We start from the raw sequence: 141,897 nt of genomic DNA, 5'->3' as shown, positions 1-141,897 counted from the left end.
TTTTTCATCAAAAATACAGCTATGAGCATATTAGGAGAGTGTCTCAGGACATCATGAAGTCTTTTGGGGCATAATTGAGTGCCTTGCTTATGGATATTTGCAAGCAAAGGTGGATTCATGATGATTTTTTCTTGTTTGGCTTTGCCCGGATGAGAAAATAATTTTCTAATGAATCACCACAGCTCTCCTAAATGGTGTCTTTTCTGAAACCAAATTGATTGCAAAATTGTTTACACTGCTATTCTGGGTCTGTATGACCTGGAATTGATTCGTTTGGCTTCGGGGTGAAAAGACTTATAAAAAACCATCTGACTTTGGGGAGAGGAGTGTTGACTGGCCCTCCCCTCGTGAATTTTCCCCTGTATCTCCCAGAATGCTTTGCAATACGTAAACATATTTTCGTGGTTGTACAATCCTTCAAGGAATGGGCATTGTGTTTTGAGGCCAAGGAAATGTACCTGGAGGATCAGAATAAAGGTATCTATTTGTGTCTTGAGCTGTGTTTGCTGATCTCTCTCCCTTGTGTGGTATTTTGAGCGTTTTATTGAGAGGGGTGATTCTGCTTTTCTCTCCTTGTTCGATTTGAGATTTGTCAAAGAACCTGTGCTATTATTTGGCTTAAGAGTAGATGCCAACACCTTGGTTGGATGCATATCTGCATATCTTAGACTGATGCCTGAGTATCTTCATCTTGTCGTGTTTATTTTGAATTTATGAATTTTTTGGGTTGTGGGTACTTCCCAAAGCCGGTACAGGCCGGTTCAGGGGTCAATGTGTTAAGAAACTCTCAAACAGTAAAGTCGAAAAGTACTTTGTTCGCTATCAGACTGTCTTGGGAAAACAGGTCACAGGAGGATTAGTGGAGTCAACTATTCAAGCAGCCACTCAAGCCATATTTTATGTAGTTCCTATTGATGACTCTGATGCTCTTTGCAAAGACTTGCAGAACGATGAGTTGGTAAAGCGTGAACTTTCAAACTTTGCAGGTCTCTTGGTGTTGAGAGGCGGAAGATTGGTAGCACTTGCTAGCGGTCTATTCCAGGTTGCTAAGCACATTAAGATAGCACCTTCAGAGGAGGCTTCCAACAAAATCCAAGAACTTTCAAGCACAACTGAGCAAACTCTTGAACACACCTAAGCAAACTCTTAAGCACACCTACTAAGACGCCATTTAAAGATTATGTTTCTTATTTACAATCGAAATAAGAAATGTCTGACGAAAATCAAGAGGTTGAACAGATTACTAAGAACCCACAACCGACAAAAAGCAGGGAGAAAGATCCTAAAAAGGTCGCAGCTGGTAAGAAACTTGCCGAATATAATAGGAAGGCGAAAGAAGCGTTAGCTAGGGAAATGAAACGTGACGCTGACCGAAGCCCTGAAGAACCGACTGATGGAGGAGCAAACGAATCTCGAGCTTGGATTCCAGAGCTATCGTTTACAACCGTGCTTTCTCTAGTTGGAATAGGGTTTACAGCAGTGGATATGTATATTCGTTTTTACAAAAAGAAAGAGGGTGAACTGTGTAAGAGTAAATTCGAAGAGGATGAACATAGTGGGAGGTCAACTCAACCCTCAAAAATTCCTGTAGCCACAACTCCAAAAATAGGAATGTTGTGATTTAAAGATTATCTGAATCTGTAATAAAAAAGTCATGTCAACTGAAAACAAACTTGTGAAAACGGTTACCGATTCAGCAGTCATTATCGGATTAGCCGCCGGTGTGGAATATGTTGCTAAAAAGGCTATGAAAGAATCATTTATAAGCGACCCTTCATCGAGTGTTACAAACTATGCTAAATGGGTTGCTGTCCTGTCCGGTAGTATGTATCTGAAAGATTATCTGGAAACACAAAAGATTTTGCCAAAACCGCTGTAGGCAACTTAAAGATTTTATAGATTGATTAATAAATGGCAACTATAGCATTGATGATTGGTGGAGCTATTCTTAATGCGACGGCATTTGTTGGAGGGAGTTACCTCGCAAGATACTTATCTTCTGATGCTACTCATGTTGATAAAGAAAAAGTAAGACACGATAAAGCACTTGAAAAGTATCAACAAGCGATGGGTGATTGGCAGAAAAAACGACAGAAATATCAGGATTGGTTGGCGGAACAATACAACAATAAAGTTCGTGCAGACGAGAACGAGAAAGAGGCGGACGAGGCGTTCAGATTATATTCTCAAACACATCCAGATTTTGATTTGAAAGAGCCTGAGCTCTCAGATTACTATAGACCAAGTAGCAGTCAAAAGATGGGAGAGATGGCATATGTTGGAGGTGGAATGGTAGCTCTTGGCTATGTAGCGAGTAAATGGATATAAGTCGGCACATTCAGTGCAAAGATCGCTTAAAGATTTCTTATTTTCAAACAAAATAAGAAATGGATATTGACCCAGAGATTCCAGATAGAGAAAATCCTTTCGAACCCGTCGATCCAGGCGACGATAATGGGGGTGAGTCAATCCCCATGGCATCCACATCAACTCATGATTCTTTCCACCGTCATAGTATAGATGAAACATCGTTTATACATGGTGTGGATGAACATACACCGCTGATACGAAGAGAAGAAAATATTGGAAACGCGTGGGTTAGAATTCGCGAGAAATATCCTAATTGTGATCCTGCTAAATCTCCATTTACAGCTAGACTTAACGAATTTGGTCTGGTGGTTGTGAAACTAAAAAGATTGGGTGGTAAAGACCACTTTCTTTTCGAGAGTAGTGGTGAAGTAAACGATAAAGTACCAAAGTCTATTACAGATAGTTTAGGTCCTCCTGCTGAAGAAATAATCCGCTCCAATGAAGAAGAGGTTGCAAAGAGAGAAGAAAAGTTGAGACAGTTAGAGACCAAGCGAACGGAAGTCCCCGAGAATCAAAGAGAAGGAATAGATACGCAGATTGCAGAAACACAGAGTGAGATCGAACAACTAGAGCGTGAGAACGAGGCGATAGAGGAAAGGATGTCTCTGAAGGATCGTGTAAAGGCGATTTTTAAGAAATACGGATTTACCGCCGTTGCTGTTGTTACCGCTGTGGGCGTTGTTATCGGTGTTATTGTCTCTAATCTGAAAAAGGGTTTGACAAGTGTTGCAAAAGGTGTTGGAAATGGTCTGAAAACAATAGGCAAAAAATTAGGAGAAATACTCCCAGGAATGGTTGGTGCGATAGCTAGTTTCGTATTTAGAACGGCAGGTGAAGTTGTTGGCTTTTTAGCTAAAAACGCTTGGCTTCTCATCGTCGCCGCCGTCCTGTATTTCGTAGAACGATTTAAAAGGAGACGAAAATCATAACAAATGGTAATACTCTACATCGAAGGTAACGATGGTGACTTCACCGTCTATTTAGAACAGCCTATTGAAAAGCCGCGGTCTATTACGTTGCGAGGTTGTACGTTTTATAATCGTTGGAATAATCTTTCAAGTGAGGGAACTGTTTCCGATGGTGAAAACATTATCCTTAGGATCCCTGCAGGGCAGTATACGATCGAAATGCTAAAACGTCAAATAGATGAGGGTTTGCGTCTTGGTGAAAAGCCAATCTCTATTGAAAACTCGTCACTCGAAGCTCATCGAAACGTCGTGTCGAACGAGCCGCTTGCCTGCCTGTTAGGACTCAAGACCAACGAGCTGGAAGCAAACACTCAACACGAGATACAAATAAAAGGTCTTGAGGCTATTTTTATCCACTGCGACCTTGTGAGCGCGTCTGGCTCTCTCAAACAAGGAGCTCCCTCACAAATCTTAGCATGTATAGAGCTTGATAAAGGAAAGATAAACTTTAGTCCTCACAGTCCGATACAGCTTAGTACCACATCAGTCGATTACGTGAGTAGTCTTCGTTTTAGTATGAAGGACGGCGATGGAAATACAATAGAGAGTGGCCTCTACCCAATACGTCTAATTTTAGACATTACTTAAAGAATAGCCTCTCTCCATAATAAAAATATGGAGGAATACAATTCAATCTACCCAAATGTACCACAACGTGGTGATAACTTCAGACTTCAAAAGACCCACGATGTTTTGGGAAGTTTGGAACAAGAAGTTAAACATTACGAGAACGTGAGAAAAAAGTATAAACGAGCGCAGAGCGTGTTTTCGAAGGTAAGCGTGGGCTTAGGACTCGCATCCGTCCTTCTTGGGTCTAGTGGTTTAGGAACTTTTCTGTCAGGTTTGGGTATCGTCGTTGGAGTTCCGTTAGGTGCTTTGGCCGGCGTTTTTGGTCTTACATCTGTAGGCTGTGTGGCGGTTTCTAAACGACTGTCGCAAAAAGTCTCTAAGCACGATCAAACGGTGGCAGTGGCAAGGGCAAAAGTAAATAGCATACGTGACTTGGTTTCTAAAGCTTTGAAAGACAACAAAATATCAGATGAAGAGTTTTCTTTGATCTTGAACGAGGTGGAAAAGTTCGAGACTCTAAAGCTCCAGATTCGTCAAACGTCAAGAAAAGAGGACGAAAAAAACGTAAACATTACCAAGCTGAGGGAAACAGTAAGAGAAGAGATTTTGAAAGACCTGGCGAATCGACCCGCTCGGTGAAATTTCTGTTCGAAAGAACACCCGTTGGATGGATCTACGAATTGAGATATGCAAAGAACTGATTTAAAAAATCTTATATGTTAAATGAAACAACGTATAAGATGAAGTTTACAGAATTTGTGAAAAAAAGATACCCTTACTATTCACGGTTTAGGTTCTCTGCCGACGAGCATGGTGATGTGCAATTCAATTTCAATGGGGACGAATACGATCCATTCGACAAGAATGGGAATCTAGTCAAAACGTTATATCGCTTCCCTGGTAATAGCTGGAAACCTGAGAATATCCAGGATTTTCTGGTCACCGATGACGCACAGGCATACAAGGAAACAATTCAGCAACTGTTTGGATTTCCAAAACAATATAGATTAGACGCGCGTGCAGAATACAAAATATCGCCGTGGGATGAAAACCCTACGAAAAATAATTACGTCTCTTTTGATGTTTTTATAACACCGAAGCTAAAGACACGCTTTGTTTTTAGGGATATATTCACCGACAGCGAGCTAGTATTCAGAACAGCAAAGGAGGCTAGTAGGTGGCTCGACGCTCCAAACCTCGGTTATTGGAGTCAAGCTTTAAATTTTGCTATGTTTTGCGCTACTGCTGGATGTGGTGTGACGCGTGACATGATTGACGACTCTCAAGTGGGGTCATTCTACAGATTTCACATAATTTTCACTATCAGACGACTATTAACTGAGCTACAATGTCCTCTTCCGAAAGATAAGCTCTTTAGTTGGAATAAAAACTTCTACGGCGAAGCAGCTTACCAAAAATTAAGAACAGAGTTCCGAACTGGCAGTGATTTCCGGTTCCTTGGGCCGATAAATCATGGGTTAGGAAATGTTTATAATTACGATTATCACGGCTTGTAATCTTCTAACGACTCGTATAAACCCTATGGGACCATCGATCAATTACATGACGAATGGGACGACCAGAGTGAAGTTAGTTCCTTATTCGCAGTTCCTTTTTCGTCTGTTTCCTTATTCGCTCAGTTCCCTTTTCAAATCCGGGGGGGTACTTACATGATACCTTTTAATTCGAGTTGAAACAGTATTTAGGCATAACAGTTTATTCAGAACAAGTCCAACAGCATTTTCGTCGGGTAAATTTCGATGCTTTAACGTGCTCGCTGCTAAGAGGAGCTGTGAACATGAGACTCTATCTGCTACAAAAGGTCAAATTACGAAATGCGTGCAATCGCTTTCACAAATGAATCTAGCAAAAGAGAGGAAATCTACCTCTCATCTAATAAATGTATTTGTATCTTGGGCTTTATTTCCAAACGCATTAATATATTTAGAGGGGAAATATTCACGCTTTACTTGACTACGTACGTATGTCGTGTGAAATTTGACCTTGCTAACAAAACCACAATTTGACAGATAGTGTTGTTGTCAATTAACACCTTGGCTACTAGATATGGCTCTAACAAAACAAATAGATTAGTGCAGTGACACGAATAGGGGACTGCTCCTTATTCAAGCTAGTTTTCGCGAATAAGGAAATGGAATCTCCCAACGTCCGATTTCGTTTTACGACTTTATCCGAATAAGGAATAGACTATGAAGAGGGTTGTCAGTGTTTGCTCATCATTTCTCAATAAAGGACATGAAATTTCATAACTCCCGATTCGCTTTTACGACTCCTTTCTAAAGAGTTCTCGAAAAAGGAAATGGTATTTCATAACTCCCGATCTCGTTTTAACTACTTATCCGAATAAGGAATAGACTAAAAAGAGGGTCGTTAGTGTTTTTTAAACATTTCTCGAAAAAGGAAATGGTATTTCATAACGCCTGATTTCGTTTTACCTACTTATCCGAATAAGCAATAGACTAAAGAGAGGGTTCTTTAGTATTTTCTTAACATTTCTCGAATAAGGAAATGGTATTTCATAACGCCTGATTTCGTTTTACTACTTATCCGAATAAGGAATAGACTAAAGAGATGGTTCTTTAGTATTTTCTAAACATTTCTCGAAAAAGGAAATGGTATTTCATAACGCCTGATTTCGTTTTACTACTTATCCGAATAAGGAATAGACTAAAGAGAGGGTTCTTTAGTATTTTCTTAACATTTCTCGAATAAGGAAATGGTATTTCATAACGCCTGATTTCTTTTATTCTACTTATCCGAATAAGCAATAGACTAAAGAGAGGGTTCTTTAGTATTTTCTTAACATTTCTCGAATAAGGAAATGGTATTTCATAACGCCTGATTTCGTTTTACCTACTTATCCGAATAAGCAATAGACTAAAGAGAGGGTTTTTTAGTATTTTCTTAACATTTCTCGAATAAGGAAATGGTATTTCATAACGCCTGATTTTGTTTTACCTACTTATCCGAATAAGCAATAGACTAAAGAGAGGGTTCTTTAGTATTTTCTAAACATTTCTCGAAAAAGGAAATGGTATTTCATAACGCCTGATTTCTTTTTAAATATCTATTCGAATAAGGAATCTACTTTAAAGAGGATTGATAGTATTTTCTCACAATTTGTTTAGAGGAGTATATTCGCGCTTTACTTGACTACGTACGTATGTCGTGTGAATTTGACCTTGCTAACAAAACCACAATTTGACAGATAGTGCTTGTTGTCAATTAACACCTTGGCTACTACATAAGGCTCTGACAAAACAAATAGATTAGTGCAGTGACACGAATAGGCAACTGCTCCTTATTCAAGTTAGTTTTCGCGGATAAGGAAATGGAATCTCCCAACGTCCGATTTCGTTTTACGACTTTATCCGAATAAGGAATAGACTATGAAGAGGGTTGTCAGTGTTTGCTCATCATTTCTCAATAAAGGACATGAAATTTCATAACTCCCGATTCGCTTTTACGACTCCTTTCTAAAGAGTTCTCGAAAAAGGAAATGGTATTTCATAACTCCCGATCTCGTTTTAACTACTTATCCGAATAAGGAATAGACTAAAAAGAGGGTCGTTAGTGTTTTTTAAACATTTCTCGAAAAAGTAAATGGAATCTCCCAACGTCCGATTTCGTTTTACGACTTATCCGAATAAGGAATAGACTATGAAGAGGGTTGTCAGTGTTTGCTCATCATTTCTCAATAAAGGAAAGGAAATATCATAACGCCCGATTTCGTTTTACGACTTATCCGAATAAGAAATAGACTAAAGAGAGGGTTCTTTAGTACTTTCTAAACATTTCTCGAATAAGGAAATTGTATTTTATAACGCCTGGTTTCGTTTTAACTACTTATCCGATTAAGGAATAGACTAAAAAGAGGGTCGTTAATGTTTTCTAAACATTACTCGAATAAATAAATGGAATCTCCCAACGTCCGATTTCGTTTTACGACTTATCCGAATGAGGAATAGACTAAAGAGAGGGTTCTTTAGTACTTTCTAAACATTTCTCGAATAAGTAAATGGAATCTCCCAACGTCCTATTTCGTTTTACTACTTATCCGAATAAGGAATAGACTAAAGAGAGGGTTCTTTAGTACTTTCTAAACATTTCTCGTATAAGGAAATGGTATTTCATAACGCCTAATTTCGTTTTAACTACTGTTTCGGCATAAATCTATTACATAAGTGACAAGTGACAGTTTCGTTAATATCGATTTCAACCACGTGATTATAATCCATTGTAAATCAGTCAGATCAACAGTAACCGAGATCGGAACTCTGAAATACAGCTAACCAGTACGATTACAAAACCTACAGCCAACCAGGACTTTGAGAATCAGAAAACACGATAGGATACGCCATTGAAGTAAGTTAATTTGTGAGTTTGAATAACTGTAAATAAGCTTTGATTCCATGCAATCAATGTAAATCAAATAACTTTCATTCATTCTAGATCGAATAAATATATCTTTACACATCGTTGGATTGTTAAACGGTTTGTGGCGAAATCCTCACGGGAACCTAACGCAACAACTACCTATGCCGAATAAGGAATAAACTCAAAAAGAAGATTGTCAGTGTTTTTTCAACATCTCTTGAAAAAGGAAATGGCATTACATAACGCCTGATTTCGTTTTTACTACTTTTTTTACCGAAAAAGGAATGGAGTAAAAAGAAGATTGTTAGCGTGTTTTTTTTTTTTCAACATCGGCTTGTTTGGGTTTCCTTATTCGAGAAATGTTTAGAAAACACAAACGACCCTCTTTTTAGTCTATTCCTTATTCGGATAAGTAGGTAAAACGAAATCAGGCGTTATGAAATACCATTTCCTTATTCGAGAAATGTTAAGAAAATACTAAAGAACCCTCTCTTTAGTCTATTCCTTATTCGGATAAGTAGGTAAAACGAAATCAGGCGTTATGAAATACCATTTCCTTTTTCGAGAAATGTTTAAAAAACACTAACGACCCTCTTTTTAGTCTATTCCTTATTCGGATAAGTAGTTAAAACGAGATCGGGAGTTATGAAATACCATTTCCTTTTTCGAGAACTCTTTAGAAAGGAGTCGTAAAAGCGAATCGGGAGTTATGAAATTTCATGTCCTTTATTGAGAAGTGATGAGCAAACACTGACAACCCTCTTTATAGTCTATTCCTTATTCGGATAAAGTCGTAAAACGAAATCGGACGTTGGGAGATTCCATTTCCTTATTCGCGAAAACTAGCTTGAATAAGGAGCAGTCCTGTACAGGACCCGAAATGATCCCAGGACCCGAAACGATCCCAGGACCCGAAACGATCCCCAAAAGTACCCCAACTGATCCCAGGACCCGAAACGATCCCCAAGAGTCCCCGAAATGGTCCCCAAGGAATTACAGTAATAGACAACTAAATGAATGTGTAAGGATTGGCTTTCAGTTTTAAAAACATACGAAACATTTAGCTTTGTTTGTGTTATTAAAAGGAAATTTACATTAACTAAGATTTAAGATTTAAGTATTAAGATTTTTATATACGACTACGGGGAAAAACAGTGGTTGAGTCAGAAATTGGGGTCAACTAACAATTCCTGTGATAGTAATTTGAGGAGCCCTGCGTGGATAAATCATTTTTAAATAACAAGCCATAAAAGAAAGTCTTTACAGATGGGAAATGTTTTAAAGTTATTTTTTGGCATGTTTTTTTTTCGGTGAATGAAAGACCTATCATACGAGATCATGCCGGGGTGTACGCACGACTACATGAGGAAATTCAAAACTCACATAATATTGTTTTCACATCCTCTTAATATTTTGCATCGGTAGTAGAAGGGTTGTTCAAGTGTATGATGTTTACCGGAAATGAGATTTATAGTGTCGGAGTCATGTGTCGGAACCGCAAAATGTTAAGAGTGTGATGGAAGGTCGAAAGTTTGGTTGATCTGGGCAAAGCTGTGCTATGTTTATACTATATTCCTTTCAGTAGCAATTTAAAGTTGTGTATTTGTTTTGGTCTCTGTTTATGGGTTTAACGCCGGGCAATGTAATAAATAGAAGTATTGTGTTGGAATTTAATATCTTTATGTCACGTTGTTTAGAAATCGAGTCGCTGTTAACCCTTTATTATGCTTCAAGAATTGCAAGTATTTCTTCTGCTTTCCATTTGTCCATTACTGCAATTCCTTGGGGTTGATTTCGGGGACTCCTCGGTATCGTTTCGGGTCCGAGGATCAGTTGGGGTACTTTCCTCTCTTTTGCTAGATTCATTTGTGAAAGCGATTGCACGCATTTCGTAATTTGACCTTTTGTAGCAGATAGAGTCTCATGTTCACAGCTCCTCTTAGCAGCGAGCACGTTAAAGCATCGAAATTTACCCGACGAAAATGCTGTTGGACTTGTTCTGAATAAACTGTTATGCCTAAATACTGTTTCAACTCGAATTAAAAGGTATCATGTAAGTACCCCCCCGGATTTGAAAAGGGAACTGAGCGAATAAGGAAACAGACGAAAAAGGAACTGCGAATAAGGAACTAACTTCACTCTGGTAATGGGACGCTGCTAAAAGCGACGACGAACACATGAATCACTTCGAGATCGAGTACCTGAAAGACCCTAAAACCGAGTTTCAGTACGAGTGGTTCTTTCCAGAAAAATCAATGGGACTAACCAAAGCTGGGCTGTCTAGGATAAATCAAAGCATAGAAGCCTTTGTTTATTGTATTCTAGGCGCACAAGTTCAAACTCGGTCGTCAATCATCGGTGATAGCGGTTCAGCTCAAGAAACGAAACAAGTTTTTTTGAAACTCTTTGAAAGCGCAGTGATAGAAAACGATATATCAAAAAGTATACAAAGGTATCAGTTTGCTTTACAACAGGCGAGGCAAAAACTAGACTTGGCTTTGGCCCTCGGTTGTTGGTTGAGTCCATCGTATCTTGTGATAAATAACAACACTTCAATCGCTGGTTATAATAACAAATTACAAAAAGCCACTACCGATATGAAATTGGGACTAAATCCAATAAATAATGAGATAAAAACGATTCCAAAACATAATATGGGTCATTCAAAGATTGTGTTACCTCATACCAAGCCAGTCACGGCTCTCAAACCGAAACCGGAAGCGAAAACAGACCCAAAGCCGGACGTGACTAAACCCTCGAACACGCAGCACGAAACTAACCTCGTTACGATCACAGCCTTCACGGCTGGTTTAGCTTGGTATCTATTTCGGTAGCATGTGAGATGCACGTGGACGGACGTGACGTATTGCAAGAAAACAATAACTGTTCACGTGCTAAACAATAGACTGCATACCAGATATCCCTAACAACTACGAACTCTCGATGTAAATACAAAATCTATTTTCAGAATTGCTCGTTGTTAGGGAGATTAGGAATGTATGACGTCACACCGAAACGAGTTTTTGTCGCCCATGAGGGAACAATACAATACAATACAGAATTATAATTCAATCGTGCGTGTTTAATTATTTTACTCATTGCAATTACACATCAAGTTGGAAGAAGCTAGAAAATTATGCCCGAGGAAAAAAAAATTACAAATACAAGTGTTGACAAGTTATGTGACTAATTTTACCTTGTGATGACTAAAACGTGATTCAATTATGATTATGTAACATCGTACACGTGTCAGTGATTCTACTAGCTCCTTTTGATTCAACAAAATCGTTCTACATAAATTTCAAACACAAAATGATTAGATTTTTAAACACAACATGAGAAAATTCAAATTCAGTTCGTTCAGCGTGGGTCTGTCCACTCCATCATACGTCTCTAACCAAATGAAATCATTACACGCAATTAAGGGCTGACAGCGATCTGTTCTCTATTTTGCATATCTTTCAATATCAAACTTTCACCACCTTTAAGAGCATTCAATAAGTTTATCAGTGCCTTCTTTTTATCACTTGCTACGCCGTATTTATTACAAAATGCATCAATTCTTAGGTCTTCTCTAGACTTTGCTTTCGCCGCCGTCGATTTAATGTCGCCGATCAAGGTTTCTCTATATCTTAGTGTTTCCAAATCCACCCACGACTGCACCCCTGTATCTGTTATTTTTGCAAATTGACTGAACGGATTATCCGTTGGCTTGCGTTTTAATTGGTACTTAGCCATGTAAATGTCACGACTGTTCTCCATATTAGCTGCATCCTCCAATTGCAAAGTTATTCCTCGGCTAGCATTCCTCAGAAGGACATCCAGGTTGTCCTTTGGCTCCTCAACCCTTGTCTTGAAACTCTCTAACCTCTGTTCTTCTGTTTTTCTGTTTTTCTGTTCTTCTGTTTTTCTTATCAACGCGATAAGCTCTAGAATTTCCTCGTAAATCACTAGTATATTTTCTGCTTCAATTTCCCATCTACCGGTAGCATCTGGAGCATCTTTTTGATTAAGGTAGTATTTACCCATCTCAAAAACTCAACGAGTGTAGCGTCTGTAGTAATAATCGTCAAAAACTCAACGAGTATAGCGTCTGTAGTGATAATCCGTAGTATGTTATCAGCAGTTATATGCGAAGTTAATCCTGCAACATTCTCACTATCCAATCAAGTTTCTCCTTTAACTCCGAGAGCGTGACGACCATGTTCATTTCACGTGATCACTGCTCACTGCTCACGTGTTAAACAATAGACTGCATGCAGATGGATGTCTCATGACCGGAAAACAATTCCAACTAGATGAGTCACAAGGTAAATTTCGTTATGTAACACCGACTTGTGTTACATAACCTAGTGTTTTACTAAATTAATCTTGTCGTGTCTCTTGTGTTGCGTTACAAGCTTTACAATGAGACTTTTGTCTGTTGTGTTCACATACTTGACTGCCTCCGCATAACTTACAAAACCATCTCTGTCTGCCGTGGATACATATCCCTTTTCCACCACAATCTTTACAGAGATATCTCACTCGTTTATGCTCACAGAAGCTACTACCGTTACATGCTTTGCAATATGATTTACGGCAGTTATGAGGGCATATTTGAGACCCATGACACTCTTTGCAAAAATATTTTATTCTGCTATGAGGACATTTCTTAGGATCGAATATCGATTCATCATGAATACTCGATGATGTTTTTTAGTTTGGATCGGGTATTCGTACCAAGACGTAGGGGCCTAAAGTGGTGTGGTAGTGAGGTGGGTGTAATCGTATGGTATGGTGATGTTGGATGGTGATGGTGAGGGATGGCTAGTAAGGTAATGTGGAGTGGAGATGGTAGTAATGTAATTACGGTGGGGAGGTGGATAGGTTAGACTAGTAGGTGGTGGAGGGTGGTTGAAAGATAAAGTGGGACTTTAGAATAGGTTGTGGTAGTGTGTGGTGGGTAGGTGAAAAAGCAAAAAAATAATAATAATAATATGGTGTAGTATGGAGATGACTAATGGCTGTGTTGGTGGGGGAAAAATTGGTACGGTGTATAGGTAAGAGTGGTGGTGAGGGAGATGTGGAGTAGATGTATTTGTGGGAACTACTAGGTATGAAATAGTATATCATGACCATTACTATGACAATATAGAGTATGAATCTAATGCCTAAATGATGTAAAAAATGAACAGGAAATATGTCCAAAAAGTGTACAAAAAAACACCAAAAATAATAGAATAGTTTCTATTACAGCGAAAGTAATTGTAAAATAAATTGTAGCGCAGAAATATTATAAGAAATAGTATTATAAGACTAAAGAAAACAAAGAAAACTAACTTTTCTGGGTTAAGAATAGAACGGAAGTGACGTAGCACTTATGCATATTCGGTAAGTTAATTATGCGACCAATTTTAGAACGAACGAACGCTTTGACACAAGCCGATGCGTTACCATGAAATAGATAAGTTCACGTAAATGATGCGAATTTGCTCGGAAAATATGTGTATTGATGGAGTAACATGAAAGACAAAGGATTCTAACAGCGATGGCAAAAGGTTAGAGTGTTAAATGAGGTCGTACGTCTTATAGGTACGGAGATAATTGCTTGTTTAAACTCGAGTGACCTCGTGCCTGACCCGATAAGTAAATTGTTAGTGAAGCAATTAACAAAGCAGAAACTAGCTTGAAGTTGTGTATAAGAACAAAATCATTCTCCAGAAAAGAATGTAAGACAGATCTAACAGATCTCCCCCATTCATAATGAGGTCGTACGTGTTATAGGATCGGAGATAATTGCTTGTTTAAACTCGAGTGACCTCGTGCCTGACCCGATGAGTAAATTGTTAGTGAAGCAATTCACAAAGCAGAAACTAGCTTGAAGTTGTGTATAAGAACAAAATCGTTCTGCAGAAAAGAATGTAAAACAGATCTTAAATGGTTGTAATAAACGGAGAAGTTATTCTGTCAGGTTATGTTCGGGTGGTTAAGATTATGGGTTATGAGACGACGGGTTAAGGTTGTTATAAGAGATGGGGTTGATAATGCAAAAACATGAGAGTTATGAATAAAGGGTTTTTTTGTGTTTAGTGGAAAAGGTAGTTAGTAAATATGGTATTATGTGGAGATTGAAACAGTTAAAATCGGTAACTTGTGGCGAGTGTTGTGTAGCGGATGTGAAGAGGTGATGGCGGCGTTAGTGAAATCTGATGAAGGGGGATAATGCGAGTGTGAGCAGAATGATGAGCAGGGATATTGTGACGAGACTGTGTGGTGTTTTTGAGAGAGTGTGTTGTGTGTAGGGTAGGAAAGTAATATGTAGGGTAAGAGAAAGAAAAGTGTTTAGATTGTAGAGAGGAAATGGTGAGCGGTAATGGAGAGGGTGAGGTATGTGTGGAGGTATGTATCTAATGAAGTGTGTAAGTGGTATGATTGACAGGCGAAATTAAATAATAATAGAGATTGAATGAGTGTTGCGAAAACGCCGAGAAAAAATACAAAATACTGTAGCGGTGAAAGGAAGTATTGCGGAAAATGATGCTAGTAAAACGGCGAGAAGAAGATGAAGTAGGGGCGCGGGAGGCGACAAAGGGAGCGCGGTGAGAGTGGAGATGACGCTGAAACGTTAACAAGACAGGAAGGATATTTTTCCCCAGATGAAGCGATAATCGGTGGTGAGAGATAAGGGGAGAAGGCGAAGGCACGAAGAAAACAACCGGCATGTATATGCAAAATGGACATAACAAAATAAACCAATAAGACAAAAGTGTGTAGGTCATTTCAAAGAGCTCTGCGAAATGTAGAACTAAAAGCATATAACGCCAACCAAGACTTCTCATCAGGGGGCGAGGTCTATTGGTTGGTCATATACGAACCTGGAGATAAAAGCGGGGAGACTTAGGGGAAAGCTAGGGGAAGAGCGGCGATGATGGTGGGAGTAAAAAGGGAAAAAACTAGGGAGATGATTCGTATATGAAGCGTGTTTCGAATGATAAGGCCCTCATCACCCGCCCCTACACGCTCGTTAGTAATGCCTGTAGTGAAGCGTGGTGCATGCAATGTCCAAACCTGTGTAGCGACTGGCTCCAGCTGAGTGCATGGCTTGGTCTGAAAAGGAAAAGATAGCGCGCCGGGGAATGAGGTAAAGAGAAAAAAGTGGATAGAGGCTGAGATAGGAGGGGGAAGTGTGTAGTGGACAAAATGGTCCATGTGATGGTCCTGGCTAGCGGCTGTATGTGGTGGACTAAATGATAAATAAGTATGGGGACTTATGCATGTAGCAGGAAGGGAAGAGAATAAGGGTGTCGTGATTTGGTGGGTAGTATATAGGATGTGTGGGAAGGAGGGTGTACATACCTGAGATGTGTATTGGCGGAGCTTAGATTGCGTGTCTTGTAGGTATTCCGTATGCAGCGAAGCGAGGGGTTATGAGCGTATTGCGCTCGTGGTTATACGAGTATTAGATGAAAATAGATATTGCTGTTTCCGTTTCCAGTTATTGTACATCCGGGTATTTATTAACTAGGTTGCGGTTTGGTTTACAAAATTGGCAAAATATGGCGGATGAATACAATGAATGGCTATGTTATTGTACGGGAATATTTTGGAAGTGTTCTGTGCTAGATAGGATGACGGGGTGGCATGCGCTGAGAGGATAGAGTGTTGGTGAGGAGCCAGGTTGGATATTCAAGGCAGTTTTGGTTTGGATCGGGTATTCGTACCAAGACGTAGGGGCCTAAAGTGGTGTGGTAGTGGGGTTGGTGTGATCATATGGTATGGTTATGTTGGAGGGTGATGGTGAAGGATGGCTAGTAAGATAGTGTAGAGTGGAGATGGTAGTAATGTAATTACGGTGAAAAGGTGGATTGGTTCGACTAGTAGGCGGTGGAGGGTGGTGAAAAGATAAAGTGGGACTATAGAATAGGTTGTGGTAGCGTGTGGTGGGCAGGCGAAAAAGAGAAAAATAATAATAATATGGTGTGAGGTGGAGATGGCTAATGGCTGTGTTGGTGGGAAAAAACCCGCACGGTGTATAGGCGAGAGCGGCGGCGAGGGGGATGTGGAGCAGATAAGGCCCACAACTCAGCGTGATGGGTCTATGTGTTTTAAAATGGCGGTGGTGCGGAGGACGATCTACAATCTGCGAGGCCACGGTGCAAATGTGGGTGATGATGTATTGTTATGATGTTAGGTGATCGTAAGGTGTTGGTTTGTGGGTAGGTAGGGTGGGTTATAGGGTGTGGTCGTTTGTAGTTGGGTTTTGTGCTGTGGGGTAAATGTTTGTATGGTTGGGGAGGGGGCTGTATGTAGGTGTTTGTAAGGGGGGGAAAATTGGTTGTGGGGTAGTGTCTGGTGTAGGGTGTGGCTGGTTGGTGTGTTGTGGGTTGGTTGGTATAGTCGTAGGATGCTATGGTGTGTATGTGGTAGGCTATGTGTGGAGGGGTAGATGTGTGTGTGGTGGGAGGGGGGTTGGACTGTATGTAGGTTGTGGTGTTGGGGGGGCGTTGGCTGTAGGACTAGTGGCTGCTGTAGGGTGTGGTTGGTTTGGTGTGTTGTAGGGTGAGTAGTGTTGTGGCCATCGGGGGGGAGGGGAAGGGGTGTGTGGTTTTTGTGTTGGCAGGGGTCTGGCTTGTGTAGGGTGTGTTAGGTGTGTATATTTTAGGTGAGAGTGTAGGAAAGTGTGAGAGGGGGGAGGAAGTGTATGTGTAGGTGTGTGGGGCTTAGGTGGGTGTTGGTGTTGTGTTGGGGTTTTGAATATTTGTGGTGGGTTGTATGATGACGTGGTATGGGTGAAGTGGGTATGGGGCTGTTTGTGGGGTGAGGGATGAGGGGGTGCTTGTTGTGGGGTAGGTGGGTGGTTGGGTGCGGGTGATGTGGGTAGGGGGGTGCTTGGGTGGTAAGCTAGGTTTGAGAGGGGAGAGAAAGGGGGTTGTGACATGTATAGAGCTGGGTGGTAGTAGTGGGTAGGTATGTTGTGTGGTGAGGATAGAGTAAGATTTAATTTGTGAGAGGGATGTGGGTATGTATGTGTTTGTACTATGTGTAGGAGGGAAGGTGGTTGTAGGCGGGGTGGTTGTGTGTTTTTAGGGCGTGTGGTGTTGGGGTAGTGGGGTAGTGTGGGGGTCTGTATGCCTAGGGGTGGTGGTAGTGGCATGTTGGGGTGTAGTTGAGGTGTGTAGGTGGGGTAAGGGGTGTGGGGTATAGGGGAGGAGTGTGCTAGTGGTGTGAGGTGGGTGTGGGAGGGTGTGGGTAGTGGAGGGTTTGGGGGTGAGGTGTGTTAGTGTGGGAGTAGGTGGGGAGTGTGGCGGTGTGGTGGGGGGGGGGGGGGTCGGGGCGTGGAGGTGTGGGAGGGGGTACGTCTTGGGATCACAGATTGTGATACAGCACTTTCCCCGTATGGTACATAACTTTTTAGTTTGGATCGGGTATTCGTACCAAGACGTAGGGGCCTAAAGTGGTGTGGTAGTGAGGTGGGTGTAATCGTATGGTATGGTGATGTTGGATGGTGATGGTGAGGGATGGCTAGTAAGGTAATGTGGAGTGGAGATGGTAGTAATGTAATTACGGTGGGGAGGTGGATAGGTTAGACTAGTAGGTGGTGGAGGGTGGTTGAAAGATAAAGTGGGACTTTAGAATAGGTTGTGGTAGTGTGTGGTGGGTAGGTGAAAAAGCAAAAAAATAATAATAATAATATGGTGTAGTATGGAGATGACTAATGGCTGTGTTGGTGGGGGAAAAATTGGTACGGTGTATAGGTAAGAGTGGTGGTGAGGGAGATGTGGAGTAGATGTATTTGTGGGAACTACTAGGTATGAAATTGTATATCATGACCATTACTATGACAATATAAAGTATGAATCTAATGCCTAAATGATGTAAAAAATGAACAGGAAATATGTCCAAAAAGTGTACAAAAAAACACCAAAAATAATAGAATAGTTTCTATTACAGCGAAAGTAATTGTAAAATAAATTGTAGCGCAGAAATATTATAAGAAATAGTATTATAAGACTAAAGAAAACAAAGAAAACTAACTTTTCTGGGTTAAGAATAGAACGGAAGTGACGTAGCACTTATGCATATTCGGTAAGTTAATTATGCGACCAATTTTAGAACGAACGAACGCTTTGACACAAGCCGATGCGTTACCATGAAATAGATAAGTTCACGTAAATGATGCGAATTTGCTCGGAAAATATGTGTATCGATGGAGTAACATGAAAGACAAAGGATTCTAACAGCGATGGCAAAAGGTTAGAGTGTTAAATGAGGTCGTACGTCTTATAGGTACGGAGATAATTGCTTGTTTAAACTCGAGTGACCTCGTGCCTGACCCGATAAGTAAATTGTTAGTGAAGCAATTAACAAAGCAGAAACTAGCTTGAAGTTGTGTATAAGAACAAAATCATTCTCCAGAAAAGAATGTAAGACAGATCTAACAGATCTCCCCCATTCATAATGAGGTCGTACGTGTTATAGGATCGGAGATAATTGCTTGTTTAAACTCGAGTGACCTCGTGCCTGACCCGATGAGTAAATTGTTAGTGAAGCAATTCACAAAGCAGAAACTAGCTTGAAGTTGTGTATAAGAACAAAATCGTTCTGCAGAAAAGAATGTAAAACAGATCTTAAATGGTTGTAATAAACGGAGAAGTTATTCTGTCAGGTTATGTTCGGGTGGTTAAGATTATGGGTTATGAGACGACGGGTTAAGGTTGTTATAAGAGATGGGGTTGATAATGCAAAAACATGAGAGTTATGAATAAAGGGTTTTTTTGTGTTTAGTGGAAAAGGTAGTTAGTAAATATGGTATTATGTGGAGATTGAAACAGTTAAAATCGGTTACTTGTGGCGAGTGTTGTGTAGCGGATGTGAAGAGGTGATGGCGGCGTTAGTGAAATCTGATGAAGGGGGATAATGCGAGTGTGAGCAGAATGATGAGCAGGGATATTGTGACGAGACTGTGTAGTGTTTTTGAGAAAGTGTGTTGTGTGTAGGGTAGGAAAGTAATATGTAGGGTAAGAGAAAGAAAAGTGTTTAGATTGTAGAGAGGAAATGGTGAGCGGTAATGGAGAGGGTGAGGTATGTGTGGAGGTATGTATCTAATGAAGTGTGTAAGTGGTATGATTGACAGGCGAAATTAAATAATAATAGAGATTGAATGAGTGTTGCGAAAACGCCGAGAAAAAATACAAAATACTGTAGCGGTGAAAGGAAGTATTGCGGAAAATGATGCTAGTAAAACGGCGAGAAGAAGATGAAGTAGGGGCGCGGGAGGCGACAAAGGGAGCGCGGTGAGAGTGGAGATGACGCTGAAACGTTAACAAGACAGGAAGGATAGTTTTCCCTAGATGAAGCGATAATCGGTGGTGAGAGATAAGGGGAGAAGGCGAAGGCACGAAGAAAACAACCGGCATGTATATGCAAAATGGACATAACAAAATAAACCAATAAGACAAAAGTGTGTAGGTCATTTCAAAGAGCTCTGCGAAATGTAGAACTAAAAGCATATAACGCCAACCAAGACTTCTCATCAGGGGGCGAGGTCTATTGGTTGGTCATATACGAACCTGGAGATAAAAGCGGGGAGACTTAGGGGAAAGCTAGGGGAAGAGCGGCGATGATGGTGGGAGTAAAAAGGGAAAAAACTAGGGAGATGATTCGTATATGAAGCGTGTTTCGAATGATAAGGCCAGTCACGGCTCTCAAACCGAAACCGGAAGCGAAAACAGACCCAAAGCCGGACGTGACTAAACCCTCGAACACGCAGCACGAAACTAACCTCGTTACGATCACAGCCTTCACGGCTGGTTTAGCTTGGTATCTATTTCGGTAGCATGTGAGATGCACGTGGACGGACGTGACGTATTGCAAGAAAACAATAACTGTTCACGTGCTAAACAATAGACTGCATACCAGATATCCCTAACAACTACGAACTCTCGATGTAAATACAAAATCTATTTTCAGAATTGCTCGTTGTTAGGGAGATTAGGAATGTATGACGTCACACCGAAACGAGTTTTTGTCGCCCATGAGGGAACAATACAATACAATACAGAATGATAATTCAATCGTGCGTGTTTAATTATTTTACTCATTGCAATTACACATCAAGTTGGAAGAAGCTAGAAAATTATGCCCGAGGAAAAAAAATTACAAATACAAGTGTTGACAAGTTATGTGACTAATTTTACCTTGTGATGACTAAAACGTGATTCAATTATGATTATGTAACATCGTACATATATAAGCGCCTGCACCCGCGAACGGGTATAACACAGTTTGTATTTAACTGTTCTCCGCCCTTTTACGGCGAGCTTCCCTTTGTTTTAAATAGGTTTCATATCTTCTTTTGTCGTATGACGTGCAGATGCTATTTGTGATCACCCTCCATTCCTTTCTATTATGTACATGATAGTTCCACGCTTCAAGGACGCATCCAATTTTGAGGTCTTTTTTCAAAATGTCCTTGAATCTTAGTTTAGGACGACCAACTGGGCGAGACCCGTGTTCTAACTCCGAAAATAACAGCTGCTTAGGCACTCTGTCATCGTCCATTCGGCAGAGGTGACCAAGCCAGCGGTGACGATTTCTAGCTAATTTTGTTTCAATATCATCTACGTTTGCACGACGGAGGACGTCTTCATTGCTTATATAGTCATCCCACTTGATCTTGAGGATTAGGCGTAAATGGCGTTGTTGCAGAGTACGAAGTTCTCTAACTTCATGCTGATATACAGTCCATGTCTCACTACCGTACAATAAGAGAGGCATTAGACATTGATTATAAACAGCGATCTTGGTTGGTACAGTGAGATCACGTGAGTCGAAAACTCTCTTTCGAAGGCGACCATAAGCACATGATACAGCTTGTATACGAGATGTGAGCTCCGCTCTCATTGAGCAGTCACTTGACAGGATACTACCAAGGTATTTAAAGTGAGTAACATTGACCAGCTTAATGCCATCAACATAAAAGTCGGCAGTATTACCAATACACATAGTCTCCGTCTTTTTAGTGTTAATGCGCATCCCCATTCTCTTAGCAAGTTCATTGTACGATGTAAGTAAAGACTGCAGACCCTCTGGGGTATCGCTAAATAAGGCGATATCGTCAGCGTACTGTGCCTCCCTGATGAATTCCGTAAGGACTTTTGTTTTTGCTTTGAGCCTGCGAAGATCGAAGAGATTACCATCAAATCGGAATCTTATCTTGATGCTGCAGGTGTGTTCAATTTTATTAAAGGCCAACCAGAGCAGGACAGCAGCATAGATGCCGAATAGAGTTGGTGCTAACTTACATCCTTGCTTGACACCACAGTTGTATTCAAATGCTCGAGTTAGCTCTCCGTCTACGATTAGCCTAGCATGAACATCAGAATATAGCTTCTTTATTATACTTATGAACTTTGGTGGGCATCCTAGTTTGCCAAGGATCGAAAAGAGAAGTTCACGATTGACAGTGTCGAAGGCTTTCACAAAGTCTACAAAGACTATATACATGTTGTTACGTTGCTCTCTGGTCTTTTCCATAAGACACGTGTCAGTGATTCTACTAGCTCCTTTTGATTCAACAAAATCGTTCTACATAAATTTCAAACACAAAATGATTAGATTTTTAAACACAACATGAGAAAATTCAAATTCAGTTCGTTCAGCGTGGGTCTGTCCACTCCATCATACGTCTCTAACCAAATGAAATCATTACACGCAATTAAGGGCTGACAGCGATCTGTTCTCTATTTTGCATATCTTTCAATATCAAACTTTCACCAACTTTAAGAGCATTCAATAAGTTTATCAGTGCCTTCTTTTTATCACTTGCTACGCCGTATTTATTACAAAATGCATCAATTCTTAGGTCTTCTCTAGACTTTGCTTTCGCCGCCGTCGATTTAATGTCGCCGATCAAGGTTTCTCTAGATCTTAGTGTTTCCAAACCCACCCACGAATGCACCATTGCATCTGTTTTGTTTTGCAAATTGACTCAACGGATCATCCGTTGGGTTGCGTAGTTGGTACTTAGCCATTTAAATGTCACGACTGTTCTCCATATTAGCTGCATCCTCCAATTGCAAAGTTATTCCTCGGCTAGCATTCCTCAGAAGGACATCCAGGTTGTCCTTTGGCTCCTCAACCCTTGTCTTGAAACTCTCTAACCTCTGTTCTTCTGTTTTTCTGTTTTTCTGTTCTTCTGTTTTTCTTATCAACGCGATAAGCTCTAGAATTTCCTCGTAAATCACTAGTATATTTTCTGCTTCAATTTCCACTCTACCGGTAGCATCTGGAGCATCTTTTTGATTAAGGTAGTATTTACCCATCTCAAAAACTCAACGAGTGTAGCGTCTGTAGTAATAATCGTCAAAAACTCAACGAGTATAGCGTCTGTAGTGATAATCCGTAGTATGTTATCAGCAGTTATATGCGAAGTTAATCCTGCAACACTCTCACTATCCAATCAAGTTTCTCCTTTAACTCCGAGAGCGTGACGACCATGTTCATTTCACGTGATCACTGCTCACTGCTCACGTGTTAAACAATAGACTGCATGCAGATGGATGTCTCATGACCGGAAAACAATTCCAACTAGATGAGTCACAAGGTAAATTTCGTTATGTAACACTGACTTGTGTTACATAACCTAGTGTTTTACTAAATTAATCTTGTCGTGTCTCTTGTGTTGCGTTACAAGCTCTACAATGAGACTTTTGTCTGTTGTGTTCACATACTTGACTGCCTCCGCATAACTTACAAAACCATCTCTGTCTGCCGTGGATACATATCCCTTTTCCACCACAATCTTTACAGAGATATCTCACTCGTTTATGCTCACAGAAGCTACTACCGTTACATGCTTTGCAATATGATTTACGGCAGTTATGAGGGCATATTTGAGACCCATGACACTCTTTGCAAAAATATTTTATTCTGCTATGAGGACATTTCTTAGGATCGAATATCGATTCATCATGAATACTCGATGATGTGTTAAGGACAATATCGCGTGGGGGTGTTGGTGGCGGTGGCGTATTATCCAACGCTTCGATGAGTTCGGTTGGTGGTGGTGTATGCGCTTCGAGTTTACCCAAAGCCTCAATGAGTTCGGCTTTACGTAATTTGTAGTAGCCTTTGATCCCTCGCTGTTTGGCGAGGGCTTTCAACTCTTTCACTGTTTGTTTCTCCATTTTTATTATAATATCTATTTCTTTAAGCCGTTTTTCAATTTTTATATATTCGTTATCATAGAGAAATGCCTTATGATAATGACAAGGGGGGGGAGAGGGGTGGGTCATGACAATTTTCTAATGATTGACAAGTGGGCGTGGTTTAATATGATTGACAGGTTTTCAAAGGGGGAGGTGTGGGGTGGTGAAATGTTTGCGCCAGGATCGGCGAACCCCCACTACTCTCGGTTATGAAGCTCGAAATACCATTTAGCGGTTATTTCTTGGAAGCCATTCATCAGTCAAAACATTACAAAAAATGCATCTTCTTTGATTTCTCTTAATTTCTAACACTTTCTGCTTACATATTCACATGTCATACCATAAACACCATTATTCATAGTTATTCATTGGCATCGGTTAACGCGGAAAGGATTATAAATTTTCGCGGTAAAATTATAATAGAATATCCATAACCAATCCAGTGATACGTTTACAAACAAGGTAAAATTATACACTACTAATAAAAGAGTATACTCCGATTCAAGCAATTACACTAGACTACCTTTCGTCCCTTTTATGTTTGTTGGTGTAGGGTTTGAAAGTGTTTTTTTTTTTAACGTAATTTATTGAAGCGGTTAAACGTCGCCCATGGAAACAGCCCATTGGCTGGCGAACAATGTACACCCGACATGCACCACTACACCTAGTCAATGCTTCTTTCCGCTCAAACTATGATCTCTCCCCCCAAATCAACCCCGCTAACCTTATAAATTTTCCCCTGTATTCCGAAAATTCCCTACATGGGGTTTAAAAGGAACTTTGTGCATCAAGAAAGAGTTTCTTCGAGAAAATTTTGGTGGATTTAGATGGCGAAGACGGAGAAAGCTGACCCCGACTGGACTCGATTTGGGTTGGACTCCGAGGCCAGAAGAACTAACGGCGCTAAAACCGAAGAAGCAGTGCATATAAACGGCACAAAATCCACTGAAGTCGGGAGCCCGAACGTCAAGGAGCTATTCGACGAGAATCAGGTAAAATAACTTAATTATAAGCGAGACACGGGCTAAGTCTAAGTGAAATTCACTCTGCATGCTTGCCACCATGTTATATTGTCATTTGTGTTTAGACAGAAAACCTTTAGCATGTATTTTGAATTTTGATATTTCCTTGAGTGCTTAGTTTAGAGTTCTAGCAGCTGTGGTTATTGTCGTAGTTCTAAGGCTTTGAAAATATAGAATCCGTTTATACGTTTTATTATTTTTGAAAGTTGAAAGCGCGCCCGTTCATTAATTCTAAGTGTATATTTTGGTGGATTTGTGTATTTCTAGTTGCGTGAATTTGTCTTCAGTGACGTACTGATATACTTAAAAAACTCATGCAAAAAAAGAGCTTTGACCCGTGCAATTTCCATCTGATTCCGCTTTCAAATTTTCCTTGCTCGAGTGGAATTTCGGCGTCAGTTCTTTTCAATGTAAACATCAATCAAAAAGAAAAAAATTCTACCCGCTGCTATGTATCGATTAAAGACTAAACGTCCTATGACCTCTAGGTTAATTTCCAACTGACTCACGAAAAATGCCGCCAATTCTGTGGTCCGTTCTCGTGTTTCTGTCGTGTGTACCCTAGAATATCGAATATTTTATCGGTTTTATATGCGTCTTCGTTTTTTGCTATGAACTAGCAGCTGCATCCGCTCTGAATGGACAAATCGCATACTTGATATCTTATTTATGAGTTAGAATTCCTACTGCATTTTCAATTGCTCTCATAAAATCTATAAGCCACAAACAGAATCTTTTGTTAACTAGAAAAAAGACGCATTTTAGTAAAGTACTTCACGAATTATAACTCGGTTAAGGTGATGATTGAAGAGCATTTATTAAAATGCACATTTCTGGCCTGTAAGTAGGTGGGTGTTTTGGAAAAAAAACGTTTGATTTATTACAATCGAAATAATATAAGCTTCCTCAAACAAATCCATCGTTTTTTTTTCTTTATACACAAGAAAAACATATATAGACAGTGTAATAGCTTATGATTTGATATGATATGAAAAAACGATTTTTACTACCTATAAGATATTTCGACGCTTACTTAATTACTTTACAATTTAAATTTAAATTTTATTAGAGACCAATTGTTTTCTGAAATAAAGACCTAAATATCACATTGGGTGGTCGTTTTCTAAAGTAAAGATTACTGCGAACAATTCGAGCCTGGTTCTTGTGTTACAATCCATTCCTTTTGTCTCCACAAAACGAAGTGACTGAAGAAAGAATCTTAAAATAAAAATTTGCTGTATGGTTATGGTGTATTGTTTTTGCTTTATATAAAGCGTCGTTGGAAGCAACATTTAAATTTTTAAAAAAATGTTTTATGACTGATTTTCAAGGTCAATGCAATGCCGGTTGTCCTTTCGAGTCTTAAACCCAGCCATAATTGCCCTAATGCCTTTTTTGTAACATATCTTACGTAATAAAATCATTGAATACAATAGGGGTGAATTAATCTTCTTTTGCTTTCAATGGTTTCTGACGTCATGCACTCAAATGGCATAATTCAGAGCTTTTGATTTATTATAATGGATCTAAAAAAATAACTGATTTTTTTAGACAGTTACGTATGTCTAGTGTTTTATTTAGAGTGATATTTTTTGTTGCAAATACGGGAAATAGATAAACACAGGTGTAAGCTGCTTCAGACAGCTATATTAACGTGCTATAATATTTTTAATTCACAATAATCTTGTACTCATAAGTTATGGAAAAGTCACTTTTATCTAGTCTACGTGGTTAATATTTTTGTTCTTTTTAAATGGGACTTATTTATTTTAAAAGGAATTTTAATTTTAATTTTAAAAAACGTGGAATTTTAGTCGTTATTCCGTGGGCGTTATTTTTATTAACATTTTTATCATAGATTTGTTTTTTATATCTAGGTAATAGTTTAGTTAATGACTCACTCATCTCTTTCCAAAGATTGTAAAAGTTTTACTGTGGAATATCAAATGCCCACTTTCTCCCCTCCTAATCTGATATAAAAGCCAATACACACATAAGCTTTTATTGTTGGCCTACTTTTTGATGATGGAGCTATACTCTAAGATATCCTATGTTATTTCTTAGTAATCACATCATCCATCACGTTGTCAGCTTTGTATTTTTTTCCCTATTCTCTTCCATTATTTTGAGGGGGACAGGGTACAATATGTTTTCTGCAGCACTTTTAAAGAGCCCTGTCAGCAATACCTTTGTTATTGTTTTTATTTGATATTGGAAGGACAAAATATGCCAAAATCTCGAAATAACCATCTGAAAACAAAGTTTTATACTTTTTTTGCCAAATTCAATCGAAAATGTCGTATTGGCTTTCCGAAATCAGCCGATGAAAATGGATGCTTTTTCAGGCTTGGTGCTTTTCTAGGATGACAAAATGGCGGCTGACAGAGGCTGTTTAGATTTACAGTGTGTAAACGCCACCAAGCAAGTTGTACAGGAGTAAAAGCCTGTGTTTATTCGTTTATCATTTTGACAGGACGAGGGCCACTCATCCCAGCCATGGTGGAAAGCCAACTTCTTCGTGCGAGAACCTGTTCTATTTGGAACTTGGGACGGTAAGGACTGATTCCTGCTGACAACAAGATTGCGTGACATCGCTCTAGCACACCCACGTTATAGTTTATTTCCGCCGTGTTGCTGATTTCCATTCAGAATTGTGTGACCACTCTGTAACACCTCTGTCACGCTTAAGTTTGTCTTAAGATTGCGTGACCGTGTTGTAACGCACTGTCACGCCTCTCTTGCAGGTGTCTTCACATCATGTATGTTGAATATCTTCGGTGTTATTATCTTTCTCCGTACCGGATGGGTCGTGGTAAGTAAATCCCTCTTTTTGTTTCTTCGGCATAGATAATTTTCCTTAGTTTAGTGCTACATATGAAGAAAACGTTGTCGTTTTAGGGGTCTGGTACCGAGGAATCTTAGATTCTCTTTAGAGACCTTCTCCATCGACTAAAGATGGTCACAGTCACTGTTTTTCTCTTCTGAATACAATTCACAAAGTTTGCGAAGCACCTGCGGTACGACAGCCCTAAAAATGACAAGAATCGTGCAGGTTTTCCAAATAAGGAATATATACTAGTTTCCTTATATGGAAGTGACCGCGTCTGGGAAAAACGACAATTTTTGGCTAAATTTTCTTGATATGTGGTTTGCCTTTTAATCTTATTTGTAAAATGACCCACAAACGATCACCAATACCCCTCCCTGCCTAAAAAAATTCTACCAATGATAGAAAGTTTGTAATTGAGATAAATGTTGCTTCCGGTGTATATTAGGTATTCTATGGGAAAAGGATCCTTTAAAATTAAATGACCAACTTTTTGCATACAAGTGGGGAATGCGCGCACACCGTTCGCACCCTTCAGTATTGATCAATTAATGCACGAAGACCCATTTTACTTAGCGTGCAGTCCCGTGCATGTAAATATTCATTAACGAGTCCATTCTAAGGGAGCTCTACGTAATCGTTTTATGTAAAACGTGACAAAGATTGCGTGACCATGCTAAAAACCTCACGCTTGTGTTACTCAGGGTAACGCTGGCGTTGGCCTCTCTCTTCTCATTATCGTCATCACCCTCCTAGTCGCACTCGCCCCAGTCCTCTCGTCCATTGGAGTCTGCGAGCGTTGTCATGTGGGCAGCGGTGGTGTGTATTTCCTCCTCTCTCACGTGCTTGGTCAGCGGGCTGGCGGCGCGATTTCGTTGCTGTATGCATTTGGCCAGGTGAGGGATCATGACTAGGGCATTATTAGGAAGGCCAATCACGCCGCCATTTTCTACTCCCGCTCAATACCGAGTCATACAAAGAATCCATTTCCATCGGCCAGTTCAAGCGAGAAACCAGGATATTTTCAATGAAGTATTTAGAAGTTTCCTTTCGAACAAACCCTTGTGTTTTATTGATGAACAATAACAAATGGGTGGTTGATAGACATTCTTTAAAGGATCCCAATCAGTGATGACTGCTTGGATTTTTCCGTCAAATCACGACAAACAGAATTTTGGAGGACGCGCATGTTTGCTTTTTAAACTCCCCTTACTGTATTCATTTTTCAGAGGTTTTTTTTGGACAACCCTTTGGATTTCCCTTTAGATTCTACCGCAGAGAAAATATCGTTACCTTATTTTTACCCATACTTTATACTTATCATCTTCATCATCATTATCATCATCATCATCATCATCATCATCATCATCATCATCATCATCATCATCTTCATCATCATTGTCATCATCATCATCAGCATTATCCTTGTCGTCGTCGTCACTCACATTCTCCTAATCACCATGGATACCAACAAAACGTCATCATGACACTCGTGATTGTGAACTTCGTTAGTCCTTCAGGCGTGTACACATCCTTGGCGGCCAAAAATTGGGTCATTTCTTATTACTATACTTACTATACTTTTTTCATATGATACCTATGACTGCGCATACCACCCCCCCCCCCCCCCCCCCTCAGCCAATCCTGCGTACGCACCTGGTCCGTATGGTACACTGACGAATAAAAAGATAATTGCATGTGAAACCCTTATGCCTGTGACGCACTAGGCGATTTTGTACGCCTAGTCACCAGCGAATTTGATCGCCAAATCAGACAAATCGGACGTTTAAAAATCGGCGAATTCGCCTTCGCGGCAGCAGACAAACCTGGCGACTTTCAGCCGGCGATTGAAATGCGCTCGTACGAGCTTACAAAATCGCCTAGTGTGTTGTGGCAGAGCAAAAAAATGGCATGAAATTTTCCAATTCTCAATATATAAGCTCAAGATTCCGCATACAAGGAGTTCCTCTGACCAAAAGCTTATTTCCAAACTTTGAAGAAATTTAGAAGATTAATTTAATTTCTGATCAGAGCCCGACTTCTCCCTAAAAACGAGGAGAATTTACATTTTGAACATTTGAAAATTGCACTTCAAGCCTCATATCTCGAAGACGAATCCATTAGAAAAAACACTTTTTGATATGTTGGTTTACATGGCATTAGGAACCTATATGCAAAAATTCAAGCTTACCGAAGTTAACCAGACCTTATTTTGGGAAAACTTGCCATTCTTTTGCTCTCTCGTGTGTCGTAGGCATGAGAGACTTTGTAAAAAGCGCCTCAAAACTTTATTGATCCTCACTGTTTCCTTTCCTCCCCCCCTCAGGCCGTCAGCGTGTCTCTGTTCTGTGCGGGTCTTGGGGAGTCTCTAGCGCAGACTGCTCATTGGGACAGCGCGTGGGCTGTGCGCGTGATCGGACTGTTGACGGCGCTGGCCATTCTGCTTGTGGTGCTCGCGGGCGTCAAATGGGTGGTCAAACTTCAGCTTCTGTTGCTGGCGATTCTTATGCTCTCGGTCCTTGATTTTGTCATCGGAACATTCGCGCACACTGACATCGGTAAGTTGGATACACCTATAGTAGGAACTGTATCACCCGGATTTGTAACAATCAACGGGATATGTAAAAAACAACCGGATTTCTAACAAAAATCAACCGGATATGTAACAAACTTGTAAACCGAATTTGTAACGAAAATCACCCAGATTTTTAACAACATTTAACAACCGGATTTGTAACAACAATCAACCGGTTTTGTAACAACGTTTAACAACCGGTTAATTTGTCTTCCTTGGTTCTAACGTATAAGGGTTTTTTTTAGCGATAACGTAATCAAAATACCGTTAGGTTAGCTGATAAATTGTTAGACGGTCGAACTTGGTTTACCTGTACCAGGAGGCAAGGGGAATGCACTTGCAAAGTCACGTGACGTGACAACATCGATAACGTCATCAAAACAAAAATACCTATATCATCTCAATGAAACAATTGGTCCTTCGCCCCAGCCCCTCCCCCCCCCCCCCCCTCTGTGGTACCTACGGCACAGCTACATTGCCTGCATTGTAGTGTTTTAGAGCCTATGCTCCCCTCCCCCCCCCCCCCTGTAGTACCTACGGCACAGCTACATTGCCTGCATTGTAGTGTTTTAGAGCCTACGCTCCCCTCCCCCCCCCCCCCCCCCCCTCTGTGGTACCTACGGCACAGCTACATTGCCTGCATTGTAGTGTTTTAGAGCCTACGCTCCCCTCCCCCTCCCCCCCTCTGTGGTACCTACGGCACAGCTACATTGCCTGCATTGTAGTGTTTTAGAGCCTATGCTCCCCTCCCCCCCCCCCCCCCCCCCTGTAGTACCTACGGCACAGCTACATTGCCTGCATTGTAGTGTTTTAGAGCCTACGCTCCCCTCCCCCTCCCCCCCTCTGTGGTACCTACGGCACAGCTACATTGCCTGCATTGTAGTGTTTTAGAGCCTATGCTCCCCCCCTCTCCCCCCACTCTTTTTTGTAATGTTTTATTTTTACCTATTTCGTTTCCTTGATTTGTTCCGACGCTTGCAGTAAAAGCAACTGAAAAGCAGTATTTGTAAGCTTCGGAAACATGTTCATCTCATCTCAATTATATCAAATAAAAGGTAGTATTTGTTGGTTTAGGTAAATCTTAGTGACAGTTTTTAACGTGCGTTTACCAGAAAACTAATCATAAAGAAAATGTCAAGACCACCATTAGACACCAGCTCATTAAGTCAGTCTGAGTTTCTATTTTAATTTAACAATTTTGGTTTCATATTACAAATTGAGAAATCTCTGATTGAAAGAGCGAATAATGCTTCGAGAATCGCAGTTTGGTGGTATAATACTCTTTTCCCTTTCATAGTCTTTTCGAGAGACGCCCGTCATAACAGTTCAGTTTTAAATCCAATAAAAGTAGTACTTAACGTGGCTAATGATTTATATTCATTAGATTTCTACATGCAAAACAAATAAACGCTTTTGTCCATGTCTTTTTCTTCCGGTTGTGTAAAGACAGCTGTGATATCTGATGAATAATGAAACTAATGAAATTTCTTGATTACCAAGGATAAAGTTATTAAATCATCTCAATCGATCACAAATCCTTCGCAACTTGCAGTTGAAAGCATTGTCCCGCTTTCTAGAAATTATTTGTATTCGGTGATGACGAATTGAAAAAGTTTTAACTAGCGATCAGATAAAAAAAACATCTAATCGATTTGAGGATTTCCTATTTTCGATCCCTAGGGTTCCTTGGTCGCGTCAAAGAAAAGCATTCGCCAGCTTGTTCGAGTACCTATTATTAGAAGGCATTTAGTGTTTAAAGCTTTTAGAGGGAAGCTGTCTTGTGTTTGTATCTTGAGTCTGCGACTGTTCTTATACCAAGATCGTTACTGTTCATCTGTTGACACAGAAACCATAGAAGATCAAATTTATGGGACCAATCCGGCAGAGCACACGTTTCCAAAATACAAGAAAAACAAACACTCCAGTTTGGCCTTGAGCGCTCTGACAACCAGGTAAAAAGACTGTCATCGGCCTAACAAAATTGTTCTGTCGGAAGAAAGAGAAAAAAGGGGATTCAAAAGATATATCTCAAGAAAAGATGGTGCGAACAATAATTGAGGCTTGTTTAATGCGTTGAACATTTGTTCTCAAGTTGGTCACCGTCATGAACAGCACAAAGAATTCCTTATGGCAGTCCGTGTACGTCGCTTTCGCCATTGAGGGTTTCCCTGTCTTAATTTTAAACTCAATGACTCTTCTCACTTTTGCTCTGAACCAAAATCTTCGCAAACCTAGCACTTATTTGCTTATCAGTGTGTCAGCAGCTGACGCTTTGGTAGGTCTCTTTTCAATGGCGTACGGCATTACACTGTGGGCAGGTCATAACAAGGGTTGGTGGAACACCGCGCTCAACTTAATATGGACCTCGGCCGTAATGGCGTCTCAGCGCGGTATACCGCTGATCGCTCTGGAGCGAATGCTGGCCACCGTTTTTCCTTTACGGCATCGAAAACTTACTCGCGTCTCGTACAACGTTGCGATCTCTGGACAGTGGATCACAGGCTCTGTTGTAGCTCCCTTCTACTTATCAAGATACCGGTACTATGTATTCTGGGTAGACACCCCAATCGCACTGCTAGGTTTGGCTGTAATATGTGCGTGCTACTCTGCGATCTATTGGAAGGTCCTGAATCAGCGTAAGCACCACAAACAAGGCTCATTTCCATGTGCACAGAAGAGGGAACGCAAGCTAGCAAAGACTCTCTTCATCATCACCGTCCTCTCTCTTCTTACGTGCTTGCCTGATCTTGTATATCACGTGGTACCGGGGTTTACGGACTATAGTTCCACGCATGGGGTATTCTTAGTCTTACTTCTAACCAACTCGATGATGAACCCGATAGTTTATTTCTGGAGGATGAGGTCATTTCGAAAGGCAATGATGAGGATTATAATGAGATGCCGAGGGAGACACGACAGAAACACTGTTTGTGTGTCGTCATCTGCGAAACGCGACACGCAAGAGCGTGACAGGGGATTGCGTTACACTGAGAATTTACATTTGGTTGAGTTATGTGACGTGGACAGGCGGAAGCCGGATGGTTCAAGCTTATGTGACAGAAAATTACGTGACGCGGGACGATGGTGTGACGTAGATCCGCGTGATGTCGAATTGAATGACGTAAAAAAAATTGACAGATTGAATGGCGTAGGATTATCTGGTGTGAGGATATTTGGAAGAAGATTAGAAGAAGCAGGATTCCCGCGTGACATCGAACCATGTGACGAAGTATTGTGTGACAGTAATAAACATGCTGGAGGATTAGATTATGTAGGATTGCATAGTGTCAAGATGCGTGACAACAGACTGTTATGTGACAAAGATGCATCACGTGGTATAGATCCACGTGACATAGTATTGCATCTTAGAAGCGAATTGGATACTGATAAAATCGATAACATCCTTGCTAGCGGAGATGAATTACGTGACAGGGAAGTGTAGATTTTACTTTTTTAGTAATATTGTTGTTAAATAGACTTCCAGTAAACTTTTAGGGTTTGTTTTGTTATCAATTTTAATACGGAGTGTTTAAAGTGTTCTGACAGGCAATAAATTTGCTTTTTCTGATAATGGATTTCACATACATCTGTCTACGGGTTTTTCACATTGCGTGGCTTAAAAACCGTTTCCTGCTCAACCTCTCCCCCCCCCCCCCTCTTTTGAAAATCTGCGCCAAATGACTCAAATGACCATTCAGGTTTTCTAAATATATGGGGGTTTTCATCTGTTCTGAAATAATTATCATGGAAACACAGTTATTGAACTACTTACTCAAAGTCGACATCTTTTTCCATATTGCTTTATAACAATCGCGGGAAATTCACAGAAATTCACTGAATCACTGAATCTGATCCCCCACCTGTCCCCGTATTTTGTTTCGCAGCCGCGGGTTTCACAGGCTACAAGACCGAGAACATGGAAAAGAATGCCGCGCCCCAGTTCGGTGCCAAACAGAACTTCTTTACGGTATTTGGCGTGTTCTTCCCCAGCGCGACCGGCGTCCTGTCCGGCATCAACATGTCCGGTGATTTGAAGGACCCGTCAAGTAACATCCCAGCCGGGACACTAGCTGCTCTAGGTTTCAGGTGGGTGTTTCACGATGTTTAGCTTAGACCCAGGCAATTTCTTGGAAATGACTTGTGAGGATGCGCGGGGTCTGAGACGAGCTCAACCATGGTTCAGGGAATGGATTTGCTGTGACGTCAGAACTCTTGCCACCACAGGAAACCCAATCAGAATGACAGGGACTAGCCTGGATGAGGATGTTTTTTTTTTTGCTGGCGATGATGATGATGTTGATGATGATCAGGTTGATTTTTATAATGGCAACACTAATAACGTGGTGATGATTTTGGTGGTGATGGTGATGTTGATCATGATTATTATGATGATAGTGGTGATGATGACTTTAATTCAGTTGTATGCGTTTTTAATTTTTCAGTGGTTTGCTGTACATCTTGTTTGCCGTTTTGTTGGGGGCGGTCTGCACCCGAGAAGCGCTTCTTACAGACTATATGATCGCTTCAAAGGTAAGATCTTTGCGCACAGTCCACTCCTTGTCCGTTACTTAATCTCGCTTCTTAGTAGGTCTTCCTTGATATCTGAAAAGACTCGATGAGTGTTTTCGACTCTTTTTCACCAAAGAAGGAACCTTGAAATGCTATCCCCCCCTCCCTCCCCTCCCCCTTCCGGGATGCAGGCATCATTTATTGATTGAGCGAAACCTGGTTCTTTTTCCTAACCCCCTTATCAGGTTACCCAAACCTAATCTACCTGTAACCTACTAAAATCGCTAAACCGGTTAATCAGGTATCCCTGGTCGGCGTGTTGTTCCTGTTTGGTCTGTACGTGTCGTCGCTATCGTCGTGTCTTGGAGCACAGTACGGTGCGCCCCGCGTCTTGCAGGTCATCAGTCAGGATAACGTGGTGCCGATCATCAAGCCACTCGGGAAGGAGGTCAGTACCTGACGAGTGTATTTCCGAGATCTTTCGTTACGTGATCTTTCGTGACGTGATCTTACTGTGACGTTATCTTTCGTTACGTGATCTTATCGTGACGTGATCTCTCGTTACGTGATCTTACCGTGACGTGATTTTTCGTGACGTGATCTTACCGTGACGTGATCTTTCGTTACGTGATCTTCCGTGACTTGTTTTAACCATCATGTGATATGTTTAAACGTGACCTGATCTTACCGTGACGTGTTCTTGTGGGCGGCTTGACCAGATTTGAGCTCGATGTGCTTTAACATGGTGTTATCTAACGTGACGTGTTGTCAGGCCAGTACAGCAACAGCAGGAAGTCCACTTCTGGTTCGCAATAGACGTGCTATTTGTAGACAAAACTATAAAGCATAAGTGAATAAGATTTAAAAAATGTCTTTCTAGATCACTCTGATATATCATCAATCTATGAGTCAAACTTTTTTTAAACAAAATCCGATATTCAACGTCCCGTGGAGATACCTCCTTCCCCGCAAAAATTAGGTCCACTTTTTAGGATTTCGCACCCCCTCCCCCCAAAAAAAAATCCTGGGTACGGGCCTGGTTGTTACTGTGATGTGTTTCGGTGGGGTGTGATGATGTCGTGACATCATTTTCCCGTGACAGAGTTTGACTTTAACATGACGTGACCTCGTCCTTGAGTGATTTCACCGTGACATGATCGGACCGTGATGTATTTTTGCATGACTTGATCTCACTGTGTTCTTATATGACATGTCACTGTGAAATAGTTTGGTCGTGATTCTTTTTAAAGTGACGTGATTTCACCGTGATACGATTTCATCGTGGTGTGTTTTTACATGACATGATGCCACTGTGAAATGGTTGAACCGGGTTGTGTTAATGTGACGTGATCTCACCGTGACGCGTTTTCCCACCAGAGAGGAGCCAACAAGGAGCCCTACGTAGCGTCAATTTTCGTGGCTGTCATCGCCATGTTGTTCATTCTGATCGGAAACCTGAACGCGCTCGCTCCTATCGTCACTATGCCTTTCCTCGTCACGTACGCCTCTATTGACTACGCTTACTTCAAGCTCGCCATGAGCTACGATCTTAAACAGAAGCAAAAACTTCTCGACGCCGGGTGCCGACAGCAGCGCGACTCAGAAACAAAGTCCGAGTCTTCCCCGACTACTAAACTTCGGTCTGACGATGGTTTCTCTAAAAAGTACGGGACTGAGGGTGAAAAAGGTATGTCGGATGACCCCTAACTCGTTCGTAGTGGAGCTTGCCGGAATTTCATTACAACCGCGCGCATTCAAGCCGCTAAGTTCCGCTAAGGTCAATTTTGTCCAAGGCTGGTACCTCTCACTATCACGGCTATTTTCTAAGGAAGGTCTGGAAGGGCAACAAGAGTAGGTCATAGGCATTGAATTACCCGCTAACTAGAACTAACATCAAGTTCCCTTGAGACTAATTTTCACTCGTTTCTGCTCGGATAACTCGAATTACCCGCTAACTAGAACTAACATCAAGTTCCCTTGAGACTAATTTTCACTCGTTTCTGCTCGGATAACTCGAATTACCCGCTAACTAGAACTAACATCAAGTTCCCTTGAGACAATTTTCACTCGTTTCTGCTCGGATAACTCGAATTACCCGCTAACTAGAATTAGCATCAAGTTCCCTTGAGACTAATTTTCAAATAATCTACTAAAAGATAATTCCAGTCGAACTGTTCTTGGTTTCCTTTTCAGGGTCCCAAGAGAGTCTAGATAATAGTTATCGTGTATTAAGTCCTTCATATCTTGCAAATTCTAATGCTCGAGTATCCAGCGCATTTTTGCTCGGCCACGAAAATAAAGTTCGCTGGATCTTCGAGCATGGCTAATTCTAAAACAACTCCTTAAAAACACATACCATTTTATTGTCGGATACCACGTGCATTGCTTTCAACGTACCCGACCCAGACCCCGAGAACGAGCACAAATTTTTTTCATTTCATAGTAACAGTAGATGCATTGTCTTTTCATTACCAGTTGATGCAACAGAAAAAGACGATTCTCTTGAGAAAGAAAACGTTGAGAAGGACGGTGTCCCAGGCCAAGAGAAAGGAGCCATTACTGTTGACATGGGTAGCAAAGATCATGGGGATGAGGACGGTACACTAAAACCTGCCACTTACGACGACAGCGATACCACAAAGCTATTAGGGGACGATGCCGAGAAAGGCACTAAGCAAACAGACAAGGCCAAGCGGCAAGGTGAAATAAAGATAGGGGAACAAGGGCTGTTGTTTTGTGATTACGGTGATGGTGGTAGTGACGGTAGTCGTGGTGATGATAATGGTGATGGTGATGATTATGGTGATGTTAGTGATGATAATGATTATATGATGGTGATGATGGTGATGAAAATGATTATATGATGGTGATGGTGATGGTGATGGTGATGGTGATGGTGATGGTGATGGTGATGGTGATGGTGATGGTGATGGTGATGGTGATGGTGATGGTGATGGTGATGGTGATCGTGATGGTGATGGTAATGGTGAGGATTTCTTGTCTCCTGACTAGATTACACCAAGCAAAAGTCGTACAGCGAGGAACAGCATATCAACTGGGAGATTGAGAAGCAACCTTCCTCATACTACTCTGATCTCTGTAATAGATGGGTATCTCTGGCTGGGGTAAGTTATACCTAAATTGGAGAGTCTTTTTTCAGCGGCATTACACCTGGGTTTCCTTGATGGGGGAAGTTAAACCTAAATCGAAGAAACCTTTTTCAGCGGCATTACCCCTGGGTATCTCTGGCTGGGGTAAGTTAAACCTAAATCGGAGCTTTTTCAGCGGCATCGCCCTTTGCGTTCTTTTCTGGATTCCTTTGGTGTTTGGGTTTCCTGTGGTGTTTCGGGTTCCCTGTGGCTGGCGATTTGACGTCACCCAAAACCCCATGTTAAATCTACCCAGGCCCTTGTGCCTCACGGCTAGCCACAGGAAGCCCCAAGCAGTGCGCTAAGGACTATGTTGCCTTTATAGTTAGACACGCTTGACAAAAACCACGGGCCCTAGGATAGCTAGAGAAGGGGGTGCTTAAGTTAAGCCCTTAAATAAATCTAGACCTACGAATTCGATTAATGAAAATTAATACCTCAATGTCGTTCAGCTTTATATTGTGGAAGGGAAAAACAGGTGACAGGGGGTCAAGTGACGGTAAGGTAGCGCGTGGTTAGGTCGGAGGTCACGCGCGTCGTGTGAAAGTCTCACGAAGTACGCGTAGGAAAAGATAGATTGATCGAAAACAAGACACATACATACAGTTGATGTAAGAATTAGTTTATTCCCCACAAACAATACTTTCCTATAATTGCATTTTGGGGACGAATTCGTAGATTTTGATATAAGAGCCCGTGCAGTATACCTATACGCCTCCGGTTTTAAAGCCGCATTGTCACTAGTTTACTTCCGGTCGATAACGTAACAATATCCGATGATTTTTAACGGAAGACGCGAAAAATATTCCAAAATATTGAAAGCAGTGTGTCTATTGGAATTTTCTTTGAGGATGTGATTGATAATTTAGAGCGGATGGCCTGTTAAATATCGCGGATTTTAATAGATTCTTTTGTCTTTTAACCGTTGAGGTTTCCGTCGGTCCTCCGGAAGTAAACTGGTGACAATGCGGTTTTAATGTTTTTTTTTATGTTGTTTTTTTCCAGGCTATCGCCAGTTTATTGATCATGTTCCTCATCCACTGGGGATACGCACTCGCCAACATCTCCGTCACATTACTCGTGTATATTTATATTGGGCAGGCGAATCCTAGCTTACCAAAAGGTAAAATGTATATTCATCTTGTAGCTGCTGTTGTTTTTTTTTTACTTGTTGTTATTTGCTTTTGTTGTGGTTGTTGTAGTTGCGATGTTTAGCTGTTTTTGTGGTGCTGCTTGTTGTTGTTGTTGTTGTTGTTGGCGGTGATGTGGTTACGTGATGTGATTACGCGGGTTTATTGCGATGAAAACCAGTAGTGCCGCCTGCAAACAAGCTATGCGTCAACCCAGCTTACGCCCCCCAAATTCTCGTTTATTCTGTGTTGTGTCAGCATAAAATAGTCCCAAATGATTATTTAACTTATCTACAAAATTGTCTACTTCCTAGTTCATTATGTTTGTTGTAAGCATAGCTTCAAGTTTTTATTTTCTTTGTATGGTTTCAGGCATTGCGGCTGATTTTAGTTTTGTGAGATGGGTCCAGTCTCTTGCCGAAAGAATTACCAGGTAAGCTGTTTATTTATGGTGGGGACAGAGTGTTAGCTTTGTTTCAAAATAGTGTTCTTGTTTCAGTTATGCCTAGTGCACACTAGTTACATAACGACATAATAAATAGGCGCACGCGCTCTTTCAGGCCTGACATAACGATATGGGCGTAATGACATTAAAGAAAAAAACATGTTTTATTTCTCTTATGTCGTTATGTTGGGCTTATGTCAAAATGTCGAACCGTTCACACTTGAACATATGAAAATAAAGGTGCATGCGCCTATGTCATTATGTCGTTATGTCACTAGTGTGCACCAGGCATTATTGGTAAACGTGACTTTTTTGCAAAAACAAAACGATAAAGTCACTTGAACTTCAATTTTGCGAATTTACCATTTCCTGTTAAACATTTTTTCTCCGCGATCGCGATTTCAAAACTCGCCAGATGTGCCGAGAAATTTGTGGCGAAACTTAAGCAATGCGAAAATAAATTAGAATCAGGTATTAGAGCACAGACGCACGCAAAATGAGAACTCACGGCTGTAGCAGGGGGTGGGGCACTGGGGGCATGTGCCCCCCCAATATTCTAAAAAAATATAAGGAAATGACCCGTAGGGGCGTAGCTGTGCCCCCATTGTTTTCTTAATGTTTTTGTATCGTGCCCCCCCCCCCCCCCCCCCAATAATTCGAGGCCTGCAATGGCTACGGAACTGTTTGTTAATTTCTAGATTTGGAAGAGAACTTTTTCTCCGCTGTTTTCAGAGAGGCAGGCAACATGAAACATCCGACCTGCGCAGGGGCGGATCCAGCATTTCAAAATGGGGGGTGGATAATGGCGGCCTATAACTGATCCAGTCGTTCTTGATAGGTCGCTACATAAATCTTACAATTCTTCAAGCTTAATTGGATTTGTCGCGTCAGCAAAGTCAAGCTGGCAAAGGAGAATGGACAGTACCACCCGTCCCTCAGACATTTATTTTCTTCAAACAAAGTGACTTTTCGATTTTTTTTACTCAAAAAGTGGGTGGATATCCACCCAATCCACCCCCCTGTATCCGCCCCTGCTCTGTTGATTAGTTTGATCGATTGTGCGTTGCAGAAGAAAACCTGCTCAGCAACAAATGGTTATACCACCAGGCGGCATCCCATACGGTGTGTCAACCTACCAACTAACAGAAGACAACGCAGATTTCGCCTACCGAGACAGACGTCATCAGTCGTCCGTTATCACAGACTTAGCCCCTCAATAGGATATGAGGGACTTCATAGTAATTTAATTTTCAAAAATTTTGTTACAGCAGATTATATTATTTAATTGTCAAGCTTCTATTATGAATTCATGAGATCTCAGTGGTCCCATAGTAGAGTTGTGGGGTATTCCGTTCGAAGGTCAAAAACGCAGTGGTCCCATTGTAGATTTGGTGGTATTCCGTAAAAAGATCAAGAAACCCAGTGGTCCCATTGTAGAGTTGTGGGGTATTCCGTTAGAAGATCAAGAAACCTATTGGTCCCATTGTAGAGTTGTGGTTATTCCGTTAGAAAATCAAGAAATCCAGTGGTCCCATTATAGAGATGTGGGTATCCCGTTAGAAGCTCAAGAAACCCAGTGGTCCTATTGTAGAGTTGTGGGGTATTCCGTTAGAAGATCAAGAAACCTAATGGTCCCATTGTAGAGATGTGGTTATTCCGTTAGAAAATCAAGAAACCCAGTGGTCCCATTGTAGAGATGTGGGGTATCCCGTTAGAAGCTCAAGAAACCCAGTGGTCCCATTGTAAAGTTGTGGGGTATTCCGTTGAAAGATCAAGAAACCCAGTGGTCCCATTGTAAAGTTGTGGGTATTCCGTTGAAAGATCAAGAAACCCAGTGGTCCCATTGTAGAGTTATGGGGTATTCTATTAGCAGCTCAAGAAACCCAGTGGTCCCATTGTAAGGATGTGGGGTATTCCGTTAGAAGATCAAGAAACCCAGTGGTCCCATTGTAGAGTTATGGGGTATTCCGTTAGAAGCTCAAGAAACCCAGTGGTCCCATTGTAGAGATGTGGGGTATTCCGTTAGAAGCTCAAGAAACCCAGTGGTCCCATTGTAGAGTTGTGGGGTATTCCGTTGAAAGATCAAGAAACCCAGTGGTCCCATTGTGGAGTTGTGGGGTATTCCGTTAGAAGATCAAGAAACCCAGTGGTCCCATTGTAGAGATGTGGGGTATTCCGTTAGAAGCTCAAGAAACCCAGTGGTCCCATTGTAGAGTTGTGGGGTATTCCGTTGAAAGATCAAGAAACCCAGTGGTCCCATTGTAGAGTTGTGGGGTATTCCGAGATCAAGGAATCTCAGCGGTCCCATAGAAAAGTTGGGGGAAATCCGTTGAGGATAAAAGAGATCTTAGTGATCACAAACTTTGAGGTGCCCCGTATCAATGTAAGGTGTCTTGTGTTAGTCTAAATCGCATTTATAGGGTACTTTAAGATCAGATTAATATACAGTTATAATAAGATTATAGAGATCTCATTGGTATCATAGTACAGCCTTGATGTGTTCCGTATTAAATTTTAAAATCGTGCTTATGGGGTCCTATTAACTTATTTGTGGGTTTGGATTATTATATGTATTTATTACCGTAGCGTTTCCTTTTAATTTGCCAAGCAAATAACCACAAACACTGATACTCGTTGTTAGTTTTTATTCGAATTTATGACGTCTCTAGTAAGTTTCAAATTGAGGGATGACATTCTGTTCCACAATATATCCATACAATTTATCTATATGAGCTATCTAGATATTACGTGAAAAGGGAAAGTTCTATTTGACAGAATTTCTGCTTAACGGCTTTATTCAAACCACGAGCCTTTTGCCAACTGTAAAATCATCACGTTACATGAAGGTCGTAAACGTTTCAATCTATTAAATGAGCAGGCCAGTTGTTTCTAATGTGAGATCCCCGATAATTAATGTATATATGCAAGAGGGACAATATTTATTTCTGCCAACAAAGCATGAAGGAACTTGAAACTGCCAGAAATTATGGCAGCTGTGAAAAAAATGAGGGATAACGTATTTCTATTGAAACATATTTTGGAATTTCTTTGGTCAAAGTTTATTTTTGGATTTAGTTCTAGTAAATATGAAAGTTGAAGAGAAAGATTATATACACTAGTAATTAAATCAAGTCACAATGTTATTGTGGGATGATATAATTGATAGAAAGGGCTTAATAATCTCTCTTGAAATCCTGGTAAAGAAGGTAACATGAAACAGTACAAACTGTATAGTGGGCAAACAAAATAAAAACAATTAAAATCGAAAGACTCGTTTGATATTATGATAATTCTACTAAAACGTCATTATTTAGAGAGGGACATTTCTATTGAAGGGCCGTAGCAGAAGGTGGGGCACTGGGGGCATGTGCCCCCCCCCCAAAAAAAAAAATTATATTTTAAAAAATTATAAGGAAATGACCAGTAAGGACATGCCTTTGCCCCCCAATATTTTCTTAATGATTCTTAATTGACTTCCTTTAAAAAATGTGTCGTTTTAGCTTCCTCAGGCTGCATATCTTGATCTTCCAGCTTTGCTGTTTCTGTGAATGTGGAGGAAGGCGAGTGGAACAGGGATCTGCAATCGCTGTGACACACTCTTCGTCTGCTTCGTAGAATGCTTCTCCGTGCATTCCTGCTTCCCTTTGAATGCAAAGCTACCAGTGACATCTGCGCCGCTCCAGACCGAGGAGGACTGGAGCTCTAGTCTCTCCTAAAGCGCGGCCACTTGTACCAATTCTGATAACTCGGTCATATCAGTCAATCTTGTTTTAAAAACTCTCGTTTTTCTAGCTCGCTCGGTCATTTCCTTATTAGGCACTACATACCATATTTTGGAGTCCCGCTTCAATCAATTTTTTGCTTTTTTATCGCTCTGGAACTTTGTAAGTCGAGAATTTCCACGTAAGCTTGCAGGATTTCTTGTTTACAACGTTTTTGCTGGCAGCCATCCTGGAAATGGAGCCTAGTCCCTATCGTTTTAGAATATCACAGGTCTACCGCGCGCTCGCCCCAGGCTCTTTTAGACCATCTAGAAAAACGACAGCCATTGATTGATATGCCGGTGGCGCACTCTTCAGAGCCGTAACAGGCCACGGATTAGGAGGGGTTGGGCACAACACAGACACAGACGACAGAAAAAGTTACCGGCATAAATACCGAGGGGGGGAGGGAGGGGGTACTCTGATATCAAACGGACGGGGATCATCGTCGGGAATTTTTGAAAAAGCTTGAAAACAACCCTAAAAGATACTAACGTGAGCGTGGTCTGGTTATATTTTAATCCTTAAAAATACTAAAGTTGGCGTGATTAAGGATGAATTTACCCCCTAAAAAGATACGTAAACAATTTAATATAAAAACGTTTATTTAAAACTGACTCTAATAGAATAGATTTGGGGGGGTGGCACAATACAGAAAAAAAGGAAATATTGGTGGGCACAGCCACGCCCCTCTGGTCATTTCCTTATCATTTTTGATAATATAAGAGGGGGTGCACATGCCCCCAGTGCCCCACCCCTGCTACGGCCCTGCTTTGCAGCATGTTTCCGTCCACAGTAAACAATCAAAGGTTTGCAAATTGTCTAATACTGTTGTCCATAAGCTTGCCATTCTTCTTCTAGCGCGATCAAATATAATTGCTCTGCTTGTTATAATGGATGCGGGCCCAGTGCTGACTCTTTATAGATGTCTAAATTTCGCTTTTGAAGGAACTTCATTCCTTAAATCTCTTTACCTTTCATCATCTTTGAATACTTCCTTTAAGCACCTCTATTTATCTGTTTACCTTCAACATTCCCTTCACTGTAGCATAACCATAGAGATTGGATTCTATCCAGCATATCTCAATCGCTGTTCTCAATAAACGCACGGAATGCTTTTAAGTCTTCCATGGCAATGTGAAGCTCACTGGTACAGAGAATGAGGTAGGTGGTCCAAGCCTGACGTGTATTCTGCACCTTCTGATCGGCATCCTCAGGGACCCAGGCATCCTTGTTCCCAGGGTCCCACCCTCCCCTATCCCCAGGGGGATATGAGAGGAAGACCCTGGGAAAGAGGATGGGACCCAGGGCGATGCGGAGACCCGAAGCGGGATGAGCGCGCATGTCTCCCCGTCTCCCTGCTTCCCCGAAGATGTCTCGTCGGCTGGCTGACATAACTTGAGATCAAAAGAAATTACGGTCTTCTTTTGGCCCTACCATCTTACTGTTGAGTTATGTTTATAATGACGTAACCTAATGTTGCATTCTGGGTTATCGTTACCCTCGTGGTCTGTATGATCCGCCATGTTGTACGCGTTGTATGTTTATTGAAGAGAATAAAAGAAGTAAAGACACTCATAACGAGATGAGTTCTACAGGTTATGGGCCCAGGACGGACTCGAAATGGAACAGATTGACGTTCGACGGAGACGAGAGCAAGTATGAATTGTGGGAGGCCAAATTTTTGGGACATTTACGGATGTTGAAATTGAAAGATACGATCTTGCCATCGACGGATGCGCCTGACGCGACAAAGAACGAAGAATGCTATGCGGAACTTATACAGTTCTTAGACAATAAAAGCCTCTCACTAGTAATGAGAGAAGCTACTGACGACGGCAGGAAAGCCTTAAAGATACTACGGGAGTTTTATGCGAGCCAAAGCAAGCCTCGTATCATAACACTGTACACTGAACTAACATCACTCGAAATGGGAGTAAACGAAACAGTCACCGAGTATTTAATTCGTGCTGAGAAGGCTATCACTGCTCTCAGAAACGCAAAGGAAACACTCAGTGATGGGTTGATCATCGCAATGATTCTGAAAGGGTTACCAGAATCCTATAAACCGATAGCTATACACATCACTCAAAGCGCTGGGGAGATATCATTCTCTACATTCAAAAGTCACCTGAGAAGCTATGAAGAAACAGAGAAATTTAGCAGTAAGGGGAAAGCAGACCAAGTAATGAAGGCTGCGTCTCCAGCACCACGTGCATGCTATGGTTGTCGTCAAACTTCGCACTTCAGGGACTGCCCAAAGAAAAGTGAAACAACAAAATGGTGCAACTATCACAAGAGTTCTACCCATTCAGATGGAGAATGTAAAATGCACCAACAGAAAGGAGACACAACAAAGAAAGTTTCTGTTATGGATGATACAGAAAATAATGAGGAGGAACATACTTTCACATTTAATGTGAAGGATCACAGTAACAAAGTTCTCAACAACCCCAAGGGCATGCTAGTTGACACTGGGGCTACATCTCATATCGTTACAACTGATACGATCACAAGGATCGATGGAACATTCAAACCAAGTGAACATTGTATGGAATAAGCTGATGGAACAAGGACCAGGAACATTGCCGTAAAGCGAGGAGACGCAATGGTAACCCTCAAGGATGTGAATGGCAGACATGTAAACGTTGTGCTGAAGGGAGCATTGTACATACCATCGTACCCCCAAGACATCTTCTCTGTGAAGGCTGAAACTGCAAATGGGGCAGAAGTGAAGTTTCAAACTGGACAGAATGAACTCATCCATAAGGATGGTACTGCATTTACAATTGAGGAACATAAGTTGTACTATTTAAACACTGTAGAACCACTTTATGGTAATGACAGTTATGATAAGCTAAGCGTTTCACATGACATATACACATGGCATGAAATATTAGGCCACTGCAATTTTGAGGATGTCTTAAAGACAAAGGAGGTAGTAGAGGGAATGAATATGTCTGGAAAGATAGATAAGTCTAAGTTAACTTGCAACACCTGCATCGAGGGGAAGTTTGTAAATAACAGAAATAGAAAGCCAGATGCCAGGGCTATCAGACCTTTAGAGAGGGTTCACACTGACCTGGCGGGCCCTATAAACCCAGTATCAAGGGAGGGTTTTAAGTATAGTATCTCATTCACAGATGATTATTCTGGGGCAGTATTTGTGTATTTTCTCAAAGAGAAAAATGATTCAGTGCAAGCAGCTCAGAAATTCTTAGCAGATTCCGCCCTTATGGAGAAATTAAATGGATGTGCATACGGTCAGATAATGGGGGCGAGTTTATTAGCGATGATTTTCAGGCACTTCTCCGAGAGAGATCCATTAAACATGAGTTATCATGTTCCCATTCCCCACATCAGAATGGAACAGCTAAAAGGCAGTGGCGAACCCTGTTTGAGATGGGAAGATGTTTGCTCATAGAGAAACAGGTGCCAAAGTTCTTGTGGCCATATGCAGTTCAAACTGCTGCACACATTAGGAATAGGTGCTATAACAGAAGAACAGAGAACACACCTTATTTCATGCTAACAGGAAAGAAACCTGACCTTTCCAGAATGGGAATATTCGGATCAGAATGTTACACGTACAATCACAACCATAAGAAATTAGACTCTCGCGGTGTGAGAGGGGTATTCGTAGGGTATGACAAGAACAGCCCGGCATATCTAGTGTACCACCCAGATAAGGGGAAGGTGTTAAAGCACAGGCTCATTAAGTTCATCAGTAAGGATTGCATCGAGCAAGAAACTCAAACTGAAGGCCTCATTCACAATGAAATGCCAGTGGGCAATGTTCATGAAGGGGTTGGATCAGAACAACTAGTCAACTCCAATGGAGCCATCAAAAGCCACCCAGATGTGGGCAAGGTGGATGGTGAAGCTAGTTGTACACCCGGTGATAGCGAGCAGGTAGATAATCAGAGTCACACTAGTGGGCGTCCACAAGGAGAGAGACAACCCCCTAAGTATTTGGTTGATTATGTTACCAGTGTAAGTGATAGTGATGACATAACTTATTCCAGTGTTGATTATTGTTACAGAGTTTCAGGGGTGCCACAAAGTTACTCTGAGGCTATGGCCTGAGGCTATGGCCTCAACAAACGCTACAGAATGGAACCAAGCCATGGCCGAAGAAATGGAGTCACTTCAAGAAAATGACACATTTGAGCTAACCTCCCTCCCGGAGGGTGTGAACCCAGTGGGGGGAAAATGGGTATACAACATTAAAGAAGATGCAGGAGGCAGGGAAGTATTTAAAGCTAGATATGTAGCAAAGGGGTATAGCCAAGTTGAAGGAATTGATTACCAGGAGACCTTCGCTCCTACTGCGAACATACCTTCAATTAGGGTTCTAATGCAATTAGCAGCGCAGTATGACCTCACTATCCATCAAATGGATGTCAAAACAGCGTACCTTCATGCACCAATAGATCAGGAAATATACATGAAACAACCAGAAGGCTTCGAAGTGACCTCCGAAAATGGAGAAAAGTTAGTGTATAAGTTAAAGAAATCCCTTTACGGCCTAAAACAGTCAGGCAGAAACTGGAATAAGCTTCTGCATGAAAGTCTGATGGAGAGTGGTTTTAACAGGAATCCATCAGACCACTGCGTCTACTCTAAGCTAGTAGGCAATGAAATTGTCATTCTCATAGTCTGGGTAAATGATCTGATCATTGCATCAAGTGACATGGGAATCCTCAATGACTTCAAGGAAAATATGAAGAGGCACTTCAAAATGAAAGATTTAGGCCAGATTTCCCACTTCTTAGGTATTGATTTCAACCAGGCTCCAGGACAGATTACCATGGGTCAGAGTAGATACCTACTTAAGGTCCTGCACAGATTTGGAATGGAGGGTTGTAAGCCCAGAACAACGCCATGTGAGCAAAATGCTGGAGAGAACAGTGAAGAGGCTGATTCTAAGAAGTATAGGGAGATAGTAGAAAGCCTTATTTATGCTATGGTGTGTACCAGACCAGACATCAGTTGGATTGTTAGCAAACTCTCACGGAAATTGTCTTGCCCCACAGCCGCAGATATGACTGATGCTAAACATGTCCTTAGATACCTTAAAGGCACCATAGATTATGAATTATGTTTTAAGAAGTCTAGTTATGGTTTGAGCCTTGTTGCACATAGCGATTCAGACTGGGCATCATCAGAGGATGACAGAAAGAGTACGACCGGATACTGCTTTAGCCTTTCCCCAGAGGGTGCTGTCATTTCATGGAAATCCAGAAGGCAACCCACAGTTGCCCTTTCTTCCTGTGAGGCTGAGTACGTAGGATTAGCTTCTACAACCCAGGAGAGCCTGTACCTAAGTCAGCTATTAAGTAACATGGGAAAGGAATCATATTGATGCACTAGGCTCTATGGGGATAATCAGGGGGCTATTGCACTTAGTAAAAATCCTGTAAACAGGCAAAGGTCTAAGCACATCGATGTCAGACACCACTTCCTGCGTGATGCGGTCTCAAATGGCAAAATCGATATTGTGTTTTGCCCCACAGAGGACTTGGTGGCTGACATTTTCACCAAACCAACCAGCAAGGTCAAACTAATGAAATTCAAGAAATTTCTGTTTGGGTGCTAAAACTGTAAGATCAGCTTATTACCTATAACATTTATTGTAGAATATTGTAATCACGTTGTCATATAGGTTTACATCATAAGAAACAAGTGGGGGTGTTGTGTTATGTTTATAATGACGTAACCTAATGTTGCATTCTGGGTAATCGTTACCCTCGTGGTCTGTATGATCCGCCACGTTGTACGCGTTGTATGTTTATTGAAGAGAATAAAAGAAGTAAAGACACTCATAACGGGATGAGTTCTACACTTACTATTTCTTGGGCCAGCAAAGGAAAGGTGAGAAGGGTTTTAGAAGCAATCAAAGAGAAGAAGCAATCAAAGGTGAAGAAGCAATCAAAGGAGAAGAAGCAATCAAAGGAGAAGAAGCAATCAAAGGAGAAGAAACAATCAAAGGGGAAGAAGCAATCAAAGGAGTAGAAAGCAAACAAAGGAGAAGAAACAATCAAAGGAGAAGAAACAATCGAAGGAGAAGAAGCAATCAAAGGAGAAGAAACAATCAAAGGAGAAGCAATTAAAGGAGAAGAAGCAATCAAAGGAGAAGAAGCAATCAAAGGTGAAGAAGCAATCAAAGGAGAAGAAGCAATCAAAGGAGAAGAAACAATCAAAGGAGAAGAAGCAATCAAAGGAGAAGAAGCAATCAAAGGTGAAGAAGCAATCAAAGGAGAAGAAGCAATCAAAGGAGAAGAAGCAATCAAAGGAGAAGAAACAATCAAAGGAGAAGAAGCAATCAAAGGAGAAGAAGCAATCAAAGGAGAAGAAGCAATCAAAGGAGAAGCAGCAATCAAAGGAGAAGAAGCAATCAAAGGAGAAGAAACAATCAAAGGAGAAGAAGCAATCAAAGGGGAAGAAACAATCAAACGAGAAGAAGCAATCAAAGGAGAAGAAACAATCAAAGGAGAAGAAACAATCAAAGGAGAAGAAACAATCAAAGGAGAAGAAGCAATCAAAGGAGAAGAAGCAATCAAAGGAGAAGAAGCAATCAAAGGAGAAAAAGCAATCAAAGGAGAAAAAGCAATCAAAGGAGAAGAAACAATCAAAGGAGAAGAAGCAATCAAAGGAGAAGAAACAATCAAAGGAGAAGAAGCAATCAAAGGAGAAGAAACAATCAAAGGAGAAGAAGCAATCAAAGCATCCGCGAGCTGCGAGCAAAATTTACAAATTCCATGAATTTAGTGAGCCCATATGTGATTCTAAACTTGAATAAGGGCCATCATAGTTATACCTTTTTTCTATATTTTGATCAAATGTGGCGAAAACAGACAAAGCATAACATATTTGAGAAAGAGAGAAAAATTTTGCACTTCTGTCTGACGCTCTCACGCGACCTTTGTATTATAAAGTGCCCCAAGCGAAGCGAATGCGCGTACAAAGGCGCGCGCACTCCCCCCTCCCCCCCCCCCCCCCCCTCACACACCTTGGCGGCCAAAAAAGAATTACAATCCCATACTTTTTCTTTTACTGCCCCCCCCCCCCCCCCCCAACCCTCAACCAATCCCGACTTTTCGGGGACCTCGGGCTACGGGGAATGCTCTAGGGTGCAACCTTCTCTTCTTCTCTCGTCTTGTATGGGTGCTGAAAGGGAAACGAGTGAGTAAAATAGGCCCATAATACTCAGGAGAGATCCCAAAAACAAACAAGAATAAAATGAGTCCACTAGAAAGTCTATTTTCTTTAGTTTTCCATTTTTCATCACTAAATTCTTTTGCGTGCTAGGTGCTAGAATACAAACCGAGTGCTTGGGTTACCTGTGATTTCATTTCATGCACTTTGGTTTGTTCAGGACTAAATCGCGCATACAATATACAGTCGATTGACAACCGACTACGCGACAAGCCCGCATCTAAACATGGGTAAAAACTGAAGCGCCTAGCTGCATATATTAGCCACCATATTAGCCACCAGGCTTAGAGGTGGCTAATAATGCAGTTAGGCCGCTTCAGTGTTTTTTACCCCTGCTGACTTGCGGGCTTGTCGTACAAGAGAACTTTTTGTCAATCGACTGTATGGGTTCCCTGTTTATTCAAGCGCGAGAGAGAACCCGCTAGTTCCGAGTCCCTTTCACGGTAAGAGCAATAAAAACATGGCGGACAACTGAGTTTCTCGAGCAAACATGTCGTCATAGTCGGCGTGTTTCGCCAGCGATCGGCTCATAACCTCGACAAACTGAGCGGTGAAACTCTTTTCAATATACTTTGATGGCTTCTAATAATCCAGGTAAGCAGTCGGAGTGTTGTGTGTAGATTTATCGACACGAACAAATCGATTACCTACTGTTGTCAAAAATTCAAAATTAGCAGTTTCAGTTTATTTCGTTTACAAAGTAAAAGTGCTGTCGTCCGTCACAATTTCTTTTTTATTAGTTTGACATTTTGTATAGTAAAATAGTTGGCTTGAGCATATACGCGTAACATTGTTTATTATTTTATTCTTCCATAAATTTACCGTACTGATGGATACGTTTGTGTCCCTCCAAAACGGGCAATAAGGTAGATTCAATTTTGTGTCAAGATTGAGCACTATTAAACCAATAACGGTTAAAACTGTAATAAACACAAATTTAAGTGCGCCTGTTAGTATTGTTGGGAAAGCTGTCAACTAAAATTAAATACATTTAAGACTAAAGCTAGCTGATTGTTTTTGTCTCTGATACCCAACCTACCTTAACTGGTTATCACGGGCCGGTTCCTGAAAAGTCAGGTAACATTATCTGCCGATAGGAATTATCAGTAGGTTAGATTTGCTTAGCGGTGGATAACTATCCGACCGATAAAATCTCATTCCTGAAAGCAAAGTTATCCCTTCGATAGCTATCGGTAGATAAGCGACAAGAAAACTGGTTTGACGAGTTAATAGTACACAGAAGACCCGGTTAAATCAGCATATATGAACCCAGTTCAATTTTCGTTTTATTTTTCCAGGGAATCTTCATAACATCTCTATTTTGTCTGCAATCGCCTCAATTGAGTCACAAATTTGTTTTCAACTGGTTTAAAAAACACTCGTTTGACATGCATGCAATTTCAGTCTCCCATTAACACCAACTTGAAATTAAGAGCTTCAGATTTACATAGTGGACATCGCCTAAGGTCTTGGCATTGATTAGGGCTTGTTTCTTCAAGCAAACGTACGAAAAACACCAAAACCCACCGAGGGCCATTTTGAATTACCACAGGCTTTCCAACTTGTCATTTGCAACAAATGTGTTATAAGCACTAATAATTATCTTTGAGAGACACACTAGGACTTAAATGACTAGATAAATGTTGGAAGGTTTAAAATCTAATTTTATTTGACGTTTTTATATCTCTAAAACCCCAATTGTCCGAGTCTTGAGTTTCATTTCCAGGCTTGGGAGCCCTGTGTTCTTCCAATAACCATGGCAACAGCTCATCCGCCATCTTGAATTGCATGGCTTATCGGCAGATAGGGACTTATGGGGTCCTCCCGACCTTTGCTAATTTTATCTGCTACTTTATCACAGGATAACTATATGGCATGGATCCCAATTTATCTACCGATAGATTTATCTGGGGATAAAGTTTGGATTTATCTACTGATAAGTCCTAACTGAGCTTTCAGGTGTAATGATTCTATAGCCAGGATTTTGAGCTGGGAGATTCATTCACCTGTTGAAATGCTTCATCTCTCTCCCCCCACCCCCTTGTTGAAATGCTCCATCTCTCTCCCCCCACCCCCTTGTTGAAATGCTCCATCTCTCTCCCCCCACCCCCTTGTTGAAATGCTCCATCTCTCTCCCTCCACCCCCCTGTTGAAATGCTCCATCTGTCTCCCCCCACCCCCTTGTTGAAATGCTCCATCTCTCTCCCCCCACCCCCTTGTTGAAATGCTCCATCTCTCTCCCTCCACCCCCTTGTTGAAATGCTCCATCTCTCTTCCTCCACCCCCCTGTTGAAATGCTCCATCTCTCTCCCTCCACCCCCCTGTTGAAATGCTCCATCTCTCTCCCTCCACCCCCTTGTTGAAATGCTCCATCTCTCTCGCTCCACCCCCTTGTTGAAATGCTCCATCTCTCTCCCCCCACCCCCTTGTTGAAATGCTCCATCTCTCTCCCTCCACCCCCCTGTTGAAATGCTCCATCTCTCTCCCTCCACCCCCTTGTTGAAATGCTCCATCTCTCTCCCCCCACCCCCTTGTTGAAATGCTCCATCTCTCTCCCCCCACCCCCTTGTTGAAATGCTCCATCTCTCTCCCCCCACCCCCCTGTTGAAATGCTCCATCTCTCTCCCTCCACCCCCTTGTTGAAATGCTCCATCTCTCTCCCTCCACCCCCTTGTTGAAATGCTCCATCTCTCTCCCTCCACCCCCCTGTTGAAATGCTCCATCTCTCTCCCTCCACCCCCCTGTTGAAATGCTCCATCTCTCTCCCTCCACCCCCTTGTTGAAATGCTCCATCTCTCTCCCCCCACCCCCTTGTTGAAATGCTCCATCTCTCTCCCCCCACCCCCTTGTTGAAATGCTCTATCTCTCTCCCTCCATCCCCTTGTTGAAATGCTCCATCTCTCTCCCCCCACCCCCCTGTTGAAATGCTCCATCTCTCTCCCTCCACCCCCTTGTTGAAATGCTCCATCTCTCTCCCCCCACCCCCCCCCCCCCCTCTACCAACTTGGATATGAGCCTGCTCCTGTTCCTGTCGAAACAGTAATGATTTGACGACATACACATACTAGCAAAAAAGGAAATGATTGGCCACTGGGACAATTGAGTGACCAAGGGAGAGTGGATATGATGTTGATAAGACATGCTGAACTTAATTGTGCCATGCCAAACTTAATTGATTTCATGTGCTCATCCAAACAATAAGATTTAGTATTTCAGCAGCACAATGTACTGTATGAGTTAGGCCTAAGAACCACAGTAGAACGACAGGCATTGAGATAAGTTCACTGTGATACCACACTTGAGTTCAAATTTCCACTTTGTCAGAGGTGTAGGGAAAGCTCATAACAGACTATTCTATTTTCAGTGAATCGTGTTGGTGGTAATTTCAACCCTCCAAAAAGGCCAAATCATGGCTCAACAGGACGCACCATTGCACTTCGAGCAAATTTCTTCCCTGTCCAGTTACCTCGTGGTAACATTCATCACTATGACCTGTCCATATGTCCAGACAAATGTCCTCGGCGAGTCAATAGGGATGTTGTTGAGGTCATGGTGTTAAATTACCACAAAGTATTTGGTGGAATGAAACCTGTGTTTGATGGGAGGAAGAATCTATACACAAGGGACCCTCTACCTATTGGGAAAACACCGGTAGGCAAGCAGGTGTAATACATTTCAAATATTAAAAAAAAAATAAACCCTCCCCTAGATCCAGTACTATTAGTCCATAACCGTAGCAGACCTCGAAATATTGTGGGGGCACGATACAGAAACATTAAAAAAATATTTTTGGGGCGTGGCCACGCCCCTACTTGTCCCTTCCTTATAATTTTTGGAAATACTGGGAGGGCACGTGCCCCCTACGCCCCACCCCCTGCTACGGCCCTGTGCCCCACCCCCTGCTACGGCCCTAGTTCCCCACCCCTTGCTACGGTCCTGTGCCCCACCCCTTGCTACGGTCCTGTGCCCCACCCCCTGCTACGGCCCTGTGCCCCACCCCCTGCTACGGCCCTAGTTCCCCACCCCTTGCTACGGTCCTGTGCCCCACCCCCTGCTACGGCCCTGTGCCCCACCCCCTGCTATGGCCATGTGCCACACCCCCTGCTACGGCCCTGTGCCCCACCCCCTGCTACGGCCCTGTGCCCCACCCCCTGCTACGGCCCTGTGCCCCACCCCCTGCTACGGCCCTGTTCCCACCCCTTGCTACGGCCCTGTGCCCCACCCCCTGCTACGGCCCTGTGCCCCACCCCCTGCTACGGCCCTGTGCCCCAACCCCTGCTACGGCCCTGTGCCCCACCCCCTGCTACGGTACTGTGCCCCACCCCCTGCTACGGCCCTAGTTCCCCACCCCTTGCTACGGCCCTAGTTCCCCACCCCCTGCTACGGCCCTGTGCCCCACCCCCTGCTATGGCCCTGTGCCCCACCCCCTGCTACGGCCCTGTGCCCAACCCCCTGCTATGGCCCTACGCCCCACCCCCTGCTACGGCCCTGTGCCCCACCCCCTGCTACGGCCCTGTGCCCCACCCCCTTCTACGGCCCTGTGCCCCACCCCCTGCTACGGCCCTAGTTCCCCACCCCCTGCTACGGCCCTGTGCCCCACCCCCTGCTATGGCCCTGTGCCCCACCCCCTGCTACGGCCCTGTGCCCCACCCCCTGCTATGGCCCTGTGCCCCACCCCCTTCTACGGCCCTGTGCCCCACCCCCTGCTACGGCCCTGTGCCCCACCCCCTGCTATGGCCCTGTGCCCCACCCCCTGCTACGGCCCTAGTTCCCCACCCCTTGCTACGGCCCTAGTTCCCCACCCCTTGCTACGGCCCTAGTTCCCCACCCCCTGCTACGGCCCTAGTTCCCCACCCCCTGCTACGGCCCTGTGCCCCACCCCCTGCTACGGCCCTGTGCCCCACCCCCTGCTACGGCCCTGTGCCCCACCCCCTGCTACGGCCCTGTGCCCCACCCCCTGCTACGGCCCTGTGCCCCACCCCCTTCTACGGCCCTGTGCCCCACCCCCTGCTACGGCCCTAGTTCCCCACCCCTTGCTACGGCCCTAGTTCCCCACCCCCTGCTACGGCCCTGTGCCCCACCCCCTGCTATGGCCCTGTGCCCCACCCCCTGCTACGGCCCTGTGCCCCACCCCCTGCTACGGCCCTGTGCCCCACCCCCTGCTACGGCCCTGCGCCCCACCCCCTGCTATGGCCCTACGCCCCACCCCCTGCTACGGCCCTGTGCCCCACCCCCTGCTACGGCCCTGTGCCCCACCCCCTTCTACGGCCCTGTGCCCCACCCCCTGCTACGGCCCTGTGTCCCACCCCCTGCTACGGCCCTGTGCCCTACCCCCTGCTACGGCCCTGTGCCCCACCCCCTGCTATGGCCATGTGCCCCACCCCCTGCTACGGCCCTAGTTCCCCACCCCTTGCTACGGCCCTGTAGTGCACATGAGCTATAAGGACTTGACAGACACAAGTCCAGAACTGTGTTAAACAAGTTAGGCACATGATTTATCTTAATTTGTTCTATATACAGTACTGTAGTCCACAGGGATATCATGACAATTTGCTTTGGATATCAAAAAATCATGAATCTGTATCCGATTTTTATACCCCTTCTGTGTTTGTTTTCCTCTACTTCATGTTTGATCCTATGTTTTTGCAGACAGAGTTTGAAGTTGTGCTACCGACAGACAACAGCCAAGATAAGAAATTCAAGGTGTGCTTATCATATCACAAAATGTTTGGAATGTGAAAAAAACACCTTTATAGATCAGTATTTACATCTATATCTTTAGATCAGGCGGGTACACAGGTGGTTGCGCAGGGTGCATGCGCACCCTCTTTGGCAGCCAAAAAGTGGGTCATTCCTTCTTCAAATACTATGCTTTTTCCATATGATACCTACTGTTAGACTGCGCACCCCCATCAGCCATTTCTGGGGACTCGCCTGTAGATATAGAGTAGATCATAACTACTGTTTATTGGTAGATTTCCAGGCATCATATGCGAATAATGAAAACGAATATCTGAATAGGGGCGGACCCAGTAGTTCCAAATAAGGGGACAGAAGCATGATATAAAGAAATGAGGAGGGTTTGATTATTTTTGGTAGATTTTATTTCTAAGAAAAATCTTTGAAAATAGGGGGGGGGGCACTTGCCCTACCCCTATTTTTATCCAAAGTCTTTTACAAGTTATGAAACACTTAGAATTTAGCAGTGCTGTACATACTGTACAGTAAAGTCTGTCATCCACTGTTTGTGTTATTAGCAAGAGTGCTTGATAAATAAATTTATAGTAGGGATGGAAATTACTAAAAAAAAATTAGGGGGTGGAAGTTATTATACAGTAGTTCAAATAAAACATGAATCGACTTTTCAAAAGAAGTAGCTGACACTCAGATAATAGTAGCTGGCTGTTCTACCGGCTGCAAGGCCTAAATGAAACCACTGCAATGTCCCTTATACTAGAGAATTTTTATTTTATTTTTAATGTTTTTTTTATTCTGCTCTTCGTAACAGGTGACATTGAAGTGGGTGTCACAAGTAAGTTTGTATGCTCTAGAGAAGGCCTTGGAGGGCACATGTAACCAGATACCATTTGAGACCATCCAGGCTCTTGATGTGGTACTACGGCATCTGCCATCCATGAAGTACACGCCTGTTGGCAGGTCCTTCTTCTCCCCCCCAGATGGCTATGACTTCCCACTCGAAGGAGGGAGGGAGGTTTGGTTTGGCTTTCATCAAAGTATCCGACCCTCTCAGTGGAAGATGCTACTGAACATTGATGGTGAGTTCTAATCTAACATGCAAAAAGTTAATTAAAGATTTCTAAGTTATAGATGTTATATGCTGCATGGACACAGGAAGCAAGCCATGGTTAAAAACGGTTTAACTTAACCACTTAAACAGACATATACCATGAAATAAATATGTTTTGCTCATTGAGAAACACAAGATGACTGTTTGTACTTCTATAGCTCAAGTTTTTTTTTGTGAGCCTAGGAACAATGTAATCTGATCTGCTTTTTGATAACTTGAAATGTCCTCAAGTGGAATTTCATTGGTTTAGCATTGTTAGCCATTGTGGGCCAAATGAAAGTGTACCATGTTTGTCTGTGTCTTTAATATTTTAATGTATGATACAGGATTAATACATGCTTACTTGATCATTTCTAAACAGTGTGTGCAGTTGATAAGATAAGCATAGGGTTCCCCCAGCCCTTCTTGAGCAATACTGACTTTTGATGGCTCTGTTGTGGTTTGCCTATCATAAGATCAGAATGATAGAAAAGGATTGATTGGCATATTCTCATAACAATGTTTCAACTAGAAATGTTCCAACTCAGCAAAAGTTTATGAGCATCTTTTATGAAATTCCATGTACAGTCAATGGCAGATCCAGAGTAAAAAAAATGGTTAGCAAATAAGAAAAATGAACATGAAAAAAGATGTTTCAAAGAATTTACCATGCAGTAAATTCACCATTCACGACCACCCAATCCCCCCTCTCCCCTCCTTATCTGCTTTTGAAGGTATGTGATAAGGTGATGCATGATGAATACTTCTTTAGTATGTTTTTTTTCTTCTGGGTTTTTTTAGTATCTGCAACAGCATTTTACAAGTGCCAGTCTGTGGTTGAATTCATGTGTGAAGTTCTTCGCATAAGGAAAGATGATCTGGAGAAACATGCACCTCTCAACGATGCAGATAGACTTCGCTTTACCAGAGAAATAAAAGGTGATAAAATAATAGCATTTAATGTCCCTATATTTAGCTCTTACTGTATATGAATATACAGTACAGTGTCTGAGGTTAGGGCATTTAAAGATTTAAGTGCAGCTTTGCAGTTATATGTAGATGTGAACTCTGAATTTCAATGATGGCAAAACCAAAAGAGGGATTTAGTTTCACCAGTTACTGCTAAACATTAGAAATTTTAATTTCTGAAAAAAAAAACGATTATTGAAACGAAGTCCTTCTATTTGGGGTCTTACTATGATTTGCAACAGTGGAGATACTGTAGTGACTGCAAACATGCTTTAGATTTCCTTTGAGCCTAGATTTAATTGAATGGGTCCCTGTAACACTAGATTTTGACATGTATATGCCATATTTTATCCAAATGCTGTGTACATGAAGATAATCTAAAAAAGGAATAATTGTGTATGTCAAGTTTTGGACAAATCAGTATGCAGCAAACCTGAAATGCCTCTCATTTGGATCGCAAGTGCAAGCAAAAATGTAAGCACAATACAAGTGAGAATAAGTCAAGCATAAGCACAAGACAGTCATAAGCAGTTCTGTTGTCTTGCACTTTCTGTTGCATTACATTACAGTGGGAGTAAAAAAAACATAGTCTGTTTCGCTTTTGTCCTATTAAGACAAGCCAGTAAGTGTGTCATCATGTTACTAGCATCACTGACCTGTCAGGCCCGTAGCCAGGGGGGGGGGGGGGGGTTTCGAAAGAACCACCCCACTGGACTGGAAGGTCCGCTCTAATGAAGGAAAATTGAGTACCACTGCGGGCTAGGGCGAGCTATCTATAAAAGAAAATGGTCCCCTAAATGGGTAACCCCCCCCCCCCCCCTGCTCAAAAGCCTGGCTGTGGCTGCGGGCAGCTCATTAAATATTTTATTGGTATCTTATTTATCAGTGCAGATCTCATGCTCTGTTAATAATCCATTAATAGGTATTCATTTCTGTAGGACTTAAAGTTGAAATTACTCACTGTGGGCCAATGAAACGCAAGTACAGGGTCATCAATGTGACCAAGCAACCAGCCCAGGCCTTGCAGTTCCCCCTTACACTAGAGTCTGGTCAGACAGCACAGATAACTGTCGCTCGCTACTTCCAGGACAAGCATAAGCAAAGACTCAGGTATTGTGCTCTGGCAATGCTGTGGGCACCATTTAAAGAAGGCCTTTCATGTCGCCATTTTATGCTACTGCTCGATGGCTAGTCACACAAAGCATTCATTTCCATCGGCTAATTCAAGCAAGTAACCAAGATATTTTTAATCAAGTCAATGACGTATCAGACTTAATTCGTAGATTGTTATTTTGAAGTTTCCTGGCAAATAAATCGCTGTATTTCCAATAAGAAAAAATAAAAAGTGGGTGATTGACATTCTTTAACAGTTTGAGGAAGTAAGCAATAAAGGATGCGTGAAATGTATACCCATATGCACAGCTAACCTAAACCAATGCTGGCCCAGTGCCTGATACTATGAACCGTACATATCTCCGTGACATAAGCCTCACCAGTCAACCATCATAACAAAAAGCACATCACAAAACTTGCTAGTCATAGGGGGGATGAATAGATTCGCGGATCGGCGATCGGATTTCGGTGATTATTTCAGATTGGTGGATTTTGGAAATACGGAGGATCATGGATCTCTTGACAATTTGGGCTCGGAATTCGGATTTTGACTGCTTTGACTGTCAAATCTCGGATTTCAATCCATGCTATTGTTTACCTTGCGGATCTTAAAATATCTGCCGATCCAGGGATTTACCCGAAAATGTAGTGTAGCGGATCGGCGGATTTACATACCCCTATTCCCCTCCCCCTCCCTTAGAGAGTTCTTTTCATAGCCACAGTAATTTCCACACGCTTTTTGGACCACTAGCTTTTAAAACATTGTTTGTTTATCTTGGTAGCACGCATTAAATTTGGTCAAATATTTTATCAGCAGTCAAAGTACTGGTAATGTAACTGCTTTTACTGGCTGTAAATTTGATAATAAATGGGAAGTGTCATAGTAAAAGCTTTGCGATAGCTCTCCGGCCTGGACACAATAAATTTCAGTCAAATTCTAATATCGACTTATGAGCCTTTGGTACACCTAAATTGGGAGACCTAAATTCAGAGAAAATGACCACAAATTGTCCATAAACACAGTTTTAAATAAAATATTGCACATTTTAACAAGGCATTGACAGCCTTTAACTGTTTGTAGACAATTAAAGGCCTAACAATAAACACTGACTCCAGACATGCGCAGTACCGTGCGCTTCCCCTTTAAATGTCCAACCCTTTTTGTTCCTTTTGCCTTTTTTTACGCATTTGAAGCAATTTTTGCCCATCTATACTGTACTTAAACTATTGTGGTTGTCACTTGTACAAAAAGGTGTCTTTTCAGATCAAACATTTCTATTACATATAGGTTTGTATGGAAGATGGTTGATAAACTTCCTTTATTTTTTATTCAGATATCCTCACCTTCCTTGTCTGCAAGTTGGCCAAGAGCAGCGCCACACCTACCTTCCTCTCGAGGTGTGTAACATAGTGCCTGGCCAGCGCTGCGTCAAGAAGCTTACGGACACCCAGACATCTAAGATGATCCGAGCGACAGCACGGTCTGCACCAGATAGGGAGAGGGAAATCCGAGGACTGGTAAGATTCAGGAGTTTCTAAAAAAATATTCAACGCTAGTTACCAGTTTTCAGGCACTGGTTGAAAACCCTGGCTTGTAGCAAAGAGAGCGTTTAAAGAGAGAAAATGGAAAAGCAATACATTCACTTTATTGTTTCTTTTAAGGTCAAGAAGGCTAACTTTGATGAGGACGCGTACGTAAAGGACTTTAGTATTTCCATCGGCAAAAACATGGTTGAGCTTCAAGGCAGAGTTCTACCTCCTCCAAAACTTGTCTACGGAGGAAAGGTGAGAATTGAGAAGATAATACAGTGCTCTAGCGGGCCTTGAAATATTGGAGGGGGGGAGATACAGAAACATTAAGAATAATGTTAGGGACACAGTCACGTCCCTACTGGTCATTTCCTTATGATTTTTGAAAATATCTTTTGGGTCACGTGCCCCCAGTGGCTCATCCCCTGTAATATGAGATAAAAACGTTTAACTGATTAAAACTGACAGCTAACTACTGTACAGTATGTCCGTCACGTTCTCAAAATATGCTTTTCTTTTAATTTTCAGCAAAGCTCACCTATCACTCCAAAAGGAGGTAAGGAGTTAATGTTAAATTCTCAAGTTTCTTTTAATCGGACTTGTAAAGCCCGGCCCGTGCAAACTGCGCCAGCACAAGCCAGCATTGCTGGCGAATTCTTGCTCGACTGACCACAAGACAAAGGAAATGTCAGAAAGTCCATTTTCCATTTTGACATTTTCTTTGTCCTACAGGATATTCAAATAGAAAAATTGTCAACCATCAATTATCTCCCTCTGATTTAGAGGAGCATTTGCAACATCTTCCATGTTTTTTTTGTTTGTTTTCCCATTGTTCATCCTTTTTATTGTTTTTCAATTTTCCATCTTCCATCGTTTTTTTTTTCGAGTTTTCTTTCTCTAATTTGTCTTCGAATATTGAGTAACAACAATAATAAGAGTCGGATCAGTTTAATTACAATGGACCCTGGTCCCAGGCTCCGCTGAAAGCCTGAATGTATGAGTTCCTTCTCAGGGGTATGGGACATGAGAGGAAGGCAGCTTTTCCACGGCATTGAGATCAGGACTTGGGCCATTGCTTGTTTTGTCAAGCAACAGATGTGTACAGAGGACGCTCTACGAAGGTAGGTAGACCGATGCGCAATGGCAGTAATCTCTAGACGAGTCAATAGCAATCTCGTTACCAGAGCCCACGTACCGTTGTGCCAGCGGCAAGGTGGGCTGTGGGAACGAGATTAGGACAATAGGCAACTTCCACTAAGAAACACGTGACTTTATGAGCGGTAAATTCGCACCAAAATAAACACAGAAATGGCTTCGGCCGTCACGACAGAGAGCGATGAAAAAAGAACTCTTAGCGAAAATAAGTCGTTACTGAGAAAGATGTGTTCTGACTGATTCGTAAGCTTTGAATAGGTTCCTCTTTTTTGTGTGATTATTTAACCTGAGCGAGCGAGTTTGGCATCCAAAATGTCACGCGATTTTTCAGTCCCAGTCCCCTTTTACCTTTTAGCACTACTCATTCTCTGATAGCGTGTTAAAAGGTGTGTGTTAAACACGAAACCGCGCTATAAAAGGACCGCCCACAATTGACACCTTTTGAGTTCAAATCCGAAGTAAAGATGGCCGTTGGTAACTGAACTCCAAACGGGAAAATAAATTTCTTCGATTTTCTTGTATATCGAACAATTCAGAGGCAAAAATAAAACATATTTAGAAATTTAAAGTAGACTTATTCATCACATATTAAATTTAGAAGCACAAGAGGAGCTGATTCTCGCAAAAATTTGACCAAGATTTGAGTTGAATTCGAATTACGCGCTGATTTCTCCGGGCCATTCATGAATCGTCCTTGCAGTTGTCTCCGCCATGTTTACGAGCCCACAATACCTTTACAGCCGCTACACAGTATAGGACATGCGTGCAATAGTCCCTAGGGAGTCGGGTTGAGCTATTGAAGAATTTCGGGACGTTATTCATTCATTTTCTGAAACTGACCTACTTACGGAATGCGCTACACGAGAGGCGAGTTGTCGGGTTACAAAGCCTCTTCCGACAATCTTTAGCCGTTAACAGCAAGAATAGCAATGGAAACGAGAAATTAAGTCCTACAGTATAGCAATTTTGCTGAAGATTTTAAGATTATTTCGCTTTTAAATCGTCTGTTTACAACTAGGAATCTGCAACGTGACTTGCGCAAGGGTAGTATATTTATCAAACGCGGCTTGTACCGTGCGATTCGCTCATCCTTTTATTAAGTGGTTAGAACAACTTTTTAACAAAAGGTTTGTTATATTACAGGTTTACTTTCAAAGGGGAAATTCTGCAGGGGTAGTTTATGGGCTAAAATGTAGATATTTTATATGCTAAGTGTGAGATTGCTAGAATGAGAGCGTGTAGCGCGTGTAATTGTAATTCAACATATACCGGTGTTTATTGTCATTCTGCGGCATGTGAAACCCTTTTGAATATTCCTAGTAGAGTTTGAGCTATGAATTGTTGTAATTTGAAATTATTCAAGCAGGATAGAGTAAAAAAATTTCCTCTCTATTCGCATTGTTATTCAAAGCGCCACCGGGAGCTGTTGTCAGTTCGGAGGGTGAATGACAACTGAAGGTGACAAACGCCTGGCACAGGCCCTTATATAGCGCGGTTTCGTCTACACGGGCAATTTTTACTCGACAAGTTTTCCGTGCGATGAGCCCGTAATGCCTTTAGACAGCAGCGATACAAAATAAAACGAAGCTTGCCATCACAAAATGGTGCCACTGACAAAGAGACAGACTGTGGCAGCAACAGCAGCAATATCAGCTTTTTTAATAGCCCACAAGCATAAGAAAAGGGGGCCTACGGAACTACTTTCATCGGAAAAACTTGTCGAGCGTCTACACGATCAAGTTTGTGCATTTGTCAAGTAGAACTTGTCAAGTAGAAGCAAACACGCCAGCTTTTGAAAAAGTGAACGTGTCAAGTAAAAACTTTTTCCGTCTACACGAGAAAATTTTTTTTGTCAAGTAAAAACTGCCCGTGTAGACAGCCCTAATAGCAACGGTCGAATGTAGAAAGTTTCATCTACTAATGGTTGCAAGCAGAAGAAGTATTCTTACAAACACGTAGTTGCAAACTCGATCCGCCTGATTTGGTAAAGCTATTGTGTTTTGTTTCGAAAAAAGGGTTACGGCAGGCAACCTAAAAAAGTAGCAACCTAAAAAAAAGCATGTTGTATTCAGCAAATTTTGTAGTCGGTGACATGAAGAAACATCTAAGAAAGATTTTTGTATTACAGCAAGATTCGACACGCGCATCGCTTTGCATCCTACTTTAGCAACACCTCTCATCTTCTGTTTCATTGATGCCAATTACATTTAGAAATGCTAGACGCTATGTTCATGATTCCAGGTTCTCCAATCAGCTGATGAAGATCAGTGTCGAGCAAGGCATGCCTATCTCCTGCCCGCCTGTCTTCTTCCGCTATGCGCGCAACCCAGACGAGGTCGAGCGAATGTTCCGCCGGCTGAAAGAGGCACACCCCGACCTGCAAATGATCCTTGTTGTTTTACCGGGAAAGACGCCTGTGTATGGTCAGTATAGCACCTTACTGTCTTCTGTTCCGTCAGTAAAACCATTCTGAGCCAATCAGAGTCTCGCTTTGTTCACTTCCCTGGTTATCCTCTGGACGATAACCATACAGTGTCGCGACCGAAAGCCAGGCAACTGCACTAGGCGGAGAGATGGCAAGAACCTGATTGGCTTAGAATAATTTGACTGGCGGAACAGAAAATCCCCAAAAACAAAAACAAATCGATGTTTTGAAAATGCGGCGTCGCGATACAACGGATTCGACAGTAAAACTTAAAGAAGATTCTTATTTTTCTACCGGGAAAGACAACAGTGTGTGTAACATACTAAAACCTACAAATGATTCTCGTTCTGCCGGAAAAGACGCCGGTGTGTTGTGAAAGAATGAAGACTTGTATTTACTCTATTTTTTTAACCCAGTGACCCCAAGCTATGTTTTACCTGAATTTTAGTGAAGAAATCTCTAAAGGCCCGTTACAGGCCGGTTGTTGGGGTGTCAATGGGTAAACACCCCTTAGAACTTGATTTTTCTTGTGACTCCATGATGGTTTTGCATATCCTAAGCAAGTCCCTTTATAGTGCGCGTCCATGTTAAGCAGGGAACTCACGATACCCCTGATGAATCGCTTTGGCGGTTATTAATTTCTGTCCCTTCCCTTGGGGGGGGGGGGGGGGGGGGTGGGAGTTGACTGTATTGTTAAGACTTAGTATCACTAGGGCCCCCGAATGGTCACCCAAAATTTCGATGTGCTCGCAGTTTTCTGCTAATGCTCGCATGCTCGCGCATTGTTTTCCGCCGTGCTCGCATTGTATTTTTCAATGTGCTCGCTGCTCGATTTATTCGAAAACTAAAAATGCTCGGTCTCGCATAAAAAAACGAGGTGCTCACCAAAGACCATTCGGGGGGGCCCCATCACTAGGATATAGTAGGGGTTGTCTGTCTGTTGTCTGTCTATAGGGGGGGTTGACTGTATTGTTTAGACTGAGTGTTGTTGTGCTTGATTCTGTTTCAGCCGAGGTGAAGCGCGTCGGTGACACAATGCTAGGCGTGATAACGCAATGCATCCAGGGGAAAAATGTCACTAAACCCTCACCCCAGACCCTCTCCAATCTCTGTCTCAAGATAAACGCCAAGCTTGGCGGCGTCAACAATATACTCGCCCCAGAAATACGGTAAGTTTTGGACCGCCTTGAATCCTACATTACTTCTTCTTTTATACACCTTATTTCATCTCCATGCAAAAAAAAAAATGAAGTTTCATAAACGTCTTGTCCCCGTTGTCTCATGGTGCTCAAATTAATAAGCAAATGAATATGATTAAATTATCATTAATGATTGATCTTTTGTCAGGCATTTCTTCCTCGAACTTGCTGTTTCGAATTACCTTGGCCAGACTTATGTTAAAATCTTTTTTTAATGTAAAAATATCCATTTCTCCATATCCATTTGATACTTTGGAAATAAAATTGACCCGAATCCGACTTGCATGAAACTTTTGTATTGTTTTTGTTTTGAATACTTAGATTCCAGTCCTTTTCAAAAATATAACTTACTCAGCATTGTTTCGTACCCTAGAAATATAATGGAGCCCATTTAACTGTAGGATGGATAAAATTTCACCTTGATTCGAACGGATTTAATTCGTATCCATTTGGTTTCATAGCCTACAAAACCACGCGTCAGTCGAATCGACTGACTTTTATAGAACCTGTGTTTTGACGCTTAGACTTCCTACCTTCTGAGAGCCAAGAATGTTACCAAGCGCAGACCCATTTCCCCATTAGCGCTATAGGGCTTTTTTATCCCTCTACATGCAAAGATACCACCCTCCCCACCTCAATCCATCTTTCTGCGGTTTTCTTTGGGAGACTGTGACAGATCCCACCAATCTTTCTTAACCATATCTGTTTTCATGTATCTCAAACCGCACGAGAAACCCATGTTTTGTTTTTTATTTAAATGTGTCTCCATACGCAGACCCCATTTGTTCTGTGAGTTAGTGATATTCCTTGGAGGAGACCTCCCCTATACTAAATATCAACCATCTTATTTCAATTGCATTGTAAAACCATGGAACCTCTTAGGTAAACTAACTCAGCTCAATACGTTCTCTAGCCTAGTCACTTAAATATTTTGTGAATGAACACTATCGAGCCTTACTTCACAATGTATCTACTGTAACAAAGACTTGCCCTGCACAAGGAGCATCACACTGGACTTTGGCTACAAATAAAATTAGTTTTTATTGTCATTTTATTTGAAATTAGTTGAATTTGAGGGTGTGTCCTGCATGGGCCTAGTACCCGTTTACGCATGACCCCATTTGTCATCTATTAGGTATATTACAATTCTTGTCCAATAAAGCTATTTAATAAAAAAGAAAAGAAACAAATCATTATTGAAGGTTTCCCTATGTATGTGCAGACCCCCTTGTTCCGGGAGCCGGTGATCTTCCCTATTTACGCATGACCCCATTTGTCATCTATTTTGTTTATTACAATTCTTGTCCAATAAAAGTAATAAAAAAAAGAAACAAATCATTATTGAAGGTTTCCCTATGTATCTGCAGACCCCCTGTGTTCCGGGAGCCGGTGATATTCCTTGGCGCTGATGTGACACATCCCGCTGCTGGTGACGATAAGCGACCATCTGTAGCTGCTGTGGTGGGGAGCATGGATGCGCACCCCAGTCGCTACTATGCCTCTGTGCGGGTGCAGACTCACAGACAGGTGTGTGCGCTGGGTTCTATTATGTGTGTGTGGCTGGTATGGATAGGTGGGTTTTGTTGATATAGATGGGCGGGTGTGGCGGTTATGGCGGTTATGGATAGGTGGGTGTGGTGGGTAAGGACATGTGGATGGGGTGACATTGGACTATGCCTTTTTGCGGGTGCAGACTCACAGACAGGTTGGTGTGTGGGTGTAGCGGGTATGGTGTGTGCGGAAGGGTGTTGGGTATGGGTAGGTTGTTGTGGTGGGTATGAACAGGTTTGTGTGGCAGGTGTGTGGGTAGATCTCTTCTTTCTGCAGTAAAGGATGTTAACATAGTGTGTCTTCAACAGACATCTTTTGTATTGTGTTACGTAACACAACCCACTCCCACAATGCACCACCCGTGCCCCTTTTTCTAAAACAAATAATTCTGCGCTCTCTGTTTGTGATAGGAAATCATCGCGGAGCTGGCAGCCATGGTGCGAGAGCTTCTTGTGCAGTTCTACCGCTCGACAAGGCACAAACCGCAAAGGATAGTGTTTTACCGAGATGGAGTCAGCGAGGGTCAATTCCGACAGGTAATGCGTATACAGGGCTCGTACAGTAATTACAACTGCGAAAATGATCAGGCTGATCAGAGTTTACACAAGGTTGATTTGGGGAGCGAGAGGTGTCTTTCGTAAAGTAATACGCGAAAACGTGCATTTAGATGGCACCTGTCTTCTCCCCTACCCACCCCCCACATGTCGCAGGTTATTGTTCACGATTTGAAGGCGATACGCGAGGCATGTATCTAAATAGCCCCCTTCCCCCCAACCCATGTGTCGCTGGTTCTTGAGCGCGAGTAGAACTCGTTAAGCAAGACGTGTACTTAAATAGTGCCCTCCCATGTGTCGAAGGTTCTTGTGCACGAGTTGAAGGCGATACGCGAGGCGTGTATCAAGCTTGAGGTGGGATATCAACCCGGAATCTCTTTCATCGTGGTACAGAAGCGTCACCACACCCGCCTCTTCTGCCAAAGAGACCAAGACAAGGTAACCTGATGCTACGTAGGACATGCGACACACGACATGCGATACACGATATGCGACACGCGACAAAGGACATGCGACATGCAACACACGACAAAAGACGTGACAGAATAGCTGATCAAACAGACATGATCAGACAAATCAGACATGCGACAAAAGACAGAAATGAATGTTCTTACTCTCGGGTTTTTACTGAATTCTGTGTTTGTGTAGATTTCAAAAGCCTGCACAAGACAAGAATATAGATAGGGTTGACTTGATTACGAGTTCTTTTTGAACAGTTTGTTAGTTTTCACTGTTACGCCTAGCCATTTGAATACACGAAGCAAGGCTGGTAATGGCAGGAGTGACTGCTTTTGCCAAAAAGTTCTGCCCTACGTTCCCTGACCTCGTGGTATTCTCTACTTTGTTTGACAGTGTGGTAAGAGTGGCAATGTGCCCCCCGGCACCACCGTGGACCGAGGGATCACGCACCCAACCGAATTTGACTTCTACCTGTGCAGCCACGCCGGCATACAGGTGAATCCACCATCACTGCGTTCACGTTACCCTGGGTTGACATATTCTTCTTCTGCAGTTTAGTAACGGAGGGGAAGAGGGGTTTGGGAGGTTTCAGTCGTGCGTATTTTTCTCCCTTCTTCTCTAGATGTGCATGTTTTTTTTTTTTTACTTTGCTGTTTGCATTTTTTTTCTGTTTGGTACTATACATTTGTTTTCGTGTTTGATTTTTTTCCTAGTTACCGACCCCTCGCCTTTCTAATGGTCCGTTCCATTTTCAGCAATCCTTATTGATTGATCATAGCCCCTCTGAATATGGCACGCGATCCTCATTGCCTGACTAGATGTCATAGCCCCTATGTCACGCAATCCTCATAGTTTGTTCGCGTCACAGGGTACGAGTAGACCGTCGCATTACCACGTGCTGTGGGACGATAATAACTTCTCCGCAGACGAGCTCCAGGCCCTCACCTACCAACTCTGCCACACATACGTGAGATGCACGCGAGCCGTGTCTATACCAGCACCTGCCTACTACGCGCATTTGGTCGCGTTCCGCGCGCGATACCATATGATGGATAGGGACAAGGAAGCGGGGTAAGGCGCGCGAAGATCGATTCATTGCGCGCGAAGACCGATTCATTGCGCGCGAAGATCGATTCAATGCACGCGAAGATCGATTCACTGCCCGCGTAGATTGATTCATTGTGCGCGAAGATCGATTAATTACCCGCGAAGATCGATTCATTACGCGCGAAGATCGATTCACTGCGCACGAAGATCGAATCATTGCGCGCGAAGATCGACTCATTACCCGCAAAGATCGATTCATTACGCCCGAAGTTCGATTCACTGCACGCGATAATCGATTCATTACGCGTCAAGATCGATTTATTGCGCTGCCGGCTCTGGCTTAGTAAAAAAAGACTGGTTAGGAAAGCCGGCGAACTTCAAAGGACATAAACAGTAGGACATAAACTAGCGTACTTTACAAGAAACATGGACGACATTTATGAATATCACTTTTATCACTTTGCTTGTTTTATCACCAGCTCCACAGCCCTAGAAATTAGTTGTATACAGCCATGAATGTTTTGTGCAAGTACGGAGCGTCTCAGTCAGCTTACACGGCAAACATGATATTAGCACTTCTGCGAATCTGCATCAAAACTGTGGAGTTTTGAAATCATCAATGAGCGGTATCGATGCAAAGAGCAACGATCCTTTTATTCTCCATATATTCCCTAGTACTGTACGCTCGACTTGTGCAGGGTCAATGTCACGTGACAACAAGACACATCGAACAGACAAACTTGAAAGAAGTTCGCCTTGTTTTCTTGGTAGTTTCCCCTACTAACCATGGTGAAAACTAACGTTGATACCAACCTATTTTCTTATCCTAGAAATGATAACAGTTCCGTTGCCAGCGGTGAAGATTGCAGGGGACCTCAACTACTCGCAAACGCCGTGCAAGTTCACCCCAAGGTCCTACAGGGAATGTACTTTGCTTGACACAGGCCCGCCTTCATGTCAGATGATATTGTACAATCTAAACAGCCTCTGCCAGCCGCCATTTTGTCATCCTAGCAAAGTAACAAGTGTGATAAAGCATACATTTCCATCGGCTGATTTTGGAAACCCAATGCGATATTTTCGATTGAATTTGGTAAATAAAGTATGAAACTTTGTTTTTAGATGGTTATTTCGATATTTTAGCATATTGTGTACAATTCCAATACTAAATAAAAATGATAACAAAGGTGTGGCTGGCAAGGGCTTTTAAAATAGACTTATATGGACGAACTGGTCAATAGTTCAATATTATAATATAAACTAACACTGTATAGCGTAATTTGGTGTCTAAAAAGTAATCGTAAAATAAAGAGATTATTTGCTGTAGCAAATTTATGATAGACGATGACGATGTATCAATTGGATAACTATCTTTTTAACAATAATTTTAAACAGTATAGAGTAGCTCGGTTTAAGAGGTTTTTAAAAGGTAACTAGTGACAAGCAGAGTAGAAATCGATATTAACAGGAGGCTGAAAGGGGTAGTCATAGAAACACGCTAGCCTTATACATAAGATATACATAAAAACACATTAAATTATGAATGACTCTAAATAGTGTGTTGTAAAAAAAAAACACTTAACAAATTCGATGGTAAAATAGATTTAGATTTTAAAATCGCCCCGAATTATAAGAATTATAATACCGAATCGAACAGATGGAAATAAAATTATATTTAGTGTATACAATATTGAGGGCTTTGTGCTTGTGCAAAGTTTATCATGTCTTCCCACAACTCTTTGCGACCCCAGGTTGTGGGGACTCATGGGGAAGGTGAATTTCGCTGGAACTTTTGTTTTTCAGACCGGGCTTGGCTGTATACTGCGTTTCACTCCATCTACAAAAAAGAGAAACGTAGGACGCAGGTCCATGTCACAAGACTACTGTCATTTTTGCATTTTCTATATTGGTACAGTGGCAAACCTTGACGTGATTTCATGTTAGAATGTTATCAGTCCCTGTATGCTGGTAATGGATCGGCTATGACATGACGGAAAAACATGACGTGACGCTTCAAATAAGCCCATTTCACATCGAATAAGGCGGAGAGATTCTCTGAGTACTTAGTAACTTATAAGCAAACAAAATATCAAGTGCGACTTTTTTTAAATTGATGCGACTTTTTGTAAAGTGTCATTGAAATTTGAGCTTTTCGTCCCTGAACTGATGCACAGGGCAATGGTGATCAAGGAAAAATTATCTTGAAAAGCCAAAATCTGGTTATGTGCACTTCGGCCTCACGTTATTTGTGTTTTGAAAATCAGTCCGTAGAACAAGGAACCTATAGCCATTGTAAGTAATTGTGTCTTCTCTCTCTATCTGGAATTGCGCGTTTTCCAGGTTTTTCCGTCATGTCATCGGGTATGAGACCCGTCTAGTCGCAACCTTGTCAAATACAACACAGCAGTAGATCACCTCCTGATACGGGACGTTTTCTAGTCCTGCCGGAAGATTTAACACATTGTTACCTGGATAATAAGGACAACAAAGCGAGGATAGTTTTATGAATGACAGACGCGATAACTTGGTCGAGTGGTCTACTATTTATATATAATACAAATAGCTAAACAGGTGAACGGAACATTCTAGAGAAGTTAATTTGTGTCACATCGTTCTGATCCGACCGCCTTTCTCCTATCTACTCGCATAAGTTTTTGGCATATTGAATAATTGATTTACTTCTAATCGTACTCGAAAAACGTGTATAATTAGGTTGACTTAAGACTTCACGGAGGTTATGACAACTTTTATTAGATGGATACGTGCGCTATAATACCAAATTAATTTCCCACTTTTAATCAGTGCTCTACCAAAGGCATGTATAGCTAGACCTGGGTTTCGCGGATGTTATGGCGATGCTTATAGCAATGTAATCCATATCTTAGCCAACATTCGCCTTCCCGGTTACGTGGGTCTAGAATAGAGCGTCGCATTATTGCACGATGGTCTCGATGCACCCTCGAGGCTCCTGGATGTGCAGCAGTGTAGTCTTTCTTTTATTCATCGTCACAACCTTAGCCTCGGGTAAGACTTGACTAATTCCATAAAAATAGTTTCGATAATACATAAGATATAGAAAGGTCCAACTGTCTTAGCATTATATATATAATTAAAGTATATATAATATATTATAAGTTGGATATAGCATTCCACAAAGATAACTTTCCACAAAGGTCCAACTTGTCTTAGCAGTATATATATAAAATCAAAGTATATATAATATATTATAAGTTGGATATAGCATTCCACAAAGATAACTTTAAATAAAATTGTTTTCTATGCACTTCTTCGGTTTACGTGGAAGCTTGTATAAAATCCATTTCAAGTCTAATAGGAATTATTTTTACTTCACGCCAATTCGAGTAAGAAAACTGACGATGGGTTGGCAAACCCAAGTTAATATATAGTATTTCCAGGGAATAGGGATAATTGTTGCTCGGAGATCAGGATTGCACTTATCTCTTTCCATATCATTTTATTGAAGATAGACGCCATGACGTTTCTTGTAAAGAAGCATGATATCTTCAGATCTTGCGGAAGCTTTTATTATTCAGGAGTGCCCGTGGGAATTTGTAACATCTTGATTCCTGGTCTTTAGTATTTTAAAGATCTGGGTCGAAGACTAAAATTCAACAGTGATAAATCGAAAACAGGCCCACAAAAAGAAAACATAGTTTTATTAGTACTTTATTTAACCTCTTTAACAACTGCTCAGGAAATAAGCAGTTTGGATAACAAGTAAAATAGCCGCATTTGATAACTGTGCCTTTTTTCAAAGCAATATGTAGCATATAATGGGTGAATGGCCTTCATTCCATATCGGAATGGGAACGCGGGATAAACGAACGCGCGCTTTTTTAATTCTAATCATTCTCATCCCGGAATCACGGGTGAAAAAAAGCGCCCTAATACCAACGATTTCGGTCTAGAGCCTCGCTGGGAGATTTAAAGCATTTTTTAAAACACCATATAAGTTCTTAGTTGACGCTGGTTCCATGTTTAAAATTATTAGTACTAAAGAGAGTAGTCATAATGAAGTTTCATGCTTTTATCTATCATTAATTTGAATGATTAAGCATTTTTGTTCGGAAGAAAGCTGGACTAATAAGTACAGACAATTTTGAAAGTTTTTTTTAAGGTCTTGGTAAAGGTAAATTTGCCACCACTGTTTGTTTTTGTGTTTTTTTTTTTTTGTTTTTTTTTTTTTTGCAAAACCTGTATCAATAGTTCTTAAACTTTTTTGCAGAAAATTTTTTACCATAAATCGCTTTCCTAAGACGGCTAAAAATGGGCCTTTGCTGTTTCCCGTGACCTGTTGACTGTGAATTTACGCCAAATCTTTGACTTTTCTAGCATATTATTTTGAGGCGAGAACTTGAGCTTGTCGGGCGTAACCTCGCCACGGGTTTAATTATGCCATGCCATAAAGTGTGTGAGGAAGTCCGATTTTCGACTGTAGATCGCTTTTATAGCACTTTTCGTGTCCGAATTTCGCCAGAAATGAGAGTTCCATTGTTAACAGTATCAAATAACAAAAAGTCCTCACACACTTTGGTAGATCATCTATCTGTCATTGAGATGCCATTACGTGCAAGTTCATGCGCAAAAACGCGAAGGTGCATTACGCTCTAGATTAAACTCCGTACTTTGGAGTTTGAGGCCTCAAAACTTAAACACGGAATTAGCTATTGCAAAAATAAAACTTGCAGGAGATAATTCAATATTTTATCTTTTATTTGATATATAGTTTGTACATGTAGTGGAAATTGCGGCGCGACAACATTTTTTCCGCGGGCACGTCGTTTACCTTTACCGAGACCTTAAACAATATTTTACTTTCGAACACAAGAGCTCATAAATCAAATACCACACTTGATATAGAGTAGGGATTTTTTTGATTTGCTCACGATCTGCAATGCGACGTCTCGCTAACAAAATAACTTCAGGTTTCAAACTCCGCGCGGCCATTTTGAATATTTGCATGATTAAGTAGATAGATCGATATAACCAAATCTGGTAGTGTACGGCATTGATTTCTTTTATCTTTATAAACTAATCAATCAATTGCCAAAACATCACTGTCACGTGATTTCTTTCTTTAGACGCTTGTCGAACTATCCAGTGGCGACACTCCGCTGACCAGAAAGCACTCCAGGGTCACGTGATCGCTAACATGACCGTAGCAAACAAAAGTGCGTGCGAGGTCGCGTGTTTCGTTGAGCCGAAGTGCGTGTCGTATAACTTCCACCACGAGACTCTCACGTGCCAGTTGAGTGACACGAGCAATCAAACTAACTCTGACGCCCTGAAGGATGCTACTGGATGGATATACCGGGCTATCGAGGTGAGCGTTCGAGGTTTTTTTTTTTTTTTTTTCCATAATTATCAATCTTGTTTCAAAAAATGTCGTTTTTCTAGCTCGCTCGGCCAATTACTTATTAGGACATTACATACCATATTTGGAAGTCCGCTTCAATCATGTTTTCTCTTTATTGTCACCACAGGCGTACCAACATCTCAGTCAATCCCAGTAAAGCTAGAATATTTTCACGATTGATCACCTGTTGTTGTCCTATAATTGTCTTAAATCCTAGATAAAGGTCACAATAAACTGTCATTGCTTTGTGATGTGTATTTATTCAGAATAAGCGGTACTTCTAACGTTTGAGCAGTTGAGGGATTTGAGACATAAAACAATTATAGGACAATTACAGGAGGTGATCAATCGTGGAAATATTTGAGCTTGTATTACTGGGATTGACTGGTGACTGACTGAGAGGTTGGTAAGCCTGTGTTGTCACCCTAGAACTATGTCGAGAATCTCCACGTAAACATGCAGGAACTTGTGTTGATTACGATTTTGCAGGCCGCCATTTTGAAATAAGACCAAAGCCCCAGGCTCTTTTAGACCATTTAGAAAAAACGAATGCCATTGATCGATATGAGTCCTTTCTTTTCGTCCATTCTATCTCCTCTTCGTCACTCCTCCTTTTCATTTTTTTCTTCGTCGTCTTTCCCCTCTCTCTTATTGACTAAATTGTTGTATGTCCATTGATTCTCAGGATACCTGTGTTGGCAATTCATGCCCACTGTGGACCTTTTGTCACGTGGGATATGGAGGCATCACTGAACATCGATGCGCGATTTGCTCCCAGAGTAAGTAAATTAGGAAATCAGGTGTGGGTTATGCACAATTCTTGGCTGATAAAAGCGGCAATTACGTAACAATCTCCGATGATTTTACGGAAAATTAAAAAAATATTTCCAAATATTACACTGTGTCTATTGGAAGTTTCTACGAGAATTTGACTGATGAATTGAGGGGATGGCCTGTTGTAAAAAGCGCATTGCGGGAAGGGGAAAGAGCACCGCTGGGGTCGAGTTACCCAGTTTACCAGGCGGCGGTCACTATAAGCGCAACGTTCGAAAGTGAAATCATTTTGAAGTCAAATTATCCCATAATTGACTGTGCTCGGAGCCAGTAAAACTAGTTAGCCTTTGCGCGTTTGAAAGTAAATTGAGTCTAAATGAGAGCGGGCTTAGATCGGGTACGGGCGGGCTTTTTCATTTGACTAAATTGCTAGTTTAGCAGTTTTTAAGTCAGTAAGTGTGTATCCCGTACCTTCTCTGCTAGCAGAGACTGCTTTACTCTTCTTCGCACCAGCCTAGCGAAATACAGAGAAAAGAGGCCTCTGCTAAAAGGGAAATTCCTTACCCTGCAAAAAGAACTTTCTTTCAGTTTTTTTCTTAATACAGTTCACGTAGCCGTGTAATGAGTAGAGTCTCTCTTCGACATCGTTTTCGCTTATGTCATTTGCTTATGGCCTCTGACGTGTTCTCTTTACAGGAAACTTTGTTGCCCATTTCTCAAGTAGCCTCCATTTGAGTGCGCTGAAGTACCACACAGTGAATCTCACCGATGCCATTACAGCCGCCGCTTGGATCAAAACTATGCCTAGCGATAAAAGCAGGCTTCAGACCATTTTCCATCTTTCAACCGCTAATGGGCACTCTGATGGCTTCGTGGTGGGGTTTACTTCCGGTGTCACGACTGCGATGAATGGCAAATGGAGGTATTTTTTAAAATCAAATACTGTTTTTTTGTTGTTGTTGCTTAGATGTTTTGTTTGGGTGTGTCAAACGTGAAAGGCTATTCAAAGGGTCAACTCTTCCCAACAGCCACTTCGGGTGGGCGCTGAGGTTGTTTTCAGAATTTATGAGATTATATGTGAGAAATCGCTGAATTAATTAATGAATTTAGAAAATACCATTAAGAGTTTTATAAACCATCAATTAGGAGGGGTGGGACACTGAGAACACGTGCCCTCCTTCCCCCATATCAATATTTGGGTGACCTTCAAACCCGCTCGGTCAATCTCTGGGAGGCCTGGGTCTAAGGGCTTTTCAAGATTAGTGAGATAAAAATTTGACCAAGCTGTCAGTTTTTTTTTGGACAAATTCTTGCCACGAGTCTCAAATTGACAGGAATCAGCATTTTTCACCATATTTTCTGGAGATCAGGGAGCGGAAAAACTTTAGCTCTTCTAAATATGGGCATCAATGACCATATAAGGCAATGCAAACGAATGACACTATCCTTGGGGAATATGTTTGATATGCTATTTTTTTAATAAAGGATAAGTAAATGAGCGGTATGGGCTCTACAGTTCTGCATTTACACGTCATTTCTCAAAATCGCGAAATGTTATAGCACTTCCATATATTCGTCTACACACACCTACAAATCCCCCCTCCCCCCAAAAAAAAAACATTTAGCTGTATTCACACCTGACCACCCTCCCTCCCCCCCCCCCCCCCCCCGATCACCTCAACTTGGTCTGCACCCCTTCCCCCATCAGCAAAATCTGGCCAAACACCTGGTCTAAAATCTTTCTGTGGCCGTAAAACGTAGCTTTGCGCTATCTTCTCTCAGTAACCTTGTATCCGTGGACTTGCGCGATGGGCGATGGCACCACGTGGCTGTCACGTGGACAATAGCAGCAGGCAACTACAAGCTCTACGTAGACGGAGCCATTTCGGACGAGGGTATCTATTCCGGCCAACCACTCATGGACGCGTACTTGATGGTCGGGCAAGAACAGGATAGCTACGGTGGGGGCTTTGATTCGACTCAAGCCTTTCTTGGAAGCACTGTCGGCGCGAATATCTGGTCACGTGTGCTGAGCGAGAGCGAGATAGCCCTCCTCGCCTCGTCCTGGTGCGTCTTGCTGGAGGGGGATGCTGTGAAATGGGTGGATTTGTACCCGACTGACGAGGCGAGCCAGGGAGATATTAAGATAGAATGCCCGAGAAAATGCGAATAATGCTTGGGGGGAACTGACTCCTTCTTGGTCCTTTGATTTTATTCTTAGGATCGTTCTATCCTATTGCACCTTGCAATTTTTTGCATTTTTTGCCATGTAGCCAGGGGGGTTTAGGGGGTCCGGACGAGAAAATCTTTTTATAGTTATCTTTATTATTATCGCTATAAGTTAAAAAGCACCATATTATTAACATTTTTTTTAAATGTATAAAAAAATACAAGATTGATTGCCTAATGTTATAAGGCGAGGAGAGGGGTATACCGGAATTTTGGTCCTCTCAAATGGAAAAACGAACCACCCCGCTCATAATCCTGGCTACGGGCCTGCCATGGACTAACAAGCTCATGCCACGGAAGGCAGTTCCTAGGCGAGACGCAATTAAATTGTTCGTTTAACAATGAGAGAGCGCCAGACAGCACCGGCATTGGCAGGCTAAAGATGCATAAACACGCGCGCTAAATCAATAACAATGGAATCTGCTAAGAGATGATTCAAACTTTATTCAGAATCGACTTTTAATCGATTTCAAAACCGTAGATGTGAGTTCCTCTGCGCTCAAGTTCTTTTCAATCGACTTTTAATCGATTTCAAAACCGTAGATGTGAGTTCCTCTGCTCTTTTATGCTCTTTTCAATCGATTTCAATCTTTTCAACCTATGCTTACAAGTGTGCTTGTCGCGTACTCGCAAAGCCGGTTCACGACAACCTTTTGTCAATCGACTGTATACAAAATATAGCACACGATTACAGCTCATGGAACCCTTTAAAATGATATTAAACAAACGCTCATTAATATTTATAGCTCTTCCGTGATCATTCTATTTAGCACCTCAGTATGACATACCTAGTGCCAAGCACAGAATTTCTTAGAATAATTTTAGCATATTCTTAGACCACTGTACTTCCCCCTGTCTGCTTATTATGAAATTTTATTAAAGTTCTTGACGAATCTCTAGAGAGTGAAACTTCAGAATATCCTTTGCAGCTGAGAAGAAAATGCAGCTTCTATTGACTACGGAATCTATATGAAATTTTACTGAGGCCTTAAAAATGATCCCTCCCCCTCTCAACCTACAACCAACCTACGAACATGTTGTATATTGAAGTATAAATCAACAGAAGGTTAAAAAGGTATGTTGAACGCCTCTGTGAATCAAAGTAGTTGCGCTAACTATAAACATATCGTAGAGGTGAGCTCATGTGCATATATAAAAAAACCAGGCTCTATTTACCAAATTCAATTGAAAATATTGCGACAGCTTCCAGTAAATAAGGCGATTGGTCAAGAATCTTGTCCATCTTGTCCCAGCGCAACTACTCTGTTTCACAGAGGCGTTCAGCATACCTTTTCAATCTTGTGTTGATTTATAACTTTGTCTACAACACGCCTACACAGACCATCTAGTTTTTTCTATACAGCTTGTTTGTAGTCTGTTTAGTTATACCATGTTGTATATCAAGCCATCTGTATATGTTTCTATTATGCACTGAATCCCAAACCACTACATCAAAGAATGCCAGCTGAACAACTCAGTTTGTGACAGACTTGTCATATTATTTGGGATACGTGTTGTATAGCATAAAGGTAAAATACAACTTAAAGAGCCATAATCAGCCACATCTTTGTTGTTTTCATTCAACATTACAAATTATGTGTTGAAACTTGGCAAATAACAGGTTGATGGCTGACCGAAACTCTTTAAGACTTTTAGAGCTATACAGCTCTACACATCTCTCTTTAAAAAAAAACATAAATTGACAACTTTTTTATCTTGACAAAGGCAGGCAGAGCATACACAGGGGGGTACACATGGTGTGAGTGCAACAGGAAGGTGTGGGTGGTTGGCGGTTTTACCTTGTATCTATTTTGTAATTTTTTGTTCATCTTGGGTAATCTATCTTTTCCTAACTTCTCTTTGGTTGCTAGCCAAGTGCATAGGCAGTTTATTTGAAACTATGCTAACATCACCTTTCGATGGGCCTGAACATAATAATTAGTTAATATCAGCGATTTTTAACAGGAGGGGGCCAAAAAAGGACTTTCAAGGCATTTTATCCTGTATTTTAGATAATGTCTCATACATTTACTGCATTTTTGGTTGCTAAAAGGGGGGGGGGCAATCACCCCCCTGGCTACGCTCCTGAAAAATGTTTATGGCATACCACACTTTATTGCTACTTGAAACTGGGGCTGGTCTGTACATATGAGCCCAAAAATCTTTTGTTCACTCACATCTTTTCCTCCCTGGTGAAGTCTTGCCATGGACATTTCATGGGTCTGCATTTCATGGTTGTGCCATTATCATCTCTTGTAGCTCATTATAACAGTAGAACTAGCAACAGCACAACAACTGCATTTACCAACAAAATGGGCACAATGTACTGTGCATATCACCTACAACAAAGAGTGATACATGCAATATCAGTATTTGGTATTTAAGCCCCACCACCCTACCCCCAGCCCTAAATTTGCTGTGGATGAAACTCTTTAAAAAATGTCAATACCATAATGTACCAAAATGTACAAATACTATCACAAGACAATGAAATAATGCTAAATAAAAAGGGACATAAAAGAAATTATTAGAGTAAAATTTTGCAAGAATCAGAAGTCTGGTTTTAAGACAAGTTAATTCTTGTTATTAAAGAATTTGTCCCCCAAGGGTGTCCAAGGGCCATTTTCAGATTTAAGCCACCCACACTTTGCTAATATTAGGGTTTATCAGGGGTATTTTGTTATATTTTAAGAAGCGTTTATGAAGATCCAAAAATCTGGTTTCTGACTGTATTGTGTGTTTAAGTGTCAGATCCTACAAACTAAGCAGAATCAGCGGCGGATCCAGGTTCAAAATGGGGATGGATAATGGCCGGCTTATAACTGATCCAGTGGTTCTTGGTAGGTCACATAGATCTAACAATACTTCATGCTAAATTTTTTTTTTTTTTTTCGCATCAGCAAAGTCAAGCAGGCAAAGGCACATGGACAGTACCTCTCGTCCATCAGACATTTATTTTCTTTGAACAAAGTGATTTATCATTTTTTTTTTTTTTTACAAAAAATGGGGGGTGGATATCCACCCAATCCACATCCCCCTTTATCCGCCCCTTAGAATCAAAATACTGAAAAGACCATCAGTTTTTCACATTTTTTTCATAACAATATAACAAGCAAAATGGCCAGGGTAATACCTCCCCTCCCATCACATGGTGACATGGAGTTACGGCATGGAGTTACGGCTATAACATGAATAGACCAAAGGAAGCCCAGACCCGGCAAATGTAGGAAAACTTATAGTGTAATTTGCTTTGGGGGATATTGGAAATATAACAATCGATTGGTATCAATTAAAAACGAATATAGGTTCTATATATTTTACAGGCCGGGTTTATATAGTCTCCCTCGCAGCTGTTTTTTACTCTTCACGCTAGGTATAAGGCGACGAGTCCAAAAAAGGCTGTTAGGAAGACTAGTTTTATTTCTACACTCGCCGTGAGACTGTGTGAGAAGAATAATAGCTTACTTGAACTCATCCCAGCACATCTGTAATTTCGATGTCTGAATTTGAACTACGTCTTTATCTGGGGCATCTGAAAGCCCTGGAGACGATAAAATACATCCATGGTGGGTTCGAAAATTTGCATGTAGCTTGTATTTCATGTGGTGTTTTTCTCCCTTGAGCTATGTAATATACAACAAAATTCTACTAGGTTTTCTTCACGAGATTTAATGTCTTTAGATTCTAAATATCTAATCTAGACTTAAAGTAAAGCGCCTAATCTAGACTAGACAAGAATCAAGTGCGTTTACCTTGAAATGGGCAGGGAAATTCTTGATCGTGAAGAATGGGATGCTCTTCCGACATCTTTATTATGTAACTCCACAGGAAGACCGCCCCCAAAACACCCACACAGCCTGTCCGGCATGCACCTCTTTATCGCATTTTCAGTGTTTTTCTATATCGCCATATTTTTAGACATTTTACATTTAAATCCTTTTTTCACTGATTATATTGTATGGTTCATCTCTGGCTACAGCCCTGAATAAGGGTTGCATGGGCAGATTAGCCACTAACTCGCGATGAATTACCGTATTTTTGCACGCAAAGATATAAGTAAAGGATCTTGTCCTAATTTTTCTGAGGAGACGCGGGGGACGGTGAGTTTTCTGATAAAAATCTAACAACCTCCGATTAAACAAAATTCGCCTTAGCAGTATCTCCAAGGGACATTTATTGTCGGATTTGGCTACAAAAAGATCTGACTTATGGATTGATGATATACCAGAAAGACCTAGCTTATGATTTATAGTTTTGTCTACAAATAGCACGTCTATTGAGCACCGAAAGTGGAATTTCGTCTGTTGTGATGGTGGTGGTGGGGAGGAAGGGGGGGGGGGGGGACCGAACCCCTTGCACTCCCTGGGTACGGGCCTGTTTCTAGTATTAATTTCCGGACGGACCATTTGATGTTTTACTCAAGAAAGGCTCAGGTCCTTAAAAATAATCGAAAAAGCAAAAAGTGGCAGAATCGCCGCATCCTTCGTGAAATAAATCGAGCAGAAAAAATGTCAGACAAAAATCAAGGAGGATAAATGCTTTTCTCCCCGTCAAATATTGAATGGTCCGTCCTTTAGATTGCTCTCATTCACCCAGACCCCTATTATCCTTACAACAGCCGCATCTTCGATGTGCTCTCTGTGAAAACAGTGGTTTCATGATTTCTAATATTCACTCCTGCCCCTAGCTTCGTTTCCAGGCTACTCCCTTGCTGTCAGCTCCATGATGCTTCGCGCGCGCACTCACTCTTTCTAATACGGCAGTAAAAATGCCAGTGACGTCATGACCATGTATAGCGTGACAGGCCCACCGAATAGATTAGGGACGAGGCTTCCTGCCGCTACACAGGGGGCAGGAAGACAGTCTTGTCTTCATTATTTTATGTTATACACACGATAAATATTGTTTTCACCCAAACATAAAATCCCCTTACATTTCTTATATGTACATCCTCCCCCCCTCTCCCCCCGGTTTTATGTTTTTGTTTTTTTTTCTGTAAGCGCGTGATTCCATCCGTCCCAATCCCTAGCTACGGCACCGGTCGTATCTTCATCTCGCTTCCCTTAAGCACAAAGTTCCATGATTGCCACGAGATGTTTCTTCCGTTCAGATCTGAGGACATACACTCATCCCCCGTCCCGTCAAACCACCACGCCCCAGTGAAGCGCTCCGCACAGCTGCAGAAGGCGCAGTTGTCGTTGTCCTTGTCTTTGGCGGAAAAGGGCTTGCCATTATGGTGCATAGTCAGCGAGTCACCCGCAGTGCCACCTGGGTAAAAAGAAAAACAATAACTACAAGGCGCCACTTATCCCATGATGCATTGCCCGATGGGCAGGTATCTTAAAAGGGTAGCAGAATGCCAACAGACTCCATATGACTCGAGTCACAATCTTGAAAATAAAGCTATGATCATGTTTATCCATTTACTATAAATATATTTTAAGAAAAGCATGTAAGGGTTGATTTATTAGTTTGTTATTGCCGCTTGAGATCATTAGACGGGTATTACACAGGCGCGAACTAGGGGTAGGTGCAAAACCCATCAAACGCAAAAAGCATTTTTTTATTGAAGAAAAGGCGACTTGCAATAACAAATCACGCGAATTTTTGGATGGGAAACTGCGCGCGCTTATTTAGACAACTTATTCAGCCCCTCATTTCCAGAGCCCACGTACCTTGCCGCTGGCACAAAGGTACGTGGGCTCTGGGAACGAGATTGGTATCAGCCAGAAAATTAGAAGGGTTTATTTTCATATAATTATTTTGGTCGCTTTTGGCATGACAGCTGCAGTCATTTCTTGTGTTGTCATTTTGAAGTGCGTTTTGAGAATCATAAAGTTACTTGATTCCTTAATGCAATTCACCTATTCCTAAATATTTTTTCCATATAATATGTGGCTATGCGCCGGCCTACCTTCAAATACCAGGTTCAGTTTGTAATTATCTGCATTACTCGCGATCCAGAAGCCTGTATATTCACTGTACGCTTTAGCGCCATCTTCTTTTATCAGCTCGATCCGTAGCTTCATGTTTCGCCTCGAGGCCGTCAAACGATGCATCCGATCGAGACCTATCCAAAACTCCACATCATAGCTACCAAAGCCCGACACATAGTCTGTCCAGAGTTTAAAGAAATCCTCTCCTCCGCCAGAAGTCCTTTTCTGTAACACTGTCCAGCCCCCTCCCTCGATATCTTGGTCACATAATACGGGCATCAAGCCACTCCCATCCGGGTCTACGTTGTATATTTTGCTAACACTACCTCCTGATAGGAAGACGTCCATACAATCTCGTGGAGCTAGGGAATAGAGGGTGTATAGGAGATTTATTATGCGGTATGAATTATTAACCAAAGTAGCCTGTTGCGTAGAACATCAGACATCTATTATGCATTGTTTAGTTGAGAACCAGAAATCCTTGCTATCTTGTTGAATTAGTTAGGGACGGGTTTTAGAGAATATTTACGCTGTAGTCTGACCCTTGAATACTGATGAAAACAACTGGCTGGCTAGGGGATGGTTTATCTTCTAAGTCGTTGCATGTTGATGGCAAATACTCCCTACTCACTGTACTACATTAGATTTTATTAATACATCTGTGCTTTGTCAGATCCCGCAAGATTCACTCTTGTTTGAAATCAAATTATTTCTTTTCATGCAAGGTAAATGGAGTCAATTTTTTGTTATATTAAAATAAAAATATCTGCGCGATGATTTTTTTTCTAAATTCACAGTAACACCTAACAATACTCCAGCTTGAAACAGACGAATATTTGGCTTAAAACTGACCTGTCAAACTTCGCGATTGGTGAATCTTTATTTTACACCAAAATTGTCCTCGAATCTTTGAAAAAATAAATGCACTCTTGCCTACAAAGATCCATTCCCGCCCCCTGCTAAGTCCACACCCTAAGGCAACTTGTGTGAGAGGGGCAAGAGGACCAGTGTTGACCTGTCAAACTTCGCGATTGGTGAATCTTTATTTTACGCCAAAATTGTCCTCGCAATCTTTGAAAAAATAAATGCACTCTTGCCTACAAAGATCCATTTACGCCCCCTGCTAAGTCCACACCCTAAGGCAACTTGTGTGAGAGGGGCAAGAGGACCAGTGTTGCACAAGAATAAATTCCAGATGGTCAATTCGAGAGTATTTTTATAAAAATAATCTGAAAACTAAAGAATTTATTCCTTTTCAACATTTGAGCCCAGGCCGCGCCTCTTCTAAACTATTACCCGACGCTATGGCTAAAATAGGCCTTACCGAAAGTACTTGCCTAATGCAGTTGCATGTCGAACCTGTGTTTATGAGAAATTAGAATCAAAAGTTGAGTAGCTGAACGCGCTTCAAACGGAGCCCACGCTAGTGTCAAACATGGTAATCGACGATAGCTGTTTGTTTCACATGTGACAAAGTTGCACGAGCGGAACTGAGATCCCGGGTTGTGCATTTCGTACAGATATCTCTATTCCGTGAGAACGCTTACTGTGAAGATGTGAAGGCTGAAAGAAACACTCTATACAGTCTTACGGAATAATATAAAAAAACTGCTACGGGTATATATTTTGAAGAGGAAATTTGTCAATCTATGAAAAACTATAGATAAGAATCATATTAAACACACATAGCCCCCTCTCACTGAAAAAGAAAACATTGTTATTAAAAAGTTTGCAATTTCGCAGGTTTTTTTTACTGTTATTTCGCACGGTATTTTTTTTGTCTACGTTTTTAAAATTTTTCACTGGACTTGGGGTTTTCAAGCCCCACACCCACCCCTGCTATCCAGCATCTCCCTCTCTCTATGAGTAAAATGCGACTTAGAATATGACGGGTTTTTGTTTTGTACTTTATCTATTTTATCTAGAGTTCAAAGGCGGTAGCATAACCAAATGGGATAGAAATAAAGATTCATCAATCGCGAAGTTTAACAGGTCAGTTTTAAGCCAAAAATTCGTCTGCTGCAAGCTGGAGTATTGTTAGGTGTTACTGTGAATTTAGAAAAGAATTGATCGCGCTGATATCGATATTTTTATTTTAATATAAAAAAAATGCTTCCATTTACCTTGCATGAAGAAAAATAATTTGATTTCAAACAAGAGTGATTCTTGCGGGATCTGACAAAGCATAGATGTATTAATAAAATCTGAAAAATTAACGAAAATCGAGCCGAAAATGAGTCTTCTATATGTAACTTAGTAAAAGCTATGTTTAGCCAAAACAACCTTAGTCACCCTAATTCGCCTTTAATCGCCCTTATTCGCCTTAAGTCGCCCTTATCCGCCTTTAATCGCCCTTATTCGCCTTAAGTCGCCCTTATTCGCCTTTAATCGCCCTAATTCATCTTTAATCGCCCTTATTCGCCTTAAGTCGCCCTTATTCGCCTTTAGTCGCGCTTATTCGCCTTTAGTCACCCTAATTCGCCTTTAATCGCGCTTATTCGCCTTTTATCGCGCTTATTCGTCTTTAGTCGCGCTTATTCGCCTTTAGTCGCGCTTATTCGCCTTTAGTCACCCTAATTCGCCTTTAATCGCGCTTATTCGCCTTTAATCGCGCTTATTCGTCTTTAGTCGCGCTTATTCGCCTTTAGTCGCGCTTATTCGCCTTTAGTCGCGCTTATCCGCCTTAAGTCGCCCTTTATTGCGATGGCCTAGCCAACTTTATCCCTTAAATTGTTGTTAGTTTCCAAGTCGCCCAAAATTATTGATTAACCTAAGGAAACTAAAACATTGCAACTTTTATATCATGAGCTAAAACTTTATTCAGTATTCAGTCTTGTAATTTTTCCCCCGAGAGCTAGGTACACATACCCCGGTTCCAGGGCCTCGAACGTCTCTCTATTTAGAGGCCAGGTACACAGTTACAAGTTCCCTTTCTACTCCCCCCCCCCCCCCCTCCCCCTCATCACCCCCAAAATAGACACGGAACTTGCAGGAAGGATAGATACTTACTTGCAGGAAGGGTGGGCTGAGTTGAAGGAGTTGGAATCTGCGAACACATTGCATCAAGCTAAGGCAGAAGAAGAGGTTAGTGAAAATATCTTAGGTGAAAGGAAAGGAAAAGTTTGACATAGGTCAAAGGACATGTTTGACTTAAGTCAAAGGACATGTCTTTATCAGGTGAAAGGACATGTTTGAATTAGGTGACAGGTCATGTTTGAATTGAGGTGAACGGACATGTTTGAATTAGGTGAAAGGACTAGCTTGAATTAGGTGAAAGGACCAGTTTCCCCTGGCAGCCGTTCTGGACTCGTCCCGCTGCGAGGAATACTATGGAAGGACATTTTTGAATGAATATAGGAGGTCGTGAAGCAGCTCTCAGAAGATTTCACCTCATTGGATTGATGAAACAAAGACAAAACAATGATGGGAAAAACAGTAACAGGAATCCACTGGGCAATGAGGTTATCAAGCCGTTTTATTAGACCTTAATAAGAGGTCTGCTGCATTGCTGAATATAGGGGCTTGTGAATCCCTAAAAAATACAATTTCTAAGAGAAATGCTGCTTCTTAGCCCCGTTGAAACGTATGTGGGCTTACTAACATTACTACATCTGTGTTTCCCCGTTAGCCATGGATAATCGTAATACGTATTGTGATTTTAAATGCAAGCGGCTTAAAACTGTGCAATACGGGCTATAATGCTTGTATTTATTTATTTTTATTTTTTCAACGCTAGATTATCTACAGATTCACACAAGGGACTGTGCAATAATGATCAGGAGGGGGGGTCCGTAAATTGAGTTTCGAATAATGACAAAATTATGTAGGACACCCCTCCAACAACGTCAAGTTTAGCTCTCTGTCTGGGAAACAGTTGTTGAAAAATTATTTCTTGCCTATATACAGTTAAGGACCAAAAAAACTAATGCGTTTCATTGGAGAATCTGTGAATTTTCTTTTACTGGAAATGATCCAGATCAGAGATGATTTTTTTCTTTCTGTCTAATAATTAAAATGGTTGAGTAATATTTACCCAAAATTGGTTTAACAAAGGCCAGTAGACCTGAGATTGTTACGCGGCGGGTTTTTTAGTTTTCATGTAAGAGATACCCTCCCTGTATGGTGTGTCCGCTAGAATACGATGCTTACGGTTGTCTGCTTTCTAAGTTTGAGCTCAGGCGACTGGGGAACATCAAGAGAAACAACGAGTTCATTTTAACGATAAGGGTTAATAGAGAAATATAGCAATTTATAGAACAGAGTGGACCTCAGTGAGACTACAAAGAGGTTCTCAAAGTTTGCGTCGATTCTGTGTTTACGGAACGGTGACATTTAAAGTCATTTGCAAACGAAGCGTTCCGAAATTATTGTGAATCTGGATACAAAACAAACATTTTGATGCCAATTTAAGTAAGCCCCCCCCCCTCTTATGCGAAAAGTTAAGGATGACCCCCCCCCCCCATCTTAGCAACATTTTAACTTAGTGCCCTCCCTTGGGTTGTACAGCCCCCCCACCCTACCCCCCCTCCTGATAATTATTGCCAGTGCCTTAGGAAAAACGAATTGAATTCAGAGGAGAAATATCAATTAATGTTTAAGATTTGACGGGTTTATATCTGACCCATCCCACTTATTTCCAAAATACAACATATTTTTCAATCAAACTTATATGTAGTCTGTCCTAATATTGTGATATTTTATTGGATTTGAAAAGATACACGTTTACTTTGGCGCTGTATTTGACCATCTTTTTTATGTTTATTTTCATTTGATTCTTCTCAACCAATATTCGACAAAGTTGTCAATCAATCTATATTGTACTATGCCACATAGAGTCTCGCGAAGAAATCCACGTCTTTTGATTATTACATTCTCGATACACTGTTATACGTATTTGTGTGTGTTTGTAAAAGCTAGTTTTTGTGATGTTTTGATTTAAAGTTTTTTTTCGTTTTAAAACATACTTTCTCACGTTTCTGCGACTTTCTTTTTATTAATTGTTTTTGTCTAGTAAGGATAAAAATGTATAGTTCTTTCCTTTTCACATTCTTATTACTCAAAGTCGGTGGATAATCTATTAAATTACCTGCAATTCATTAAATTCTTCTTCACCGGAGTGAACGGAAGGAAATCAATCTCATGAATGACGTTTTATTCAATAGAGATATCGCATTACCATCCAAATCTTCCGGATGATAATTGATTATAGAGACTTACGGGTCTGAAGAGAGGAATAAATAAAAAATGCACTCACGACTCCATCCGCAATGAACATCAAAGATAGAGACATTGCGGAACTATAAGGGATACTATTAGAGACTCTAATATCACCACTGCAGTGACAAAATTAATCATGTCTAACACATTTTAAGATCATAATTAATTAATAAAAAAGTGAAACGAATAATCCTTACTAGATTTGTTAGAAAGATTCAGTCGGGAAAAGCACAGCAAAATTTCCGTAGAAGAGAAAAACATGTGCATTTTCCCCTGCCTACTTTTTGCTGTGTGTGCAAAAAGATTTAGCCGATTACTTGCATTTGTTAGGAATTCTAATACCATCACTGTTACACCTAGTATTGACTAGCTTTTCTTTATCTTTCTTTAAAACGGTTTCAATGAAAATTTTCACAAAGAAAGTCGATCGTCTCCGCAAAATTCCTAATTAATCTTCAGCCTATGTTTTCCTTTAATTAGTTTATATAATGCGCGTTCAGTCTGTGAGTAAAACTCCAGATCAAAAGCGACAAAAGTAGTAAAATGGCTCCACTGCACCTCTAGTTATTGCAATTTGTTCTTTACTTGTGAATTTGTCTTTTTGACTACGACTAGATAACAAAAATAAGAAATAGATCTTCAACCTTGGATTAAAGCTGCAGTGTTAACTGGGTTAAATTATAGCCTGGGGCAGTAAGCTTTCAAAGTTTAGTTTAGCTTCATTCTTCCAAAACACGCGAAACTTACTAAAAACTCACGTCTAAAATAGCTCATTATATTTACCTTTGCTCTTTTAATTTGATGGACTACCATTCCTTGCAAGAACAACAGCCCAATTTCTTTGTCGCATCGATTCGACGCGCATTTGCTGAACTCGCAAATTCCACGATTCATTCCATCCAAACCGAAGTTATAAGAGACGCAATCATCTAGCTGGTCACACATCTGTGTACATGTTATCCATTCCATGCCGTCCAGTCGGCTGAAAATACCTTCTCTTATCACACGATTCCTAGTAACCTGATAAAGGGAGCAAGCCTTCGCTACAAGAATCATAAAATACACATATCTGATTGTTGCGCGTAAAATTTTCATTTCCTTTTCTTTCCCTTTCCTTTTTTTTTTAGTCAGTTCACAACGTGAGTAAGTGCGCGCGAGGTTTGTATAGGTTAGGTTTGTCAGCTAGTGTTATTTATTACTCTGGGAACGTATTAAATCGTCGATTGATGTATTATCATAATGAATTTCTGAAGTGCTAGGATATTGCCCAAGGCAATTATTATCCAAGTTTGTCAAACTAACAGCTTATATTTCTCCAATGAAACGCCTTAACTCAGAGTATTGAATTTAACCTAGTCAATGAAAGTTTGACAGAGTAGCGTCAATGGGGAAGAGGCAGAGGTCCGATCTCCGAGAGAGATGGAAAAAAGGCATTAGTGGTTAATTTCACAACAAAACCAACCAATCATATCCTCATGTTTGCGTCAACACAAGGAACTAGAAGAACCATTAAGGCAGATTGCGCTGAGGTTAATATTCTGTTTTAACAGAAAAAGAAACAAAGAGAAACTTTGCTCCGACATCGGGCCACTTATTCGAAACGTTTTAAAGTATTATTTGCATGATTTCACCTTAACACCGAAACCCATAAAAACCTCAAATTTTTAATGTAGTGACAGAAATATATTTGTTTTTTTTTTGTTAATAAAACCGCCGTCTATTTAGAAATATGATATCGTAAATTTTCAAAATCACGATGAAATTTTGTTTAGTATTTTAACTTACTATGGGCATATCACATTTATATAAACATTAAAAATAAAGAACATTACTCCTCAAATCAGAAACAGTAATTATTTATGTAGAGGCTATATTTTAATTATCACCATAGCGCCAGTTAGTAAAAATTAAAACATGTTTATCGTCCTGATAAGATCAAAATAGGGAGCATGTGGCCCTTTTTGTTTGTTATTATTTATTTATTTTTTCTCCATTGTCTATCAAGGATTTGTACGATTTACAAAGGAAATTTCTGCGATGTTCTGCGACGGGTAAAAAAAAATGGTAAGAAAAGCCTTGAAACGGGAACGTCTGCCTTTATTAGTGCCCAGGCACCGCTAACGCACGAAATTTGAACTTCTGAGGAACAAACAATAAAAAAAGCAGCAGAAATAACTAATTAAAAATATGCGGGCGGGGAAGATAAACATGTCTTTTTTTTCACGTGGCCTGATAACACAAGACGAATAAAGCAGGCTTTGCCATCTACCGATTTTATTTCAATCAAGTTCTTACTTCCATATTTAAGGTGCGTATACCTCGTAAAAGCTCAGACACAGGTAGCCCAACGATGACCTTTTGATGGCCTACGTGGTTTGAATAGAAACAAGTAACATCGTTATTAAGGAGGCGTCTTAGGTGCCTAATTGTTCCTGCTCTACATAATTAAAAACTTTCCGGCGCATTTGTCTTTCAGTAGTAAAATTTCAAACCTTTCAAATACGACTTCGAGACAAGTCAGTAACGGCGAGACTATTCCTGGAGTTGCCATGGTAACCAGCAGACTTTCTCGGTAGTGAGGGTGTCGTAGTAATACTTATTCAGACAGTCCCCGCCTTTCCGCCCGTATTCGTCAGCAGCTGATGTGTATGTCTCCAGGCCTGCAGTCCTCCAGCGGTAATCATAGCTAATAAATAGCAGCAGGTCAAGTTAGGGGTTGGGCCCAGTGTGATTGGACTGGGTGTTTGGATGAGAGGGGAAGGGAAGGGGAGTGCAGGGGGAGAGGGGGGTGAGTGTGGTTGCGCGCTCCCTGAATGTCCAGTCCTCATCGTTGCTCCACGCCTGTGAGAAACAAAGCTAAAACTTGTCCTCTTTGAGATTCAAGGGTAAAACCATAAAAATGATTTAGTGCCGAGGGAAAATACAAGAACACATGTTTATCATTAAAAAAAGCGCACTTTAAAAGAAAAGAATCGCTTCGAGTTGTAGGGCAGTTTGTGGTTATCGATAGTTCGGGCTGTCAAACAAGAATACTCGAGTTTACGAACATCAATTTCAATAGCATGCAATCATAAAAGCGATCGAGACATAATTTCAAGTAGCACTGTCACCCACGCCTTTGCTACTGTTTCTATTCAAAATTCGAAGACAAAGAAGAAATCTCGAATTATCCATCTATAAAGAAAGCTTTATGCGTTATTCAATAAATTTGATAAAAAAATACCACAACAGCTCCCCCAAATCAGCCGATGGAAATGGATGCTTTCTCACACTTGGTATTTAGCTAGAATGACAATATTGCGGCTACCAGAGACTCTTTAAAGAGATCAAAGGGAGAGGAAGGAACAGTGTTCAAAAGGTTTTATCAAAGCATGGTACTAAGGTTTCATCAAAGCATGGTACTAACAGTACCTGATAGCTGATGCCAGCAGCTTGCTAAACAGCCCACATTTGGCCGCCTTTTTACTCCCTTGACACCGGAAGTACTGGTCGCAGTTTTGGTAGCGGCGTGCTTTCAGCTCGTGGTATGCCTCTGACATCGGCTTGAGGGCGCAAGTTACCTATAAAAGAGCATAAAACCTGTTCGTAACTCGTGATAGTCTCCCCAAAGACACAAAAACGTGAAAGAAGGTATATCTCCAAGGTTTAGTCTTCTGGCTGCTTTTCTTCAAAAGTTATAGGAAAGGGGGGGAAGTCTCAAATAGATGCCAGATAACAAATAATCCGTCACCAATAACCTCACAAATGTGACAGCTGTTTTGTTGTTGTTGTTGTTGTTTTATTTTTTTTCCCGGGTATTTCGCATTTGAGATAAGCTTTTGTTGTTTTTAAAAGGCATCGTATTTTCGGGGATTATTTGAGGCGTCCGTATAGTGTGCGCTCATGCAGTTTTTGTGCGAGGTGATTAGCCAGGTTTATTAATAAGAAGGGAAATACCTTTATCAAATCAAGTTCTCGCGCGGTGGTCACAATTCAGGAACAGTTCTATTTTTTAAACACCATGGAGGCAACAAGTGGGTTTCGTGTTGTGTGGTTTCATTTCCGGTTTTTTTGATACACGTGACTTTTCTAAGGCTCTAAGAACTAGAAAGACTACAGACAAGCGGTATCAAAACTATATAGTCAGTGTAGGCGCGATGGAAACGGGAATAAATCAACGCCCCCCCCCCTCCCCAACAGGTTGAAATGGTGAGTATAAAGCCATTGATTCATTATTTTTTCGACTAAACTCATTCATTATTATAAGCCAGGCGCTCGTAAAATATAGCCCCAACTACAAAACGTCATACATAAAAAACAACATCAATTCCTCAAGGATTCATCTAAGATATAGAAGACCTTAAAAAGCGCATCCAAGGAAAACTATACAAATGAATCCGTTGCTAAAATATCATCCTTGATTTTTGTCCAATTCCTAATACACAAATGCTCAGAAACATTTCTAACCAAAAAAGAAGAAAAAACTACGACTAAAATCAAGCAAACACAGATTTCAGAAGTCATAAATAGATCTTTATTGCGATCCATCAGGCCCCATTTAAGAGCCATTAACCACAATTTTTAAGGCTGATATCTCCAGAGCCATTAACCACAATTATTAAGGCTGATATCTCCATGTAAGCTAGTTGCAATTTTCGGCCCCTTTATATTTCCACATTGCATCATAGGAGTCTTACAAAAGCATTCAGAGAGAGGCGGGCCAACTGCTCCCCCATTTTCATGCCTCAAAACTAAACAAAACATTTCCAAGGCAGAAAATTGTCACATTATAGAGTATCTATTTAAAAAATAATTTCTCATTCGGTGAGACATGAATAAGGAATTATCCCATTGAATCAACCTCAGCGTACAAATATCCAGAAGCACAGCTATAATTATGTCCCCAATAGACTTAATGATGCCCTAGGACACTCTACTTCTTGTGAAACAGCTGTACCTTTAAAGTAAACTACAAGCAAAACTGTTGTCAGCAACAGGCTGTCACAGCCATCGTTCCTAAAGAGACGCCGCAGTGCATTGTTGGAAACTTCAAAGCATACCGTCTTGGGTCAGCGGTAATAAGGGAGGGGAGGTTTCTGTTTTTAGTCTGTTTTCCTCACAATGTTGCGCAATAGCACTCAGTAATGAATGGGTTAACCATGTGTGGCCGGTTGTTACAGTACCCTTCAAATGAACACTCGATCTGAAAGACTTTTACCTGTGATGGGTATCCATTATAAGCTTTTCCTGTGTCCTTCATCCATGCTGGTATCCCGGATGAGCCAGTGTCTCGCTTCCAATGCTCTACCTTCGCGCCAGTCTCCGCCTCCTTAACAAGACCGTGCACTAACGGCCCTTTGCGGGGCCTCGGATCTAGTTCTTCCCTACTCGACCCAAGGACGCTATCGCTTCCGAGTAACAAAAACCCTAGAAGCATCAGACTTACTGCCATGGCGGGTTAAGGCTTGAGTGAAGCAGAACTCGCTTTTGCTCGTCTTTTATTGTAGCACTTCACCTGTTCTTCTATTGCGCTAATGCGTAGTCCTAAAAATGCAATTACTGCAAGACTACCTTTAATTAAGTTGAGTTTGGTTTAATGTTACTGTCTATTAAAGGTCGCAAGGTGGAACTATTGTGTTATCTAATATGGATTCTTGGCGCCTATACTCGCAGACGTGCCAATCCTGCTAGCGAGATGAACATCTTCTGACACTCCATAGTTCAGTGAAAATTTGGGTTGTGCAACAATAAGACGCTGACGTAGCGCCGAAATCAGCCTTAGGCACTGCTATTACCGATACGCTCATTTGTACATAAGAGTTAGGAATGTTTGGCAAACTACTTCATTGCGCATTCCAACGTTGTAGGCTCTCAAATAGCGCTAGCATTTTTGGTTCAACAGGTCAACAATGTTGACTGTATATGCTGCCTTCGCCTGCAGTAATCTAAAATAATAACAGTATACTAAGAAGTGTTCTTTCGCTGTTATTTTCTATGGCTTTGTTATTTAATTTTTTATTTCCTTTTTTTAATGGAAAAAAGCGGGCAGTGTTAACCCAGAAAGGCTATATCTTTAAATAACCATTTTTTGCGCAGCTTGTAACCCTAAACAGAAATCCCTATATTGTGCAAAGTTGTCAAAAGAACATGACGTGTATTTGAAGGCAAGGAGAGGAGGATAATGAATTCTAATCAATGACAAAATAGTATGATCGGAGCCCTATTTAAAATAACCATGTTATACATAGGATTTAGGGAAACCGCATTATACATTGATAGCAGAGCTTTCCCTGTTTTTCTAACATTTTCTTTAGTCATTTAGCGTCCTCTATGTATAGATACTATACAAAAAGAGATTAGTATTTGCGGGCACGTTTTCAATGTAACTGAGGAAAGTGCTAAGGGTTTTGATCGGTACACATTCGTTGCGACAAATTAGGGCGCGTTTTCTAACTTGGATTACGGAATGAGAATGATTTGAATAGAAAAAAGCGCGCGTTCGTTTATCCCGCGTTCCCATTCCGGAATGGAATAAAGGCCATTCCGTTCATTCTGCTACCTGTAGCAGAATGAGTCGAATGCCATTCTGAACATTCTTTACCTCCCATTCCAGAATGATAGGAAATAAACGCGCTCTTAATTACACTCGTTATTTCATTCCCAAATGATTTACTATTTACCCCAAAATTTTACTTGACAGCAAAACGTCTTTGCTAAAAAAAAATTCAGGTAACATGTTTTATCACTGCTTATACTAAGGGCACATTGTTAATTGGATTTGACAAAGCATCATTATTACGTGCATTAATTGAGGGTAAAGCATGAGTCCATCTTTGCCTTAGGGTGTTATAAATGATCACTTCATGAACGCTTTTCTGTTATTGCTGTATTGTTGACTTCCCGCTACGCTATTAGCCCATCAAAGACGGTCATTACTGACATCTGCTAGAGGGTTTCGAAGCGCAAGCTAGGAAGGAGGGGGGAGGGGAGAAAAATATAACTACAGTAACTGAACTGGAGAGTAGAGCGCAAGACTGCGATTTAAGAATCTATTTTTTTATTCGCATTTTAAAAGTATAAAAATACTTTCAAATAATATAATGGAAAATAGTTGCTCATTTTTTTACATATATTTATACATTTCACTTTTGCTCAATTTTGTTTGAATTACTGTTATAAATATATAATCACTTTACACTATAAACATCCTATCTCCTTTATCACGATCAATGAATTTCCCAACTCAAAATCTCGGCTGCATTACCACGGCCAAACAATACGGCGTGAAACTAATATAGTTCTATAAGCTGTACAGAAATAATACAAAAACATTACGGTTGTTCCTTCTTTTTAGAGGCTTTCTCTGGTAAATATGTACAACTAATAGGCGGACTTTAGCCCATTTATTTGTCAGGTCGTTTGTTGATTCCGCCTGCCGAAGAAATAGGGTCAATCACGAACATTTTTGTAGTCGCAGAGAGCCCAATGAGAATAAGAAACTGTTAAATCTCCGCTTGTAACTCGACCTTACATCTCGACAGGGCACGACGAAAATGAAGTTTGCCATATCACAGCGCGTTGGGGTTGTAGTGCCCGAGGGAGATCTGGGTATGGCGATCTCTTATGCCTAGTGCACACTAGCAACATAACGACATGGGCGCGCGCACTATGTTCAGCCCGACATAACGACATGGACATAATGACATAAAAGAAAAAACAATAATCCAGTACAAGTTTTCACCTTGAGCCAAAATAGTGCTCGACTTTGTAGGAGCTTATGTAGATCAGTAATGAACGACTCAGTTCAATTAGTTTAACACAGTTCTGTTTCGTGGACCAACCGTAAGGTTGCTCCACTCCTCAGTTAAACCTTTTTACAACTGTAACACTGACGTACGTACAAGCGCGCGCTTGACAATCTTATAACGCGCGCAGTTTGTAACGGCCATATTATATATAAGCTTTTTTTTATTCCAATTCCAATAAATACCAATACAGGTATATTAGGATAATATACAAAGTAGGTTGGCTTATATGCCTATCCTCTATTCATAATATTTAATTACATCATCACAAAATTTCAGGACTAGGCTCGTAATGGAGTCATCTGTTAAGCTCATAATATACAAAAAAAGGTATTTTGGCCTTAACAGTTTGAAAGAGTTATTGATTGCAAATAGATCATTAAAAAATACTCGACGTATATCATTGACATAGTCGCATTCCATTAAGGTATGGTACTCATCCCCAACCATATTTTTTTCACATTTTTCACAAATCCTTAATTCATAAGGTAAACTTTTATAGCGGCCTGTTTCAATTGCTAGTTTGTGTTTGTGTTAAATTTTGCATCTCACGAAACCATACATAATTTCGTAGACGTACGTCAGTGTTACAGTTGTAAAAAGGTTTAACTGAGGAGTGGATCAACCTTACGGTTGGTCCAAGAAACAGAACTGTATTAAACTAATTTACCTGGATGAACTGAGTCGTTCATTACTGATCTAAAAGAAAAAAACATGTTTTTTCTCTTATGTCATTAAGTCCATGTCCTTATGTCGAAGATAAGAGTGCGCGCGCCCATGTCGTTATGTCGAAGATAAGAGTGCGCGCGCCCATGTCGTTATGTCGAAGATAAGAGTGCGCGCGCCCATGTCGTTATGTCGATAGTGTGCACTAGGCATTACAGACAGACACGCGCCACCGTGGCAACCCAAAAATGCTATAGAAATCAACCAATTGTGGTGCATAGGAAGCACCGTTACAAGCATTGAAATTAGCCAATGTATCCGACGCGATTTTATAACATCGGGAAATCTTGTCAATCAAAACTACGATTCTCCTATCCTGATTGGCTAGAACATTTCTGTGCCACTGAGCGGGCGTAAGGAGTCGTTCATTTTGATATCTGACGGGGAGGTGATGGATCATTTTCCTGCCAGATAAATAGTTTGCTCTTTAGGGTAAAAGTGATGGGGATGCTCGTCGGGAAATTCGAAAAATACCCCTAAAAAATACCGGCACACCAAAAACTGCTACCCTAAAAAATACCCCAGAAGCCCTAAAAATACAAATTTCTTAGAGAAAAGCCCATAATTCCTCGGATACCCCCTAAAAATACCTGAGACCCGATTTTGACCCCTAAAAAATACGACGAGCATCCCTATCAGGTCAACATGGGAATCCCCCCAAGGAGTTCGCTCATGGTCGTCACCCCATATATCTCGTAACATTATATGATCCTGAAGTTTACTGTCAAGACAGTGATGAGTGTGTGGCTCCACCTTTTCCTGACGCTCAATTCTATCCATGTCAGAGTGAACACACTGGCGCTAAGAACTACTGTCGCCTTTTGATGCCTTGATGCTGTTCAGCTCCTTGAGGATCGACGCCTTCTCCGCCTCCAAGTCACCCACATGTTTACGCAAAGAGTTGAGCTGTGGAGAGCACAACGTATTAGGCTACCACTAGGGAGGGGTGAGGCAAGTCAGGCTACCACTAGGGAGGGGTGAGGCATGTCAGGCTACCACTAGGGAGGGGCGGAATAAAGATCAATGCAAGTTTGGTTATCACGAGGGATGGGTGGGGGAAAGGTCAAGGCAATCTAACCTACTACTAGAAAGGGGTGGAATAGTGATCAAGGCAAGCTTGGCCCCACTAGGGAGGGGTTTGTAAATATCACGGTAGGGTGAGGGGGGTGAGTGAGTTAACCTAACACTAGGGAGGGGGTGGGGTAAAAAAATCACAGCGAGTTTTAAGACTATACCACTAGGGAGGGGTGGGAAAAAGTTAACAGGAAATTAGGCTACTACAAGGGGGGAGGGTGGAGAGTTGTGGAAATCATGATAAGGGTAATCCATTCAAGATTGGGATTGAGGACCTATCTTTTCGAAATCCTTTAGAGTAGGGGAGAGAATATATATTTGGAGGGGGTGCATACTGTTAATACAGGGGGCACGTATAAAAGGTGCAAAAAAAAAGCATACAGTTAAAATGCTCGAGGCTGGGGGTGATTTTATCGCGAGGAAATTTAATCTATCGGCCGCCATCTTAGTTTCGACGCAGCGCGCGCTGTCTCACGGGATGAGCTGATTATCACTCCTAGTATAGATAATGGACTTGCGGTACGAGAGACATCCTATAGAAGAATCTGTAGAACCCAATGATCGCCTTACCTGCACCGAGAGCCCCGAGGTAACGCTACGCGTAGGCGAAGATTTCTTATCATCGGCTGACGTCACGTGACCAGTATCACTTTCAGGCGAGCCCAGCTTAGTGTCCCTTGATAATGAAGTGCTACGCGGGGTGTCTGTGTACACAGGAACCCCATCACTTTCGGTACTGCTTACAGGAGAATTGAGTTCTTTTTTTACTCCATTAGGCATGGATGTCTTCATTAGTAAATTATTCACACGCTCAAGTAAGGACGCAGTGCGGGTCTTCCCAGGAGACACCACGAGCATACCTATTCCCCTGTTAGGCGAGGTGTTGGGGGATAGCCCCGTGGGGGATCTACTGGAGTTCAGGGATCGACTTAGCTCCCTATTCTCGTGTTGAAACGCGAGGTATTTCTTCTCGATATTTCGCTTCTCTTTGTGCACGTCCTTGAGAATGGTTTCAAGCTCACGGATCTCCCGCCAAATTTCCTTTCTCTTCCCCTTGGGTGTCCTACCAGTGTGCTCCCTTTGATACTTGACTTCGCCTTCGGTGATTTCTAGCGTTCCTTTGAGCACCTTATTCTCATGTCTCAGAGCCTCTATCTCTTCCTTATAGCTAGCGATCTTGGCGCGGTCTGAGGAATTCTGTCTCTGCGCTTCATGGAGCTCTACTAGCATGCTGCTATTGCTCTCTTTAGTTTCCTCAAGCGCGGCTTCTATATCATTTATCTTACCCTCCAGACACTGGATCATGGCTTGATCCGCGCTCGCACCAGTTCTTAACGCTTTGTTCTGACGCTCAAGATCCGACAAACGCGTCTCAAACGCCTCCAGCTCGCACGAGGAGATTGGGACCTCGTCATCTAAACACAGCTTTTCGCTACGACCATAAATATCCAAATCATTCCCCTCCGGAGTACTCCCCTCACTCAATTGTTTGACCTCGTCTTCCAGTATCTTGTTTTCATTGTCAAGCTCGAGACATTCCTTCCTAAGGTCTAGGTTTTCATTCTGTAACTCGCGAATCTGTCCCTCGTACTCAACTCTCATATCCAGAATTTCTTTCTCCAATAGCTCAATTCTCTCTGAGAGGAAATCGCTCTCGCCCGTTTTAGTCGCGTATTCGTGTTTCATTGAAGCCATCTCATCCTCCGCCTCTTGCATTCTCTGCCGCAACTCGAAGTACTCCTCCTCGTAATTTCGTTTCGCGTCCAGTTCATTTTGAAGTCGGAAATTCTCCTGTGCGAGCATGTCGAGTTGCGTGCGCATCTGAAGAATTATATCAGATTCGGCCTCGTCAAAGTCCTCTTCCACTTTGAGCAAATTCTCGTATTTCTGAACCTCCTCGCTGGCAATTTCAGCGATTGTCTCATGTAGTTTCTGCTCTACTTTAGCCGGGATCTGCTCCAATGGCGTGCCCTCATAGGCCATTTCCAGCCTCTCCTTTAAGAGCTGTAAGGTATCGATCTTGGCTTGCTCAACTTGAAGTTTGTACTTCAAGGCTGTTTGCTCGATAGAGTTCAGATACATCATAAATTGGTCATTGTCGTCGTCATATAGACCCTCTTCAGTATCATAAAACTCTTCTTCGATTTGTGATTTATCCTTGACCCCTGTTGAATCAGAATCGATATGCTGAGTGTCTTGGACGTCCGTTAACTCTGACAACGACTTTGAATTCAAGTCACTGTCGGACTGTAGACGTGATGTACTCGCGGTTGTGCTGTCTTGTTCGATTTCCACATGACTGCTCGAGCCGTTTACGGTAGAGCCTCCAGGCGGAATCTCCGCGCTCGGCATTTCTAGTTCTTCCTTGGGTTGTTCAGTCACGTTCTCACCCTTGTGATTTGTGCTAGAACCCCTCTCCTCTCCATTAACAGAACTCTTCGCGGTGGTGGTTGTATGGCGATTTTCGCTCGCACTGTCGCGCCCTTTGCTAAGCGCATCATCAACATTTCCTTCCTTTGCTAATTTCTCCCCTCTAATCGCGGTTGGTGGATCTGATTGTAATCCCGTATCATCACTGTTACTATTCGCATCCACGTTGCTCGGTTTAGACTTAACCTCATTCTTTCCACTCGTAGGTACACTCAATACGCTTTCACTTGCGCCGAAGCCCACCGGTAAATAACCCCTGTGCACTGCATCAAGCATAAACTCTAGGAATCTCCGATCGACTGCGCTATAAAGTTGATCAATTTGCCGCCGAGCGCTAGGCTCTTCGGCGCTCAAAAAGTTCGCATTGCAGTCCGCAGTCTTCATATCATCTGGTTGTTGTGAGCGATCTTTCTCAGTTTTTACCGGTGATCTTTCCAGAGACTTCCGGCGCTGAGAAGGTTTCTGCGAGAACAACATTGAAAGCATGATGAGCGCCAATGAACCTGAGAAAAACGGTATAGAATACGCGCGGTCCTTTCCATGCGTGACATTAGCCCTTACGCGGAACCTTTAAGCGCTTTGCGTTTAATTAAGCCTCGCAAAACGTGAAGCATCCAAAAGGCTTTTTTCGTCCACATAATTCAAGCTGAAGAAACTCAATATTTTGACCTGCAAAAACGTCCTGCATTGGTTGCTATAGCTCGTGCGTGACAATAACCCATAATGAGCACAATACATAAGTCTGATGGTGGAAGCATCCAGATAACGGCTTACGCATGATTACAAGTTAATGAAAGTATGGCTGACTGCAGATTGACCTATAGAGCAACAAAGTTATGTCTGCGTCTATAACGGAGAATCAGCAAAATATCGGATGTCATCTATATGCTATTTATTAATCTAAAATAGATGTATATATTGAACAAGGACGTTTCCAGGCGCATGATAAGCGGCAAAGACGATTTGGAAACCCGGCTTATGGGTCTAAAGAAAAACCTTAAGAGAGTATGTCATTAAAATATAAGTACATAAAAAATGCCACGTCGTGCATGCCAAAAAACAAAACAAAATAACAATGCCATTCTTTCCAGTCGTTTGTCACAAAAAATATTAACATGGTATAGAATATTCAATAATAACCATCATCATCATCTTCATCTTCTAGAACTTTTAATCACCATCATTTTTTTATTTGAATTACTTTTGATTTAATACCATAATTAGCTCACTGCGACGATGCGACGATGCTGGTGTTGTTGTTGATAATTATGATGATGATCATGATGGATATGATGACGATGACGACGATGATGATGACCGTTAAGTTTACGTCGTCTACAGCGACAGAAGAATCACTCACGTGCAACTAAAATCATGCGCTTGAATAGTTCTCTCAGCGATGACATCTAACGTTAACTTATAGTAAGACGAAAAAAATTGTAAAGTACGACTACCCTTCGCCGCGACTTATCTGCTTGGTACAGGATATGCATGTTACATGGGATGTACATCAGTGTATAACGAATTCCGTGACCACATTTTTGGTCATTAACAGCTTATATCCTACCATTTGTTTCAGCATTATAGTAAACAATTATATGCCTTATTTTTCATACCATTAGCCAGACCACAGACAGTGACCATACCTTTTTAAACTTTGGTGTTAGCGGTTGATATTTGACAGCTTGCAGCTTTTCTTGGAGTGACTGTTGGGACAGATAACAAGATGGATAAAATGATAAAGATCGGTTCTCACTGAAAGGTGCGTGCTCTTACGCTGTTGCGTACCATAGAAAATCAAGAACTAATTGCGTTACGCTCTTGTGTACCAATAACAATCAGGAACCAATTGCGTTACGCTTGTGTACCAATGGTAATCGAGAACTAATTGCGTTATGCTCCTGTGTACCAATAAAAATTGGGAACTACTTGCGTTACGCTTGCGTAGTGACAACCATTTTTTTTAGTATTTTTAAATAAGGTATTAAAATACCTTAAAATACTAAACATCTAAACTAGTGAGTTGGGTTGCGTTCAATGGTTGCAGGGGAAGTTCTTATTTAACTCTTGAACAGAGGGGAAAAAAGGAAATAGATTACCCCTTATACACTCTTTTTCATGTATAAGAACTTTTTTAATAAAAACATTTGTTTATAAGAACGTCCAGTCTGTGATTTCAGCAAATTCTAAGATCATGCAGAGGCTCAGATAGCAGCTAGATATTGTTTGGTTAGTGTGATGCCCTTTAAAATGCAGAATCAAATTGTGTCCATAATAAAGACGACTGCCTAGCCTGTCTATATCACGTACAGGCAGAATCTGTCCGTGCTCATGTCTTGTTTACTCTCATCCACGAATGTGCGAGCATCAATAGCGTGGGAAAATTTGAGAGATAAATATGCAATAAGCACTGAGCCATGAGTATGATGCCTGGTGCACACTATTGACATAACGACATAGGCGCGTACACTCTTATGTTCATATGTTCAAGTGTGAATGGTTCGACATTAAGACATAAGCCCGACATAATGACATGTACATAACGGCATAAGGGGAAAAAAACATGTTTTTATATTATTATGTCTATAACGTAATGTCGGGCTGAGCATGAGTGCGCGCGCCTATGTCGTTATGTCGTTAAGTCACTAGTGTACCAGGCATGACATAAGCGTGGCCAAAATCAAAATGTCAATAAAGAAGTAGCTGCGATTATTTACAGCCAAATTCGTTGTTGCGCGACCTCGGCGAATCCAAAATCCTTGTCTCATTTGGAAATAGCGCGTAGTCAGACACTAGCTTTGGGGGCGGTTTGTCTGGCTTTGATTGTTTGGTTTGATTGACTACGCGCTATTCCCAAACGAAGAAAGGAATTTTCGATTCTGAGAGGTCGCGCAACAACGAATTTGGCTATAAAGTTCCCTTGTCAGTTACACCTTTGTTATTGTTTTCATTCAATATTGGAAGGCATATAATATACTAAAATCTCGAAATAACCATCTAAAAACAAAGTTTCATACTTTATGTGCCAAATTCAGTTGAAAATATTGCTTTGGTTTCCTCAAATCAGCCGATGGAAATGGATGCTTTTTCACGTTGGTTCTTTGCTAGGATGACAAAATGGCGGCTGACAAAGGCTGTTTAAGTTAATTATATTCGGTAGACTGCAGTACAGTGCGAAACGGAGAAACCGCAAAAGGATTCAAAAAATGGTTGGCATCTAGATGTGAAAAAAGTCGAAAATATATATACGAGCACCTGTCATTGTTGACTGACAGTGTGGCCAATATCAATGTTGGATAAACATCAATGATAAATATACGACGAGACCCAGTCATAGCGCGCAAGAGAACTAAACTGATGGAGAGTTTAGACAACATAGATAACGATCGCCCGTCATTTGAAAATTAGCGGTCATTTACGGACGTCTTTTTACCGCTTGCAGACACTAAACTTCTTAACTTGTTATGTAGTACAATTCTTTTTAATCTACACCAATAGATCTCCCATAGATTCTGCAGACTGGCTTGTTTTAACGCTACGAAGTTATACAAAATATTAATTCTAAACCCATAAAAAAAACATCTAAGATGTTACCAATCGTATAAGGGCCCCTTTTTATTCTTTTTTCACGTTATTTATTTTGTTATTTTATTACTTATTTCATTTAGACAAGTTAACAATATGTCGAGACTCAACTTTATGCTTTAGCTTAAGTTTGGTTCACATCATTTGCTCGAGTTTTTTTGAGAATTTAGAAATACGATATCGAAAAGTCGCGGTTAGTGTTTGCAAGTTAGTGTAGTTTTTGTATCGCGCACGAGTATGGAAAAAAAAATAGATGTACAAGACGAGCCAATATGAATTACATCAATTGTGTCAAAGCCAATAACACAAATGAATTGCAATTATATTCATGACACGAAATATAAAAGTTTAAGATATACATTGTATTTTGACCAAACCATGCGCGAAGCACAAAACTATAAACAGACAAACTTTGTAGTAAAACACGCTAGCTGTTTAAAGCAATTTAAGAATAAAGAAAGCTGATGGTATTCGCATGCATTAGCTAAAAGATAAGGATTACGAAAACACGGAAGCAAAGCGTGCGTGAAGAAAATATGATTTTTTCCAACACGTTTTACACTCTTTTTTGAACGTCTAATTTTCAGTTGAGGCTGGGCCGTCCTTATTTTTGGAGCATTTTAAGGCTGAAAATGTTCTTAACGATGTTCTTAAATTTAAGTGCTTATAAAATATAGTATCCAATATCAAGTGATATATATCCCCCTACCTGTATCGCCTCGTGTGACTTCGCTTGCTGTTCAACAAGACTTTGCAGAGTGTTCGGAGAGACTGAAAAAGATAGGGAGAATCATAAAAATTAGATTGGTTTTCCGTTGAAACAATCACAATACTATGAACACACAAATTTCTAGTTCTCCAAGAATATCAGCGTCCTTATGCTCACATGCATAAGAAATAGACACGAGTCGATATCTGCAAAGAATTTAAAAACCCTGGCCACAATCACTGCTCCTCCACAATACTTTAATTTTCAATGAAGGGTATATATTCCTTGGCTAATATTATCTCATTAAAGGCATAAGAAAGTATCAGAAATACCGGTACAAGGTTTAGAGTCATTCATATTAGAGTCATTCTTTCAAGCATAAAGCATAGCTCCAGGATATATCACACAACAAGACAGATAAACTATACGACAAAACCCAGACAACTGACAGAAAAAAATTAAATGAGCACACGGTACAAGGTTTAGAGTCATTCATATTAGAGTCATTCTTTCAAGCATAAAGCATAGCTCCAGGATATATCACACAACAAGACAGATAAACTATACGACAAAACCCAGACAACTGACAGAAAAAAATTAAATGAGCACATCAAACAGAAAGTACTATATGCAGATCAGTTTTCAAAGGAAATTCAAAAAGTTAGTTAACCATATTCATTATTTATAACTAAAAAGCCACAAGTTATTCCTTCTTGAACTCAAGTTTCTTAAACATAAAACCCAGTTGCAAGAATATATCAGAATTTATTCATTTAGTAATCCTGCCATGTAAGAGTATAGCGTTGATCGGAAGTTGCATTTCTCATGATCACCTGTCCCACTGGTGGTGTTATTGCTGTCCTCATCGGTGCCAACGTCAAACTCCATAAAAGCCTCTTACTTTGCACACCAATTATAACGTTTCGGCGGTCATATCCATGTGGCACGCTTCTAAATGGCTAAGTGTTTCTCTAGGTGTTTCCATTAATACCGACATTTTAAGAGTTATCGATGCTATTGTTAATATGTTATGTTGTCTCGAGTATAAGGCGATGTTATCGCTTCCCGGTATATACTTCATAGGGAACGAAAAAAGGGCCTGACACTCGGGCTTGTCGTCCCGTTAGTCGGCTGGATCTAAGTCAATACGACCTGCACATGCGCGCCATCGTGTTGGCATGGGCTCTACATACATTCGGTTTTTTTTGTTATAGCTTTATTGGACAAGAAATGTTATATATAAAATAGATGAACAATGAGGTCATGCGTAATTTGGCACTAGGGCCATCAGGGCCGTAGCAGGCCTCGAAATATTGGGGGGCAAAATACAGAAACATTAAGGAAATGGGGGCAGAGCCATGCCCCTACTGGACATTTCCATATTATTTTTTAATATATTGGGGGCACGTGCCCCTAGTTCCTCACCCCCTGCTACGGCCCTAGTTCCCCGCCCCCTGCTACGGCCCTAGTTCCCCGCCCCCTGCTACGGCCCTAGTTCCCCACCCCCTGCTACGGCCCTAGTTCCCCGCCCCCTGCTACGGCCCTAGTTCCCCACCCCCTGTTACGGCCCTAGTTCCCCACCCCCTGCTACGACCCTAGTTCCCCACCCCCTGCTACGACCCTAGTTCCCCACCCCCTGCTACGACCCTAGTTCCCAACCCCCTGCTACGACCCTAGTTCCCAACCCCCTGCTACAACCCTAGTTCCCAACCCCCTGCTACGACCCTAGTTCCCAACCCCCTGCTACGACCCTAGTTCCCAACCCCCTGCTACGACCCTAGTTCCCCACCCCCTGCTACGGCCCTAGTTCCCCACCCCCTGCTACGGCCCTAGTTCCCCACCCCCTGCTACGGCCCTAGTTCCCCACCCCCTGTTACGGCCCTAGTTCCCCACCCCCTGCTACGGCCCTAGTTTCCCACCCCCTGCTACGGCCCTAGTTCCCCACCCCCTGCTACGGCCCTAGTTCCCCACCCCCTGCTACGGCTCTAGTTCCCCGCCCCCTGCTACGGCCCTAGTTCCCCACCCCCTGTTACGGCCCTAGTTCCCCACCCCCTGCTACGGCCCTAGTTCCCCACCCCCTGCTACGGCCCTAGTTCCCCACCCCCTGATACGGCCCTGTCCATGCAGACGCACCTACCCCCCCCCTCCCCCACACACACACCCCTAAATTCAACTAATTTCAAATATAATGACAATAAAAACTAGTTGTGGTGGCTGCCATATCCGGTGCCATGCTATTCTATGTTGAATACATTGACAAGTAGCGTTTTCGAAGGCTCCCTGCCATTTATTGCCAATAATGTTATCTTTAGTTAGACCGGTTATGGCGTGCGATGTGTCCTAAGAAGGATCGACAGCTATTCATTGTTCCCGAACTGACGGAACTTCCCCCACCCCATCTCCTTCACGAAACGCGTCTGGTTAGCGCTCAGTTACTGGCCCTACTGGTGCTGTGTGTAAAGCTAGCGTTCTTTTGAAGCTCACTTATTCTTACTTGTATCTAGTACCCCTGTGTCATAGAACACAGTGATTCTGAAAAGGGATAAGATAAACGCGAACTTCGTCTGAAAGTCCTAAACCAATAAGGATGTACTTAAAGCTGCATTGTCACCAGTTTACTCCCGGTCAATTACGTAATAATATCCGATGATTTTAAACAGAAAACGCGAAAAATATTTCAAAATATTGAAAGTTGGAATTGGAAGTTTCTTTGAGGGTGTGATTGATAATTTAGAGCAGATGGCCTGTTAAATATCTCGGATTCTAATAGATTCTTTTGTCTTTTAACGGTTGAGGTTTCCGTCGGACCTCCGGAAGTAAACTGGTGACAATGCGGCTTTAATATGTGCATGTAAAAGTCGAACGTACCAAATAATGTCTCTACAGGAATAAGCCTTCTCACTATAATATTTTGTACTCACGCGGTGAAGTAATCTGAGCGTTGGGGGCGTGGCTCATTATCTTGCCCGGCGTCAACTTAACGGGGGTGACCACTGGTGTTCTGTCCGGAGTGTGTGGGGGCGCTCGCTTGGTTGGGGAAGTTCCTCCTTTGAAAACCTCCTCGCCTTTTCCCTCGCAAATCTTAAAGACGAAGTGAGAACGGTGACAAATAAGGTTATAAATAGCTCATTCTGACCGCCGCTTATTTGCGCAAATAACACGCGCCGACGAACATTGAAGCCGATTCAAAAGCCCAACTTGTTATGTTGCTTGTTTGCGCAGTGTGAGAATTGAGAACTATAGAGTTATTTTCTTTATTATACAAATGCATTTGTCGTCATAGTCGTAATTCAGTCAATCACTGCTTTCATTACAAATCGGTAGATTTCTTAACAAATTAAAAATATAAATGAATATATTACAAAAGCTTTGGCGCGTGCTATTTTGCTAGGGTGACAGAGACTTTTAAAAATTCGCGATAACGAGAATTCTATTAAAGTCTGAAAAACAGCGTGTCAATGTCTGCACTTTTATATTTTAATGAAGGCGTGACTTACCTTTCTTCGTAGTATCGCGAGGTAGATAAGAAGCGAGTATTCGTCGGCACAGCCCTCAAGCAACGCTGACGCGCTAGAATATTGAAGAGATAAATTAAAGTAGGTAGACGAAAAAATAATATATAATATCTTTTGAAATCTGTTCTATCTCTAGATGAAAAAAATTCGCAAGGCGCTGAGTGGAGGAAGGCGTTTATTCAAACTTTCCCCATAGGCTAGGCGCTTATTCAAATTTTCCCTTACATGCGCGGCGCTAATTCAGGGGAGGCGCTTATTTGAGCTATTACTACGGTACTACAATTATGTTAACCTTAAGATATTAGGGACGCCGAGGTTTCTCTGAGCAACGTCAAACACTTTCCTCAGGTCATTGGCTTGAAGAACCTAAACAATTAAATAAATAAATAAATAAATAAATAAATAAATAAATAAATAAATAAATAAATAAATAAATAACTAAAATGAATAAATAAAAATCAGAGTAAGTAAGTATAATAATGAACCAATAAATAAATCAATGAATCAATAAATAAAAGGAACGTGAGGAGGGAAATATATTCAGCAACCAATACTTTCAAGAAGTGGAAGGGTGGGGTGTGACAAGATAGTGTTCAGGAGTGGAAGGGTGGGGTGTGACGAGATAGTGTTCAGGGGTGGAAGGGTGGGGTGTGACGAGATAGTGTTCAGGGGTGGAAGGGTGGGGTGTGATAAGATAGTGTTCAGAAGTGGAAGGGTGGGGTGTGACAAGATAGTGTTCAGGAGTGGAAGGGTGGGGTGTGACAAGATAGTGTTCAGGAGTGGAAGGGTGGGGTGTGACAAGATAGTGTCAAGGAGTGGAAGGGTGGGGTGTGACAAGATAGTGTCAAGGAGTGGAAGGGTGGGGTGTGACAAGATAGTGTTCAGGGGTGGAAGGGTGGGGTGTGACGAGATAGTGTTCAGGGGTGGAAGGGTGGGGTGTGATAAGATAGTGTTCAGAAGTGGAAGGGTGGGGTGTGACAAGATAGTGTTCAGGAGTGGAAGGGTGGGGTGTGACGAGATGCTACCCAGGGGTGGGGAATGGAGGTGTGACAAGATGCTATCCAGGTGTGGAAGGGTGGGGTGTGACAAGATGCTACCCAGGGGTGGGGAATGGAGGTGTGACAAGATGCTATCCAGGTGTGGAAGGGTGGGGTGTGACAAGATAGTGTTCAGGGGTGGAAGGGTGGGGTGTGACAAGATAGTGTTCCGGGGTGGAAAGGTGGGGTGTGACAAGATAGTGTTCAGGAGTGGAAGGGTGGGGTGTGACAAGATAGTGTTCAGAAGTGGAAGGGTGGGGTATGACAAGATAGTGTTCAGGAGTGGAAGGGTGGGGTGTGACAAGATAGTGTTCAGAAGTGGAAGGGTGGGGTGTGACAAGATAGTGTTCAGGGGTGGAAGGGTGGGGTGTGACAAGATAGTGTTCAGGTGTGGAAGGGTGGGGTGTGACAAGATAGTGTTCAGGAGTGGAAGGGTGGGGTGTAACAAGATAGTGTTCAGAAGTGGAAGGGTGGGGTGTGAAAGATAGTGTTCAGAAGTGGAAGGGTGGGGTGTGACAAGATAGTGTTCAGGAGTGGAAGGGTGGGTTGTGACAAAATAGTGTTCAGGAGTGGAAGGGTGGGGTGTGAAAGATAGTGTTCAGAAGTGGAAGGGTGGGGTGTGACAAGATAGTGTTCAGGAGTGGAAGGGTGGGTTGTGACAAGATAGTGTTCAGGGGTTGAAGGGTGGGGTGTGACAAGATAGTGTTCAGGTGTGGAAGGGTGGGGTGTGACAAGATAGTGTTCAGGGGTGGAAGGGTGGGGTGTGACAAGATAGCGTCAAGGATTGGAAGGGTGGGGTGTGACAAGATAGTGTTCAGGAGTGGAAGGGTGGGGAGTGAAAAGATAGCGTCAAGGATTGGAAGGGTGGGGTGTGACAAGATAGTGTTCAGGGGTGGAAGGGTGGGGTGTGACAAGATAGTGTTCCGGGGTGGAAAGGTGGGGTGTGACAAGATAATGTTCAGGGGTAGAAGGGTGGGGTGTGACAAGATAGTGTTCAGGAGTGGAAGGGTGGGGTGTGACAAGATAGTGTTCAGAAATGGAAGGGTGGGGTATGACAAGATAGTGTTCAGGAGTGGAAGGGTGGGGTGTGACAAGATAGTGTTCAGAAGTGGAAGGGTGGGGTGTGACAAGATAGCGTTCAGGGGTGGAAGGGTGGGGTGTGACAAGATAGTGTTCAGGTGTGGAAGGGTGGGGTGTGACAAGATAGTGTTCAGGAGTGGAAGGGTGGGGTGTAACAAGATAGTGTTCAGAAGTGGAAGGGTGGGGTGTGAAAGATAGTGTTCAGAAGTGGAAGGGTGGGGTGTGACAAGATAGTGTTCAGGAGTGGAAGGGTGGGTTGTGACAAGATAGTGTTCAGGAGTGGAAGGGTGGGGTGTGAAAGATAGTGTTCAGAAGTGGAAGGGTGGGTTGTGACAAGATAGTGTCAAGGAGTGGAAGGGTGGGGTGTGACAAGATAATGTTCAGGGGTGGAAGGGTGGGGTGTGACAAGATAGTGTTCAGGAGTGGAAGGGTGGGGTGTGACAAGATAGTGTTCAGGGGTGGAAGGGTGGGGTGTGACAAGATAGTGTTCAGGTGTGGAAGGGTGGGGTGTGACAAGATAGTGTTCAGGAGTGGAAGGGTGGGGTGTAACAAGATAGTGTTCAGAAGTGGAAGGGTGGGGTGTGAAAGATAGTGTTCAGAAGTGGAAGGGTGGGGTGTGACAAGATAGTGTTCAGGAGTGGAAGGGTGGGTTGTGACAAGATAGTGTTCAGGAGTGGAAGGGTGGGGTGTGAAAGATAGTGTTCAGAAGTGGAAGGGTGGGTTGTGACAAGATAGTGTCAAGGAGTGGAAGGGTGGGGTGTGACAAGATAATGTTCAGGGGTGGAAGGGTGGGGTGTGACAAGATAGTGTTCAGGAGTGGAAGGGTAGGGTGTGACAAGATAATGTTCAGGGGTGGAAGGGTGGGGTGTGACAAGATAGTGTTCAGGGGTGGAAGGGTGGTTTGTGACAAGATAGTGTTCAGGGGTTGAAGGGTGGGGTGTGACAAGATAGTGTTCAGGGGCAGAAGAGTGGGGTGTGACAAGATAGTGTTCAGGGGTGGAAGGGTGGGGTGTGACAAGATAGTGTTCAGGGGTGGAAGGGTGGGGTGTGACAAGATAGTGTTCAGGGGTGAAAGGGTGGGGTGTGACAAGATAGTGTTCAGGGGTGGAAGGGTGGACTATGAAAAGATAGTGTTCAGGGGTGGAATGGTGGGGTATAACAAGTTAGTGTCAAGGTGTGGAAGGGTGGGGTGTGACAAGATAGTGTTCAGGGGTGGAGGGTGGGGTGTAACAAGATAGAGGGTGGGGTGTGACAAGATAGTGTTCAGGGGTGGAAGGGTGGGGTGTGATAAGATAGTGTTCAGGAGTGGAAGGGTGGGGTGTGACAAGATAGTGTTTAGAAGTGGAAGGGTGGGGTGTGACAAGTTAGTGTCAAGGTGTGGAAGGGTGGGGTGTGACGAGATAGTGTCAAGCAAGGTGTGGAAGGGTGGGGTGTGACAAGATAGTGTTCAGGGGTGGAAGGGTGGGGTGTGACAAGATAGTGTCAAGCAAGGTGTGGAAGGGTGGGGTGTGACAAGTTAGTGTCAAGGTGTGGAAGGGTGGGGTGTGACAAGATAGTGTTCAGGGGTGGAAGGGTGGGGTATGACAAGATAGTGTTCAGGGGTGGAAGGGTGGGGTGTAACAAGATAGTGTTCAGGGGTGGAAGGGTGGGGTATGACAAGATAGTGTTCAGGGGTGGAAGGGTGGGGTATGACAAGATAGTGTTCAGGAGTGGAAGGGTGGGGTGTGACAAGATAGTGTTCAAGGGTGGAAGGGTGGTTTGTGACAAGATAGTGTTCAGGGGTGGAAGGGTGGGGTATGACAAGATAGTGTTCAGGGGTGGAATGGTGGGGTATGACAAGTTAGTGTCAAGGTGTGGAAGGGTGGGGTGTGACAAGATAGTGTTCAGGAGTGGAAGGGTGGGGTGTGACAAGATAGTGTTCAAGGGTGGAAGGGTGGTTTGTGACAAGATAGTGTTCAGGGGTGGAAGGGTGGGGTATGACAAGATAGTGTTCAGGGGTGGAATGGTGGGGTATGACAAGTTAGTGTCAAGGTGTGGAAGGGTGGGGTGTGACAAGATAGTGTCAAGCAAGGTGTGGAAGGGTGGGGTGTGACAAGATAGTGTTCAGGGGTGAAAGGGTGGGGTGTAACAAGATAGAGGGTGGGGTGTGACAAGATAGTGTTCAGGGATTGAAGGGTGGGGTGTGACAAGATAGTGTTCAGGAGTGGAAGGGTGGGGTGTGACAAGATAGTGTTCAGGGGTTGAAGGGTGGGGTGTGACAAGATAGTGTTCAGGAGTGGAAGGGTGGGGTGTGACAAGATAGTGTTCAGGAGTGGAAGGGTGGGGTGTGACAAGATAGTGTTCAGGGGTTGAAGGGTGGGGTGTGACAAGATAGTGTTCAGGGGTGGAAGGGTGGGGTGTGATAAGATAGTGTTCAGGAGTGGAAGGGTGGGGTGTGACAAGATAGTGTTTAGAAGTGGAAGGGTGGGGTGTGACAAGATAGTGTCAAGGTGTGGAAGGGGGGGGTGTGACAAGATAGTGTCAAGGAGTGGAAGGGTGGGGTGTGACAAGATAGTGTTCAGGGGTAGAAGGGTGGGGTGTGACAAGATAGTGTTCAGGGGTCGAAGGGTGGGGTGTGACAAGATAGTGTTCAGGGAAGGAAGATATTTCCCAGAAATACTGAGATATTTCTCACAGATACTTAGATACAGAGTATATCACCACCTTCCTGTGGAAATGAATAGAGAGGTGGCCTACAGATGATTAATTCGAATTTTTCACAATAATCTCACCTCTTTGGATGTGACATCCTCCTCAAGAGGACAATATTTAGCAATGAGCTTTGCAAGAAATGACCCACTCTGCAAGCTATGACAAGAAAAAATGTGCAAGAAAATACAATCAGAGACAAAACCAGGATTTCTCCAGAGGATAGCTACTGTAGTAATAGAAGCTAGCCGTATTTGAGTGTGTGAATGTGTGGATAATTAAGCCTTTTTACATGATGCAAGGGTTGTGGGTGTGGAGGGGCTGGAGCTTCCTCAACAAGCACACACTTTTTTCCCCTCTCCCACCACACAACACACCCATTTGGAAATAAATTATCACCCCCCCCCCCCTCCCTCCCTCCCTTCCTTCCCTAACAACACACACACTTTTAGCATGAAATTATTTACATTAATGCAAGTTATTGTTTTTTATCCCTTCCCCTCTTCTAACACATCCAAATCACAGAGTTCTCAGCAGTTTGTGTGACATATTTGCAAAATGGCCTGAGTAAATCTCTTACGTGTCCATGAAGAATCCCTTCGTGTCAATACTTGTGTCTGGCAGCTCTCGAGAAATCCATTCAAGGAGAAACCTCTTCCCCATGCTGACAGATCGCTGGTACGCTGCTCGGTCTGAAATGTCCAGGTGATGTGTGAATAAGTTTTAAGCAGGATTCCAAGTTTACTAGATTGACTGATATGGGCTTAAGTTTACTAAATGGCTGATATTGGCACAAGTTTACTAGATTGATTGATATGGGCTTACTTATACTAGATTAACTGATATGATAACTCATTTTTATTAGATTGACTGATATTATCTCAAGTTTAATAGATAGACTGATATGGGCTTACTTTTTGTGTGAACATCAAAGTGGAGAATGATAATCCATAGTAGATCCAAGGTTTCTTTCAAGCTCCCCTCTGCTATGTCTATAATCAATGTAAACAGGGTTGTGAGATAAGGATGTCTTCTTCCTCAAATAAAAGGGATGTGGTAAGGGACTGATAGACAGAGTGAATAGAGGGGTAAAAGGGTGGAGATGGAAGGGAGTGGATGGATGAAAAGGGGAAAGAGAGAGGTAGGCGTGTACACAGAGGGGTGCGCAGGATCAGGGAGCACCCCCCCTTGATAGCCAAAAAGTGGGTCATTTTTTATTAAGGAATCTTCAAATCCTATGCTTTTTCCATAAGATACCTATGACTGCGCACCACCCTCAGCCTGGTACGCGTCAGGGTCAGGGGCGGATCTAGCCTTTTGCTAAAGGGGAGGTTTCTTTGAGTGACAAAGGGGGGAGGGGGAAATATTTTTTGTTTCATATGTCTTTCTGGACACCCAAAGGGGGGGTTTAAACCCCCTAAACCCTCCCCCTAGATCTGCTATTGAGGGTACACGCCTGAGACGGGAGGGAGAGTGGGGGTAGGATGGGGAAATACAGGGAAAGAAGAGGGAGGTTAAGGGTTAGAATGAAGGAAAGGGAGGGGTAAATGGGGGAAGTGAATGAAGAAAGGGAGGGTTATAAATAGGGTAATTATGAATTAATTATTCCTTTACCATCAGCAGATATATTCTTGGTGTCTATTCCATTAATTTCCAGGAAGTCAAGAACTGTTTGAACTTTTAAGTTGCTGGCTTCTGTAGAATTTAGCTATAGATACAAAAAATTGAAGTTAACTGCACCTCAACTTATACAAAAGTGCCCAAAAGGCTCTCTCATAACAGTGCATTTGTGTCCCCAAGCAACAAGAACAGAGATGTCACCCTCTACAAATGCTGACAATATGACATATTTTTGGAGATTCTTTCTTGCAATGTTTTGAAACTTTTAGCAATCAGATTTGCATAATTGTAAACATTAAAAAAATCTTGAAAAGAATGCCACAAAATAACATATCTTCCAAATTAGGAAGTCTGATTGGCTAATTTGGGGAAGGAATCATTTTCATTAGCGTTCCCAGGTGTTTACCTCTTGATCATTACACACCAATGGGCTGCCTGTGGTGAGCTCTATTAGCTTGCATAGGATCTGGCCATCCCTCAGGCAATCTTGAGTGGTTGCCGGGGTGACGTCGCATGCTGGGATGTATGACTTTATCCACTCGGCATATACCTATCAGAGAGACCTAATAAGTACAATATAGTGGGTAACGTCTGGGGGGTTAGTGACTAAGCTTAAATGTTTCGATAGTAACGCTATCTTAAGGGTATCCTTAAAATTGGTGGCAAATTGCTTAACCAGAATCTCTGCAGAAATGTATGTGTAGGGGAAGAGTATTCCAAACTGCTCCAAACAGCTAATGTGGCATATAGCACATTGGGTGAGGATAGTAAAAGACTAGAAAATATCTTTTTTTTCAAAATGAGATTGGGCCCCCCTGAGCAAACACTGGGTATGTATGCATGAGATATATATCTATAACATATCGATAAACAGGCCATACATTTTCAAGGTATAAAGATGTCTCTTGCAAAAATGCCCCTGAGCTATTCACATAATAATAGGTGGAAGGTAAATTCTAGCAAAAAGCCTGTAGCATATGGGAAGTGGATGGGTATGGGCAGTGAATGTGCAATTTACATGTACTTATGTATGTGTGTATATGTATATGTATGTGTGTTACGTGTATAAATCAATTTTCTTGATAAAAGACGACAAAAAGTTATTTTTTTAACCCCCCCCCCTCCCACAATCACACTTTTGGGGCCACTTTGTCACCCTGGTAGCATTCTTATTTTAAAATGCAATCAGCCCAACGGGTGAAGTAAGGTTTTTTTTTCGTGATCCGTGAACGCCCTTTTTTGTTTATTGTAAATCGTGAAAAGGACCAAAAATTAAAACCGTGATTGCTATAACCTTGCCGTCATTTATGCGAAATTTGATCAGTATGAATTGTGATCTATGCTCTTTAAAATCCGTTAATCGTGATTTCAGAAGATTGATCCTTGCTGGCAGTTTATCAGTTTATCGTGAAACGTGATTTCCGATTTTTTAAACTCGTGAAACGTGTAGGGACCCCCCCCCCTTTACCGCCCCTGACCCAGCCACAGTGAATATTTTTTTCATGCGAATTGACAAAATAGATGATACATACAGATTGTATACAAGCCGCCAATCAGGGGTTACAACGCTATAATAATAATAATAAGTGATAATATCACGACCCTTGAATGCTATACTTTTGTTGCTGTAACGCTTAATCAATTTTGATTTAATTAAAAGCAGATTGTAATAACAAAACACCACTCAAAGTGAAAATGTCGTTTAGTGTAGGATTATAATTTCATAGCTGAGACATTCTGAGCCGTAACAAGAATTCGATAACCTATAAGCAAACAGGACCAAAGGACGCTAACTTTTGACGGAAAAACTCTACAAAGTATATTACCCATAACTTTTCCAACAGCATATAATAATTCAATAACGAAGCCTTGTAAGTTGATATGTTTTTCAAGACATAGTTTTCTTACCTTTGTAATACCTTCGCTTGCACATTTTCCTTCACCAAGAGCCATTTTTTTTGGCCAGCCGTTATGAACGAATTCAAAAATCAAAATGTCTCAATAACCGACTGCTAATAGCCTATACATTTGCAGCAAATCGATACTCTGGCTGTGCTATATACCATGCTGATAAGAGCTAATTCGTTGATAAATGGTATCGTTTAAAAACGAAAATTTTATCCTTAGTGGAGAGCGGAAGGCGAGCTCTTCTAATCGCTTTGTTGACAACACGATACACGAAGACGAGATTCGAGAACGCTTTGCTACGCTTGGCTGAACACTCAAAGCGATTTTGTAAATGATTGAGAGGATTGAATTAGTAACGCCACCATGCAAAGATCACAAAATGGAAACACACATGCAATGGTTTTATGCAACTGGATAAAGCATTAATTAGTATTTAGAATGATGTTTCAATTTTTGGGGGATTCATTTGGAAATGAATAAAAATTTATATGAAAAATGCTTACGACTGCGCGCGACTGGGTGCAATTTTGTGATTGGTGTAATTCGTCACATGTCATTTTTCGCGGGAGTTTCATATCAGGCTCCCGAGTAGCCTTGCGCAAAATTCTTATGATATAAAATACACATTTTGAAACAGGATGCTAGACCTCTCAGGTTAAATTTTTAGAGTGAGATTTTCGTGAAGCGGCCATGGCGCAGTGCTGCACGAGTGAGAAAAATGGCCAAAACTGAAGACCAAGTAACAGCGATTTTACTTGAAATTTTCTAGCTTTTAACCTTGAAACAAAGTTTATTTATCATATAACAGCATTTAGTATAAATCTACTCCCATACTATCACGAATCCAGCAATTTGATTGGCTACCGTACTCACTATCTATTAAGCGATAGATAGCGATTAGCGAAAAAACCGGCGTTTTTCACAAAAAACAATATGAATTATTATTAAAATCGCTACGCTCCTCGTTGACTATCTATTGACTCATAGAAAACTCGAACTCGTAGTCTAATTGTTACCCTGAAAAATGTGTATCTCTGCGTGAAAGCGTGACATGATATTTGAATGCGTGATTCTCACGCTAAAAGCTTGATTAAGACGTGATAGGTCTGGGATGCACGCAGGCGTCTCTATCTTCTAAAAGTTAGAAACAGAGACTGAATCTCTAAGGCATCTCGCGGGTTTCCTGTGGTCGACAAATTCTTTTGTTAAGGGGGGAGGGATGCCTGCGAAGAAAGCTAAGATGGACGCAGGCTAGCTCCCGAGAAGTCAGAGGGTCCACAATAGGTTTTTTCGGGATGAAGAATTTAGTGCTTTTTAGGGGGCGAATTGTAGACCCTCTTTGTAGTCACAAAAACATATCGGAATGACTGTCAGGTTATCTGACTGGCAGGAGTACGATAGCATTCGAGAACAAAAGAAATGATCCGGCAGAGAAATGCAATGTGCGAGCATTTGTTGGAACGATAAAGCATTCGTAAAAACTCCATGCATTCCGTTTTAAAATTAAACCTGATCGAGTTGAAAGGAAAGTCCGCCAATACTTGTTTGCAATGCAAATGTAATTATAGTTCAAATAATAGAAATACCTATTCAGATTTTAATAAACATACTTTCGGCAAAATACACACAAGATCATTATGATCATCAGGAATTCTTAACCCCTGGAGAAATTTAATTGCTGGAAGTTTATGGAACCACTGTAGACATTTGAAACTGATTATCCACGTGACCTTGCCTCCTTGCGTGACAAAAACATAGTTTCTTAAACCCTTCTCGATAGTTCGAGCTCTGGAACCCATAAAGAATCGGATTTATACAAGAGCTACACACTAATGTAAACTCTACTGTCTTAAGTATAATATAGTGCAAGTTATATTTCTGAATAATTTTTTCCCGGTCTTGAAATAAGAGATATGAAAAGTAGACCCCGTATGAAATATAGCACACATAGAAAGCAAACGTCACGCTTATCAACAGTCGTGCCAGGCGCTTCTTTGCTTCAATTTCATTTAAATTTCCTGTGACTTCTGAACAAATTTTCTTCGTTAGGAACAGACCACTAACTATCTGAATATAACAGAACGATAGAATAAGAGAAGGAGCCACTCCAAGGAATAAAACAGTACATAAAACATGAGTGAATTCAGGTTGTACTAGTTCCAGCGAGAATGGGCAAACGCATTTTCCATAGTGTTCGCTGTATTTGTTTTTTAAAAAGTCTGGAATATTCACAAGAATCGAGATCCCCCATATGGCCGTCATAACAAACTTGACATTCTCCATAGACACAGAATATTTTCTTTCCATTGGTTTTAACAGAGCCCTGTATCGTTCCACGGCAAGAACTGTAAGTGTCAGGGACGACACAGAAGCTGTGATTCCAACTAAAGCGTTTCCGGTGAAAAACTTGCAGATGTAATCCCCAGCGAGGCCAACAGGGTGGCTTGCTGTGACGGCAAGCCAGTAACCATTTCTTGGGCATGTCAGGAGAGTGAAAATATCAGCAAAGGCGAGATTAACTAGAAGGAAGTTTGTTGTTGTATGCATAGACCGGTTCCGTTTTACAACCAATATCACGAGCGCATTCCCTGTGACTCCAATGATATCAATGAGAAAATACAGAACAGCAAAGACGATATCAATTGTTCCGATTTTAAACCGACCAAAATCAAGATCATTAGAGACGTTTTGAATCAGGACTCGAACAGTTAAATTTTCCATTTTCTTAGTCGCTTCTTGCTTCTCAGCACCTTGTTACCTAATACCGAATTGTCACAATGATGCACAAACAAACAAAATGAGTTTAATATTCAACCAAGGATGATTGGGAGGAAGAAGACAGCTGTGGACCCCCTTAAGGGCAGGTGTCGAAAAATCTTCAATAACTTTGACGTTTATTTGACAAGCGTAAAATATGGCTTCCCTAATATTTATTTTGACTTCTAAGGAGAGGAAACTTTCGTGACGCTTAATATAGCAGATTCAGCGCAAATTTTTTAGTTTTATTTGTAATATGTTTTCCCAAAATTGAGCATTTGGTAAATAAACTAACGCGTTTGGTTGTGATAGTGAGCGCCCTGTTTAAGATTATAGAAGCAGTCTGTTTATATTCGTGATTTTAATGGAATATTTATTTATTCGTTAATAGGCGCGTTTTAGTTCTGTTGTAATTAAGATTCTAGATCAAACTACCTTTTTAGGGACCGACAACTCAAAAATCTGAAAGTTTGCAACGAAATTATCATCCACAAAAAATAATCCCATACTAACGAGAAATAAAAAAACCTAACAAGCGCCTTGGATAATAAGCACGGCGAAATTGCTGAAAAATATCAACAACTCAGCCCTGACTTATTTGTCGAGCATAAAAAAACGTTACCTTCAAGTCGAAATCCAAATAAACCCGACACCTTATGAGCCGCGCGTGTTTTTAAGGGGAATATGTAACTGGGACGATGGGGTCAATGAGCACGGATATTGCATCTAGGATGGGAAAGTATTACCCTGGTCCAAGAGCCTAGAGCGTCTTTCTATTCAGTGGCCAGCGAGGTTGCTTGCCACTAAATAGAGAGAACGTAGGAGGCTCTGGGACCAGGGTAGGGAAGTAATTTTAAGGGAAAATAGTCGCTAGGTTCCTCTTTTGGTAGCGACTAGCGCGTAAACGTTCAAATTGTCACCATTATTGTTTCAGACTTTTAGCACTAAAAATTATGTTTTAGCACTTAAAATTATGCATAGAGGGAGTAGGGTGTAGGTTTTCGGATCGCACAGGATTCGGGCTTAAAAAATCGCACGCGGATTAGGGATGATTTAAACTCATCGTCAGATAAGTTGGGGTTAGGTATCGGAGCGCGTACTGGTCGCCCGACCAAGCGCTACCCAGGGAACCATGGCAACCGGGTCACAGCTCCCCGCCACAAGGGATACCCGTCACACTGATTTCTCAGTGGAATATACTTACCATAAGCTTTGGGAGGGTGGGTGGGGACTAAAAAGCGTGGATCATATAGGTTAGCTTCACTCGAAACGCTGCCAGTGCAAGAAAGGCGCGGGGTGGTCGTTCTCCTGACCAGGGGTCGGCATTCGTCCCCAGGGCGCGCGACCGTGACTCGGTTTAACTTTGTCTAAATTTCATTCAGACATATTAAGAAAACGTTGTCGTTTTGGGGGTCTGGTACCGAGGAATCTTAGTCTCTTTTCAGATACTTTCTCAATTGACTAAAGATAGTCACAGTTACTGTTTTTCTCTTCTGATTACAAGTCATAAAGTTTACGAAGCCCCTGCCGTACGGTAGTTCTAAAAATGACAAGAATCATGCAGCTTTTCCAAATAAGGAACATATTAGTTTCCTTATGGAAATGACCACGTTTGGCAAAAACGACAATTTTTGGCTAAATTTTATTGATATGTAAAAAAAAAAGAGCGGATTGTCGGATCATGAAAACGTATCGGATTCTGATAATCGTGGCTGGGGATTATTCCGATTCTTCACTTTAAAAAATCACATTAAAATCACATTCATGATTTTCTAATTATCTATTGTTTTCTTTTATCATTCGGGTGAAAGCACAACTTTGTGCGGAGCGGAGGATTTTCAAGCCAACAAAAACTAGAGGATCGGCGGATTCAGAAACCTCCCCTCCCCCCCCCCCCCCCCTTATAATATACTCTGCTTTGGTTAGCAGCCCGACCTTTCCTAAAAAGTGAAAAGAGTCCTTTAGAATCACTGTCTAACTTAAGTGATCCGTTGGCAGGTGTTTTTAAACAGTGACTTGCAGATTACACGATAACAATAGTAATTACTGTTCTAAATGGCCCGTGGCGAGAGCGCGGGAGACTTATTTTTTATTTCTTAAAATGGAGGCCTGATTAAACGCTGATTCCTTTAAGATAACGGTGGATATTCTCGACGTTCACAATTCTTGGTCGGCAAAAAAGCAAAAAATAAAATGATGTAAGCGGAATCCCAAATATGGTATGTAATGTTCTAATAAGGAATTTTACCGTGCGAACAAGTTTTCAAAAAAATAGCCTGTGATATTCTTTAACTTCATCATTGCCTTATCAGAGTCTTAACATACAAACCACAAACAGATCAATAGAGTTGCAGCGTATGCTATTCCCCCATATGATAATTTATCATACAACCTTAAAGCGTTCTTAATATATACTTAAATTATACATAAATAAGTATCACATGGTAACCCGGTGATATGATATAAAAATGTCACGCGCCTTGGTCACACGGTCGTCAAACAATAATCTCTTCACTGAAGAGATTTAAGAAACTTAACATAAATATCGACAATTACTCTGGATCACATGCTTTTCATGCTTTTCAATTTTCTTCCTATTCTCCTTCGCCATTCATTGTCCGCTCCTTACGCCGTTCCACCATTCCAGCTCCCATTGTCCTCAATTCTTTACATAATAAAGCCATTCCGACATTAGTTTTTCACGCATACGAGACACAGGAAGCCCGCTCTGCAGCTTTTGTGCCGTACAAGTTTCATCACGTGCTGATCAGGTGACTTGTCAGATACCACAGATAGACCAAACTTCCGATGTAGCTTGAAACAGTTGAAAGCGATGATATCCCGTGAACCTTTGCAAAATTGTGTGTCAGTTGCTTGTATTTGGGCGTGTTCAGTTCTTCACGATTGGTCAGCGGTCCGATTTCGTTCCCAAACCCTCTCTCCTTCTCGTATAAAAATCGCTGGTACCAGTAGTGGGTAGCCTGTGGTTCCAAGACGACAAAGTTCAGAAGTGAACACGCAAGGGAGACGATTAGACCGGAAACATGCTGAGAAATGAAAGACACGACTGATCAACACAAAGACGATATGACGATCGAATTACGACTATTCCCAACAATGGCACATGGTGATGAAGACAAAACACATCTTACCATGAGTTCTTCTGATGTCGTCTTCTCGGATCTCAGTTTCATTACTGCGCCATTAGTAAGCAAAGCCAGCGTGCTGAGTGCGCCCCCGATACCAAAGAACAGCGGCCACAGTTTTGACTGAATCTCACCGAACACATGTCGAGGCAAGTTGAAGTACATCACAATACCTAATAAGGAAAACACGTGACAAGGGAAGTTGAAGTACATCACAATACCTAATAAGGAAAACACGTGACAAGGGAAGTTAAAGTACATCATAATACCTAATAAGGAAAACACGTGACATTTATCGATGTTTCAATGAACACCTATTTGAAATAAGGTTGCCAGCGCGAATGGCGAATGGCAATTGCCAATTGGGAGAGAAAGCTATCTTGCGCCTCCCATCCTGTTAAAATGCAGCATTTCGCTAAAGGTCACCCTCGACTACCCGAACCCCTCGCAAACCCTAGTTTTTTTTTTTTTCAATTACTTTTTAACTTTTTGTATAATTGTACCGTAAATAACTTGAGCTTTAGCTAACTCGGGTCGGCGTAACCTCGATGAACCGAGCTCGAATGACTAAACTTAGAATTTAATAGGGACTAGATTTGAAAAAATGGGATTGTTGACATTCTTCGCTATATGTTGACTTTTTATCATTCAAAGGATTGATGAATTCCGCTTGCTAATTATAGCCGGTGGTTTTTTATACCGGAGAGCATAAAATCATTTGATCCAAGACCTATACGGTATGGCATTATAACACATGCTTGACATGAAGAGATAAGCGTGACATTCGCTTCTTTTATTTCATTAATTTCATATTAAAATCTTAACTAATTTTTTGCATATTTTAGATATCAAAAAAATAATCTGATCGGATACAACTGCGATTAAGTGTCGCACTATGTCATAATGACTATGCATAAATTTCGACGTTGGGTCAGGGGAGGTCATTGGGGGTGGGATGGGGCACAGAAGCCATGGAAAAGGACAAATATATTAAAAAGGGAGAAAATAGAATGCAGGGTAAATTGTTGTAACAGAAATACTAAGAATACGAATGAAAAACTGTTCACATTTTGGAAAATAAGTGAGATGTACATTTTATAAACTAAGATTGTTCGTGAAATAAAAGCGTCAAAACGCTTCCCATTGATCATCTTAAACGGCCCTAATTGTTTCAAAACGCCGACGACCTTGCGCATAAAAGTAATTGATATAGTCTTTGCATAGATTCAGTCTGAAGATCACTTGTATCTAGAACCCCCTGGAAGGTTATGGCGTTACTTAGTCGAGGTCGAAGGAAACATGTCTTTTAAGAAGACAAGTATTCATAGATAAGGTACAAAGGGTACAAGAGTGTATCTTTGCATGAGTTTAAAAATTCCTGAATATTGCGAAAGAAGAGACAAAAGTTTTGAAATAAGATTGCGTAAAATGGTATTCAGAAGATATGAATAAAATATATCACTAAGAAAAAAACATGGATATACTATTTTAAACAGCGCACATCATAAATCAAGGTGTATTAAATTTTAAATGGAGTATTCCAAGATCATTAGAAAAATGCACATTCTGGTTATTTCACTAGCTTTGTAATACTTATGTGTACTTACTAACCTGCAACGAATACCACCCAGCCCTGTATCCCGGTCCATGAGCCAACCGAAATAACGTGAATATACAGCAATATACTATGATTAAACTTTCCTTCTTCGAACAAATGATGCGCACGCTCTGAAAAGCATGCCATTAACACGAGAGCGATGCATGCGAAAATCTTCAAGCCAAGAAAGGACGTCATATTCGCACTTGCTTCTCCTGTAGTCGATCACTACTGGGATGGGCCAAACTTTGGACCTCTTTTTATACCTCCGCTCGGACGGAAGCCACCGTCTGTTGCCATGGTGACCGAGAGGATTTCTTTCTCAAGAGGGGTCAATTCATTAGGGTATGATAATACGAATGTGCAATGTCATATGCCAAGAGCATAAACCCGCAAAGTTGATTAGGTTTTCTCGTTTGTGCACGTTTTTTCATGGCAAGCAGGATGTTTACCTATACTGGAGTAATAACCTATTGTTTGGGTTATCTTAGCAAGTTGGCAAGCGATCTCTAGAAGTGTGAATGAATGCACGGTCCACAGATTGCCTCCTTGGGACCTTTGGGCAAACATAGTGTTCCTTCTCAGCTAACGACATGTGGTTACACTATCTCAAATACGTTCTTAAGCGTATATAGGAAGTTGCTGTTTTCCCTTCAAGAGTTGGAAGTGAATTTTTGTAATTCTCGTACGTAAACCCAATAAGTAGGCCAAGGTGAGATTGCACTCAGATTTCCTTTCTTTGTTTGTGATGTAGCATCGAATATCTTGCCTGATCTATCACGCCGCAACAGGAGAGAAGCTCCACCCCCCCAACCCCCCCCCCCCCCCAACCCCCACCCACAACCCCAAATCCTTCTCCCTGCCCCAATTGTCAATTAATGGAAAACGAAGAACGCTTCTTTATCAATTGCCCAATTTACAATTCGCTTCGAGAAACACAGAGATATACTCACAGATAGGCAGGCAGGAAAATACGAAACTTTACAAAAATAGACCTCAAAAAAACAGAAAACATATTGGCAAGTATTTTTTTACTGACTTTAGTAACAAGAGAGCTGATCGTATAACTTAGCGATTGCGACGCTTATGTTAGACATTCTAGCCTATACAACACCCTATAAAACAAGTTCTGGGGCCTCCACATATTATTTCACTAAGATTAAGAATTCAAAGGCGTAAGACCTAAAGTATAAGTACGTGACACAGCGAAAAAAGAACAAAGACGATAAAAAGACCTGAATGATTGACAAAACTAGGCATTACACATAAAAGCACAGCATTCTCTCATGTCTTGCATTCTAAACTCTTCATGATTTAGTGTCACTTCTTCCCAGTCTTGCATCATGCTCTAAACTCTTCATGATTTAATGAAAAATACTATGCACTTGGCTGGAGAAGCCGAATCGGTAGCGGCCGTCATAATAAAGCTACATAATCAGATATGAACCTCCGTATACTATTGATAATATAGATGTAATTATCATTGCTAAAACACAGCTCACAGTAAATAAAAAATGGCACTCAGTAACTTATGGTGTAAAACAATCGACGATTGAAATCTTTATCATCTTAGTTTTAAGGTTGTTGCTAGGATTGGAGTTGCAATTTTTTTATACAAAGCATGATATCCCAAAACAAAAAAAAAATCAAGACAAAATAAACATTAATAAACTAATCTAATTAGCTATTCCACAAATGCCCTCGTTTATACTCTCCTTTGCACAGACCATCTTGTAGCTTTTAAAAATCGGTAAGGGAAAGTTCGTTTATTATCCCGAGGGGGTGGGGGGGGCCCTAAGAATTTTGATAAAAGCGAAGCACGAGAAAGAAAAGAAAGAGAGAGAGGAAGACAGCAAATCAGATATAAGCGAGTGACCGAGGTAGAAAATGGAGTATGCGGACAAAAAAATTTACATGGTCTACATCCACATTTATAATCCGCAAACTTGTAATGAAATATTGAAATAACTTTAATGCATATCAATAGAGCGCCCTGTTATTCCCTTGCGAAATGTCTTTGCACGTGCAAATGTCTCCAAAGTCCACAACATGAATAGTTAGAGGGTTTCCATTGAGCATGCAAGGTTTTGTGGCTCGGGATAGAGAACGGGTTAAATACCTCATTCTCGATATTGTATTTCTGGATAGGGACAGAACTTGGTGAGTAACTGTATTGTAAGGTCCCCTAAGCTCCACTAAAACGAGAAAAGCACGGAATTGCTTGTTTGTCGATTTTAAAGCGACGACATTGAATTTTCAAGAGGATTCGAAATCTAAATAATATTAGACAACAAAGGTGTATCTGCTCTCTCTAAAACAAATTGAAGGATGACGCAATGTTGCCCGAAGCAAAGGTAGGAAATGGAGTATGTGGACCAAAAAAATTTACATGGTCAGTTAAAAATTGCCACTATGATACCCATGATGCCTAAGTATAAGTCATGTCTCTCTGCAAATTTAAAGAAAAAGGATCGGTTATTTTTGGAAATATATTGTGAAGTTCATAAAATACTGGTCTTTAAATCGGTTACCGATAAATAAAACAGTAGCACATCAAATACGGATGATTAAATGTTATTCTCCGAAGACATGACTGATATATATCGGATGAGATTTGAGACTACTAGACGTCAATTTTGTAACGAGTAAATTAAAAAATGGTATAAATAATTACTAACGAGCCTCTTAATAATGTATCCTGGATTCCTGAGGTATTGTGCATGCCAAATGAATGCCCCCAAACCGAGACAAGTTAAACTAAGAAGTTTGATTTGACACTTGGTCCAATTATATAGAAGAGACAAGACCCAAAGAAATCATTGGCCCCCCTTTTCAAATTCCATACACTTTCGACGCCCCCCCCCCTTTAGACCTCGGAAATTTCTCGAGCCCCCCCCCCCCCCTCCCCCACAGTATCCTTACACCCCACCTCCCCCCCCCCCCCCCCTTCCCCTTCGGGATAATAAATGAACTTTCCGTTTGGCGTCTCTTCAGTCAGTTCATCTTTATTACCCAATATCTAATAAACACGAACCTACGTGGGAAGCTTTTTTCACTTTCGACTTTCTTCTTGACACCCACTTGTGCTGGATAATTTGTCAGTCACGGCCGTGCCACAATACCACGACTTTAAGAGCCATTGGAAATCTTGAATCCTGCCATATCCTGCGAGCGTTCAAGCATTCGCCAAATGAATACCTGAAAACCCCCGTCTTGAATTCAAGTTTAACTTGTAGATATTCACTGTTGATACAGACGTCTGATTAAATTCCTTTTATAAGTCTATAAGCCTCCGGGCACTGGATAAATCTACGGCGCCGGTTTATATAAGAAGAATCATGGCGAGAGAAGAGGAATTCAATCAGATGTCTGTATCAACATCTACAAGTTAAACTTGAATTAAAGACGGGGGTTTTCAGGTATTCATTTGGCGAATGCTTGAACGCTTGCAGGATATGGAGACACGTGCAGCCTTGCACGTATTGCTAACAAGTCGATTCGTGTGATGAAAACACTTTAGGGGTCTGCTTTAGGGTTAGTATTTAATCAGATCAACAGAACGATTGAGTTCCAAGTTAGTATCTGTAATATCTGTTATCTGTGTACTAGGCTTGATGGGTTACAAGGTACAATGTTTAGTTATGTGAAATTTTTATTCTATCTAGCACTGGAATGAAGTAAAAGATTCGTTAGCATAAGTATTATCCGCCATCTGCAGGGGCGGAAAATCGTTTGAAATAGCTTCACGGGCTTCCTGTGGTGCAAAGATTCACTTGCTAAGGGGAGAGGGGTCCATACTAAACTTTGAAATAGTGACTTCGTTACTCCTTCCCAGCTTCTTGCGCTGCGCGCTCGTTTCCTCGCCGAAGGATACCCTAGAAGCCTTGTTTTTTTTTTTTCTTATGCCGTCTCTTCTGTGATGTGTCGTGAAATTCTACTGATCATATCACCGGTGATTTTAATTTCCATTTAGATGACTCTCACTGGATTCTGGATGCTCGCAGATGTTTAGAGATCCTTGATACCAGAGGGGCGGATCCAGAATTTTAAAATGGGGGGTGAATAATGGCCGGATAGACGGCTTATAACTGATCAAGTGATTCTTGGTAGGTCACTACATAGATCATACCATACTTCCTGCCGAATTGAATTGGTCGCGTCAGCAAAAATCAAGCTATTCATATCAATATTTGGGTGACCTTAAAACCCGCTCGGTCAATCTCTTGGAGGCCTGGGTCTAAGGAGTTTATTAGTAAAAGAAAGATTTTACCAAGCGAGCAAGTTTTGCTTAATAATTTTTGCCGCGAGTCTCAAATTGACAGGAATCAGTATTTTTCACCATGTTTTCTGGAGATCTTGGAGCGGAAAAACTTTAGCTCATCTAAATATGGACATCTATGCCCATATAAAGCAATAAATACGAAGGACACTATCCGTGGGGAATTTGTTTGATATGTGCTACAAACAAAGTGACATTTCAATTTTTTTTAATCAAAAAGGGGGGGGGGGGGGTGGATATCCACCCATTTCATCCCCCCCCCCCCCCTGTATCCTCCCCTGGATACTTTCGGTCTACTGACTATTGCAACATGTCGAGTGTCCAACTCATGTTTCTGGTAACACCCTTGATCTCGTTATCACACGTTCATCCAATGATATTAGAGAGCTTGATAAGCAAGTCAACACGAACGGCATCAAAAACGGCGCGCGCACTCACGAATTGCTAAAAAACGGCGTTGACGTCCGTGACCGTAAAAATAGGGAAACTGCCGTTCGAGATTTCCTGTCACGGACGTCAACGCCGTTTTTCAGCAATTCGTGAGCGCGCGCGCAGTTTTTGATGCCGTTCTTGTTGACTTGCTTTTAAAAGCTCTCTATTATGGTGCATGACGTCAGGCCCGTACCCACAACGCCCCACAACGGCCGAAGATAGATATATATTTTATTTTATTCATGGCACCTTATGAAACATTTACATCGGCGTAAATCCACAAATAATATGTTTTTCTTATTTTGACTTTTTCCTTTTTTTCTTGTTTTGAATGATTAGGTGACGTCACCGTACGTTGTCATCAAGCTTCACATTTCTTGCCTTCATACATTCAAAAATATGTTTCGCTAAGCGCCGATTCACGTTGTCATTCCGGCTCAATGCCATAATTCTGACGAAATTATTTTCTTTGTTGGCATGGATTCTAACATTGATACCTGCATGCGTTTTAAGGAATTCCAGTAAATTATCCCGATCATTTTTATAGGCCGGACATTCTAACATAAAATGTTTTTCATCCTCCACTTTACCTGTCTGGCATAATAAGCATTTTCTTTCGTTAGGTTTTTTATATGGCTTTTCATACCTTCCAGTTTCAATTGCTAGCTTATGATTGCCTAGCCTGAATTTAGTAAGGGCAATCCTATGGTCCATATTTTTTACGTCCGTTAGATAATCTGGCAACTCCTGCAGTCGACCTGGTACCAAACGTATTGGCTATGTCTTTCCTTTGGACCCTATCAGCAAGACCGAGAGGGGGATTCTGGGAGTTGGGCAAACCAGTCTCTCCATATTTTATGCCCAGGCTAGCGCTTGGAGAAGGTAACTTCAGCATGTTGTAAAGCATGAAACAAAACCGGGGAGTGTGCAGTTACCGGTTAAAAGTTATGGCTAAATTGGAGTATGGCCAGACGCCTGGGGCCACTCTCGACAGTGGGAGGGGCTGTTTAGTCCCATTGGATAGCTACCGCCCGCTTAAACTGGGCAGCCCCCAGTCAATAAGGTGCTTCCCGCCACAGTCTGCCTGTTTTGCTGGGGTGAGCAGAACTGAAGTCTGGAAACAGACCGACGAGTGGACTGCGACTACTTCACCTAAGAAGAAAGGATCAAACACAAAATGGCCAGCTCTCATTATTGGGAGTTGGAATGTACGAACCATGCTGACCGGACTGACCACGGACATACGTAACATCAATGGCCTTCGCAAGACCGCCATAATCAACCAAGAACTTGACAGATTGAATGTCGATATTGCAGCGCTACAGGAAACCCGCCTTGCTGGTTCTGGAAGCCTGAAAGAGAGACATTACACCTTCTTCTGGCACGGCAAAAACGAGAACGAGCCCAGGGAGCATGGAGTTGGTTTTGCTATAAGAAACAATCTTCTTCAGTTAATAGAGCCTGGTCCACCCATATCTGAGCGCCTCATGCTCATGAAACTCAAAACTGATGATGGCACCACCAACCTGCTCGCTGTCTACGCCCCGACTCTGACTTCCTCCTCGGACGCTAAAGATGCATTCTACAGTGAGCTCGATGTAATTATCAAACAGTTACCTAAGAACGAAGCTCTGTTCCTCCTCGGTGATTTTAACGCAAGAGTAGGAAACGATCAGGAGTCCTGGCCAATCTGCCTCGGTCACTTTGGCGTTGATAGATGCAATGAAAACGGGCAACGCCTGTTGGAACTTTGTTCTCTCCACCATCTTTGCATCACAAATACCTTCTTTAATGTAAAGCTACGACACAGGCTGTCATGGATGCACCCTAGATCTAAGCACTGGCATCAGCTGGACCTAATTATCACTAGACGGAGTCAACTAAATAACGTTCGTATTACAAGATCTTACCATAGTGCTGACTGTGACACCGACCATGCTCTAGTTTGCTCTAAGATCCAGTCACGCCCTAAAAAACTGCACCGTGCTCGTAATGCTGCCAAAGCTCGTATCAATGCGGCTGCCACTACAATCCCACAAAAGGTTCTTACCTTCCAAGAACTCCTTGAATCCAAGTTAGAGAACTATCAAGAGCTTAGGACTGAAGACCACTGGAGACATGTCAAGGATGTGACCTATGAGGCAGCGATGCTTGCCTTCGGTAAATCGGACCGCAGGAGCGAGGATTGGTTCGGCGCCAATATAGCACACTTGCAACCCCTGATCGAAGCGAAGCGACTTGCCTTACAGAACTTCAAGCTTAATCCAACCTCACAATCTCTCGAAGCTCTACGTGAAGCTAGAAGGCATGCAAAAGAAGAGTGTAAAAAATGCGCCAACAATTACTGGTCGAATCTTTGTGCTAGGATTCAGTCTGCTGCTGACACTGGCAACGTCAAGGGCATGTTTGATGGTATAAAGAGGGCAATTGGACCAACACAAATAAAGCTTGCTCCGTTAAAGTCGTCATCTGGAGAGATCATCACGGAAAAGTCCAAATTGTTGGAGTGCTGGGTCGAACACTACAGCGATCTCTACGGCACTGCAAGTTTCATTTCTCCCTCTGCAATCAACCATATTGAAAGACTTCCAACTCTGTCCGAGCTGGATGCAATGCCCACCAAAGTCGAACTCCGTGAAGCCATCAAAGTAATATCTTCTGGCAAGGCCCCTGGGCAAGATGGCATCCCAGCAGAGATCTTCAAATGTGGCGGAGACAAGCTCCTCGATTCTCTCTTCAAACTCCTTTGCAAGTGCTGGGAGCTGGGATCCGTCCCTCAGGATTTCAGAGATTGCTCCATTACCAACCTCTACAAGAACAAGGGGGACAGAAGTGATCGGAATAACTACCGCGGCATCTCACTTTTGTGTATTGCTGGTAAGCTATTCGCTCGAGTGGCTTTGAACCGTTTGCAGAAACTTGCTGAAAGGGTGTACCCTGAATCGCAATGTGGCTTCCGCTCGAATCGCTCAACAGTTGACATGATATTCTCCCTGAGGCAGCTTCAGGAAAAATGCCGCGAACAGCAAAGACCCCTCTTTGTCGCCTTTATCGATCTAACCAAGGCTTTTGACTCAGTCAGCAGAGACGGTCTGTTTCACATCCTACCTTTAGTCGGCTGTCCTCCGAAGCTCCTTAACTTTATAAAGTCATTCCACGATGGGACCCGTGGCACTGTTAAGTGTGAGAGCAACTCGTCCGAGGCATTCGACATAAACATCGGCGTTAAACAAGGATGTGTATTGGCACCAACCCTCTTCAACATCTTCTTCTCCGTCCTTCTGAGACATGCATTTGGCTCTGCTGATGAAGGCATCCTTCTACGTACTCGCTCAGACGGGAAACTATTCAATCCAGCGAGACTACGTGCTAAGACCAAAGTCCGCAAGTGCACGATACGCGATCTTCTCTTCGCTGACGATGCTGCTTTGGTTGCACACAGTGAGAGTGAGCTACAGTCCCTTTTGAACCGTTTCTCGAACGCTTGTGCGGACTTCAGTCTTGCAATCAGCCTTAAGAAGACGAAAGTGATGCACCTAGGCTCTGAAATTGCGCCTACTTTTACCATCAACGACTTCACCCTAGATGTTGTTCCTCAGTTTACCTACCTTGGCTCCACCACCTCCGCCAACGGATGCCTCGATGTCGAACTCGGCAAAAGAATCGGTAAAGCAGTGACAACAATGACAAAGCTTTCCTCTCGAGTGTGGGAGAACAAGAAACTTACCATTTCGACGAAGATCACCGTATATCGCGCCTGCATTTTGAGTACTCTCCTATACGGAAGCGAATCTTGGACCACCTACGAGCGGCAGGAGAAGCGATTAAATACCTTCCATATGCGATGTCTTCGCCGCATCCTCGGTATCCATTGGTCGGATAAAGTTACGAATAACGAGGTCCTCGAAAGATCAGGTTTACCGACGCTTTTTACCCTACTTCGTCAACGCAGGTTGAGGTGGCTAGGCCACGTTTGTCGAATGGAAAATGGCCGTATTCCCAAAGATCTTCTTTACGGCGAACTTGCACACGGATCAAGACCTGTAGGACGCCCGAAGCTCCGCTTCAAGGACTCATGCAAGCGTGATATGCTCGCAATCGGCCTCGACGTGGACAACTGGGAGAAGCTTGCCGAGGATCGCAGCAGATGGAGGTCTGAATGTGCTGCCGCACTCAACTCAGGGGAGTTAGAGCTGAAAAGAGAGGCCGAAGAGAGAAGGCAGAGGAGAAAGGCATCCGAAATTCGAACTGGATCAAACCCATCTCCGACGTCTGTCCTCGTTTGTCGTTCATGTGGTCGCACATGTGCTTCGCGCATTGGGCTTTTTAGTCATGGAAAGAAATGCCAACGTTCATCGCGCTGATGTCATGGACACTGACTGTCCGAAGACTGCCTACTAAGTAGATAATCTTCTAAATTGTGGGACAGTTTAAACTTTCTGAGCGTACGCAATTTGTTCTTTTGGGCATGGTCCTATTGTCATTTTGAATAGAGCTAAGCCATGTCTGTTGTTCAATGTCATAGCCTTTGTTGAAGAAAACTGTAAGTTGCTTCGGGAGTGTTTGTGTCAGTCATATCGCTCCTACCCGCAAGGTCTAGTATTTGTTTAATTTTTCTATGCCAAAAGTTCTTGTTTTCATAATTAGATATGGCAGCAAATGCTTTGCGGGAGAGTTTTTCGGTATTTCCATTGTTGTTTGAAAGTTTAAGCCAAAGTTTGATCGCTCTACCATTTGCTTTTGTTCTGAGAGGGAATCGTCCTAATTCAGCCCTACACGCGTTCGAGCTACAGTATCGGTTTACGCCGAGAAACCATTTTAGAAACTTGGTGTGGACCATTTCTATTGGATCTTTTTCTAACTTTCCCTTGTATTCCGCTCCCCATATTTCGCTTTCATAAAGTAGGATTGGTTGTATCAAGGGGTCAAAAAGGCGGAGAGTTAATTGATATCTTGTCTGAAGTGCTCTCCCATTTCTTTTCTTAACTTGAACATCTCTTTTAATGCTACTTTCTTGAGCTCCTCCTTAGCCAAATTAAAATTTCCATAAGTGCAAAAATGGAGTCCAAGGTACTTATAACTTTTGACATTTTCTATTTTATAAGTTCCGTAAAAGATTCGGTAATTTTTCATAGTTTTCCCGGTGTTATTAAAAATCATTACTTTTGTTATATCTAGATTGATGGGTAGTTCGGATGCTTTGCAATATTCTTCGAGGCTATTCAGATATTCTTGCAGGCCCTTTGCTGATTTTGATAGGATAACTAAGTCGTCGGCATAGAGAATGCAACTTAATGGCACACCGTTTGGGTCAATATCATTTCGGGCCTTTAGCAGCTTGTTATGACAAGTCACTTTCAAAAATTCTAGATGCACATGCCCCTCTGAAGGAAAAAGTAGTCTTTGCGAGACCCACAGTGCTATGGTTTGACTGAATCACTGAGATCCCTGAGAAGCCAAAAAAAGAAAGCTCGAAAGAAAGATGCTCAGGTCGGAAATTACAGTGGACAAGGAAAACTATCGTAGGAAACGCAATGTGTAGTTCCATAAAATATCCATCCATACCCCCCACCCCCCATTGAGGGGATTGGAAATTTCCGGGGGCTGGGCGGTTTTAAACGCCCAGGAAATTCCAGAGGGGTGGGGGGTCATACCTCCGACCTCCTCAATAGGGGGGGGGGTATGGATATTTTCTGGAACTACACAATGAGTATTCTTCTCGTAGGGGGGGGGGGGGGGGGTAATGGATATTTTCTGGAACTACACAATGAGTATTCTTCTCGTCTTGATACTGCAAAATAATCCAATTACTGTAATCGTATCGAAGAATGAGCCGGTGATTCCAGAAGACTCTTTGCAATTGTGTCGTCTCTTGTCAAACAGAAACAGGATAATCCTTTACCACCACATCAGGATTCTCTCCGCCTGACCAATGACTTTGGGGAGTTTTTCTGCAAGAAAAAGCCGAATCATCAAAGATGACTTGAATGAGATTGCACCTTCTGTTGTAAAGCCAGTTGCAGATGCCCGTGGTATCTTTTCACATTCGATAACTTCAAACCAATACCAGAAGATGAGGTACACAAAATTGAAATGTCTTTCCTCCAATGCAACGTGTCACCTGGATCCAATTCCTACACGTATTTTGAAGCAATGTACAGGGGTACAAGTTCCAATCATCACCAAAGCCAATAACTCGTCGATAAGTAAAGGAAGAGTCCCTGATCGCTGGAACATTGCGCATGTTATACCGCTAGGGGTGGATCCAGACTGATTCAACTGATTCTAGTGAATCACTGAAAATCCAGAAGAATGTTTTTGTAGATTTGAATTTTAGCGGAGCTCCCACGCAGCCTTTGTGGAGTCTTCACAACTCGTCCTGATCGTGTGACTACTGGTTCTGTAAGTACAGGTGCCGTGGCGTCTAATGGACCTGGACCACTTGGTTCTGGTGCTGGACTGCAGGTAGACATTCCTGAAGACTTTGTTGCTTCATTGCTTGGCTCTGGAGCAGAATGGTCTTGTTCAGCTGATAGGTCAGGTTGAGCGTCTCGCAAATGTACCCGATTTCTGCGATACGTCCTGCCATTGACTTGTTCAACGTAACTGCGTGGCGTTGTTGCCATGGAAACCACTGTCCCTGCCTTCCAATTGCTATGAATTGCTATGGATGTACCTTCACCCTTATTGGTTGACCAACAACAAGACTAGGCAGTGACTACACTGTGCGATCATCATAGTGTTTGGCCTGCTTGCGCTTTTGGATGATCTGTTCTGTCACCGCTGCCTGTACTTCGGGCTTGTACAGGGCCTGGCTGCAAGGCAACATAGACCTGGTTCGGCGGGACATAAGTCGTTGTGCCGGTGAGCTGGATGTTTCTGGAGTTGGTGAGTTTGTCCATTCCAATAGTGACTTCCACAGGTCTGAGCCGTCTTTCTTGGCCTTGATGATGATTCTCTTCATAATCTTCACTGCCTACTCCACCTTCCCGTTAGACTTGTGGTGATGAGGACTTACAGTTACGTGATATATTTACCATGCCTTGGTGAACTCCTGGAATTCCTGTGAACTGTAGTTGGTTCCATTGTCTGATATAAGAACTGCTGGTGTCCCGTGGGTTGCAAATATCGGTTTTACCTGCTGGATGAGAGTTTTAGATGAATTGTATGGGAGCTGAACTAATTCTATGTAGTCAGAGAACAGATCTACTAGGACTAAGTAGTGTTCTCCTTGCACTTCCAGGCAATCACTGGCAGCTACTTGCCATGGTAGCTGAGGTATGGTTTGTGTCATCATTGGCTCTTTCTGCTGTGCTGGTTGCATTTCTTGACAGGTGGAGCATCGCTGTACGGCTTCTGTAAGGTCAGCTGACATGCCTGGCCAATACATGATGTCTCTAGCTGTATTTGTAGTGTACTGGATACCTAGATGTGACGATGTGCTCGTATTGTCATCTCGGTCTTGTTGTGGGAATGACGATCCTGGTTCCCCTGAAGGCAAGTCCGTTCTGAGTTGATAGTTCATCTCTGTATGGCCAGTATTCACGAATACAAGTGGGAGCTTCTGCCCTTCCCCCTGCTAAGTTTGGTTGTCATACGATGCTTTTCGCGTCACGAAAACTCGAGTCGATGGGTTACCAATATTTGTTACCATATTTGTTTTATATACCACTTTTTCTTAGGTATGGGGCTCCGCTCAAAGGAGCTCCGCTTTAAAGTGTCTCACCGTTCAGGCGCACACCCAAAGTCAGGCGCGTACCCAGGATTGGCGGACAAGGGGGTGCGCGGTCATAGGTAACATGGGAAAAGCCTAGCTTTTGAAGAAGGAATGACCCACATTTTGGCCGCCAAGGATGGTGAGCGCGCATCCTGCGCACCCCCTGTGTACGCGCCTGAGAGTTAGCTGATGAAGGAGTGGCGGATGCGCTGTCATAGATATCATATGAAATAGGCATAGTATTTGGAGATTCCTTAATAAGAAATCACCCACCTTTTGGCCGCCAAGGGGGTGCGCGCGCCTATCCTGTGTACGCTCCTGCCGTTTCATACAACAGTAAAACTTAGAGTTAATATATTCGTGCGTCAGTCATTATATACTTTACTATTGCCATCAATAATACGTGTGAGCGAATAAACTTGATAAGAAATCCTATTTATCCCATCCAGATCCCATCATCTTCCTATGATGCCCAAACGCAAAGACGTACTTGTTTTGAATATGTACAAAAAAATTTGATGATGTACCTATAGCTGTGAATCGCGTTTGGCGGCCATAAGAATCTAACGCTCCGTTGTTGTGACGCTAAACTATTCGGTAGCGTAAAAAGTTTTCCTGTACTGTTTATAAAGATTTCTTATCTCTCTTTTAAAATCAAACAAGAATATACGGAAATGCCCCCAAATAATAACATATAGCAAATCTTGGTTTTATGGCTTAAAATTGAAAACGGCCCAGGATGAATGCGTTGTGCGCCAACTCTGATCTACTGGGACTATCCTAGCGCCCGTGGTCTACCTACTGCTACAATCTTCTAAGATGTCGGTGCGAAAGGAAAGGAGACCTCCAACTGCCCCATGGAGTTGCTTGTCAAGGAGTGCAGCCGTAGAGCTCTGCTCTGAGCGACACGTGACCATACCACGCCTGAGCTACGATTCTCACAGTGGTCGTCTTGATGTATGGGTTCAGGGTGTTAATGACGACTGTGTTATTGTCTCTGTTACCCTGGAATTCCTGGAAATTTAACCAAAAACTGCCAATATGTGTGTTTTCTGAAATAGGAACCACAGTGTTTAAACTTTCAGGGAAAGTGTGTGCAATAAGCTAGTGTCTCCTTGCGAAGTGAACTTTAAAAGAACATGGATACGCATTGGCACCAGCTTGTTTCGAACTCATAGTGCTCTAATCCACAGTCTAGATCTATGTGGGATCTGAAGCTGCGGCCGAGCTAGCGCGATGCAAATCGTGCGGATGACGCACGTTACCTTTGCTAGTAAGACTCCGTAGTTTGTTTTATGATGTTGTTACGAGTCACGTGTCGTGTATTATTGTGATCGCGGGCACGCGCTCTCTGGCGTCGTTCATTTTGTTTTGGTTTTCTTGGTTCGCAATAAAACGTTATTATTCAGCCGTCGTTTCGCATTATTCCTTCCCTACTTGCTGTGAATGTCCTCTGAGGCCAGGATTGAAATCCTGAAATAAGTCGGAGTATGGAAACGGATGATAGGCCATTGGTATAATTTATTCTACCGCGGCTAATCGCCCTATTATCTTCCAAGAGCAAAGCATACCTGTCAGCTCTCCCTGTTTTCGCGGGAGGCTCTCGGTTTTTAGCCTTCATCTCCCGGCAAAAAAAAATAATTCAAAATCCTTCTCTCTTATACAGTTCTTGTATTTGAAGCACAATCTCCCGGTTTTTGAGCTTTTAAGGTTGGGAAGTATGACAAAGGCCTATTGATTTAGGGATATCGGATATTATTTATGTTTCTTCAAAACTAGTATTAGCTTTTAAAGAACGGCTTATAAGGTCTCTTCTTTACTACTATTGGGAATATTCTAGACTGGGCATCAGTTACCTTGACAACACTGTTCTCCAGGTAGTTTGTAAACACACCACTTCCATCTAGTTGGTACTGGAGCGTATACTTCGTGATCCACTGATCGATACCCACACGACCCTGTGTCCCCACACGAGTGATTATTTTCAGTGTACCTAGACCTATCTGAAGATATTGCCCTATTTCATTTGATCCAGCGCACCAGGATGAATAGATCAGAAGAGTTGGTTCTGGTACCATATTGAGCCTCGCATATGCGGAGGAGAAACCAATGTCATTAGCCCAGTAGGAGGACTCTTGCAGGAGGCTGTCAGGAATTCGCCAGTCTTCCATGCCGAGAGGCAATGAACAGGCTAAAAGTAATAATAACGCAATAATAATGATAATGATAATGATACAACAATATACACAATAATAAAAGTGATAGTAGTAATAACAACAGCAACAACAAAAACAATAATATTTTGTCTCGGTGTTCAAAAATAGCCGAGAATGATCAACCTTTCAATGAAAAAACGTGGATACGGGAAAGACTTAAAGAACATGTAGACACAGGAAAAACAAGCGTACATAGGAAAATGCCGTTTGGTACCAGTTTGTTTTTGGCAAAAACACATTTTCCCATGAGGTATGTACCTTTCTGGCAGGCTTTGCCGACGTATAGCGGAGGGCAAGCGCATCGGAAGTCGCCGTTTTCGTATGATGGGTAACACGTTCCTCCGTGGAGACACGCCCCATCTGCACACGGGCTCTAGGATAAGATTAGACAGTATGCATAAGTGCACGGGCACTAGGACAAGACATCACAGTATACATAATTTCACGGGCACTAGGACAAGACAGCACAGCATACATAAGTGCACGGGCGCTAGGACAAGACAGCACAGCATAAAAAAGTGCACGGGCACTAGGACAAGATTAGCACACAGCATACATAAGCGCACGGGCACTAGGACAAGATAGCACAGTATACATAATCGCAAGGGCAGCATTGATACATAAGTTCACGGGCACTAGGACAAGACAGCACAGCGTACAAAAGTGCACGGGCACTAGAACAAGACAGCACAGCATACATAAGCGCAAGGGCACTAGGACAAGAAGACAGCACAGCATACATAAGTTCACGGGCACTAGGACAAGATAAGCACACAGCATACATAAGTGCACGGGCACTAGGACAAGACACTACAGTATACATAAGTGCACGGGCACTAGGACAAGACAGCACAGCATACATAAGTGCACGGGCACTAGGACAAGATTAGCACACAGCATACAGAAGTGCTATGCCATGCTGACGAGTCCTAATAAGGACGAAACAGCTGTCCATGGTTGCCGAACTGCACGGGTAATAGGCTGTGCTAGCGTCCCGTCTTGGCCCGACTGGTGCCAATGTGTGTATGCTAGTGTGCTTCTAAAGTCCACATTTATATATACATACTCGCAAGGATAGTTTGGCTATCCGACGGAGTTTTAGACTAGCAAAGGTCGCATGCGTGATCCGCACAATTGGCATCACGCTAGCCCGGTCGCAGCTCTAGATCCCACGTGGATCTGAGCTGTGGTTTAAAGCACTTTGTTCGAGTCGAAGTCGCCCTGCAGTTTTTTTGCCGATGAAGTTTAACTGAGGCAAACCGGCTATGCCATGCTGACGAGTCCTAATAAGGACGAAACAGCTGTCGATGGTTGCCGAACTGCACGGGTAATAGACTGTGCTAGCGTCCCGTCTTGGCCCGGCTGGTGCCAATGTGTGTATGCTAGTGTGCTTCTAAAGTTCTAACTAGAACAAGACAGCACAGCATACATAAGTGCACGGGAACTAGGACAAGATTAGCACACAGCATACAGAAGTGCACGGGCACTAGGACAAGACAGCATAATAAGCGCACGGGCTCTAGGACAAGACAGCACAGTATACATAAGTGCACGGGCACTAGGACAAGACAGCGCAGTATACATAAACGCACGGGCACTAGGACAAGACAGCAAAGCATACAGAAGTGCACGGGCACTAGGACAAGACAGCACAGTGTACATAAGCGCAAGGGCAGCATTGATACATAAGTGCACGGGCACTAGGACAAGACAGCGCAGTATACATAAACGCACGGGCACTAGGACAAGACAGCACAGTATACATAAGCGCAAGGGCAGCATTGATACATAAGTGCACGGGCACTAGGACAAGACAGCAAAGCATACAAAAGTGCACGGGCACTAGGACACGACAGCACGTGTAAATAAGTGCACGGGCACTAGGACAACACAGCACAGCATACATAAGTGCACGGGCACTAGAGCAAGACACTACAGTATACATAAGTTCACGGGCACTAGGACAAGACAGCACAGCATACATAAGTGCACGGGGTCTAGGACAAGACACTACAGTATACATAAGTGCACGGGCACTAGGACAAGACAGCACACAGTATACATAAGTGCACGGGCACTAGGACAAGACACTACAGTATACATAAGTGCACGGGCACGGGCACTAGTACAAGACACTACAGTATACATAAGCGCACGGGCACTAGGACAAGACAGCACACAGTATACATAAGTGCACGGGCACTAGGACAAGACACTACAGTATACATAAGTGCACGGGCAGCATTGATACATAAGTGCACGGGCACTAGGACATAATTGCACATCATTGATTCATAAGCGCACAGGTACTAGGATAAACATGATTACAGAGCAAAAAACATAACAAACACGGGCGCTAGAATGCAACATGTTTATGTAAGAAATAAAATAAAAACATGAGCACGGGCACTAGGATAGAACCAAAGCTTCCTGTTTTTCAAAAGCTAAACTGGACACGGCGGACTGAGAGAATGAAGAATGAAATAACAGCGATATAAGTACGGTTGAATTTTTAAATTTATACGCCGCAAAATGACTGCAGCTGAATTTTGAAGATTCACGTTGGGGATAGTACGATTGAAATTTGCAGTTTTTGCTTTGTTGTTTTCTAGAAACATTTAAGATCTATGAGGCACAATAAATCAATGTCAATGGCTTTGAATCTTAATTAGTACACTAGATTTAGACCATGGCCGGTGTAAAACAAAAAAGGAAAAAGCTACGGTCTGGATAAATCTGAAATAAATCTTTGTGAAAAACAAGTGAAATGATTCTAAAATACTTCAGACTCTATAACACAATTATCCGAAATACAGCAATTTAAAGACGTGACATTGAAAGAAATGAAATCATTAAAGAGGACGTCGTAGCTTGCGCAATGTTAAGTATTTGGCAAACTCTTTCAAATTCATATCTACATGGATAAAAGAATCAGTATAAAAAACATAAATCATTTTTCGCAAAAGAATCCGTTGTAATTACTCAGAAATTCTCGATTTAATAAAAGATATCACCACAAAAGGATATAATTAAAAGAGTTGCGGTAAAAAATGTAAAACTTTTTTTTGCAATGTATCGTCATATTTTAGCAAAAAAAGTGTCTTGTTTTGCCTTAGGACTTGCTTTTTTGTTTGTCTTTGAT

General features: G+C 41.9%; 12 protein-coding genes and 1 long non-coding RNA gene across 15 annotated transcripts in view; 5 read left to right on the top strand and 8 right to left on the bottom strand.

The window, feature by feature from the left end:
- Positions 1-11,367: 11,367 nt before the first annotated feature.
- On the bottom strand, positions 11,368-22,903 carry LOC125573490. Its single transcript, XM_048733915.1, has 2 exons — positions 22,621-22,903; positions 11,368-12,382 (listed from the first exon to the last, which is right to left on the bottom strand). The coding sequence occupies exon 2, from the start codon at positions 12,333-12,335 to the stop codon at positions 11,727-11,729; it is 609 nt and encodes a 202-aa protein (XP_048589872.1). The 5' UTR covers positions 12,336-12,382; positions 22,621-22,903; the 3' UTR covers positions 11,368-11,726.
- LOC125573492 lies at positions 18,002-19,749 on the top strand. The gene is made up of 2 exons (XR_007314075.1): positions 18,002-18,559; positions 18,752-19,749. It is a non-coding gene; the product is annotated as an uncharacterized LOC125573492 (long non-coding RNA).
- Positions 22,904-24,147: 1,244 nt separating the features above from the next.
- On the top strand, positions 24,148-42,422 carry LOC5518557 (solute carrier family 12 member 8). Its single transcript, XM_032363201.2, has 14 exons — positions 24,148-24,489; positions 26,993-27,071; positions 27,264-27,331; positions 28,051-28,242; positions 29,673-29,904; positions 33,806-34,007; positions 34,364-34,451; positions 34,732-34,878; positions 35,808-36,117; positions 36,906-37,130; positions 37,443-37,555; positions 38,585-38,702; positions 39,082-39,142; positions 40,224-42,422. Exons 1-14 carry the CDS (start codon positions 24,325-24,327, stop codon positions 40,372-40,374), a joined length of 2,151 nt encoding a protein of 716 aa, XP_032219092.1. The 5' UTR covers positions 24,148-24,324; the 3' UTR covers positions 40,375-42,422.
- LOC125573489 (adenosine receptor A3-like) lies at positions 30,706-33,492 on the top strand. The gene has a single exon (XM_048733914.1). The coding sequence runs from the start codon at positions 32,026-32,028 to the stop codon at positions 33,361-33,363; it is 1,338 nt and encodes a 445-aa protein (XP_048589871.1). The 5' UTR covers positions 30,706-32,025; the 3' UTR covers positions 33,364-33,492.
- Positions 42,423-50,559: 8,137 nt separating the features above from the next.
- LOC5518610 (protein argonaute-2) lies at positions 50,560-70,610 on the top strand. The gene is made up of 19 exons (XM_048734393.1): positions 50,560-50,727; positions 53,498-53,784; positions 55,783-55,836; positions 56,642-56,909; positions 57,722-57,859; positions 58,828-58,999; positions 60,337-60,520; positions 60,665-60,787; positions 61,061-61,088; positions 61,545-61,653; positions 63,929-64,110; positions 65,122-65,281; positions 66,679-66,838; positions 67,273-67,398; positions 67,720-67,854; positions 68,269-68,370; positions 68,744-68,946; positions 69,753-70,449; positions 70,557-70,610. The coding sequence occupies exons 1-18, from the start codon at positions 50,709-50,711 to the stop codon at positions 69,859-69,861; spliced, it is 2,559 nt and encodes an 852-aa protein (XP_048590350.1). The 5' UTR covers positions 50,560-50,708; the 3' UTR covers positions 69,862-70,449; positions 70,557-70,610.
- A 621-nt stretch (positions 70,611-71,231) lies between these two features.
- Positions 71,232-77,465, top strand: LOC5518611 (sushi, von Willebrand factor type A, EGF and pentraxin domain-containing protein 1). The gene is made up of 5 exons (XM_001638445.3): positions 71,232-71,946; positions 74,025-74,266; positions 74,985-75,078; positions 75,770-75,995; positions 76,856-77,465. Exons 1-5 carry the CDS (start codon positions 71,865-71,867, stop codon positions 77,244-77,246), a joined length of 1,035 nt encoding a protein of 344 aa, XP_001638495.3. The 5' UTR covers positions 71,232-71,864; the 3' UTR covers positions 77,247-77,465.
- Positions 77,466-77,726: 261 nt separating this feature from the next.
- LOC5518612 (ficolin-2) lies at positions 77,727-89,657 on the bottom strand. Of its 3 annotated transcripts, XM_048734440.1 has the most exons (7): positions 89,239-89,657; positions 86,248-86,305; positions 83,217-83,600; positions 81,055-82,570; positions 80,768-80,843; positions 79,480-79,641; positions 77,727-79,227 (listed from the first exon to the last, which is right to left on the bottom strand). In XM_048734440.1, the coding sequence occupies exons 1-4, from the start codon at positions 89,548-89,550 to the stop codon at positions 82,332-82,334; spliced, it is 993 nt and encodes a 330-aa protein (XP_048590397.1). In that variant the 5' UTR covers positions 89,551-89,657; the 3' UTR covers positions 77,727-79,227; positions 79,480-79,641; positions 80,768-80,843; positions 81,055-82,331. The 3 variants fall into 3 exon arrangements, with proteins under 3 accessions (XP_048590397.1, XP_048590396.1, XP_001638560.3); XM_048734439.1 differs by having other exon boundaries at positions 77,727-79,641; XM_001638510.3 differs by lacking the exon at positions 80,768-80,843 and having other exon boundaries at positions 77,727-79,641.
- A 1,060-nt stretch (positions 89,658-90,717) lies between these two features.
- On the bottom strand, positions 90,718-93,922 carry LOC5518558. The gene is made up of 3 exons (XM_001638511.3): positions 93,653-93,922; positions 91,867-92,015; positions 90,718-91,141 (listed from the first exon to the last, which is right to left on the bottom strand). Exons 1-3 carry the CDS (start codon positions 93,884-93,886, stop codon positions 90,988-90,990), a joined length of 537 nt encoding a protein of 178 aa, XP_001638561.1. The 5' UTR covers positions 93,887-93,922; the 3' UTR covers positions 90,718-90,987.
- Positions 93,923-95,474: 1,552 nt separating this feature from the next.
- LOC5518614 (paramyosin) lies at positions 95,475-116,978 on the bottom strand. Its single transcript, XM_048734409.1, has 13 exons — positions 116,612-116,978; positions 115,110-115,253; positions 114,698-114,791; positions 113,998-114,075; positions 113,664-113,775; positions 113,167-113,242; positions 108,571-108,644; positions 108,261-108,333; positions 107,685-107,844; positions 104,764-104,825; positions 102,116-102,175; positions 98,610-100,931; positions 95,475-97,871 (listed from the first exon to the last, which is right to left on the bottom strand). The coding sequence occupies exons 1-13, from the start codon at positions 116,654-116,656 to the stop codon at positions 97,767-97,769; spliced, it is 3,405 nt and encodes a 1,134-aa protein (XP_048590366.1). The 5' UTR covers positions 116,657-116,978; the 3' UTR covers positions 95,475-97,766.
- A 1,210-nt stretch (positions 116,979-118,188) lies between these two features.
- On the bottom strand, positions 118,189-119,449 carry LOC5518559 (QRFP-like peptide receptor). The gene has a single exon (XM_001638513.3). The coding sequence runs from the start codon at positions 119,330-119,332 to the stop codon at positions 118,298-118,300; it is 1,035 nt and encodes a 344-aa protein (XP_001638563.1). The 5' UTR covers positions 119,333-119,449; the 3' UTR covers positions 118,189-118,297.
- Positions 119,450-121,420: 1,971 nt separating this feature from the next.
- On the bottom strand, positions 121,421-124,341 carry LOC5518560 (transmembrane protein 205). Its single transcript, XM_032363191.2, has 3 exons — positions 124,126-124,341; positions 122,521-122,687; positions 121,421-122,415 (listed from the first exon to the last, which is right to left on the bottom strand). The coding sequence occupies exons 1-3, from the start codon at positions 124,307-124,309 to the stop codon at positions 122,125-122,127; spliced, it is 642 nt and encodes a 213-aa protein (XP_032219082.1). The 5' UTR covers positions 124,310-124,341; the 3' UTR covers positions 121,421-122,124.
- Positions 124,342-135,855: 11,514 nt separating this feature from the next.
- LOC5518615 (uncharacterized protein K02A2.6-like) lies at positions 135,856-136,347 on the bottom strand. The gene has a single exon (XM_032363217.2). It carries the CDS (start codon positions 136,345-136,347, stop codon positions 135,856-135,858), a length of 492 nt encoding a protein of 163 aa, XP_032219108.1.
- A 557-nt stretch (positions 136,348-136,904) lies between these two features.
- The window catches only part of LOC116602115 (EGF-like repeat and discoidin I-like domain-containing protein 3), a 6,492-nt gene continuing 1,499 nt past the window's right edge, over positions 136,905-141,897 (bottom strand). The window contains exons 2-4 of the mRNA XM_032363261.2: positions 139,014-139,128; positions 138,396-138,730; positions 136,905-137,553 (exon numbers count right to left, since the gene is read on the bottom strand). Of these exons, the coding sequence (XP_032219152.2) occupies positions 137,410-137,553; positions 138,396-138,730; positions 139,014-139,128 (594 nt within the window). The 3' untranslated portion in view covers positions 136,905-137,409. The remainder of the gene's footprint in view (positions 137,554-138,395; positions 138,731-139,013; positions 139,129-141,897) is intronic.

The sequence above is a fragment of the Nematostella vectensis genome, chromosome 11 (genome assembly GCF_932526225.1).
Source record: "Nematostella vectensis chromosome 11, jaNemVect1.1, whole genome shotgun sequence".
NCBI classification, from domain to species: Eukaryota; Metazoa; Cnidaria; class Anthozoa; order Actiniaria; family Edwardsiidae; genus Nematostella; species Nematostella vectensis.
The sequence above is the reverse complement of the archived record's forward strand: the minus strand, read 5'-3'. Positions and strand labels throughout refer to the sequence as shown.

Coding starts and splice junctions, on each gene's coding strand:
- LOC125573490 (XM_048733915.1), bottom strand. CDS start 12,335: ATGGGTAAATACTACCTTAATCAAAAAGATGCTCCAGATGCTACCGGT.
- LOC5518557 (XM_032363201.2), top strand. CDS start 24,325: ATGGCGAAGACGGAGAAAGCTGACCCCGACTGGACTCGATTTGGGTTG. Junction 27,072..27,263: donor TCTATTTGGAACTTGGGACG/GTAAGGACTGAT, acceptor CCTCTCTTGCAG/GTGTCTTCACATCATGTATG. Junction 34,879..35,807: donor TCAAGCCACTCGGGAAGGAG/GTCAGTACCTGA, acceptor TTTTCCCACCAG/AGAGGAGCCAACAAGGAGCC.
- LOC125573489 (XM_048733914.1), top strand. CDS start 32,026: ATGAACAGCACAAAGAATTCCTTATGGCAGTCCGTGTACGTCGCTTTC.
- LOC5518610 (XM_048734393.1), top strand. Junction 61,654..63,928: donor ACAGAGGACGCTCTACGAAG/GTAGGTAGACCG, acceptor TCATGATTCCAG/GTTCTCCAATCAGCTGATGA. Junction 67,855..68,268: donor GCCAAAGAGACCAAGACAAG/GTAACCTGATGC, acceptor TTTGTTTGACAG/TGTGGTAAGAGTGGCAATGT.
- LOC5518611 (XM_001638445.3), top strand. CDS start 71,865: ATGGTCTCGATGCACCCTCGAGGCTCCTGGATGTGCAGCAGTGTAGTC. Junction 71,947..74,024: donor CGTCACAACCTTAGCCTCGG/GTAAGACTTGAC, acceptor TTCTTTCTTTAG/ACGCTTGTCGAACTATCCAG. Junction 75,079..75,769: donor ATGCGCGATTTGCTCCCAGA/GTAAGTAAATTA, acceptor TTCTCTTTACAG/GAAACTTTGTTGCCCATTTC.
- LOC5518612 (XM_048734439.1), bottom strand. CDS start 89,550: ATGAAAATTTTACGCGCAACAATCAGATATGTGTATTTTATGATTCTT. Junction 83,601..86,247: donor TCAGCCCACCCTTCCTGCAA/GTAAGTATCTAT, acceptor TCTATTCCCTAG/CTCCACGAGATTGTATGGAC. Junction 82,571..83,216: donor ACTGAACCTGGTATTTGAAG/GTAGGCCGGCGC, acceptor CTTTTTACCCAG/GTGGCACTGCGGGTGACTCG.
- LOC5518558 (XM_001638511.3), bottom strand. CDS start 93,886: ATGGCAGTAAGTCTGATGCTTCTAGGGTTTTTGTTACTCGGAAGCGAT. Junction 92,016..93,652: donor ATAATGGATACCCATCACAG/GTAAAAGTCTTT, acceptor GCTCTTTTATAG/GTAACTTGCGCCCTCAAGCC. Junction 91,142..91,866: donor CTGCTGGCATCAGCTATCAG/GTACTGTTAGTA, acceptor GCTATTTATTAG/CTATGATTACCGCTGGAGGA.
- LOC5518614 (XM_048734409.1), bottom strand. CDS start 116,656: ATGGCTCTTGGTGAAGGAAAATGTGCAAGCGAAGGTATTACAAAG. Junction 113,243..113,663: donor AAGGGATTCTTCATGGACAC/GTAAGAGATTTA, acceptor TTCTTGTCATAG/CTTGCAGAGTGGGTCATTTC. Junction 107,845..108,260: donor TCGCGATACTACGAAGAAAG/GTAAGTCACGCC, acceptor TTCGTCTTTAAG/ATTTGCGAGGGAAAAGGCGA.
- LOC5518559 (XM_001638513.3), bottom strand. CDS start 119,332: ATGGAAAATTTAACTGTTCGAGTCCTGATTCAAAACGTCTCTAATGAT.
- LOC5518560 (XM_032363191.2), bottom strand. CDS start 124,309: ATGACGTCCTTTCTTGGCTTGAAGATTTTCGCATGCATCGCTCTCGTG. Junction 122,688..124,125: donor CTGGGTGGTATTCGTTGCAG/GTTAGTAAGTAC, acceptor TTTCCTTATTAG/GTATTGTGATGTACTTCAAC. Junction 122,416..122,520: donor CGACATCAGAAGAACTCATG/GTAAGATGTGTT, acceptor TTCATTTCTCAG/CATGTTTCCGGTCTAATCGT.
- LOC5518615 (XM_032363217.2), bottom strand. CDS start 136,347: ATGAACTATCAACTCAGAACGGACTTGCCTTCAGGGGAACCAGGATCG.